Source organism: Panthera pardus, unplaced genomic scaffold (assembly GCF_024362965.1).
Source record: "Panthera pardus isolate Hobbes unplaced genomic scaffold, ASM2436296v1 HiC_scaffold_8, whole genome shotgun sequence".
Lineage (NCBI taxonomy): Eukaryota > Metazoa > Chordata > Mammalia > Carnivora > Felidae > Panthera > Panthera pardus.
In genome coordinates this window covers 13205426-13344561 of record NW_026527013.1, presented here as the reverse complement: position 1 = coordinate 13344561, position 139136 = coordinate 13205426, and the positions used below count along the sequence as shown (strand labels likewise).

Sequence of the window (139136 nt, the reverse complement as noted above, 5' to 3'; positions counted from 1 at the left end):
CCGGTACTTCCAGGCCCGCAGTGCCCTCCGCCGTGGTCACCGAGCACTGGAACGTGGCAGGGACGAGCTGACACGAGCTGGGGTTCGGTGCAAAGCACACACCAGGCACCCAAGACTCAGCGTGGCCACGAGAAGGGGAATTAGCTAGTCATCTTTCATACCGACGGCATGCTGGAATATTCTGCGATCATAGCACGCATACAGAGTATGAACTCGGCAGGAGGACCCGGGGGATGACGGTGCAGCTGGGAAGCACCGGGAATCCGTCTCCCCTTCCAGACAAGAGTCGTGCTGGCAGCATCTCCCTGACTTCCAGGAGATCGAGAGAACGGGAACATTTTTTTCTCCTTCTCTCCCATCTACCCCTCCCCACTTCATTTTTCACTTTTTCCCCTTTTAAGGAGCCAGACACGTAAGGACTAAGCCGTTCAAAAGCCAACGCATGGAATCGTTATCCTCTACACCTGAAACTCACATAGCTGTTAACTATACTGGAATTAAAATTAAAAACTTAATAATAAAAAGAAAAAAAAGCCACTATATATATGGGAGATTTGGGAAAATCACCACACACACCCAGAAAGGTGCAGGCTCATGAAAACAGAAACAGCACATGATAATTAAACAAAGAAAGGGCGCCTGGGTGGCTCAGTTGGTTAAGCGTCCGACTTCGGCTCAGGTCATGATCTCGCGGCTTGTGGGTTCGAGCCCCGCGTCGGGCTCTGGGCTGACAGCTTGGAGCCTGGAACCTGCTTCAGATTCGGTGTCTTCCTCTCGCTCTCTGCCCCTCCCCCGCTCACACTCTCTCTCTCTCAAAAATAAACAAACATAAAAAAAAAAAAAATTAAAGAAGCCACACAAACCTTCCCCCTGGGGAAGGGGGAGATTTGGATCTCCGGAGTTAACACATTATTAAACTCAAATGTCCAGTTTTCAACAACAGCAAAAATCACAAGGCGAACAAAGAAACAGGAAAAGTATATATAGCCCAAGGTAAAAAAAAAAAAAAAAAGAAAAAGAAAAAAGAAAAAAAAAAATCAACAGAAACCACTCCTGAGAAAGGCCAGATGGTGGGCTTACTGAACAAAGACTTTAAACCAACTTAAAAATGCTCACAGAAAGGAAGACATGGCAAGAAAACGTTGTGTGAATAAAAACAGAAACATCACTAAGGGCAGAGAAAATTTAACAACAAACCAAAAGAAGATCCTGCAGCTAAAAAGTACAATAACCGAAATGAAAAATTCACCAGAGGAATTCAATTCATGATGTGAACAGTGACTTCTGATAGGACAATAGCAATTATCAAGTTTGAGGAACAGGGAGAAATAAGGACCGAAGAAAGTGAACGGCAGCGTGAGGGATTTGTGAGACACCATCGAGAGGGCCGACATACACATGTGGAGTCCCAGGAGGAAAGGGGCAGAATGATTATTTGAAGAAATGATGGCCCCACACTTCCCATGTTTGATGAATGGCATTAGGAAACGTCCAAGAAGCTCAACAAATTCCAAGTAGGATGACACACATTGAGACACACGAATAGTCCAACTGCTGAAAGAGAATCTCTTTGAGAGAGAGCAGAAATAAAAGGCAAGTTTCTATGTATAAATGTTTATATTAAAAAAGAAGATCTCCATGCAACAACCTATTAACCTAAGGAACCAGAAAACAACAAAAGTAAATCTGAAGCTAACAGAAGAGAGGAAATGATAAAGATTAGAGCAGAGATTTTAAAAATTGAGAATAGAGGGGTGCCTGGGTGGCTCAGTCAGTTGAGCGTCCGACTTTGGCTTAGGTCATGATCTCGCAGTTCTTGAGTTCGAGCCCCGCATCGGGCTCTGTGCTGACAGCTCAGAGCCTGGAGTCTGCTTTGGATTCTGTGTCTCCCTCACTCTCTGTCCCTTCCCCGCTCATGCTCTGTCTCTCTCTGTCTCTCAAAAATGAATAAACGTTAAAAAAATTTGTTTTTTAAATTGAGAATGAAACACACAAAAGATAACCAACAAAACCACGAGTTGGTCCTTCAAAGAGATTAACAAAACCGGGGGCGCCTGGGTGGCTCAGTCGGTTGAGCGTCTGACTTCGGCTCAGGTCACGATCTCGCGGTCGGTGAGTTCGAGCCCCGCGTCGGGCTCTGTGCTGACAGCTCAGAGCCTGGAGCCTGTTTTGGATTCTGTGTGTGTCTCTCTCTCTCTGACCCTCTCCCATTCATGTTCTGTCTCTCTCTGTCTCAAAAATAAATAAACGTTAAAAAAAATTTTTTAAAAAAAAGATTAACAAAACTGACAGGCTTTTAGCTAGACTAAGAAAAAAGCGAGAAGACTCAAATTGATAAGCTCAGAAATAAGAGGGGGACACTACTACCTACTCTACAGACATAAAAAGCATGATGAGAGTACTCTGAACAGCTGTACAACCAAGAAACTGCATAACCAAGAAAAAACATACAAATGCCCAGAAACACAAAACCTACCAAAGACTGAATCACAAAGAAACAGAAAAGCTAAACAGATCTATCCTTAGTAAGGAGATTGAATCAGTAATCAAAATCCTCCTGAGCCTAAGTTTCTACCAAACATTTAAAGAAGAACTAACATCGATCCCTCTCTGACTTTTCCAAAAATACTGAAGAGCAGGGAACACGTCCTAACTCATTCTAGGAGGCCAGTGTTGCCCTGATACCAAGGTCAGACAAAGACACTACGAAGAAAAGAAAACTACAGACCAATATCCCTTATGAACCTTGATGCAAAAATCTTCAACAAATATTAGCGAGCCAAATTCAGCAGCATATTAAAAGGATCAGACACTGTGGTCAAGTGGGAATCCCTGGGATGCAGGGATGGTTCCACATATGAAAAAGCAATATAGCCACATGTTTGGTGTAGAGATTACTTAAAAATGAAATTAAAAACCATTTTTTTAATGTTTATTTATTTTCGAGAGACAGAGACAGAGTGCAAGCAGGGGAGGGGCAGAAAGAGAGAGGGAGACACAGAATCTGAAACAGGCTCCAGGCTCCCAGCTGTCACATAGAGCCTGGTGCGGGCCTTGAACTCCCGGACCGTGAGATCATGACCTCACGGGTGGACACCTAACCGACTGAGCCACCCAGACACTCCAAAAAATGAAATCTTAAAAAAAAAAAAAGTATGTATGTATACACACACACACACACACACACACACACATATGGGCCGCCTACCTGGCTTGGTAGGTAGAGCATGTGACTCTTGAGCTCAGGGTTGTGAGTTTGAGCCCCACGTTGGGTGTAGAGATTACTTAAAAATAAAGTCTTAGGGGCGCCTGGGTGGCTTGGTCGGTTAAGCGTCTGACTTCGGCTCAGGTCATGATCTCACGGTCTGTGAGTTCGAGGCCCGCGTCGGGCTCTGTGCTGACAGCTCAGAGCCTGGAGCCTGTTTCAGATTCTGTGTCTCCCTCTCTCTCTGCTCCTCCCCTGTTTACGCGCTGTCTCTCTCAGTCTCAAAAATAAATAAACGTTAAAAAAATTAAAAAAAAAAATAAAGTCTTAAAAGGAAAAGAAAAATCAATATAATAGACCACACTAACAGAATGAATAAAACAACGCAATCATTTCAACTGTTGCAGAAAGGCATTTGACAAAATTCAACACTCTTTCGTGATAAAAACCCTCAACAAACTATGAATAGCATGAAACTGCCTCAACAAAACACGAGCCATGTATGAAAAACTCACAGCTCCCATCATACCCAATGGAGAAAGACTATCAGCTTTTTTTCTAAGAGCAGGAACAAGGCAAGAATGTTGGCTTTTGCCACTTAGAGTCAACACAGTACTAGAAGTGCTAGCCAGAGCAATCAGGCAAGAAAAAGAAAAGATATCTACATTAGAAAAGAAAAAATTAAAGTTATCTCTGATCACAGATGACACGCTCTTACGTGCAGAAAACTCTAAGATGATGCGCACACACACACACACACACAATCTGTTAGGATAGATGTATTCGGCAAAGTAGCTGGACACAAAACCAACACACACAAACCAATTATGCTTCTATATGCTAATGGTGAACGATTTGAAAAGGAAACTAAGAAAACAACTGTCTTTACAATAGTATTAACATAGAATAAGATACTTAGGGGTTAATTTAGCCAAGAAAACAAAATATACGAAAACTAAAAAACACCGCCGAAAGGAACGAAAACATAGAAACTCACGGAAAGGACATCCCATATTTGTGGATTAGGAGACTTAATATCCGCCGAGCCGTTGACACTACCTGAGGCAAACTACAGATTCGGTGCTGTCACGATCAAAGTGCCAGCGATGGCTTTTTGCAGAAATAGAAAAACCATCCTAAAATTCATATGGAATCTCAAGGGATTCCAGGAGGCAAGACAATGTTGAAGAACAAAGTTGGAGGACTCACACTTCCTGATCTGTAAACTTATGGTAAAGGGACAGTAATCAAGACAGCGTGGTGTTGACATAAAGACGGACACATGATAGGCCAACGGAACAGAAAGCCCGGAAATAAACCCTCACGTATGTGATGAGATGATTTCTGACAACGATGCCGAGACCATCAGAGGAGAAAGGACCGTCTTTTCAACCAATGGTGCTGGGAAAATCGGAGGTCTACATACAAAACAATGAAACTGAACCCTTATTCGGCACCACGGACAAAAATTAACTCAATTTATCCTGGAACAAAATGTGAGCGCTAAAACCATAAAACTCTTAGAACAAAGCAAAAGCTTCACCCGACTGGATTTAGCAATGATTTTTTGGATGTGACAACAAAAGCACAGGCAGAAAAAAAAAGCCGAACTGGATTTTATGACGATTACAAACTTCTGGGCGAAGAACACGATCAACAGAATAAAAAGGCAACCCCACAGAATGGGAAAAAAATATTTGCAGATCATATACCTGACAAAGGGTTAATATCCACAATATATACAGAACTCTCATAACCCAACAGCAAAAAGACTACCCGATTCAAAAAGGGGCAAAAGACCTGAACAGACATTTCTCCAAAAAAGGTATATAAATGGCCGACAGCACACGAAAAGATGCTCAACATCATTAATTCGGGAAACGTAAATCGAAACCACCACGAGGTATCACCTCACACGCATCAGGTGGCTACTCAAAAAATAACAAGTGCTGGCGAGGATGTGGAGAAACTGGAACCTTCTTTGCACGGCTGGTGGCATTAATGTAAAACGGTGCGGCCATTGTCGAAAACAGCATAGTGGTTCCTTAAAAACTCAAAAATGGAATTACCGTGTGATCCAGCAATCCCACTTCTGCGAATATACCCCAAAGAGTTGAAAGTAAGGTCTCCATGAGATATCAGTCCAGTCACGTTCATACCAGCATCATTCGACAGTAGCCAAAAGGCAGAAGTAACCCAAGAGTCCATCCGTGGGTGAACGGATAAACAAAATTTGGTCCATCCGTGCAACACGGTATTATTATTCAGCCTTAAAAAGGAAGGAAATTCTTAAAAACGAAAAAAAGGGGAAGAGAATTATGACACAGGCTACAACGTGAATGGACCACGGAGACATGATACTAAGTGAAATAAACCAGTCACAAAAGATAAATACAGTATGATTTCACTTGCAGGAGGTCCCTAGAGGAGTCAGATTCATAGAAACAGAAAGCAGAACCAGAGGGTGCCAGGGATTGGGAGAGGAGGAATGGGAATTCGTTTTTTAATGGGGACAGAGTTTCAGTTTTGCAAGAGAAAAAGGAGCCCTGGAGACCAATTGGTGGGGCTGGTTGCACAGCAATGCGAACGTACTTAACGCTACGGAATTGTGCACTTAGCAACGGCTAAGGTGGTAAATGTCCTGTTAAGAGATCTCATCACAACTGAGGAAGACTGGGAAGAAAAGTTACCGCAGCGTACCTAAAACTGCTATCCTTAGATAGGTCTGCTTACGGGGTGGCCCTGGCTGGAGTCTGGGGAGCCTGGATTTCAGAAAGGTTCCCACCACTAAGTGACAAGAGTGGCTCACCGCGCCTGTTTGCTCCGCAGCAGCGTGGCTCAGGCTGAACGCCTGCTTCACCCTTGCTGAGGAGTCTGGGATGTTGGCACATGTCAGGCAGAAGTGCCAACGCGACCAGCAACACCCTGGGCGCTCAGTCTCTAACGAGCATCCCTGGTGGACACCACCTCGTATGGGTCACCAGGGCACACTGCTCGGGCATTAAGCACACGGTGGGACCACACTGGGAGACGACTCTACAAGCCTGTGCCTGCCCCCCCCCCCAGGAGCCCCCCTCCCCGTGCCCCTTCTCTTTGCCGATTCCCTCCTGTATCCTTTTGCTCCAACACAGCTGAGCCAGGAGTAGGACTGCATCCCGAGTCCTGACTGCAACACTGAGCCTGGAGGTGGGGGGCTTGGGAATCTCTACGCAAACAGGTTAAATATACTATTAAAATTAATTTCACCCGTTTCTACTCGCTGTGGCACTAGCGACCTCATGATGACAGATGTGCTCACGTTATGCTTCCGTGGGTGGCACTGCTTGAATGCCTCGGAATTACAAGCGAGCCAGAGCTTCCGTTTTGTAGGAGAAACTGACGCCCAGAGAGGGTGGCAGGCGTGGCTGAGGCCACACAGCAAACAGGGAACAAAGACTTGGGCCGGTAACCCTGCTGTAGGCCTCCAGCCCCTGGGTACTTACCGGATGGGCCCCGAGTGGTCGTCTTGGGGACCGAGGACTTTCTGGACAGGGGTGCCCGACCTCCCTTGTCACTGGGCTCGCTCCGGGTGCCGAGGGGCCGACCGGCCCGGTCTCCACCGGCCAGTCCCTTGGTTTTGGCAGTGGTCGCGGGAGTGGCTTTGGAGGCGGCAGTGCTGGGGTGAGGGCGAACCCCGGACTTCCGGGTGCGGCCGTGGCCCTCCGTCAGCCGGGCCTGCTCAGGGGGCAGCACCTCGGGGTCCACCATGCAGATGCCGGGCGGGGTGGGCAGCGGCGGGGGGAACTTGAGGGGCTCGGGCAGCGGGTCACGGCGAGGGACCCCTGCGCCCTCCATGTCTTCATCCGAGTCCGCGATGCCGGGGGCGGCAGGCAGGGGGTCCGAGTCAGACAGGGTGGGCAGGGACTCGCTGACGGAGGTGGGTGGGGTCTCCTCAGCTCCCGGGGCCCCCGCCCGCTCCTGGGACCGGGCGCTGCTATCAGAGCTGCCTGGGGACGCGGGCGCGGGCGCCACGGGCACGGCCTTCCGGTGCTCAAACTCACAGGGTGACACCAGGCACAGGTCCACGTCGTGCGGGGAGGCCGATCGCCGTACCCGGGGGCCGCGGAGGGGGAGGCTCAGCCCAGCGTCGCCCGCGGCGGCAGGCGGCGGCGGCAGCACCTGCTCGAAGGAGACGGACAGGGACTCGTCCACCTCCGTGGAGTGCGGGGATCCCACCTCGGCAGGCAGTGACGGTGTGGTCACCGTGGGCGAGGCATCCGGCCCAGCCTCCCCGCCCCGCAGCGGGCTCAGCGACAGCCGCCCGCTGCCCTCCGCCGGGCCCTGGTGGGCTCCAGTAGGCGAGGGTGTGCGCGGCCGGGGGGTGCTGGCACCCAAAAGCAGCTCCAGCGTCTTCTCCTCCAAGGTGCCGCCGTCCTCCCCGGCCGGGCTCAGCCCCAGCTCCAGGCTGCTCTCCTGGCTGGGGGTGGCCACCAGCTGGGGGGCGGGGGAGCCGCAGGCCTCTGGCGGCGGCGGGCTGGCCTCTCCACAGCGGAAGCTGGGGGGGCTGTGGGGCCCGTTCTCCGCCGGCGGGACGCCCGGGCGGGGGATATTGGGTGCCCTGCGGGGCCTGGGGGCGGCCTGGGCACCCGCCTTCTTCACGCTGACCGGAGCGGAGGCTGCCCGGCGCACCTCCTGGGGCTGGGTCCGAGGGACGCTTGGCTTGGGGTCCTTCTTCACCTCCCGGGGGAGCCTGGCTTCTTTCTCAGCCCTGCGGGGGGCCTCGACTCGAGGCGGGTCCTTCCGGGCCCCCACAGGGCGCTCCGGGGCAGGCCTGGCCGGTGCCGTCGTCCGGCCTTCTCTTCTTAAGCTGTCCCGGGAGCCCACGCTTTCCTTGCTCTCCGCTCGCCGAGGCCCCACTAGGTCCTGGGGGGTCACCACAGGCTCTCGCAAGAACCCCAGGTGCTGCAGGCGGACCAGGCCATCCAGGAGGCGGGCGGGAGGTGTGCAGCCGGGGAACAGCACGCGCACCACCTTCTCGGTGGGGCCCGCGGGGTGCCACACTAGCAGGGCGCACACGGAGGCCGACGAGCGGTCAGCACCAGCCGCGGGCGGGTGCAGCACATACATGTCCAGCCGGCCCACGCCCATCTTCTGAAAGAGCACGGTGGGCTCGGCCGGGAGCGGCCCGCGGTTCAGAGTCAGGGGCGCGATGCCCAGCCGGGCCAAGAGGCTCAGGGCCAGCTCCGCCTCGTCCTCGCCGCTCACCAGACGCGAGATGGCCACGCGGGCGTTGAGGAACACGACCCCCAGGTTGGGGGAGATGAGCCTGCGGAGCCTGTCGTCCCCGGAGCCCCCGCCGGCCGCCGCCTCGTCTCGCTCGGCCAGCTTGCGCCGCAGAAGACTGTTGAGGCCCGGGAGGCTGTCGGCGCCGGCGTGGGTCACCAGCACGGCGTCCACCCGGTCCAGGTGCCGCACCAGCTTCCAAAAGCTCGACTTGGGGTTGGAGCCACCGTTGACCAGCACGGTGAAGCCATTGACGGCGAAGAAGGCGGCGTCGCCGAGGCCGCCGGGGAAGATGTAGCAGCAAGGCCGGGCGAGCCTGAGGAAGCCCACGGACGCTGGCGGCTCGAGCAGCTCAAAGGGAGACGGGGCCTCCAGCGACTCAGCCACGTACTCCAGGAACTGGCGCAGGCCCTCGGAAGCCGGCAGCTGCACGGGTGGGTTCCACTGCACCCGGAGCGCGCCCTGGAGGCCCAGCACCTCAGGTGCCAGCTGGGCCCAGTCACCGAAGGTTGGGCAGGTGATGGTGAGCTTCGGCAGGTCTGCAGGTGGGGGTGTGGACGCCAGAAGATCCCGGATCTACAGAGGGGCAGGGGTCACGGTTAAGAAGCCCCCTGGAGCCGGGCAACACCCAGCGCCTCGGGAAAAGTGGGCAAGGGCCCCTCCACCTTGATTCCTGGGGCTGGGAGAGTCCTTTGGCCGACCCTCGTCACCATTACGACAAATCCCAGCCATCCCCCTGGTCCGCAGAGACACGTGCTCCTGACTCACCACCTGCTTCCCTCCCCTCCCCTCCCCTCTCACTCTCCCTGCCCCAAGGCCTTTGCACTTGCTGTTCTCTACAGCACAGCTCCCTCCAGGGACACCGTCTATGCTCCCCACCTCTGCTTTTTAGCTCACCTTCATCACCTCACTCTCTACAACGGAAAAAGGTAAGGTTTATCGGCTGGCTTTGTTCATTTGCCACACCCGGACGAAGGACTTTAGAAAGGACCCTACCCAGCTGGGACCTGGAAGCTGGGGTGCCACTTGAGGTCTCTGGGATGTCTGCTGATCTACAGGCCTAGCCTCAAACCACACGCCGTCGTGGGTGAGGGAACTGGGGCCCGACGATGGGAGGGACATGTGTCAGTGCTGCTGCTCCACAGAGGAAGGGATGGGGTGCAGAGAGGGACAGGTCACTAGGGCCACACAGCCCGAACTCAGAGCCAGGGGAAGCAAGACGAGGAGGAGGTGGCTTACCTCTTTGTCCCCCAGGACCTGGAGGAAGTGGCGGGGCGAGAAGCCCCCCGTCTGGAGCAGCAGCTCCCCTGTCCCTTCCAGGCAGGGCCCAGCCAATACCAGCAGCTTATGAGGGGCAGGGTCCAGCAGAAGGTTCCGGAGCTGAGGAAGGGGGAGACTGTTAAAGGCCCCACTCTGTGCTGTGACAAGGCCTACACCCTGCTTTGAGATGGCTCCCAGCCCCAAATCTCCATACAACCACCCGAATCCCTGTCCCCACCCCAGTACTCAACTAGAAGCTGGCAGGGTACCCTCCGGGCCTCCTGCTGAGCCCAACACCCTTCCCCCAACAAATTCCTGCTGCTCTTCCTACAAAGCCAGGCTCCGGGGCCTCCTCTTCCTAGAAGCCCACCATACCCTTTCTGGATTCCCTGGAGCCCACTCTCTCTCTGGCCCAGCCTCAAGGCCATGGAGAAGAGTGTATCTGTGTCTGGCTCTATCTCCTTCAGAGCTCCTTGAGGGAACAAAACGGAGCATTTTTGATCAGAGGAATCCACCTATACCGGGGTCTCTAGAGGGGCGTCCTGGGCTTCATCTTGTTCATTTTTCCTATGGGTAACTAGGAGAAGGGCATAAGCTGTCCATAAATTAGAAGGATTAGGAAGTCAATTCGGGGCTCCAGGGTGGCTCAGTCTGTTAAGCGTCTGACTCTTCGTTTTAGCTGACGGCATAGAGCCTGCTTGGGATTCTCTCTCTCCCCCTCTCTGCCCCTTCTGTGCTCTCACACACTTTCTCTCTCTAAATAAATAAACTAAAAAACAAAACAAACAAAAAAAAACCCAAAAAAAAGTCAATTCAGACAACTCCTGGGGGGGCCCAGCTAGCGAGGGAGGCACAAGATGCAAACGTCAGCTGAGTCCTGCCTTCCTGCCTCCAGACCTTCCTCGCAAACTCGTCTTTCCTGACTTCACCTGTTCCTCCCACCGTCACCTCCGAGGGGGTGACAAGCTGAAGCTGAGGGATCCAGGGAGACTTCCTGAAGGAGGGGGTGAGGCTGCTGAGTGTCAAGAGAATTTCAAACGGCACAAAGTCAGGGACGCAGGAAGTCAGGACTTGGGATGGTGCCGGTCCCGACAGCCTGCCCCCTGCGGATGACTGTTCCCTACCTCGTCACACAGGGACTTGTCTGATGGATTCAGGAGGACCAGTGTCTCCAGGGTGTCTCCGCGGTGGTGCAGGCTCCGCTGGCCTGTGGGGGTATTGGGCTCTGTGAGTTTGGGGCTGGGCCTTGTGCACAGGGTCAGGCGGTCCCGGTGTCGAGCCCTGCCTCCCTGTGTGACCCCAGGCAGCCACAAGCCCCTCCAGGACTCTGCTTCCAGGAAACCCCAGCCAGGGGGTCATCTGAGAATCAACAGGCGCGTGGTAGAGCTGCGGGTCAGGATGAGGCCAGAACAGGAAACCAGCGTTGGCAGGCCTCACATTGGAAACAGTGACAACAAGGCCATCCCTGCTTACAGGCCCCAATTTACAGCAGTCAGCCCTATGGGGGACGTCACTGTCACCCCATATAGGTAAGGAGCCAGAGCCCAGGGCCAACGAGGTACACCAGGAGGAGGGCAAACCATGGGCAAGGGCTCTGAGGCAGGACTGGGCTCCAAGTGAGGATCAGGAAGTGGCGGGTGAGGCTAGAACGAGGGGAGCATGGGGGAGCATGGGGCCAGGGAGGCCTCATGGGCCAGGAAGAGGGGAGTGGGGATGATTCCGGGATCTGAACCCTCGTCTGTCCCTCAGAGCCCAGAGGTTTCGGAAATGGAGCACCAGGCCTAAGGCTAGAGAGGCAAGGACCTTCCAGCACCGGTCAACCTTTATCAGTTTATCACACGCTTATCATCATGGACGGATATTGCCCCATTCCGGTGGGGAAACCAAGGCACAGAGAGAGGAAATGGCCGCCAAGGACACACAGAACCGATGGGATTTCCAGCCCCATCCCACCCCCAAATCCTGCGAGGGGTCAGGAAGCCACCAGGAACCGCTGGGACAATGAGGCAAAGGACACTTCCTTCCCCTCCTGCAGCGGCCTAGAGGTGACTCAACGGGCTGGCTGAGGCAAGAGGGGCTGCTGGTGATACCCGGAACCCGCCCAGTAGCTGCTCTGTTCTGTGGGTCATCCTGGGCCGTGTGGGGCTGGCCCAGGCGTCCCAACCCCTCCCTCAATCTTGCTCCTCTCCCAGCTCCCCATCCACTGAGCACCTACTGTACAGGGGTCACAGCCACAAACCATACACAGTCCCTGCCACGCGGGGCCCACACTCTACCCTCCAGGCCCACTCAGCAGCCCCTCACTTTCCAAATATCTTCTCACCTTGCCTGGGCCCTTCCCTCCACTTGACACATCAGCCCCCAGATGCCTCTCATCCACAAAGCCCACTTCCTGGAGGTCTCCCTGTCCCCCACCCCTCAGCTGCCTCATCTGCAAAATGGGGACAAAAATACGAGTTCCTGCCACGTGTAGACCAAGGGAGTTAGCAGTGCTGGTCGGGGCCCAGCCCTGCTCCAACTTGACAGATCTCGGCTGTATTGTTACTGTGGTTGTTCACAGCCATACCCGAACCCTCCCCCATGCCTGGCACACAGCTGGCACTCAGAGAACACTTGCCCAATGAAGGGGAGCGGCTGGGACATGGGGGGGCTCTCCAGTCTCACCTTTCACGATGCTGGAGAAGGTGGCAGAGTGCCGGGACACGAAAATCTTGAGCTGCTCATCAAGGCTGCAAATGCCAGGGTCAATGTCCCAGGACCGGATGCCTGTTGGGGGCAAGGGGGGTGGTGGCCGGAGAAGTGAGGCAGGAAGTCAACTAGGCTCCCCAGCTCCCACAATATTTCAGTTAACTAGCATCTGGCAGGTGGGAGCCGTCCCAGCCCCTTCTCCTCAACCCGCCCCTGTACGCAACAGCCTGGAGACTCAGAACCACCTAAGGTGCCTCTGGCGTTGTCTCTGCATCCGCACCAAGGGACCCAAAGCGTTAATTTGGCATTTCACAGAGAAGATTCACAACATCAACAAAAGAGCCCCCACCTCCCAAACAGTCATCTGGTCCCCTCCATCATCTCCCCACCCCCACCACTGTCACACAGCCCCTTCTGCCCTGCCAGGAATGTTCCCACCTCCTGGCCTTTGCACCAGCTCTTCCCACTCTCAGGAGGTCCTTCCCTCTGTCTCCCGACCCACCCTTCAGGCCCTCAGCGCTCTGCATCCTTCTGAGCACTCCTGACAGCCTGGGAGCTTAAAACTTGTCCTCACCCATTTTGGATCCTGCACCCTATCAGGCTATTAGCACCGTGAGGGCAGAGCTGAACCTGTGGTTTCCACACTATCCCTGCGCACGGGGCGGGGTGGAGGTGGGGGAAGACATGGGCACAGACGACGACATTCCCAAGGACGCAGAGATGTGCGCTGCCTTTCCATTTTGCAGGCGCCAGACCGAAGGCCCTGCCCATCTGAATGGGGGGGGGGGGGATGAATGCCCTCCAAACACGGTGTGGGGTGCACGACGCCTGTGCCAAGTGGCTGCAGGTGAACCTCGCAGGTGCACCTACATGATTCATCTCCCCAGATGCCAAATCCCTTGGGCAGGCTGCGCCCGCCCACACCCCAATTAGCAACGGAAAGTGGGCCCCGGGGCTCCAGGCCCAGTCTCTCCATCCCAGCTCCTCCCTCCGGGACATCCAAGCTGCTATGACCCGGGGCTTCGAGGCGACCCCACCCTCCCCTCGGCGGGCCCACTGGGCGGGAAGCGGAGCCGTCGCCCGTGTTGCCCAATCGCGCGGGTCCCAAAGCCCGGGCCCCCGTCCCGTCCCCGGGCTACACCCGAGGCGGGGCGGGGCGAGGCAGCCCAATCCAGGCCCGGGTACCGCTTCCTCCGTGCGCGCCCAAGGCTTCTGCCCGCGCCGTAAGCCTAACCGTGAGGAAGACCGAGCCTCCGGGCCCCCAGGCTCCCGCCGCCGCCCATCGCCTCCCCGCCCCCAGCCCGGCCGCCGCCCCCCCCCCCACCCTCGGGCCGAGACGCGCGGCAGCGCCCGCCTCTCGCACCCCGTGGCCCCAGGCCAACCCGACCTCGTTCGAGCTCCTCCAGCACATAAGCAAGCAGCCCCGAGCACCCGCACTCGCCGCCCACCACGAGCAGCAGCGAGCTCGGTGCCTGGGTCGCCCCGGGGCCCGCCGCCGCCGCCGCCATCTTCGCGCCGCACTGACGCTCCGAGCGCCCACCCCACTGGCCCCGCCCCTTAAAGGGGCTGTACCGGAAGACCCGAAGACCCCGCCCGGAAGCCCCCTCGCCCCTCGTGTGCCACGGCTGGCCCCTTTAGGTCTTGGGAGCTGGGGACGTGGGCACGGAAGTGGCTGGCAGGCTCTTGGGCTTCCACTTTGGCCACCCTTCCCAAATGATCATTCATTCATTCATCCATCCATCCATTCGTTCATTCAAGAAGCTTTGACTGCATGCCTACCACCTGTTCTCAGGGAACTCATCACGTAAGAGTGGGCCCAGTTAGAACCAGGCCCACATGCCCCTAGGTCCCTGGGTCAGGGCTTGCACAGAGAAAAGAGAGGTATCTTACAGCTAGGGCTTTAAGGAATGTGTAGGAGTTTGCTAGGTATGAGTGGTGGGGCAAGAGCATTTGAGGCAAGTTAGAGCATGTGCAAAGCTTTAGAGGTAGGAAAGTACATTTGTGGTTGGGACACATTCCAGAACACTCTGGGCCCTGGCGCAGGGTAACACGCTTGCACCTATATGTCAGGCATTTTACTCCATTAGCTCGGTGAATAAACCTATGAGGTAGGTGATGTGATCATGGTCGTTTCAGAGCAGAAGCAGGCTTGCAGAGATGAAGTCATGAGCCCCTTAAGTAGAGAGCTGAATCCAGGGGAGTCTGATTTTAAATCCAGTCTGCAGCAGGTGCCGACTGCCTGCCTCACGTCGGTAGTAACCCTTCCTCCCCAAACAATCGCACACAGCCCTTTTAACTATGGTGGTCACTGCTTTAAAAAAATCATGTTGAGGGGCGCCTGGGTGGCTCAGTCGGTTAAGCGGCCGACTTCAGCTCAGGTCACGATCTCGCGGTCCGTGAGTTTGAGCCCCGCGTCGGACTCTGGGCTGATGGCTCAGAGCCTGGAGCCTGCTTCCGATTCTGTGTCTCCCTCTCTCTTTCTGCCCCTCCCCCGTTCATGCTCTGTCTCTCTCTGTCTCAAAAATAAATAAAACGTTAAAAAAAATTAAAAAAAAAAATCATGTTGCACCAAACCTTCTGACAGTTGCCTGTGCCCAGGGAGGGCTGGGCCATCTCTCTTGGCACTGAGGCCTCCATCTCTGGAGGTATACAAAACAAATCAAGACAGAAGTGAAAAGGCCTGGGAAGCAGGATTGGCCTTCTGCTGCCCTTCATTATCTGGGGTCGTTCAGCCCAACTTCCTCCCTTGTCAGTGTGTAACAGTCACTGGCCACGTGCTGTCTAATGTTCTAGTACTCCACTTCCTCTCTCTCTTTTGGCCCTAGCATACTTCCTCTACCCTAGTCCCTCCTTCTTAGCTGCCTCCCCTGTGTCCTGGCTGCCTGTGATTTCTTGTATTGTTGCTTTGAGCAATAATAGGAATGGGAGTGTCTCTGTCAGGCTCCGTCTCCCCTACTAGGCTGGGAGCTCGTTGGAGGCCAGGCCAGGCAGAGGCCTCTCTGGACCCCCAGCCTTTTGTAGGACAAAGCTGAACATCCTGGAAATGCATAATAAAGCCTTGTGGAATGGGGATGAAAAGCCCATCTCTCCACCATTCATTTATTCCTTCACGTGTATTGATTAAGTTAGGACTTGAACCCAGGACCTTCTGACTGAAGTCTATGCTCTTCCTTCTGCCCAAGGCTGTGAGTTATGGTTGTTGCTAATTAATTCTAGTTTGTCTTAAAGGGCCCTGAAGTGTGAGAATGTGTCTTCACCAGGGTGTCTGATTTGGGAGGAAAAGTCCTCTCCAAGGACTCTGGGGGCTGGTGTTCTGAGTGTTCTGGAGTCCTGAGGATTTCCTGTCTCATGATGATGTCATCCAGACTGGGAACCCTTGTATGGGGAATGTGGGAAGCAACTCCCAGAGATGAAGCATCTGGGGATCATTTCTGAAATCCCAGGCACAAGACTAAGGTCACTGCCCTCCTGCCTTTGTCCCCACCCAGCTCCAGGCCTGTTTCTAGGTCATCAGTCCCTAGAGGGATCAGATAATAGAATTTGTGGGGAAAATGGAACCCTTAGCCCTCAGGACTGATGGACATCCTTGTCTTCTCACCCTGGCAATTCTTTTCTCTTTTTAACATTTTTTTTTCTTGAGGCTTAACATACACATGGTCAAGTTCACAAATGTTAAACGTGGAGGTTGACAAGGGCAATGACACTCCAGTCAGGATCTAGGACATTCCCAGCTCCTGGCAGTTCTTGGGGCTCTCCAGCTGATTCTCCCCTCCCCTGCCCCGACCTCTGTCATGATAGGTGAGTTTTACCTGGTTTCGAACTTCACATTAAATGGGATCACAGAGGGTATCTGTTCTTGGATCTGGCTTCCCTTTGTTCCCCACGTTACGGCGAGAAGCTGGCGTTGCTCCTTTTCAGGGCTCTGTAGTATTCTTGGGTACCATTTTTTAACGTTGTGGCAAAACACAAAAAACATATAACCTATCATTTTAAGGATTTTAAAGTCTGTCATTCGATGACAGTACATTTAGTTCCCAGTGTTGTATAACCTTCACTTAATACGAGCTCCATAAAACTTTCATTGCCTCACTAATTGTTCATTTCACCTGTTGGTGGACATTTGGGTTGTTTCCAGTTTGGGGCTATCACGGATAAACCTGTGTTGAGCCTTTTTTGTACCTGTCTTATGGTGACTATACCTCATTCTCTCCCAGTAAATGCCTAGGGGAAGGATGGCTTGGAGATGGGGTAAGAGACGGACAGACTGCTTGCCCAAGTGGTCCGTGAGGGAGGCCAGACCACTTCCATCCTCAGCAACCCTTAGGTTTCAGGCATTTTCTTGAGAGAAGGAGAGAGAGATCGAGGGCGCAGGGGCAGAGGGAAAGGGAGAGAGAGAATCTTAAGCAGGCCCCATGCCTAGCACAGAGCCTGACGCGGGGCCCAATCTCACAATCATGAGATCATGACCTGAGCTGAAATCAAGAGTCAGACGCTTAACCGACTGAGCCACCCAGGCGCCCCAGGTTTCAGCCTTTGTAATATTTGCCTTTCTTCCCTCCTTCCTCTACCCCTCTCACCAACCCTGTACTTCAGCATCCATTAAGTGTACCTTTCGAGGACATTAGTTCTGGGCACTGGGGAGGGGAACAAAACTGCTGGTCCTGGGTGCACAGGGCTGGGACTGGAGGAAGCCTAAGGTCCCCGAGGCTGTATGCTTTATGTATTGTTAATTTCATCCTTGCAGCAACGTGGGGCAAAGTCTCTGAGTAAACACATTAAAAAAATTTTTTTTGACGTTTATTTGTTTTTGAGACAGAGCATGAATGGGGGAGGGTCAGAGAGAGGTAGACACAGAATCTGAAGCAGGGTCCAGGCTCCAAGCTGTCAGCACATAGCCCGACACGGGGCTCAAACTCAAGGACCGTGAGATCATGACCTGAGCCGAAGTCAGATGCTTAACCGACTGAGCCACCCAGGTGCCCCTCTGAGTAAACACATTTAATAAATGGGGAAGTGAGATTCAGAGGGGTCAAGGGACAGATTCAGTGTTCAGCACCCTGGCCAGCATGCGAACCCAGGACAACTGACTCCAAGCCCTGAAACAGTTATTCATTCATTCACTCATTCATGTGTTCATTGATCTGCTGAGTAAATACTTCCTGACAACATTCCCGTGCCCCTAAGAGGTCTCAGTCCTGGTCCCCAAGGAGACCTCAGTTTGCAGGAGGAAGAGCTGTCCACAGATGACCCCTAGCCCTGTGGAGTCAGGGTTGGGCTGGAGGGTGGGGCCAGGAGCTGGAAGAATTGGGAGTAGGGGGAGTGAGGGCTTTGTCTAGGGAGACAGGGAAGGTGTCCTCAAAAAAGGGACATTGGAACTAGGGTTTTGAAGAGTGCATAGGAGTTCACCGGGCAGAAGGTGTATTCGTTAATTCAGCAAACGTCTCCAGCCAAAACCTCTGTGCCAATCTCACCCCAGCCTGGTCCCAAGGAGTCCCCGGGCTGGGGGAGTCAGAACCAGACACAGACTCCCTAAAGGTCATGGATGAGCTGCAAGGAGAGGTAGAGCATAAAGATGCCCTGGAGGGAAGGAACACGGGTGTTCTTCAGGGGCCCAACAGGGGTCTCCTAGGAGGAGGGTGTGGCTCCAATTTGCTTCTCCAGAGCAGAAGCAGCAGGTGCTGAATGTTTTTGCCTTGGAATGTATTGCTTGGGTTAAATGAGGCCAAGATGACATGGTTCTGCCTCAAAGAGATGCTTGGACCTCCTCCAAGCCACCTCCCACCAGTGGAGCTTATGTCTCTCTAGGGGAGATATATGGGAGGAAAAACATATAACCCTTCCCTATGGGCCTGGTGGTGTGATGGTGATGGAGGAGGACTTGTTGATGGAGGTCTATGCATTTGAGACATTTGAGACCTGTGACCGGAACAGGGAGGTCCTTACCTGATCTGAAGAGATCTAGGAGGACTTCCTGGGGGAAGCAGCACTTGAGTCAGGACCTGAGGGAGGAGGAGGAGTTGAGCACACGTGCGGGACAGCACAAGGAGCACCTGGAGGAGGAAGAGCACTTTCTGTGGGGGAGAACAGCATGTGCAAAGGCCCTGTGGCCAGAAGAGACTGGGCATATGGGAAGACTCCGAGACCACAGAGAGGCTGTGTGGTGTGACGGAGATTCAGGAAGGTGTGGCCAGGGAGGCTGGTGGGGATTGGGCCTCACAGGGCCCCCTGGTCACAGGAAGGTGTGTGGATTTTACTCTGAGGGCCATAGGAGCCAAGGAGAGTGTTGGAGAAGAAGGGACATGGAACGTGAACTGTAAAAACAACTGCGAGCTGGTTCCAAGCATTTTATGGTTCCAAGCATTTTACAGATTAACACATGTCACACTACCCATCCCACTGCACAGATGAGGAAACTGAGGACAAGACAGAGTAAGTGACATGCCCAATATCACACAGACAGCATGTGACAGACCCAGGATTTGAATCCAGATGCCCTCCCTTTTGGGAGCTGGGCTCTTAAACACTCAGCTGGGAGTAGGCTGGTGGAGGCGGGGGCCCGCTTGCCATCAGTTCATTCCGCAAAGTCGCCAGGATGCCGCGCGGGAAGGAAGGGGGTTGTGCGTGGAGGGGGCTGCATTTTGTTTGTTTATAATCCGGTCCTCTGGGAGGACTCTCAGCCCTTCCCGCTCCCTCCCCAATTAACTCAAAGGCGCCGCCAGAAATGGCGATTTCCTGGGGCACCTGGGTGGCTCAGTTGGTTGAGCATCTGACTCAGGGCATGATCTCGCTGTTCGTGAGTTCGAGCCCCGGATCGGGCTCTGTGCTGACAGCTCAGAGCCTGGAGTCTGCTTTGGATTCTGTGTCTCCCTCTCTCTCTGCCCCTGCCCCGCTTGTGCTCTGTCTCTCAAAAATAAATAAACGTTAAAAAACACACACACACACACACACATTTAAAAAGAAATGGCGATTTCCTTCCCTCTCTTCCAACCTGCCCTGGACCTGTCCAAACTCCACCCCCAAGGCGGATTGGACGAGACAGCGCCATGGCCACCCAATGATGGCTTAGGACACAAGTTCCCGCCCCTTCCTCTCCCTCAGGCCACGCCCAACCCCGCCTGAGGGCCGGCCCTAGATTGAGAGCGAGTAGGAGGGAGGTGACTGGTTGGACCGGTTTAGGTCCCCGGGGGTTGCAGAGGACCAAGAAATGATGCTACGTGCCAGTACTGAGCACGCGTCATCTCCAGAAATGACGTACGTCCCTTCCCTCCTCCCACACACATGGTGTGCCAGACTGTCCCGGGCCAGCAGCGGTCCTGCCCTCAGGAGCGCCTAGCTCCGTGTTCTCAGAAGGGCCAAGGGCTCCCTAATTTTGAATACCAGATTAATTCAGTAATTATTACGCTTGACATATGTTTCTTGAGCACCTCGGCACCTACCAGGCATTGGGGAGACGACGTTTTCCGAGATCCCATCCTGGCTTTTAAGGAGCTTGCTGACCCGATTGGGAGAGAGACAAGAAAACTGGTGTGAGAACACAGGGAATTCTCCAGCCAGTCTTGGGGGTCAGGGAAGATTTTCAGGATGAGGAGGCTTTTCAACTGAGAGCAGGAAAGAAAGCAGTTTACCCAGAAGAGAGGGGAAGGGGGGTTCGTGGCGGTGAAACAGCGCTTGCAAAAGCCAGCAGGCGAGGTGTGTCAGAGGAATTAAAGACACCCAGGGAGGCCAAGTCTGGAGGACGATGTAAGAGATGGGGAGGCCAAGGCGGAGGCTGGGGGCGGGAGGGGGCGGAATCACTGAAGCCAGAAGAGCCTTGTGGGCGGAGCTTGAGGGCGGAGCTTGCGGGCGGAGCTTGTGGGCGGAGCTTGTGGGCGGAGCGAGCTTTCTCCCTGGTGGTCACTGTTCTAGGAAGAGCTGCTTTAGCAATTACCCCCGGCTTGGTCCAATCAGCGCGGTCACAGGGGTTGTAGTTAGAGGTGGAGCTGCTCATTTCAGGCGTCCAGATCCAGAACAGGAGGTGACCTGCCTGGGTGGCTTGCAGTCTCGGAAGCTGGTTAGAGGGGACAGAGATGGGTCCCCACCTGGTTTCCCACCCCGTCTCATCTGGCCCACCAGGCAGTGCCAGCCATGTCCTTACATCCAGACCCGAATCAAGTAAAAAAAAAGTCACAGTTGTACCCGCATCTCCCATCCCGCTAATGACCGAATGAGAAACATAAGGTTGAGGACAGCACGAGGGTCACGGTGCATATCCCAAGCCTGGTGGGGTTCACATTCCAACTATGTCCCTCTCCAGCTGTGTGACTGTCCCGTGCCTCAGTTTCCCCATTCCTTGAAACCGTATCATAACAACTTCCGCCCAGTAGGGTCTCTGTGGAGATTAAATGATTTACAACATGGAGCAGGATCCAGTCCCGCACGTGCTAAGCTCTCACTTGGTTAGCTATTCGTGCAATTTATCATTTTGCTTCGGAAATCGACCGGCCACGGGTAGCTGCCTACTCAAGAGAGGCAGTGACCCAGCTGGGGTCTTCCCAGGGAGACCATATCCAACCCCAGACCTGTTTTCTGATGCATCGACCTTAACCCCAGTGAAGCTGACATCCTGTTCCTGAACGTAATTAAACATCGATTTGTTTGGACCTGGCAGTTTTTTTGCATTCTGAACCAGTGTGTGGGTAGCTGAGTCTCACCATTTTCACAGGACGCTGGAATACTGGGGAGCTCCAGAAGCGAGGGGTGGACAGGGCCCTGCCTGACAGTACCTTGATGGCAGTTCTAGAAGCATGAGAGCTTGTAGCTCTGGGTTCAAGTCCAGCTGTGCCTCCTCCTGCCTGCACAGCTTGGGCAAATACCTTGGCATCTCCGATCTGCTCTTTTCCCACTTGGTGAAAGTGACAATCACCAAGGCCCCTTGTCGAATGTTCCTAGGCACCCGTCTCCCCCTCCCCAAGTCTGGGTGCAAGGGCACCGATCTCCAGCCAATCTGTAGTGAGGAAGCAAGATTTGAAGGGGTGGCATGAATGAGGGTGCAGCCCTGGGCTGGGGCACAGCGAGGGACTGGGTTGGGGACAGTGGCAGCAGCAGCGGGCTGGAGGCTGCAGAGGGCAGAGGCTTTAGGTTCCTACTAATCCCTCCCCTGAGCTGGACCCAGGGCCACCAGTGGACGAGCCTCACGTCCTCTTGGGGTTCTCACGTTAGACACAGAACCCGCTTGGTGCCCCGAGCCCCTCCTCGGTGCTTTCAGACGAGGAAAACCTCATCTGCAAAATGAAAATGAATGTACCCATCTGGGGGATGGCGTGTAAGGTACACAGGAAGAGCTCAGTAATTGTTGAGAGGGAATCTTTGTTGTTGTTTTAACTATCATTTTAGGGGATTTGGGAGTCTAGGGGTTAAGGGCCCCAAGGGGCTGCCTGGATTTGAATCCCGACTCTGCCACTCACCGGCTGTGGGACCTTGGGCACGTGACTTGCATTTTCGTTCTGCTTCCCGGTCGGTAAACTCGGCTGAGGGGATTAAACGAGTGGACAGTGTCTGGCTCTCCTGGACAGGGTTCCTGCCTGCGACGGGGCGGGGCCTTGGGATCGTTCTTTGGCCCAGTACTGCCACTTGCTGGTCACTCGGGAGACTTCAGGCTGAGCCCCGCCTCTGAGCCCGGAGCCACACCCCCCACTCCCCCTGGACCTATCGCCTCTCTTCGCACTTTTTGCCACCTCATCCTCTTGACCAATCCAATCGTCCCCTTTTTATTGTCCGCCCTCCGCCAGCCAATCCAGTGCTTCGCTTCCTTGAGTTAGTCCCTTGTCAGAGCCGTGCAGGTCGCGGCTGGGAACTCGCAAAGGGCCGCGCTGCCCTCTTCTCATTAGTTCTTTAGGTCACAGTCACCTTTCCAATCCCCGTTTTATACGTGATAAACCAAGACTGCCCGCATCGGTTTCTCTTTGTGACCCCCGGCCTGAAGGCCCAGAGTAGGTCCAGCAGTGGCACAGCCTCCGAACATTTGACTCACCACGCCCTCTGCCAGGAACGCTCGTCCTCTAATTCTCAGTCCTTTGTGAGATGTCCTCCCTCTCCAGTTTCTGCTCTTCCAGGAAGCTGTTGGCAGCATCCCAAGAATCCCTTCTCCCTTCCTTTGTCCCTCCTCTGACCTTGGAGATTGGGTCCTGTTGCCCCGCACCCCCTCGCAGTCACCATATAGGACCCCGGATTGGGCACTATGCGTGCGTGGATGCCGTGTTCATTGACTGAATGATTACATGAGCATCTGTGTTAGGGAAATGACCTATTCTGACAGTCGGTGCAGCTTCAACTCCCATCCCTCCAACCTCTCAGGAACTCGATCTTCCTGTCTATAAAATGAGCATATTATTGCTCCCACGTTAGGCTGCAAAGGATTAAGGGAAATAGCATCTGTCAGGCCTTTCGGGACATTGCCAAGCACGCAGTAGGCTTTCTGGAACCGCCTGAATACTCTTTCCCTCTCCACTCAGGAGAACCTTGAATGGACGATCACCTACTTGTACCCACTTCATCTCCTTCAGTACTCCTCCACTCCCACCCCACCCCAGTACCCAAGGCCGTTGACAATAGAAATGTTGGGGGGAGATGAGACTGTATGGCAGTCCCAGGGGCTCTGAGTTCCATGTTCCCTGCACTTACCAGTGCTTGCCGCCCTGGTCACAGGGACTACAGCTGGGGATGGGCAAACATATGGAAGGTGGACCCTGGCTTTGAAGTCTTAGTTCTGGTCCTGGGAGCCAGGGGGCCCTTTACCCTCTCTCTACCCTCTGGGCCCAAATGGCCACACCCCATCTCATGTTGATGTCTATCCCATTTGTATCGCCAGCCCCGAGTTTCAGACTCAAATAGTCACCTGCACTGGGTATTCCCATTGGGTGCCTTGCAGGCATTGCCAACTCAGCAAGCCCAACACATAGGTCTCAGTTTCTGACCCCGAAGTTTCTTCCACTTCTTCATCAGTATGGCAGATGTCTCCACCATCTCCCAGTCTCCCAGACCCCAAATCTGGACCCATTCTTGTCACTTCTCTTCCCTTACCTCCACATGTCCGGTTCATTGGCTGGTACTTTAGACTGAGACTCCAGAATGAACCTGAACCATCCCTTCATTCCCATAGGCCCTGTCACCTGCCACCTGGGTGCTGCTCTGGCCTCCTGTCACCTACACTCTTGCCACGACCACCCCTGCTCCCCTGGTAGTCTCAGAGGGATTCTTTTTTTTTTTTTTAAGTTTTTATTTATTTATCTTGAGAAAGAGAGCAAGAGAGGGAGGGAGAGAGAGAATCCCAAGCAGGCTCCGCACTGTCAGCACAGAGCCTGACGTGGGGCTTGATCCCATGAAATGTGAGATCATGACCTGAGCCGAAATCAAGAGTCAGATGTTCAACTGACTCAGCCACCCAGGTGCCTCAGGGATTCTTAAATCATAAATCAGATCATGTCCTTTCTCTGCTCAAAGGCATCTCATGGCTCTCATTACCCTTCAAGTAAAACTCACACTCCTCCCCGTAGCCAGGAAACTCCACGTGGTCTTTACCCCTGCCCATCTCCCTTCTCTCTCACTCTGTTCCAGCCACACCAGCTTCCTTGGTATTCCTACAATGCACCAGACATGGCCCTACCTCAGGGCCTTTGCACCTGCTCTGCTGTCTTGAATGTCCCTTCCCCATCTCTTCCCATGCCTGGGTCCTTCTCTTCCTTTGGATCTCAGCTCATGTGTTACTCCTCCAGACGGCACTTTTCCCATCCTGCACCATTCCTGTCTATCATGGGACCTTCCCTGTTTTCCTCATAATTTTCCTTGATGCCTGCTGTGAAGGCTTATTTGTTGCCAACTTTCATGCTAGGAACCATGTCACTCGGTGGAACCTGATGACAAGAGTAGTCCCCAGCATCCAGGAGGTGCCAGCAAACACTTGCTTCACAAATTGATTGACATCCCATTCATATCTTTCCCCTCTGTGGAGCTTTGTACAGTACGAGAGACATCAGATATACCCAGTAAAGACTGGGAATTTATTTGAAGACCAAGCATGGTTGCCCCTGGATTGGGGCTACAGGAGAAGCTCTTGGCGTAGGGTGTGAGCAAGTTTGGGCCTCTGGGGATTGCCAGGAGCTCGTTGCCTGGGAGGTGTGTGTGTGTGTGTGTGTGTGTGTGTGTATGTTTGGTGATAGGTGGGTCTTTTCCTGTGTGTGTGCATGAGGGGGAGGAGTTGTACTTCTCACCAGTCTGTGTACTATCTCCCATTATTTGTCTTTGAATCACTTTTCTCTGTGGACTTCATAGCATGGTAAAGAGAGTTAAACACCGGAAGCCAAGAGAAGAGGCATAGAGGGACAGAGAGTGAGTATGAGTTTGCCAAAGACTTGAATGTAGATGCGTAGTAAGAGGAGCCAGGGAAAGAGGGAGCTGCAGAGAAGAGAGAGCAAGAGAAACATGGAGGCAGCATGGCATAATTTTTTTTTTCTTTTAAGAGAGAGAACACGAGCCGGGAAGAGGGGCAGAAGGAGAGAGAGAGGGAATCTCAAACAGGCTCCATGCTCAGTGTGGAGTCCGATGCGGGGCTTGATCCCATGATCCTGGGCTCATGACCCGAACTGAAATCAAGAGTCAGACGCTCAACGGACCGAGCTACCCAGGTGCCCCAGCATGGTATGATTAAATGGAGGGACGAGATAGCTCAAATAGCTTTGGACTTAGCAGAGCTGTTGGCGGCGGCAAAACGGAACGGTGGGGCTTAAAATTAATTGGATCTGAATGATGAGTTTATCAGAGGCTTTGGCAGATAGAAGGAGGTGATGTGTGGATAAAAGAGACAGACAACAGGAGAGACCAATGCATATCAACCATATAGAGAGAAAGGTACTGCACATGAACGGATTAAAGGCAAAAAGTTAAGATATACCCAGTAAAGATTGGGAAATCTAATTGCTAAAATTCACCACCTGTGTGTGGTAAAAGAAAAAAAAAAAAAGTCTTAGCACACTGGAAATAGAAGTCAATCTCTTTAACTTGATTTTCTATTAAAAACTTCCAGCAGATATCATATTTGGTGGTGAACATGGAAATGTTCTCTTTAAGATGGGCAGACAAGGCAAGGATGTCAGTTACCATGGTGTCTTGAGATTGCACCGGTCTGCACCATAAGGCAGGAAAAATAAATGAGAGATAAAGAACTGGTAAGGAGGAAATAACAGTGTCTTGCATTTTCTTTACTGCAAAGAAAAAGACTAAGGCTGAAGAATCTTAAATTAAACCCATAGACACAGAAAGCAGATTGGTGGTTTCAAGGGGCTGGGAGAGGGGGGTGAGGAGTGACTGCCAACGGGGATGGGGTTTCTTTTTAGGGTAACAGAAATACGTTATTACTAGATAGAGGTGGTGGTTGCACAACCTTGTGAATGTAAAAAAAGGCCCCTGAATTGTACACTTTAAAATGGTTAAAATGGTACATTTTGTTATGTGTATTTTACAGCAGTAAAAAAGGAATTTAAAATTAAGATCTCCCTAGATACTCCTGCTCCAGAAGGTGGAGTATAATTCCCTCCCCTTCAGGGTGGGCTGAGCTTAGTGATTTGCTTACAAAGAACAGAACAGGGAAGGAGAAAAATTGTAAGATGAGCGTGGCAGACAGCATCTAACCCTGATGGTCAAAGTTAACAGTCCCTGTGATGTCATGTGGGCATCAGGGACCCCTGATGACAACGAAGGACCCCCGTCTCTGTGATCTTCCCCTCAAGCCCATAACCCCAGTCTCATAATGAGAAAGCATCAGAAAAACACAAATCAAGTGACTTTCTGCAAAACGCCTGACAAGTACTCTTTAAATGTGTCGAGGTCATGACTAATAAGAAAGACTAAGAAATCACAGCTAGGTGGAGACCAAGGAGATAAGATCATTACATGCGGTGTAGGATCCGGATTGGATCATTGCCTAGGAAGAGAGCATTAGTTGGAAAAACTGGGGAAATATAAAGTTTGCGATTTACTTAATAATAAGCACCAATGTAAATGTTTTACTTTTGACACGTATAACCCTGTAACCACATGTTAGACGTTAACATTAGCACAAACTAGGTAAAGAGTATATACAAACAGTCCGTATCTTTTTACAGCCCAGTGCCTCTGTAACTTTTCTGTATGTCTAAAATTTTTCCAAAATGAAAAGTTTATTTAAAACATTAAGAGCCCCTGTTCAGAAAATGATACCATAAATAGAACGGCAACCAGCCACAAAACTGGAGATCTTTAAAAAAGTTTTACAACACGCATTAAACCAACAAAGGGGTTGTGTCTAATACGGATAAAGAACTACACGAGTAGGAAATGACAGTCACGTTTTAAAAAACGGATGAAAGACTGGAGCAAGAATTGCACCCTAAGAAGAAACCAATACTCACAGGAAGAGGTCCCCCTCACGAGCAATCAGAAAGCAAATCAAAACCAAAATGAGGCGCCGCTTCTCCCCCTCCATTTTGGCGTGATCCAAAAACTGAGAGTATTCCAAGTGTTGACAAGGGTGTGGGGCAACTGAATGCTTATCTGGTGCTGGTGTGATAGAAATAGTTGGAGCTACGTCAGAAAACACAAGTTGATGTTATCTCGTGAAGCAGAGCACGTGGGTGTCCTATGATCCAGCAGTCTTACTCACGCACCAGCCTACATGTCTGAGAATGATTATGAAAGTTTTTTTTTAAAAAATAAACTCAAAGCGGGGACAATCTTAAGATCTATCAGATGGAAAATAGATAACCAGAGGTATAGTAAATCAAGAGAATACTGTAGAATAGTGAAAGCTGCACGTATTACAGTCACGCTTGCAGAAACGTGGATGAAAACCAGCGGCATTGTGTTGAACCCATATGGAACTGCCCAGCTAGATAAGTGGGGAGGGCGGGGAGCAGAGATGTGCTGGGGTCAGGGCTGAGCCAGGGGAAGAGTTGGGAGCTGGGGGAGTCCAGAAGGTAAGTAAAGGGCCAGTGTGGCGGAGTCAGTGAAGGCTTCCTGGAAGAGGGGATGTTCAATCTGGGCGTTGATCGATGAATAGGAGTTTGCCAGTTACACGAGGGAGTGAAGGACAGGATCCAGTCTGAGTGTATACAAAGATCCACAGCCTGGATGACTTAAATAGTGAAACAGAGACTCAGAGGGAGATCTAGACAGGGAGAGGCAGAGAGACTGAACAGAAAAAAAAATGCTCAGAGGGAGACACATGACCGAGAGATGGGGAGACAAAAAGAGGAACAGAGAGACACAGGGAGAGAAAGAAATAGAGAAGCCGGCAATGAGACAGACGTAGACAGAAACAGAGGAACAGAGATACTCAGGGAAAGCAGAGACAGCAAAGGACTCAAGAGACAGAGAGCCCACAAAGCGACTCCAGCAGAGACGAAAACACGCAGAACCTGTAGGGAACCTGAATGGGGCTGCCCTGTGTCCCTCTGGTCTGGAAGCCCTGGGGACGGGGAGCCCCCACCCGGCTCCGGCCCTTTAAAGCTCCCCCAAGCCTGCAGCGCCCCCGCCCCATCAGGCGTCCCTGGGCTCCGCCCGCCAGCTCCACATCAGCACCACGTCAGGAGCTGTCCGCACCCCCGGTGCTGAACCAAGATGGCCGGCGGCGGAGGCCGGGCCCCGGCGTGAGCTGAGCGCGGGCTGCAGCCCCGGCCATGCCCCAGCCCAGTGGCCGCTAAGCTCCACCTGACAGAGCCGGCCCGCCGGCGACCCCGGAGACATGTCTCTACTTTGCGTTGGAGGTAGGAGGCGAGGCTGCGAGGCTGGGGACCGGTGTGGACCCGGACCGGGCTCGGGGTCCGTGTGGATGCGGCTGGACTCCTGAGGGGGTGACCCGAGTACACGAGACTGGACTTTTGAGAGGGTGGCCCTTGTAGACGCGTCAGGGAGCCGAAGAGGGTGATCCAGGTAGAGGTAGCTGCGTTCTCAGAGGGTCCTAGTGGCCGCTGCTGGGGGTCGTACGGACATGGCTGAATGCGGAGGCCCGCGTGGACGCCAGCCGGGATCCGGGGCTCTATCTGGAGACAGTCTAGATGGGGAGTCTATGTAGACCAGGTTACTAAGTGTGGAAGGGGCTGGGCTGGGTAGTTCGAATGAATCCTGTAGGGTACTTGGAGGGAGTCTTGCGCCGGTGGGCTGGGCTGTGGGTTCTCAGGGACGTGGGCTGGGCTCGGAATTCGAAAAGGAGTGCAGAGAGGAGGGGTCTCCAAGCCCTGAGCATGTAAGATTTGGGTAAGGGGGCTTGCCCGGGCGACCTCTAGGAATCCCTCAGCTTTGGGTGTGAAGAGGCCGGGGTCGGGGCTAGGGAGACCCTTCCGTAGGTCCTGAGAGGCTTGTGACTGGTGTCTGGGGACACATTTCCCCGCTAACTCTTTGGACTCTCCAGTGGGGGCTGGGGGAATCGCCTGAGGGTCTCCTCACTCCCTGCCCCCTCCAGCACTCCAGAACGCCTAACCGGCTTCCCCCATTGGAAGCTGACCCCTTGAGGGTGCAGTGCCGGCCTGCACCCCTCCCGACATCCTCACCTCACCCACTTTGCGCCGAATGGAGGGAGGGAGAAGTGGGGTGGAGCTATTTTGGGGCTCGAACGCCATCTGCACGGAGGCCCACGCCCAGGCCCACGCTCTGCGTTGGGGTGGGGAGGGAAGGAAAGAGACACAGGAGGGGCATGATCGCTGTCCCCCACTTCTGAGGTTGGGGTAGGGGTGAAGAGAGCCCACCAGGACTCAGGCATCCCGGGCATTCCTGCTGAGAACTCAAGCTCTGGGAGACCTTGGATGGTGGGGTTGGTGGTGAACAGGGGCTCAAGGCTTATAGAGGTCTCAACCTTGGGTTTCAAGGACTGGGGTCCATCTCCCTCACTCACACCTACTCCCTCTAAGAAGGCTGAGGTCTCGGAAGGAGTGTGTTGGTGAGGCCTGAGATGTTAGGCTTTGGGAGATCTTAGACAGCGGGGAGTGTGTGGGGTGTGTGTGTGCGTGTGTGTGTGTGTGTGTGTGAGAGAGAGAGAGAGAGAGAGAGAGAGCGAGAGAGAGAGCGCGAGCACTGAACCCCGGTCTCCACCTGGACCCCAGTGAACAGGCCCAGAGCCCGGAACCGCCCCCGTCGCCCCTCCCCCTTCTTCCCCTCCCCCTCCGTCGCTCCATTCACAAACCCTGCCCCGCCCGCCAGCTCCCTGCCGCGGCGGCTTCCAGAGTGCTGTCGCGCGGGGCTGGGCAGGCGTGGACGCGGGTGTTCTTAAAGGGACAAGGACCTCCTTTCCCAGGTCGTTCCCTACCGTGGCTGATGGTGGCCCAAGGGCCCATAAGAATGAAAGCCAACTACCCCCTGGCCTATGGAGTTAGGGGAGTGGGGAAGTGGAGGAGACCCCCTGACTCTGACTAAAGGAAAGGCGGAGGTGAACGTCCAAACCCCTATTGGCCTCTCCCCCTCCTCTAAGTTGCCCAGCAGTGGGGCCAGGGGGGGCTGGCACTGGAGAAGGGGGCCAATTGGTGTGTTATTCCTGCTCCCTGCCTCACATCCTCCAAGTTGGGTTCCTCTGGAAGGTTTGCCTAGTTGTGTGTGTGTGGGGGGGGGGGGGGGGAATCTCACCCTTGACTCTGACGCAAACTGGAGGCTGGGCTGTGGGGGTGGTGTGAAGAGGGGTGAGGCTTCCAGAAACGGAGGCCTGGAGGAAGAGTTGTGTTGGATGATTCTGTGGAACTTACAGGAAGGGAATCACCAGTAGAGTGGAGGGGTGTTGCTGGGAGGGGCAAGGCTCAGGGTGGGGTGGGGAGTAAAACCCTGAGATGTACGGGGAATGGAATAATGCAGAGGGGGAGACCAAGAGAAGTGGAGAGGGGTGAAATGCTGGGAGGGGTGGGAGTGATGCCCGCTGGGGCTGAGGGGGTCAATGAAAAGGGAGAGGGGGCAAGGCAGCAGTGGAGCTGGGCTGGGAGGGTTTTCCATGGGTTTGAACTCATCCTTGGAGTTGAGGAAATAGCCGTACCCCCAACCGGGAGCCCACTCATGTTTGCCCATATCTATACACACACGCACTGGAACGTTCATACACAGACTCACCCTGTGTGGACAGAAATGCCCAGGACCCACCAAGATTGCACGAAGACCACCTATGAATGCACACTCACTCTGGACACGTGTGTACATTCATGTGTGTGTGTGTGAACACACATATGTATATGGGACACAGCCACTCTGCCATGTACACATGGTCCCCAAAATATAGGCATGTGTGTCCACGTGCATGTACGCACACACGGATGTATCCAAACATGTGTGATGCGGGGTCACAATATCCATGTCACCTGACACACAGGCCTGTACCTACGTATTCCTGTTAGGGCTCCAATCCCAAGAAACACACACATGTACACATACCAAAGCCACATGCATGATGACGCTTGTCTGGACATTCAAAGCAGCCCCTTTGAACAGACGAATGATGATTCACAAAATACACTTATGTGTGGACACACAAGTAAGCAAATGCACGTTCCATATAACAGTGTAACACACACACACACACCACAACATAGGTTTCTAATTAACACATCACCTGCAAGCCCGCAGATACCTAAACTCACACATACCAGCATTTCGCCCATACAGTCACGCTCCACTTCCTGACACATATGTGCACATCATCACCTGCGTTCAGGTGGTACACATAAGCACGTGTCCCTCCACGCATACACGTACACCCATGTACGTACGCCTGCCTTCCCTGGTAACATGAGCAAATGCACATGCAAACACACACAAATGTAAACTCTTGCATACTTATCTGACACCAACATACAGGAGACCATCTTGTTCAGGTCTTGCCTTTGGCCCCCCCTCATTTCTTTATCTATCTATATGGAGTCCCGCTGCCGCCCCAACCCCATCCACTTGGTAGGGCTTGGCAGAGTCCTGAGTCTGCAAAGGAACCTTGCTCCTTCACGAATTCATTCATATATTTATTCAGCAAGCATTTGTTGAACACCTACTATATGGTAGGCACCGTTCCTGGAGACCCAGCACTATTCCTGGCCTCAGGCTGGTGCGGTCAGAGTGGGAGGGAAAGGGAAGGGCTGAGGGAGGCAGGGAAGGTAGGATCCAGAGCTCTCTCCCTTTAGGAAGCATGCTTTTACCTCCCCTCCCCCCGACCCTCAACATTCGCCTGGGTCTCAGAAGATGAGGGGGAGCTAAGCAGAAGGGACATGGTGCTCTAGGTGGAAGGAATAGCACGTGCAAAATCATGGTGGTGGGGATTCAGTTCTAGACCTTCTTACGTGCCTTACAGCATTTGGCCAGGCCACTCAGTGGTTTTAAAGTCTCCAGAAATAGTTGGTGAATGAATATTGCATACAATTAGCAAATGCGTACATGAGTGAGTTTGCCTCAAAACTAATAATATCAACAATAAGCCCCGTTTATCCGGCATTCTGTAAGTACGGTGTTGAGGACTTTTATGCCCATTGCCCTCTTTAATCCTTACAGATATCCATTTTACAGATAAGGAAAACTGAGGCTCAGGGAGGTTCGACAACTTGCTTAGTGCCACAGAGTTAGAGATGTAGCTGTCTGACTCCACAGCCTACTGGGAATTCAGGGTGAAGGTTGAACCTCTTCTTGGAAGAAGACTAACCCTCCCTTTCATGGGGTGAGAGTCTGTCCTGGGATCACCGTCTTCCTTCACTCACTCGATAAAGAGACATGTCATTATCTCCCCCATTCATTGTGGCCTCTCCCCCTGCTTCTCTCCCAGGAAGCCCTCACAAACCCCTCTTCCCCTGGCTGCCCTATTTCTGATGACCACCTAGCCAGGGGAGGTTGTCTCTGGGTCTTTGCTCTCACTATAATCATAGGATGCCCTCCAGGGTTGGCTCTGATTCATCTTCAGGGCTGCAGTCTTAGCCCCTCTCCTAACCCGTGCCTCACTTTCCTCCCACATACAATGGGCTTACTCTGTGAGTGCCAACTGGGACATCCCTAGTCCAACAGGCCTAGGTTTGAACCCTTAAATCCACCGCTTCCTGGCAAGTCCTGTATCCTCTTCATTCCTCAGCGTGCCCATCTGTAGAATGGGCACACTAATCGCACCCACTGCCTAGGTTTGCTAGAACTCTCCAGTGAGATGAGGCACACAGAGCCCTTGGCATGCTGCCTGGCCTGTGGAAGAGTTCCGTAAGTGTGAGCCAATGACAGGAAAAATCAATGATGGTGTTTTTATTAATGGGGACTAAAAGCCTTCGGGAAGGAGGTCCGTGGGTGTAGGACGTTTCCTGAGAGCTCACTGCGTTCTCAGGCCTGAGGAGGGCTCAGTAGTACACAGGAGGTAAAAAGGCGTGCCAAGTTCATTGGAGGTAAAACCAGAAAAAGGGGTTCAGCACCCTGGACAGAGCAGGGACAGAGCGTGCCACACCGCGGACGGCGCCCGCCTGCGAGGAGGGGGCAGATCTCACCACAGGGCTGCTGGAGGAGGAAATTATGTCATTATTTCACTGAACACTATTTAATGAGCACCTACTATATGTCAGGCCTAGTTCTAAGTGGCAGTGGGTAAAAAAACACAGAAATCTCTGTCGAGGTTCTTGATGTGTTTGTTTTTTTACACTGAAATCCCCACTTGGGCTCTGGCTTATTTCCGTTAATGGAAGGTAGGAGTCCTCTCTCCCAGATGAAAGCCAGTGGGGCCAGTGTCCTTATCACAAAACTCATATAGGCCGTTGGCATCACGTATAAAACCGCCAAATATCTCAAGATGAATTTCTGAATTCTTTATGCTTCCCTTCCCTCCTACTCCATCTTGTAGTGTTTGCCAACACCCAGTGAGCATGTTCTGAAGGGAGCTTCCTGATGCTTCCCTTGATGGTTGGGGTCCAACGCTTCCCCCGCCCCCACCCCAGGCCTGGCAAGTCAAGGAGGAGGTGCCCCTCAATTCCCGGGTTGTCCAGACCAGGGGCACACTTAGAATCCAACCAAATAATACAAATAGTAATGATGCTGGTGAGAGTAATAATAAAAACAGTAACAATGGCAGTATAATAATGCCGATTCTAATAATGACTAAAAAGAAAGGGGAGCAGAAGGAGGAGGGAGAAAGAGGGGAGGAGGAAGGGGAGAAGGCCCTACTTCGCTCCATTTCCTAGATGCAGAGCCTGGCGGCGCCTATGGAAGTCCTGAAGCCTGAGCCCCTGTGCCTACCTTCCCGGGTTCTGCCCTGGCCAGCATCTGCCTGTGTAACCACATTAATCAGTCAGGGCTGATGGGGTCCCCAAGGGCCGCGCAGGCTGCTGACCGTCGTGACACGGTGTCTCCCCAGCCTCCTGTCAGAGGGGCCAGCAGTGTGCACCTCCCCCAGCCGTCACTCCCAGCTGTCGCGTCGCCCACGCCCTCTGTGCTCACTTTATAAATAGCCTTGTGCGTGTGACCAGGAGCTCGCGGGGAGGGGTGGCGCTTCCGCCCCGCTGACCCCGATACTGCAGCGAGGGGGGTTGGGAGGGAGTGGCCGGGCAGAGACGTGATGACTACGGTGGTGAAGGCGACAGTGACTGGGACCGTTTACTGAGGGGGAAAGACAGAAGGACCTAGACTTGGTTCCTGCCCTGAGACCCCTCCCTCCCTTTGAGGCCTCTCCTCCTCTGAGCCCCTCCCCTGATGACATCGCTTCTCTGCCTTCCTGAGTCCCCCTTCCCCACCAAGACCTTCCTCCAGCTCTCGAGCTTCCTTTCCTAGTCCTCTCCCCTGCACCCCTTACCCTATACCCCATGCCCCCCTGAGTCCTTCTCCCCACTCTGAGCCCCTTCCTTGATTCCTCCCCCCACCATGTTTCTTTCTGAGCCCCACCCCCGAATCTCCCCCTCCTGCCTCTGAGTTCTCAGTAAGGAATATACAGTGATGTCCTCATCCCGGACTCACTCAAGGGTCCTGGAGGCCAGAGCCTGGCCACAGCTTTCGGGGCTAGAGCCTTCTAGCAATCTGTCCACTGCTGGTGGGCCCCAACTGAGCTCATCACCCTCCGGCCCACTGAGGCTTAAGGGGGAAGAATGTGGGTAGTCTGAGGGAGAGGGGACAAGAGAGACAGAGACAGTCAGATGGGGGAGAAGGGGAGGAAGAGAAACAGAACCAGGAGAATGGAGACAGGGAGAGTCACCCCATCCCCGCCCAGGAAGAGAGGATGAAGGACAAACTTTGGATGACTGGCCTCTTCTCTGAGCTCTATCCCCGGTGAGGGGACCCAGAGCGGGATCTGCGGGCCAGGCCAGGCTAGACACCAATCAGCCCCTCAGATCCCCCTCCAACCCATCTCTCCCCACTCTGCCTCTCCTTCTCGCTGGCCCTCCCTAGCGGACATTTGTGTGTCTCCCTCTTTCTGCATCTCTGTCTCCGACTCTCATGACTTGTTATCTACCCCCCTTCCTCCTCTCTCCTTTTCTTCCTTCCGCCAGGCTGATCCCTCCGTGCGTGCCCCTTCCTCAGCCTCTGTCTGTGTCCCTCTCCGTCCTTCCTCCCTGCCTGGCCCCTGCCTCTGCACCATCACTGCTCCGCCCTTCCCAATCAACAGGAATGCAAGCAGGGGGTCCCCTAGGAAGGACACCTGCGGCTCCTGCTCTGGGTCCCTTTTTACAGACCAGGGGCAGAGCTCAGAGAGCTCAGAGAGGGCACCCTCCTAAGGGTCCCTGAGCTTCACTCAGCCCCAGGGGTGAGGAGCTGGGTGATTGAGCTCCCTGTGGGCTGAGTGGGGCTGAAGGTACAAGAAGGGGGCATTGGGGCAGGAGCTGAGCATGTACTCAAGAGAGGGGCCTTTGCCCATGCCGTTACGTGTCTTGAATGGGAAGGTGAGGAAGACAGGACACGGTGACTGATTTGGGGTGTGGGACAAAGAGAGACAGAGACGCAGAGATAAAATACAGCAGGAAACAGAGAGAAAGCCAGATCTAGAAAACCAGAAAGAGAGAGATGGAGTAAGCCCAGAGAAGGGGGTTCACCTGCCCGGGTTCACACAGCACCATAGGCTGAACCTGACTCCACCTGACTCCGTGCTGAACCAGTGCTCGCCTCTCCCAAGGTCCAGCCGAGGGCTCCTTCCGCACTTCAACCTGCCAAACCCAAACCCAGGGGTGTTGAGTACGAGGCACAGCCCATCTGCATTTGAAGTTTGGTGGGGGGTGGGCAGTAGTATAGGAAGGTGATCATTCTCCCTCCTGCTCTGCGACTCTGGGGGGTTCGCTGTGCTTCTGGACGTCAATCCCCCGCCCCCGCAGCCCCCACCCCCCCCCCACCCGCCTGCACCGTCTGTCTGTGACAGGAACAAACAGTATTTACTGACAAGTGTTTAAAACCACTCCACACCTCCCCCCCCCCCTTGATGGGAATTCTCCCTTCATTGGTATCTTTTGGATGCTTTTGCAAGACAGAAATTCAAGCGATGTGGACAGAGATACGACCCCAAGATGGGAGGTCATGGCATTTGCCCACAAAAGGCCTGAACTTGGCTCTCAGAATAAAAGAAAGAATAGCAAGCCGCGCAACTTTGTTTCTAGGAATTTATCCTCCGACTCGCTTGCACACACTCTTCAGTCCGTCCTGAGAGACAGCAAATTTCTACAGAGGGTGTCGAATGCTGCCATTGGCGTAGGAAGTAAAATAACGCACACGTGCACACGGCTGCTGGATCACAGACTGTGTGCCTGTAGCCCTGGAAGGAGCCGGTAGTGTGGACTGCACAAGGCGGGGACTGTGGGGCCTGGGGTGGGAAGAGCCTTGTTCTCGTCGCGTACCAATCTCTGGGGCGCCTTGGATTTTGCAAAATGTGCGTGTATTGCCCGTGGGAACCACAACGTACATCGAAAAGCAACAAGGGAAAAGGATGGGGGAAAACAGGAGGAAGGGCTCAGTGGGGAAGCAGGGTTTGGGTGGAGATACAGAGTGGGTGGCGGGGAAGGATGTCGGGGGCAGCTGCAGGGTGTGAGAGATGTTGAATGTAAGTTCCGCATCCCGCGAGAAGAGCCAGGGAAGAGTGGAACTGCTTTGACTCCCTTGGGACTGTGGGGTTACGTGAAACACGGAGAGACTGGACCACCTGGGACCCGACACATATTTGGGTTTCACGTTTCGTCGGCGGGTTGGGCTGGACAAGCCGCAACAACCTCCCGGCGGGGGTTCGGATGTCTCTCTGTGCACTAAGGAGCCAGGTCTCTGGGCGGTTCTGTGCGACATCGCCCAGTCCCGTTTGAACATGAGACCTCAACCCCGGGGGGGCATTTGGTAGGACAGACTGAGCTGGATAATTGGGGGAGAAGCCTCACTGGCCTGACAGGGGCATGGGGGTCACTGGAGATCGCCTTTCTCCTCTCTCCCCACCTCTCTTCCTCCCTAACTGGTCTCTCACTGCTGCAATCCTGGAGGGCTTCCTGTGGGAGGCCTCTCCTGTGCCCTGCCCAGCTCCTTCTTTTGAATCCCTTTCAATTGTGGGGAAAGGCACAGCCAGAGGTGGGGGAGATCTGGGGGGGAGTTTGATGGGGAGGGAAAGGGGGCAGAAACTGCTCCCAGGGTCCAAATTTCCTTCAACCCTGAGGTCTGCCTGTGCTCATCTGTCTGATGGCTTCTCTCTCTCCCTCTCATCCCTGCCTCCCTCCTCTCCTTCCTGTTTCGCCTCTTCTTGTCTCTGTCTCTGATTTCATCTCTCTCTCTCTCTCTCTCTCTCTCTCGTTTTTGTTTTCTGTTTGATCTCTCCATCGGTCCCTTTTGCTCTCTGTCTCTGCCTTTCTTTGTCTCTGTTTCTGCGTCCCTGTCCTCTCTGCCTGTCTTGTTCTATTTCCATCTCGGTGTCTTTGTCTCTCTCTTCTCCCCACCTCTCTCCCCATCTCCTTTCCCTATCTCTGTCTCTCTCCACAGTCAAAAAAGCCAAGTTTGATGGTGCCCAAGGTAAGTGGCCTCTATTCCTGCCCTGTCCTGTGTCGTCTGTCTGTCTGTCTGTGTCTTGGAGACATAGGGGAGGGGGTCGGAGCCAGCGACAGGGGACTTGGGCTGCCTGTCTGCTGAGCATCACAGAGTGTCAGACCTGGCTTGTGATCCCAGAGTCTCCCCAGCCATCCCCTGGAGAATCCAGTGGAGGTGGGGCTCACCCTGAGCCAACAGCCCTTCCCAGGATCCTAAGAGACAGGCTGGGACTCCTAGATCAGGCTACAGGTGGGAAAAGTGAGGCTCGGAGAGGCGAAGGGAATTTCTTATTGTCATTTAAACAAAATATTTTTTAATGTTTACTTATTTCTGAGACCGAGAGACACAGAGCATGAGTGGGGGAGGGGCAGAGAGAGAGGGAGACACAGAATCCGAAGCAAGTTCCAGGCTCTGAGCTGTCAGCACAGAGCCCGACGTGGGGCTCGAACCCACAAATTGTGAGATCATGACCTGAGCCGAAGTCGGTCGCTCAACTGACTGAGCCACCCAGGCGCCCCTTACTGTCATTTTTGTTCCCCTCTCCAGGGCCTCAGTCCTCCCATCTGAAAAACCAAAGCTATTGAACGTAGTCATTTCTAAGCAGCTAGATTAGGCACCCCCAAATCCCACAAGGCCCTTCCCTTATGCTCTGAGGGACTGGGGCAGGGGAGGGGCTCTGGGGGTCAGCCTGGGCTGTAGGCACAGAAACATCTCCGTCTATTGGACCTGGTTATTGGACCGTGGCCCCAAGCACACGGAGACCCCGGGGGATTATAAGAGGGTCGTCTGGAGCTTGGGAAGGGGCATGGGGACTCCCTGGGCCCCTGTGCTGACCCCTGCTCTCACCACTGCAGAGAAATTCAACACGTATGTGACCCTGAAGGTGCAAAATGTCAAGAGCACGACCATCGCGGTGCGGGGCAGCCAGCCCAGCTGGGAACAGGATTTCATGTTGTGAGTTTGCAGTGACTGAGTTAGCAGGGCCTGTCGCCTCGCTTGCTGGTCCCACAGAGCGAGCCGGACACCCGGGTGTTGTCTGGGACTCCGCTCCCTCCTCCCGCGGCCCCGCGGCCAGCCATCGGCTTAGCCTCTTGATCTCCGTGGCCACCAGCCAAGTCCCCGCTGCCCTCCAGCCTCCGCCCCTGGCCTCCTGCTGCTGCCCGCCTCCTGCCTCCCGGCAATCTGTTCTCCTCCAGGCAGCCAGGGGGATATTTTTAAAACTGCAAATCACATCCTGTCACTCTCTAAACTTGCCCATGGCTCATGGTTTGTGAACCTCAGAACAAAACCCACACTCTTCTCCCTAGCACCCCCTTTCCCGGCCCGGCCCCTGTGATCTCCTGCCAGTATCTGCCTCCATCTCTTCTGGCTCAGCTTGTTCCTGCCCCAGGGCCTTTGCACTTGCTCTTCTCTCCTCTCCCCCACCGCTCCCACCGGACCTGGCAGGCTCCATCTTGTCCTTTGGGTCTCACCGGTGTCACCTCCTCAGGGAAGCCCTCCCCGACCACAGCCCCAAGCTTCAGTTGGAGGGCAGTTTCAGGTCTAGCCACCAAGTGTTATTTTAGTCATTTGTGTGATTTCTTTTCCTTTTTTTAAAATTTTTGTAATGTTTATTTATTCTTGAGAGAGAGAGAGACAGAGACAGAGCCTGAGTGGGGGAGGGGCAGAGAGAGAGGAAGACACTGAATCCGAAACAGGCTCCAGGCTCTGAGCTGTCAGCACAGAACGCGACACGGGGCTCGAACCCACAAACCGTGAGATCATGGCCTGAGCCAAAGTTGGACGCTCAACCGACTGAGCCACCCAGGCGCCCCGTATGACACCCCATCTTCTCTGATGATGACCAACAAAATACCAGGCCCCCTTCTAAGGCTTTGATTAAATCAACCCCCCCCCCGCCACACACACACACACACACACACACACACACACCCTGGGAGGGAGGGCGCTATTTCAATCCTCATTTTACAGATGAGGCAGAGGCTGGAGAGGCAGAGCGACCTGTTCAGTGTCACACAGCTCATACCTGGCAGAGCTGGGATTTGGACCCAGGCAGCCCTCAACCCCCCGAGCAGAGCCTGACTGGGGACGAGCAGTGGTGGAGGCCATGAGAGAACCCAGAGTTGGGACCCTGGAGCAGAGGAATTTGAGGAAAGAATGAGAGTTGCAGGTTCCAGGGAAGATGTGGAAGAGGAGAGACAGTGTGGTCCCCTACCCCCTGGAAACCAGTCACTGAACGGCCAGGTCACAGATACACTCAAGGAGAACAGTCCTCGAGACAAATCTCTGGTAGATTGGTAAATTCAGTGAAGGGGGACATTCCCCAAGGTTTTCCTCCCAATCTGCTATTTCCAGGGTGGGTCCTGCGAGAAAAGTGCTTAGAGGTGATATCATTCATATTCTCAGGGTTGTCCCCATATGATTGGATGGAGGTGACATTGGGAAGGAGGGAGGCATCCTGAATGCCCTTATCCTGGGGTAATAGGGAGCCACAGAGAGTGTTTGAGCCTCTTCCTCCCTTAGCCAGTACTCTCTGGGCCTGAGGGCTCCAGGAAGGGCCAAGGGAGTTGGGGGTTCAGGAGAGGTGATACCTTCCCGGGTTAAAATTCTGGTTCTGCTGTGATACCCTGAGCATGTAACTTAGCCCCTTGGCCTCAGTTTCCCCTCTGTAACACAAGGATTACTGTGTTACCTTCCTGGTAGGCCTCGTCCAGGCCTGGGGTTGAACTCCAGTTGGCTGTGTGTCCTAAGATAAGGCAGGTGAACGGACTTTTCCGAGACTTCACCCCTCACTCCTACCCCTTCATGCCCCTCCCCTCTCTCCACAGTGAGATTAACCGCCTGGATTTGGGGTTGACGGTAGAGGTGTGGAACAAGGGTCTCATCTGGGACACGATGGTGGGCACCGTGTGGATTCCCCTGCGGACCATCCGCCAGTCCAACGAAGTGAGTGGTGGGTCAAGGGTTGGGGAAGAGCGCCTTGGAGGGGCCCAGAGGCCAGTGGCCTGAACACGACGGACGCGCATCTCCATCCGCCAACCACATTTGTGATGGTGACTCCAAAGTCACTAGGGTCTAAACTTCCATCTTGTTGCTCTGCCTTTCTCCCTGTGCAGCCAGGGACGGCTGCTGAAGGATCTCCGTTACGTCTGCTTTGCTATCAAGGGGAGAAAAGGTGGCCAGGGAGGGGGCTCACCCTCTTGGTTAAGGGCCTCAGCTGGAAGAGGCTCACCGCACTGCGCTCATAGCCTATTGGCTAGAACTTAGTCGAGCGGACCCTTAGCTGCAAGGGAGTCTGGGAAATGTAGTCCTAAGCTACACAGGCCGTGGCCTTGCTGAAGATGTATTCCGATGGAAGAGAGAGAAGGGACACATTGTGGGTAATGAGCACTTTGTGCGGGGGGAAGGCTGCACCAGCCCCGGAGGCGGTAGACCGTAAGCTTGGCCTCCTCCCTGGCCTCCTGGCCTTAAGCCTCACCCCTTCCCCTCCGCCCCTTCATGCTGAACCCAGGGGGATCTTACCACCCTGGGACCTTTTCTTGCTATCTCTGCCCATCTCCTTTGGGAGGCCTTCTTTTTTTTTTTTTTTTTCTTTTTAACGCTTATTCATTTTTAAAAGACAGCGCACGAGCAGGGGAGGGGCAGAGAGAGAGGGAGACACAGAATCCGAAGCAGGTCCCGGGCTCTGAGCTGTCAGCACAGAGCCCGACACGGGGCTTGAACCCACAAACCGTGAGACCATGACCGGAGCTGAAGTCGGACGCTTAACCGACTGAGCCACCCAGGTGCCCCAGGCACCGGGAGGCCTTCTTGATGGCACTTGCCTACGTTGCCAGCCTCAGCTCCCCCCACACCCCAACCTCCACCCTTTATGGGCCCCAAAGATGGCCTCTGAACCTTTGCACATGCTGTTCCCTGGGCTTCAACTATCCTCTCCATCACCGTCTAAGCCCAGCTCCGATGTCCTCTCCTCCAGGAAATCTTCCCTAACTTCCCTCGGGATGCCCCTGCCCCCTCCCTTCCTCTGGCTTTGCCCTTGACTCTCTGGGCTGGAGGTGCCTGTGTCTGGCTCTGTCTCCCGTGACGGCGGGTCTGGTTTGTTCGCTTGGGGTGGGGGTTCTCCCCTGGCTGGGCTTCAGGGCTTTTATTCGAAGCGGGGGCCACATACGCCTCACCAGAGATGAGGAATAGCGACGCGAGCTTCAGACCCCCGCTCCCTGGCCCCACAGGGCCTTCTCTCTGCGTCCTTGACCTACCGCGTGGCCCTGGACTGGGACCTTCTCTCTGAGTCTCAGTTGCCTCATCTGTAAAGTGGGGCACGACCCTTGCTCTCGGGGTAAGAGTGAGGTGAGGCGAAGGGGATCTTCTGTGAGAGTAGGGGGCCCACTGGCCGGCGTGCGGCGGATCCCTGCTCCACCCTGTGTCACTTTGGGCCCTGTCACCCCATCCCAACCCCCAGGAGGGCCCTGGAGAGTGGCTAACACTGGACTCTCAGGTCATCATGGCGGACAGCGAGATCTGCGGCACCAAGGACCCCACCTTCCACCGCATCCTCCTTGACACCCGCTTCGAGCTGCCTTTAGGTGAGTGTGGGGGGGCACAGGACCCTCCTCAGGCCCAGGAGAACGGCCAGGCCTGGGTGGCTTCAGGCCGCCCTTTGTTCTGAAGATGAAGTTTCCTCTCTCCAGAAGAGAGAGTTTCGCAGGTGCAGCGAGGCAGCGGGCCATGTGTCTGCCGTGCGCAGAGCACGTCCCAGGCCCTCTAGGTCACCAGCAGGCAGCCAGTTGCTTCTTGACCCATGGGGCTTGGGTCTGAGCTGTGCCGGGCTGGTCCTTGGTGAGCTGGGGATACGAGGAGAGACAGAGTCAGAGAGACGTGTGGAGATAAACAGAGACAGAGACACAGAGAAGCCCCTCTTGCTTTCTTGGACCCAGCTCAGTCATCTGCGTACCATCTTTCCGAGGACCCGTGGCTCCCTGACCCTTGTGACGCCACGAGCTTCTCCTCGGCCACCCACCATTCATTCCCAAGGCGGCCGGGGGGGGGGGGGAAGGGATGTCACCCACCGTTCATTCCCAAGGCGGCCTGGGGGGGGGGTGGGGGAGGGATGGGAGCTCGCCCTGCTCTCCCTTCCTCTTCCTCCACCCCCTTGAGACCAGCCCCTGGGCCTGCAGGGTGCACTGGGTGAAGGCTGAGGGGCAGGGCGGGCTTCCAGACTCAGAGCCGGGGCTCCGCTTCCAGACATCCCTGAGGAGGAAGCGCGCTACTGGGCCAAAAAGCTGGAGCAGCTGAACGCCATGCGGGACCAGGATGAGGTGAGCGTTGGAGGGGGGCGGGGGGGGGGGGGACGACGACTCTGTTCTTCTTGCGTCTGTCTCTCTGTCTCCCCACGTGCTCGTCCCTCTCCACGGGTCTCCCCATGTCTGCGTCCCTAACTGGACGACATCGGCGACTCATTGGGTCCCGTCTCAAAGCAGGGATGGCGTCGAGGGGCATAGAGTCCCCCGATGACCAACTGATTTCAATCGGCTCAAGTCCTGCCCTTGCCAGACGCCCGCCCTCGAGGAGACATGGGGGCCCTGCGGCAGTCCGTACCTCCGCTTTCCGCCCCACACCCCTCAACTCCTTGGGTCACCCGTTCGGACTTTCTTCAAAGTCCTCCTTCCCCCACTAGCTCTGGCCTCTGTACCCCTGTTGTTTCTTTAGTTTTTAATTAAAAAGATTTTTTTGAAAGTTTATGTATTTTGAGAGAGAGAGAGAGTAGGGGAGGGGCAGAGAGAGAGTAGGGGAGGGGCAGAGAGAGAGTAGTGGAGGGGCAGAGAGACAGAGAGTAGGGGAGGGGCAGAGAGACAGAGAGTAGGGGAGGGGCAGAGAGACAGTAGGGGAGGGGCAGAGAGACAGAGAGTAGGGGAGGGGCAGAGACAGAGAGTAGGGGAGGGGCAGAGAGAGAGTAGGGGAGGGGCAGAGAGAGAGTAGGGGAGGGGCAGAGAGACAGAGTAGGGGAGGGGCAGAGACAGAGAGTAGGGGAGGGGCAGAGAGACAGTAGGGAAGGGGCAGAGAGAGAGAGTAGGGAAGGGGCAGAGAGAGAGGGAGAGAGTAGGGGAGGGGCAGAGAGAGAGGGAGAGAGTAGGGAAGGGGCAGACAGAGAGAGTAGGGGAGGGGCAGAGAGAGAGAGTAGGGAAGGGGCAGAGAGACAGAGCATAGGGGAGGGCAGAGAGAGAGAGAGTAGGGGAGGGGCAGAGAGAGAGGGAGAGAGTAAGGGAGGGGCAGAGAGAGTAGGGGAGGGGCAGAGAGAGAGAGTAGGGAAGGGGCAGAGAGACAGAGCATAGGGGAGGGCAGAGAGAGAGAGAGTAGGGAAGGGGCAGAGAGAGAGGGAGAGAGTAAGGGAGGGGCAGAGAGAGTAGGGGAGGGGCAGAGAGTAGGGGAGGGGCAGAGAGAGAGAGAGAGTAGGGAAGGGGCAGAGAGAGAGAGAGAGAGAGAGTAGGGGAGGGGCAGAGAGAGAGAGGGAGAGAGATGGAGACTCCCAAGCAGGTTCTGTGCTGTCAGCGCAGAGCCCGACGCGGGGTTCGATCTCACAAACCGCGAGATCGTGACCTGAGCCGAAGCCGGACGCGTGTCCGTCAGAGCCACCCAGGCGCCCCTGCCCCCCTGTTCTTCCGTGACATTCCCCGTCTTCTTCGTGGCTCTGCGTCATCACCGCACAAAGAGCCACTGAGGTCCAGAAGAACAGCCTTCCGAAGGCGAAGGCAAGGAAGAAACCGCGCGCAAGACCAGAGCTCTGTCCCGCGGGAGGTGGAGCCCAAAACGGGCGACACTCACAAGTTAACCGTTTTTGTCCAGCCTCCTGTCTCGTCTTCTTTATTCCGCTCCCTGCCTCGGTTGCCCCCACGTCTATTTGTTCCTTTCTCTCATCCGTGTTTCTTTTTGCTGTTGCGTCTCTGTTTCTCACTCTGTGTGTGTGTGTGTGTGTGTGTGTGTGTGTGTGTCTTTCTCTGTGGACATCTGTATCCTCCTCCTGCAGATGGAGGGGATTTGGGAAGCCGCGGGGGGGGGGGGGCCAGAATGGAACAGAGCAGAGGGCCATCTTGGTCCCCTGGCTTCTGTCCCTTCCTGAGAGGCACCCTCTCTCCTTCCCTCCCTCTCAGTATTCGTTCCAAGATGAACAAGACAAGCCTCTCCCCGTCCCCAGCAACCAGTGTTGTAAGTATCTCTCGAGTCCTCCCTGGGCATCAGCTGAACCCTCGTCCCTCCCCCACCCGGGGCTGTCCTGTGTCACGGGCCACTCCCCTCCAGAGGACAGGTCCTAAGAACGCACGACGCCTGCTCACGGTGCAGTGGAAAGAAAAGACCTGGGACCTGAATGCGAGTCCTGCCTTGCTGTGTGGTCGCAGGCCTGCCGGTGTCCCCCTCGGATCCCCTCTCTGTGAAAGAGGGCATGACAGTGCCTTCAACCCTGAGGCCTGTTGGAAGCACGCAGAGGAGTCCTAGAGACTTGAAAAACCCTTGGCAGACCCTTTCGTGTCACTCGCCGGTCCACTGCACCGCATCTGTTGATGGCAATGACAGTTCCGTGCCTCTGACCGCTGCCCCTCTGTCGAGGCTGAAGTCTGCAGGGGGGTTTATCCTCCTTGGCCTTACGGAGACTCAGAGGCACCCAGGCCAGTCGCGCCTGGGCCAAGGAGATGTCTCTCTCCTAAAAGTGCCCTCCGAGTCCTCTGGAGTGGGGAGAAAGGGACAAATCATACAGTCTCAGGGCAGAACCCCACCCGTGGCACTTTGCCCCCCCCCACCTTTCAACCTCTTTCTCCTCCATCCTGCTCCCCCTTCCCTCTTTCGCCCCCCCCCAGTCTCCCCTGTATGCGTTGTCGACCCCCCATATGCCCAGGATGGTAACCACGAAGTGGAGGGGCTGGGGGGGACTGCACTTGGGGGACCTCATTTCTTGGGGCTGCTATCGAGAAACCCTTTGACTTCCCTACCTGGGGAGGGGTCATCACCGCCCTGAGGAAATTACAACCCCCCTCCCTGGTGGCGAACGGGGTCACTGAAGGGTTGGGGTGGGGACAGCATCAGGCAGGAGCAGATAGGTGACTCCTGGACAGGTGGACTGAAGCAAGGGGTGGGTTCAGTCTGGGAACGGAGACTTACCTTACCCCTCAGCCTCTACCTCCAAGTTCTCTTGGGAACAGTTTGTCGCCTCCGTTTCATGGAGGAGGCAGCCCGGTGTCAGGATTCTGGCCCGAGGCATTTTTCCCAAGATGCTGGGGGACGCTGGGGTTGAGGGAATGGGGGGAAATGCGGTTCTCTCCCCGGTCCTGATGCTCAGAAGCTGTGTGACTTTAGGCTGCTCACTCTACCTCTCTGAGCCCTATGCCTTCACCTGTCAAACGAACAGAATTATTAAACCCCACCCAATGGCGGGTGGGGGGGGTTGGTGGTGGTATTTCGAAGTGTAGGATTTCCAGTCCAGGGTTTCTTTCCTTGTTTGCCGGAAGGGGGAGGGCAGGAGTGGGAGTGCTGACTCCAGCGCTCAGGGTGGTAAAACCCTGGGCCCGAATGTCCCCTTTATCACTTCCTGGCTGAGCCTGTGGCCTCTTTGAGGGATGCGGTTACCCCACCTCGATGACCGAAGGCAGCACAAATGTCAGGGGTGTTAGAGTGATATTCTGAGGAGACGCTCGGGGCAGGAGGGGATCGAAGTCCTGGGGTGGGAGGAGGAGAAGGGGAAAATGGGGAGGATGGGGGAGTCCCCCTCCCCGTGCCCCCCCCTCTGCCTGCTCCCTTTTATTATCTCTGCCCCTTCTCTTTGTAGGCAACTGGAATTATTTTGGCTGGGGTGAACAGCACAGTAAGTACTCAGCTTGATGTTCCGGGAGGCCATGGGGAGGTGGGGGCCTTGGCAACCCTGAGACCCCCCCCTGTGCGACCGCCAGGGAATCAGGGAGCCGGTGGCTGGGGGGCCTGAGGACTGATAAGACCCCGCCTGTGCCCTCCTGTCCCTGACCATTAACGTCTGTCTCGAGGGTCCTGCTCTGCTCGCTCGGGAGCGGGCACCATTACCGGGGTAGAGGGATTCAGCCGGGAGGAGTGGGCATTTCGACCAGAGACCTGTCTGTCTCCAGCTGGGCACTGTGACCCCTTCCCCCCTGTTCCCCGTGTATAACGTCATCTCCTCTCCTGTGACTCCTTCCTCTCTTTTGTCTCCCCACCTTCCTCCTCTGCCGGGAAATGGGCCCCAGTGTCACTCAGAGGGGGGTAGGTATGGGGGGAGAGGGTCTTTGAAAGAGCAGATGGGCAGGGAACCCCGGGCACGGGTCACTTCAGAGACCTCAGCTCCCAAAGGCCCCTGCCATCTTCCTCCAATTTAACCCCGGGGGAAGGAGACCAGCCCTCCCCTCCCCCAACAACTGGGTGCCCATTTATCTCCCCAAGGAATAGCTCCCTTTCCTCCATGTCTTGCCCCTTCCAGAAAAGTCCAGGCTTATGGCCTGAACGTGAATCTCCCTCCTTCCCTTTACCCCACCAACTAGGAACGCCTCCACCAGTGCCCATAACCTGACGGCCAGACCCCGCTCCCCCCTTCCCTCCGGGACCAGGGGAAATGTTTACCGCTACTTTGATCCGGAACAATTTGTCAAAAACCCATTTAGCCAGAAAAGCCATTCGGCAAGCAAGAGGGCCCGGCACCAACCAGTTTGCCACAGACAAACGGCACGGTCGACAAACAGAGATATTTTTGGTTAAAACCAACGTGGCGAAAGCTGATCGCTGGGTCGAGAGGCGCAAAGACAATCGGGCCAGTTGGTCGAAACACAAGTGGCTGAAAATGCCTCTCTGGGCAAGCAGGCAATTCGGTCAAAAACCATGTGGGAGGAAGCGAAGTCAGGGTGGTAGCAAAACAAAACAAAACAAAACAAAACCAAAAAACCCAAACCAACAGAAAGCAATTTGCCCCCCAAAACTGGACCATGTGTCCGGAAAAACAAACAAACAAACAAACAAACAAAAACCGTTTGCCGACTACACCCGCAGCGTCAGGCAGTTTGGCCGGAAGCGTCTTGGCCTGGTCCAGGACCGTTGGGCAGAAGGGATGCCGGTTTGGTTAGAGGCTCTACACCCAGAAAACTGGGTAGCGAACAAACTGGTCAAAGGAACAATTCGGTAACGTTGGCAACTCGTCCAGAATTCCACGGGGACACTCTGTCCGGATTTCAGATCCCCGGCTTCAGGCCCCCGTGGCCTCCCAGTTATACCCTGATGCGTGTAGACCTGAGCCGTGGAAATTCACATCTGCCTCTGCCTAAAATGCGAGCACTGATGGCACCCAGCACATCAGATGGTGGCCGCTTACGACAGGGGCAGGATAAAAAGCTTGTAGGTCACAGTGACCCGAGTCAGATGAGAAACCAGGAGGCCAGAGTGACCTTGATGAGGCTGGCTTTGCTCGCGGAGAATGAATTCAAGGTTTCTCAGAAGGCAAACTAACTTAGGGAATGAATCCAAATAGGTTTTTACATGAAGGATGAACTTGATTTTTTTTTAACGTTTGTTTATTATTGAGAGACAGAGAGAGACAGAGCACGAGCAGAGGAGGGGCCGAGAGATGGGGAGACACAGAATCCGAAGCAGCTCCAGGCTCCGAGCTGTCAGCACAGAGCCGGAGGCGGGGCTCGAACCCACGCACCGTGAGATCATGACCTGAGCCACCCAGGCGCCCCCCCCCGCACCGTTCACCCCATTTTAAAAAAATGGACCTAGGGGCGCCTGGGTGGCTCAGTCGGTTAAGCGTCCGACTTCAGCTCAGGTCACGATCTCGCAGTTTGTGAGTTCGAGCCCCGCGTCGGGCTCTGGGCTGATGGCTCAGAGCCTGGAGTCTGCTTCCGATTCTGTGTCTCCCTCTCTCTCTGCCCCTTCCCCGTTCATGCTCTGTCTCTCTCTGTCCCAAAAATAAATAAACGTTAAAAAATTAAAAAAAAAATGGACCTATTTGTCAAATACATAGAAACAGACACGATTAGCTGGGGGGAAAATTAGGAGATTAAAATAATAAGGCGAGAAAAATACAGAAACATCCGGAACACGAGCAAAGAAACCTAAAGGCATTAAAAAGGGGCAAATCACCCCCCTTGGCATTTAATACCACCGGTCAATTCATGCCCTGGGCCACCTAATCTGGGCTTTCATTTCTTTTCTTTTGCAGCCCATTTGTTTTCAAGGGTTGCCGTTTAAATACATTGAGTCTCTACTGTCCTAACCACAATCTCGCATCCTTCGACGCTGTTCTTTTTTTTAATCAAGGAAAACAAACCAAACTAAAATGCCCTTTAATGCTTATAAAACACTTGAAGTTCAGCACTCTGCCCTGCTCCATTCAGCCATAGATTCTGGGTGCGCGATGGTCTTGCCTAAGAATCTAAGAATCTGACCTAAGAATCTAATCCTTTTCGAGGGCTATAGTATCGTCAGCCCCCATGTTTGTTCCCACACGTGTGAGCTCAGATCTAGGAACCCCATCCTCGGACATCGAGAAATCTCTGAGGGTTAAAGGAAATTGATACTCCAACCTTGTCCCCCTGATCTCCCTCTGAACGTCCCCCTGAGTATTTGTGTGACTTCTCTTATGGGAAGGGAAGCTCACTGCCTGATGGAAAAACTCATCGTGCTTTCAGAAAGCCTGCTCTTTAGCCAAGTCCGTGCTCACGTTTGAGCCGAAGGACACCCTCCAATTTGCCCCTGTCCCCCTCACATTATAGGACCTACGTTGGACCCCAGACTAGGAGTCCAGTCTGACTGGCAAAGCAGGGTTTTCACCTCCCTTATCCTGCAGCCTCTACTTCTGTTAACGTGACCCGAGATCCTGCATTCATTCTGGCAAAGATCCCTCTTCTTGGGTTAGCAGACAGCGAAGACTCCCTAAGTCTGGGAGACTGTGTTGGCCTCCATTGGACGCCCTCTCTCTCCCTCCCCTCCTCACCCTCTCCCCTCCCCTCCTCTCTCTTCCAGATGATGACCCTGACAGCGCGGTGGACGATCGCGACAGCGACTATCGCAGCGAGACAAGCAACAGCATCCCGCCACCCTATTACACCACATCCCAGCCCAATGCCTCAGTCCACCAGTATTCTGTCCGTCCACCACCCCTGGGCTCCCGGGAATCTTACAGCGACTCGATGCACAGTTATGAGGAGTTCTCCGAGCCGCGGGCCCTCAGGTAGCCACGGTGCTCGAGAAGGGGATCCGTGTGTGTGCCTGTGCGTGTATCTGGCTCTGGGTCCCAGAGTGGGGACAGGAGTAGAGGACCCGGGGGAGCTGAGGGTGGAGGTCAGCGGGTCCAGGAAAGCAGCATTCTTGTAGGGTAGTAGAGCCCTTTCTTTACGCTAAACCTTGTAAGAAGATCTCACGAGCTTGGTCAAAGGGGGTGTGCTTTGGCTGACGAAGGGGAGCTGAGTCAGAAGGCCCCCCCGAGCGGTGCCCCTGAGATGCGGGGGTGCCTGGGCGCTCCCTTTAAGGGCGCTGGTGATTTTGGAAAGAGTCTCCCAGCAAGCAGCCGGCTGGTGGTCCTGGCGTGGTCCTGCCCTGACGGCCCGACTCTGTTTCTGGCTGGCAGGCTCGGGCACCGTCCCTCGGGACCTGCCCCTGCGCGCTCCGGCCTCTACCGTTACCCCCTCAAAAGTCGGCTGGCCCCAGACCTGTCCGACAGGCGGGCCACGCCACTGCCCGGTGCGGGGCGCTGGTCTCCAAGCCTGTGAGGCTGAGAGTCGTGCCTGCCGTCCTTCCGCGCCGACCCGATCACCCAGCCCTGGTTGCCAAACAAAACTGCGACGCAGGGGATATTAAACGGATCGCACGTTTGTAAAGCGCCTAGAGGGGCGTCTGAACGTGCCACGTGGTGACTGTTGTGTCGACAGCACAAACAATACCGTTTGGAGCTAACTGGGTGCCCCGTGGGTGCCCCGTGATTTTTGGTTGTGGGTCTTTTTCCGAACTATCTGCTCTCCCCAGAATACGGTTCTCCCATTCAAGCCTCACTCCCATTCACTTGCATACCCAAGCTGGCTCAGGCTGACGCGATTGCGGGAACAAAGTTTCAACGGGTCGGAAACAGCCGAGAGGAGAGTCAGAGACCAAATGTTAGTGAAAAGGAAAGGTCTGCCCTTGGAGAAAGAGAGCGGGGGGTGGCCATAGCATCCTACCCAGAGAAAATGCCAGAAAGGGTTGGCTGGGAGAAGTCTGTCTACCGTGAGCATTCCTGGGACAGGATGGGGGGGGGGGGAGTCGGGGTAAGAGGAACCCTCTCCTCTTGTGCTTTGGTCAGGCCACACAGGAGTGAGGGGAGACCCTCCAGAAGCAGGGGGGAGGAGAGGATGTAGAGGTAGAAACAGCTTGCATTCCCCTGAGAGTGACTCAAGCCACGCTCCCTGGCCATCCTGGCCGTGCTGCCTGGTGCTGGATGATCCGAGAGGCTGGGGACACCGAGCCGGACCCAGACATTCCATCCCACAAGCCAGGGCTTGGCTGGAAGGAGGGGCAGGGCGGGACACTCTAGCAGTGGGGAAGGGTAGGGAGGACTTCCCGGAGGAAGGTGCCTGGCAGATAGCCCCAGAAGGATAAATGAGAAGTCCGAGGAAGAGAATTTCAGGCAGAGGAAACAGCTCAGCCACAGGCTGGGGATCAGGTCCCAGATCATGATCAGGAAGGCCCTTGGGTGGCCAACTCAGGGGCATGGGAGCCAGGGGAAGCATCTGAGGGGGGTGAGAGCCGTGTTAAGACTCAGTACGTCAGAGCCAGGATGGGAGGATGGCCCCAAAGACGAGCCTGGGGCAACTTAGGCGGCGCCTGAGGTCGTAGGTGGACGCATCCAGGCGTATGCTGGGATTCCAGTCCTGGGCTGCCCCCCTCCCCAGGGACCCCAGAATGTGCCGGGATGGACTTCAGGGTTATTCATCAGCAGAGGGAGCTTGAAGTCCTTTTCAGCCAAGTAATGCTTGCTGATCCCTCACCTGTCCCCTGCCATCTACAAGGTGGGCCACTAAAAAGCAATCACCTAAATGCATAAACTAGCAACCAATGGCGAAAGGGAGAGACTCCCGTTTTGGTCCCTACAGCATCCCTGGAGCTGGCTGGGGAGAGGAATCCCCGTCCTTGAGAGCAGAGGAAGTATTTAAGACAAGGAATGATGTTTGTTGAGTGACTGAGTGAATGATTAGAAGGGGGACGAGTGGTGGCCCATGCGTCATGCTGCCTGCCCTCAAGCAGGGCTAGGTGTTCCTTCCTGGTCATGTCCAGCATGACCCGGGGCGCACCTAAGGACCCGACTTGGCGGGAGGGTGGGGGAAACTCACTCAAAGACAACATCTCAATGGGCACCAAAAGAGACTCTGGAAGGGTGTTCCTGGAAGAGGGCACAGCAAGGGCAATGGCTCAGAGGTGGGCACTGATGCAGGGGCTCTGGAGGAACAGTGAGAAAGCCAGTGTGGCCGGAGCAGGGGGGGAGAGATGGGAGCACAGAGGGAGATGAGGTGGGGAGGCTGGAGGGTTTGGGCCACCCTGGGGTGTAGGGCAGGGCCCAGATTTCATACCAAGGGCTCTAAGGAGCTACGGCAGGTTTTAGAACAGGGACGTAAGTGCCTGCGTTTATGATTTGAAAAAGCCCCTCTGTGGCTTCCATGGGAGGCGAGTGCTGTCGGGGACAGGAGGGGACGTTGGGGCAGCATCTAGATTTGGGGACATCAGGAGCCATGGCCAGGTTCGAGCTGCAGAAGCACTAAATCTCCCAAGACTGGAGGTGAGGCACTGATTGGGGTCCCCAGCACATCGGAGGGGCACAAGGTGGGTTCTCCAGGCCGAGGTTTCCCAGGTACCCGGGGCAAGGCCGGGCGCCCCGTAGGCGCTCCTCCGCCAGTGCTGAGTGAATGACCGGGTGGTGGCGCCTGCGTGACGGCCGCGGGGGGGGGCGGGCGGTGGCTCGGGGGTGCCTCCCCGGCTGAGCGGCTGAGCGCTGGCTGGTCCCCACAGCCCCACCGGCAGCAGTCGCTACGCCTCCTCGGGGGAACTGAGCCAGGGCAGCTCGCAGCTGAGTGAGGACTTCGACCCGGACGAGCAGAGCCTGCAGGGCTCCGAGATAGAGGACGAGCGGGACCGGGACTCCTACCACTCGTGCCACAGCTCGGTCAGCTACCACAAGGACTCGCCGCGCTGGGACCAGGATGAGGAGGAGCTGGACGAGGAGCTGGACGAGGAGCTGGAGGACTTCCTGGAGGAGGAGGAGGAGGAGGAGGAGGAGGAGCTGGAGGAGGAGGAGGAGCTGCCTGACGAGGAGGAGGAGCTGGAGGAGGAGGAGGAGGTGCCGGATGACATCCGGAGCTACGCCCAGCGGGAGGAGGTGGCCGTGGCTGAGCCCAAAGACTTCAAGCGTGTCAGCCTCCCACCGGCCGCAGCTGAGAAGGAGGATAGGCCTCCGGCCAGGCCTGCTGAGGCCCCCGACGTGGCCAAGGCGGCCCCTGGGCCAGCCGCACTGGAGGAGGTGCCCACAGCGGAGCGGGCCCCTGAGCCGGAGCCCCCCAAGTCTGAGGAGAGGTAATGGGAGGGGGCCAAGGGGCTGTCGCGGGGGCCAAGTGGCGCTGATGTCGCGGGGGCCAAGATGGGGTCAGCATGGACCCGGGGAATGGAGGGGAGGGTGTCGCAGGGTCATGGCCGGGAAAGCGGAGGGGGCACTGAGGCCCGTCAGAGGGGCTACAGGTGGGTCACTGTGTCTCTTCAGGGCCAGAGAGGCCACGCAGGGCTTGACATGGCTCGGAGGGCGGAGGGTGAAGGGAGGGCTGGTCCTGGAGCCTCACGACGCCCCTTGCCTCAGTTTCAGGCGACGAGAGGATGAGGAAGGCCAGGAGGGTCAGGACTCCGTGTCCAGGGCCAAGGCCAACTGGCTTCGAGCCTTCAACAAAGTGCGGTTGCAGCTGCAGGAGGTGAGTGACAGCTGCAGCCCCGCTGGCCCGCTTCCCCACCGCTCCCATACCCCATCCACCTGCGTCCCTTTCCAGGCCCTGCCCACACCTGCCGTGGCCCGCCCGTGGACAGCGTGGCCACGCCCACTGCCCCCGGACCCCCCCCCCCCCCCCCCCCCCGCTTCGCTTCCCCTTCTTACATCCTGGTCTTTCTATGGCTCCGCCCACCCCAACCTGGCCCCACCCACACCTGCCCGCGTCCCGGCCTCACCGTCCCCGGCCCAGCCCCTGTCCAGCCTGACCCCTCTCTGGCCCTGTTTGCACCTTGACTTCATCTGTCTCCAGAAGGGCCCTTCCCTGGTCTCCCATGACTGCCTGCCCTCCCCCCCAACCAGCCGGCCCCACCAAGGCCCGGCCCAGCCTCCCTCGTGCCCACCTGGGATTTCTGAGGAGGGAGGAAGGAGAGGTGAGCTGGAACCTGGAGCCAGGTCACGGTTACAGCCATGTCAGAGTCAAGCTCATGGATAGGGATAGAGGTGAGGGAGAGGGAGAGCGGTCAGAGCGAGGGCAGCAGTCAGAGATCAGAGGTCTGGGTTAACACTGGGGTTAGGGAAAGGAATCAGTGTCTGGGATCACACTGGGTACCAGAGTCAGGGTTGGGGAAAGGTCTCAGGTCTGGTCAGTATCAGAGAAGGAATTAGGCGAAGGCATTAGCGTTAGGGTCAGGCAGCAGGATTGAGGCCCCTCATTTCTCTCTTCAATTGTTCAAGCCACCCTAGGCTGGGGACAGAGCAGTGTCATTATCCAGGGGGACCATTATCCAGAGGGTGAGGCTGGCAGTAGGATATCCTAAGCAGACTCTCAAGGTCTTAGACCGTCAAATGTCAGAGCCACAGAAGTTTCCAATCGAATGTCTTATGTTTTAAAATTGAAATTTTTTTTTTTTTTGACTAAGTTCTAAAAGCAAAGGGTAGAAAAGAATATGCAGTGTAAGGTCTATTGAGTAACTTTCACTACGTCAGCAATTTGAATGAAAAATAAAAAACAGCAGCGACTCTTTGGTGGAACTCGTAATATGGCAAAAACCAAATAAACGTGGGCAGGCTCTGTGGGTCTCGTAGAAGGGGTGTAAAACGAATCCGAGGTAATCAGGAAAACTCCCTGGAGGAGGTGACACTTAAGGAGAAGTGATATCCAAAATGCTTCAACGATATTTCAGAAGAGTGCTGGACCCTCCCCACCCTTCTCCCACCATGCCACCCTTTAGTTGCATAGGAGGTAAGGGTGTCGGCTCTGGGTCTACAATGAGATCTGAAGGATCAATGGAGACAATAAATTTCATGTATTTAAAAAAAAAAAAGGATCAATGGAGGCTGATCGGGAGCAGTAGGTGGGAGGGCGTATGAGCAAGTGACGCAGCTCAAGCAAAGGCCCTGGGGCACAAGACCAGATGAGCAGGTGAGGCCGGGAGAAGTTTAGAGAATGACAGAATCTTAACGAGTGTTTAAAAGAAGCCCAGGACTGTAGTGCACGGGCTCTTGTTGGAGATGATGCTAACACGTCCCCACGTTTGACGGACAAGGAGACCGAGTCCTACTGAGGTGGGTGGTAGAGAGGAGCTCTTCTCTCCCCATTTTACAGATTGGGCAAACTGAGGCCCAGAGAGAGCTTAAGGACACACAGTGAGGACTAGGACCCGGGCCTCCTGACTCCCGGCCCAAAGAGGAGACGAAAGCGGGTGTGAAACCTACCTTGCTCTGGGGAGAGGCTGCCACACTGACCGTGTCTGTCTGTCTGTCTGTCTGTCACGCAGGCCCGAGGAGAAGGAGAGATGTCCAAATCCCTATGGTTCAAAGGCGGGTGAGTAACGGAGTCGTGGGGGAAGGAGGAAGGAGGAAGCTTTGAATCCAGAGCTCGAGACTGCTTTACATTGTAGCGTCAGCCCAGGGAGGATAGCCAGCGGTTCCGTGGAGACAGGGGACAGCTTGAGTGACAGATCGGGTGTAGCCCGACAGATGTAGCCACTAGCATAAGCATTCACCCCGGACAGAAGCCAAAGAGAGTCGCACATTGAATCCCCACAACACACCCACGGGAGGACCGCTACCCCTATTTTCCAGGTGGGGAAACTGAGTCCAGAGAGGTACGTGCCTTGCCCCAGACACTCGCGTTACCCAAGATCACTTCCTCCTAGAGAAATAAATGTAAGAGAGAGGAGAAGCCTGTGTCCTGCAGCGTCCCTCTGCAATCCCAGGGTGAAGTTGTTGATCTGATTCTGTTTTTAGACATCCCAGATTATGGCTACGGTTGCTGGCTCTTTCTTTAATGGTGACCCTTTCTTTAATGACAGTTATTTGGGCGTCCGTGGAGCCTTTTGTCCTATCTAAGCGCTTACGCGGGCTTTTCTTCCTTCAGCGCCTGAGTGGAGAGGTTAGAAGATGTAAAAGATATTCTTAAACACTTATTTTTTATCTATGTTTGTATTTATTTTGAGAGCGAGAGAGCGCGCAAGCGGGGAGGGGCGGAGAGAGAGGGGAGAGAGAATCCCAAGCAGGCTCCGCGCTGTCAGCGCAGAGCCCAACGCGGGGCTTGAGCTCCGGAAGCCGTGAGATCATGACCTGAGCTGAAATCAAGAGTCTGGTGCTTAACCAACCGAGCCACTCAGGTGCCCCTAAAAGATACTTTTTCTGCGTTTATTTATTTTTGATAGACAGAGAGAGACAGAGCACAAGTGGGGGAGGGGCAGAGAGAGAAGGAGACACAGAATCGGAACCAGGCTCCAGGCTCCGAGCTGTCGGCACAGAGCCCCGATGCGGGGCTCGAACCCACGCACCGCGAGATCGTGACCTGAGCCGAAGTCGGATGCTTAACCGACGGAGCCCCCCGGGCGCCCCTAAAAGATACTTTTAAAGTACACTAATGTTTTCAAGTAGCAGCGGGAAGGGTGACTGCCTTCCCTTGTGCGTCCTTTGCAAACAGAGGCGCGGAGACAGACGCTGTGACTCCCAGATGAGCCGGTGTCCTTGGGGGGAGCCCCGGAAGCTGGGACTGACATGGGGATGAACACGTGATCTATGGAGGAAATGCCCTCGAGAGTCGCGGGCGGGGTCAGGCTGGGGAGCCAAGCCCAGGTGTATTTAGGGAGTCACCAGGCCTCTGCCTGATCTTCCAGGCAGCACTGGAATATGGATGGCACCCCGGGGCTTGTCCAGAGTCACTGGCTGCCAGGCATCTCTCTCCCTGGCCAGTGGGAACCTTCTGGAGAAGAGCCACGCCTGAACCCTCTTTGGGATGTGGGCCCCTCCCAGTAAGGTGAATCCATAAAGGCCACGATAGCATCTCCCCCAAAGTAGCTCATTCTGACCCACCAGCTACGCCAAAGCTGCGTAGCCATCAGCTTCGAAATCACTCCTTCCAGGATCGACTTCAAGTATACATAGGTATTTTCAATTTTGAAATACCTATTTCAATTAGGTAGTGTCTCGTGAATACCTTAGTTTATTCAAACGTCCATTCAAACTTCTATTCAAATTGGGCAACGGCATCATCTCCCCATTTCCCAGGTGAGGAAGTTGAGGCCCGGAGTCGTCTTCGTTTCCTGGGGCTGCCGTAACACACTACCGAATGGGCAGCTTAAACCAACAGGAGGATATTCTTTTTACAGTTCTGGAGGCCAGGATTCCAAAGTCAAGTTGTTGGCTGAGCCACGCTCCCTCTGTCACTGTCACCTGTAGGGGAGACTCCTTCCCTGCCTTGCCAGCTGCTGGTAGTTGCTGGCAATCCTCAGTATTCCTTGGCTTGTAAATGTGTCGCTCTGATCTCTGTTGTCACACTGCTGTCTCTCTTTCTATAAAGACACCCGTTACATTGGATTAGGGGCCCACCCAGTCTAGCGTGAGCTCATCTTAACTAACTATATCTGCAACGACCCAGATATTCCAAATAAGGCCACGTTCTGAGGTACTAGGGGCTAGGATTTAAACGTATCTTTTTGGGAGACACCATTCAACCTTTAATAGCCCGGGGAGATCAAGTGTCCTGCCCAGGCCTCCAGTGATGTCTGTTGGAGACAGCGAGACGCCTGGGCCCTTGACATCCCCGTGTGTGTCTTACAGCCCTGGCGGTGGCCTCATCATCATTGACAGCATGCCGGACATCCGCAAGAGGAAGCCCATTCCACTCGTGAGCGACCTGGTGAGCGCCTGTGCCCTCTCCTCCCCCAGCAGAGCAGGCCTGCCATAAGCAGTGCTCAACCTATACAACTGCCCATGGCAGACCTGGGGCTGGGGGCTGGCAAGGTGTTCCCTGGGACTAATGTAATCTGATTTCTACCCTGTCTGCTGCATGGACACTTCAGGCCATGGTGAGTGGTAGTGACCTGGGCCCCCATCTCTTCCTCAGACCCCCTCCCCCCCCATTAGGATCTTCCAACTGGCCCCCAATGCATGGGTTCCGGGGTGAGGGGACCCTGCCCTGTCCTACAGTTTCTGGGTGGGGAAGAGAGCAGGTGACTCCCGATCTTGGTTCCTGGAGTGGCTGGTAGTTTTGCTCTGTGGCTGCTGATCGTGGCCAAATGCAGCTCCTGAGTCTGGTTCCTGGTGGGGGTGGGGAATGGGTGAGTCAGGGGTGTGAGGCTGGTCACCTTCCAGGGTCCCTTCTAACCCAGAGCCTCTGTCACTTTCCAATTCTTCACTGGCCCTCCTCCTGCTGCTATTTGTGGCCGTGGCTGCAATCCGTCGCTGGCGGCCCCAAACCATGGCTGTGGATTCTGCTCGTGGTGACAACCCTACGGGTGTGAATCGACCCCGGTGACTCCCTTGGTGATTTCCCTGCCCCAGTCCCTGGTCCAGTCCAGAAAAGCGGGCATCACCTCCGCCTTGGCCTCCAGCACTTTGAACAACGAGGAGCTGGTGCGTGGGGCGCCTCCCCTTCCACGGGGTTGAGCGGGGGGTGGGCTGGGGGCTCCGGGGAGGAAGAGGAGGAGAGCGTGGCAGGGACGGGCACTCCTCCCTCCCCACGATCTGGTTGCGCTGCGTCCGGCCGACATGATCTGTGCACCGGAACCGTGGATTCCGACGGTGTGGGGGCAGGGGGAGGGATGGGGACTTTACTACACTCAGCGAGGGGGTGAGGGTGGCGCCGGACAGCGCCCCATGCCGCCCCTCTCTCTCCGCTCAGAAAAACCACGTTTACAAGAAGACCCTGCAAGCCTTAATCTACCCCATCTCCTGCACGACGCCGCACAACTTCGAGGTGTGGACGGCCACCACGCCCACCTACTGCTACGAGTGCGAGGGGCTGCTGTGGGGCATCGCGCGGCAGGGCATGCGCTGCACGGAGTGCGGCGTCAAGTGCCACGAGAAGTGCCAGGACCTGCTCAACGCAGATTGCCTGCAGCGTGAGCGCGGGGCCCGAGGGGCGGGGCTCCGGGGGGCGGGGCTCCGCGGAGGGACGGGGCTCCGTGGGGGTGGGGCTCCGCGGGGGCGGGGCTCCGCAGAGGGGCGGGGCTCCGCGGGGGCGGGGCTCCGCGGGGGCGGGGCTCCGCGGGGGCGGGGCAAGAACAGGGGAGCGACTCGTTGGCCCCAGGAGTGGGGCGAGAGGAGGGGAAAGGGAGCGTGAGGGGGTCAGAGAGGGGTGGGGAGAGACTCAGGGACTAACTAAACTGTCCGAGGGTGGGCTTACTGACAGTCAGCGGTTCCCCTGGAGAAAAATGGGTTAGAGAGGGGGCTCAGAGAGGGAGGGGGCTCTGAGTGGGGGGGAGGAGCCAGAGAAGGGGCGGAGTCTTGGTGGAGCGCGAGGGTTCAGTGCGGCCCCCTCGCGCAGCAAGGTGGGCACTACGCGGAGAAGGGGTAGGAGGGTTCAGAGAGCATGTCGAAATCTCTAGCAGCTCTAGCTTTGGGGCGCGAGTCACCTGAGCCCCCACGGCTCTAAGTGCTCTTGGCCGCAGCCGAGGAAGCTGGGGAGTGGGAGGTGGGGTTCTCGCTCCGGTGAGGGGGCGCGCTCTGGACGGTGACTGCTCTCTGCGTCCACAGGGGCTGCAGAGAAGAGCTCCAAGCACGGGGCGGAGGACCGGACGCAGAACATCATCATGGTGCTCAAGGACCGCATGAAGATCCGGGAGCGGAACAAACCTGAGATCTTCGAGCTCATCCAGGAGATCTTCGCCGTGACCAAGACCGCGCATACGCAGCAGATGAAGGCGGTCAAGCAGAGCGTGCTGGACGGCACGTCCAAGTGGTCGGCCAAGATCAGCATCACTGGTGAGGCCGCGGGGGTGGGGGTGGCCACAGGGTCCCTTCTTCTCAGCCCCCTGTGCTCCCTCCTGTGGCTCTTCCTTTGGCTGTGTGTAGTGTGTCCATATCTGTCCCATGTCCCTAGGTGTGTTTGTGCTCCCACGGTGGGCATGTGTGCCTCCAAATGGGAATGCATGACGCTGTCTGCATGACTCTTGGTTTGTGCCCCACCCCACCCCCAGAATCAGACCCCAAGAAGAAGAGTTGAGGGCACGTTGTTTATCTAGGGGGTGATGCCGTGGGAGTTGAGAAGTGAGCCTGGGACGGAAGGAACCCTACACAGGGTGTCAACGATCAGGACCACTGGGGGACAGTGCTGACCACTGGGGGCAGAAGGGTCCTGCCCGGGTGGAGGCCTTCGGGTGTTCGTCCATGCCCAACCTCATTCGAATTTCCCTGAAAGCAGACCCCAAGATGAGGATTTCGGGGCAGATGGGTATCCAGAAGGTGGCCCCAGGAAGCCCCAGTGTGGGTGGAGACATGAGGCTGGGAGCAGGAAGAGAAGGAGCCCTGCAGGGGACCCCAATAAACAGGCGGCTCTGAGAGCAACTGTAGGCTCAATCCTGCTGGAAATTTCAGGAGGACAATGTACAGAATGTCCTACCCAGGGGTGACCCAGGGCAACCTTCCCATCCAGCATCAGCCGAGGACTCCGGGGGTGTTAACTCTTCAGGAAGCCCTTCCTGTCTTGTGGGTGTCCCCATGGGCTCCCATGGTCAGAACAAAGCCCTCAGGCCATGTCACAGGGGTCCCCAATAAGCAACAGGGACCCTGTGGTGGTGACTATTCTCGTACGCCTCACTCCTTGAGCCCGTATTTGTATTTGTCCTGTGTGTCTTCCAGTGGTCTGTGCCCAGGGCTTGCAGGCAAAGGACAAGACGGGATCCAGTGACCCCTATGTCACTGTCCAGGTTGGGAAGACCAAGAAACGGACGAAAACCATCTATGGGAACCTGAACCCTGTGTGGGAGGAGAACTTCCACTTGTAAGTGCCTGGCTGAACCCCTGGCCGCCCAGGTGGACTCCCTGCCGGAGCAGCCGAAGGGGGCTCCAAGACCAGCCACCTGACCCCCGCCTCTGCCTCCCCCTCCCCCCCCCCCGCAGTGAATGTCACAACTCCTCAGACCGAATCAAGGTGCGTGTCTGGGACGAGGATGATGACATCAAATCCCGTGTGAAGCAGCGGTTTAAGAGGGAATCCGATGACTTCCTGGGACAGACGATCATCGAGGTGCGGACACTCAGCGGCGAGATGGACGTGTGGTACAACCTGGGTGAGCATGGGTGGTGTCCTGCAAGGGGACAGGGAGGGTGCCCCAGGGGGCCCAAGTGGGGAACCAGTGTCAGGAGGAGGTAGTCTAGGAGCCCAGTCTGATGGAGAAGGTAGGGTCTGTGTGTCCCATCTGGTGGGGGAATCAGGATCTGTGAGGCCCAGTCTGATGGGGGAGGAAGGGTCTTCTGTGAGGCCCGGTCCGATGGGGGAGGAAGGGTCTTCTGTGAGGCCCGGTCCGATGGGGGAGGAAGGGTCTTCTGTGAGGCCCGGTCCGATGGGGGAGGAAGGGTCTTCTGTGAGGCCCGGTCCGATGGGGGAGGAAGGGTCTTCTGTGAGGCCCGGTCCGATGGGGGAGGAAGGGTCTTCTGTGAGGCCCGGTCCGATGGGGGAGGAAGGGTCTTCTGTGAGGCCCGGTCCGATGGGGGAGGAAGGGTCTTCTGTGAGGCCCGGTCCGATGGGGGAGGAAGGGTCTTCTGTGAGGCCCGGTCCGATGGGGGAGGAAGGGTCTTCTGTGAGGCCCGGTCCGATGGGGGAGGAAGGGTCTTCTGTGAGGCCCGGTCCGATGGGGGAGGAAGGGTCTTCTGTGAGGCCCGGTCCGATGGGGGAGGAAGGGTCTTCTGTGAGGCCCGGTCCGATGGGGGAGGAAGGGTCTTCTGTGAGGCCCGGTCCGATGGGGGAGGAAGGGTCTTCTGTGAGGCCCGGTCCGATGGGGGAGGAAGGGTCTTCTGTGAGGCCCAGTCTGATGGGGGAGGAAGGGTCTTCTGTGAGGCCCAGTCTGATGGAGGCAGGAAGCAAAACCTGAGGATCCTAGTCTGAGGAGAGAGACACAGACCTAGGAATCCTATCTAAGATGAGTGGATGCTGGGGATCTTGATCTGATAGGGGAGGCAGGGCTGGGGAGCCCAGTCTGGGAGAGAAGGAGGGCCTAGGGCTCCTGGTTAAAGAGAAGATGCAGACTCGGGAATTTAATCTGCGCAAGGAAGCAGGGTGTGGAATCCTAGTTTGAAGGAAGAGACGGGGCCTAGGGAGTTCTAGGCTACTGGGAGAGGCACAAGCCCAGAGAGAGCCGATCTGAGAAGACATACCTGGGTCTTAACTTCAGGGTCATGACTCCTGGCCTACCGTCATGCACACATTAGAATATCCCAGGCCTACACTGGGAAGGTCTGATGCAGAGGTCCCCTTCTGTTCTGCAGACAAGCGGACTGACAAATCCGCCGTATCAGGTGCCATCCGGCTACACATCAGCGTGGAGATCAAAGGCGAAGAAAAGGTGGCCCCCTACCATGTCCAGTACACTTGTCTACACGAGGTGAGGCCCAACGCCCCTCCCTGCCTTCGCAGCTCACTGTGATCTCCTCCCATCCCTGACCACCCCAGCTCCACCTTCCTGTTTCCAGCCACACCATTCATACTCTCTGGGCCTCAAAGACCATCCCCCATGCCATTCCTACTGCCTGGAAAACTCCTCCCTATCCATCCAACTTCAGGGCCCCCTCCTTTGGGAAGCCCTCCTTGACCTCCAGGCAGACTCTCGCTACCCAGCTCCAGGTGTTTCGCCCGTCCCAGACCTGAACAGGGGGCTCCTGGAGATGACTCAGTTTTTGAGTGAATAAATGATTGGTTGAACGGACACATACATAATGGGTGGATAAAAGGATGGGCGGATGGACAGATGTGTGGTTGAACTATCGAAAGTATAGATGAGTGGATCTGGGGCGGTTGCACAGGCGGCTTGGTGGAAAGATGGATGGTGGATGAATGGATGGATGGGTGGATAAATGGATGGGTAGGTAAATAGATGATGGATGGTTGAAGGGGTGGATGGATGCATTGCTGGATAGACAGACTAAGTTGTGGGTAGATGTATGGGATGGACGGATGCGTGGTCGAATTATTAAAAGGGAGGATTCGCACATGGGGGAAGTTTTGGGTAGTTGAATGGGTTGGGTGGGTGGATGAGTGTATGAATGGTCAGGCAGACAGATGTTTAGATAGATGCTTGGACGGAAGGACAAACGGATAAATGTGTGAAAGGATAGAGGAGTACATAGGTAGATTTTGGAGTATTTGGATTGATGGATGAGTGAGTAGACAAGTGGATGGATGGGTAGATGAGTGGATGGACAGACAGACGGATGGTTGTGTGGTTGAATTGTCACAAGGACAGATGAGTGGATTGGTGAATTTTTTTGGTAATTGCGAGAGTTGATGGGTGATGGGTGGATGACGGCGTAGATGAATAAATCAGTGAATAAACAAACGGATGGATGATGTAAGCTGCCTCCAGCCTGGGGTCTCCGACCCCTTGTGCCTCATTGCACTCTTCACGATGCCTTCTCCCTCTCGGTGGCAGAACCTGTTCCACTTCGTGACAGACGTGCAGAACAATGGGGTTGTGAAGATCCCAGATGCCAAGGGTGATGACGCCTGGAAGGTTTACTATGATGAGACAGCCCAGGAGATTGTGGATGAATTTGCCATGCGCTACGGCGTCGAGTCCATCTACCAAGCCATGACGTGAGGCTGCAGGCTGGGGCGGACTTGAGGGCAAGGTGCAGGAAACCAGGGTGAGGGGGTTCCCTAGCAGACACTGGCAGATCTGGGGTGGAAGGGTTTTTGAGAGAAGGAGCCAGAGAGGACGTGGGTGTGGTGGGCATCCTGTAATCCCCTGGAGGTTAGGAAAGTGCAGTTTCTGGCAGCTAAAGTGACAGGGTGAGGGTCAGAGTTAGAGGCACAGAGGTAGGGCAACCCAGAGAGGAGACCGAGAGAAACTTGGGAGACACAATCAGGCAGAGGGAATGGTTTGAGGGGTCAGAGGGAGTCCCTCACAGATGCTGTCTTGGAGGCGTTCTGGGGGGAACACTGCCTGTCCTGGCTGGATGCCAAGCCCAATTCCTCCCACTCCCTCCCACCAGCCACTTTGCCTGCCTCTCCTCCAAGTACATGTGTCCCGGGGTGCCCGCCGTCATGAGCACCCTTCTCGCCAACATCAATGCCTACTACGCGCACACCACCGCCTCCACCAACGTGTCCGCCTCTGACCGCTTCGCTGCCTCCAACTTTGGGGTCAGTCCCGGGGACCGGGGCTGGGGGATGAGGGCGAGCCCAACCCTGTGCGGGTCGGACCCTGTGTGACTCCGTGGTCTCCAATCTGGACCTGACTTGCTCTGTGACTTTGCACCAGTCACTTGTCCTCTCTGAGCCTCAGTTTACCTCTCGTAGAATGGAAATGGATATTGTGAAGGCCCATTTCAATGATGGATGGGGTGCACTTAGTGTATAGTAAGCACTCAGCCTATATGGCAGCCACCTCGACCCCCATGTCCCTGCTTCGACCCCCCATGTCCCTGCTTCTGTCCATCCTCCTCCTCTGCCTCCTCAGAAAGAGCGCTTTGTCAAGCTTCTGGACCAGCTGCACAACTCCCTTCGGATCGACCTCTCCATGTATCGGGTGAGAAGTGCACCCATAATGACTTGCTTGCTCCTACACGTGTGTGCCTGGAAGGGAGAGCTCCCGGCAGGTGTGCACATGGGAGGACCCATCTTAACACGTGGAATGTGTTCCTTTGACATGTGTACACATAGATGGGCAGCACCTGCCCAACGTGCTTGGTGCATCCAACCAGCTCCCACCCTAGTTGCTTCAAGGTGTTCTCATGGACCCCCCCACCCACTTCCTGGAACTTGGGAGCTCTTGTATTTCCCCTAAAACACTCTACCCCGACCCAGCCTTCTTCATAATCCAACCTCTCTTCTCCCTCCCAACAGAATAACTTCCCAGCCAGCAGCCCAGAGAGACTCCAGGACCTCAAATCCACTGTGGACCTTCTCACCAGCATCACCTTCTTTCGGATGAAGGTAAGAAGGGGACCCGGTGCCATTAGCTCTCCAAGGGGGCATTCTCCAGGACTCTTAGCTCCTAACCGAGTAACATTTCTCTTGGAGAAATGTGCCCTTTCTCAGTGACCCTCTGCTTTCATCCTGCTACATTTCCTTAAGCTCATAGCTACTTGTAGCCATTTCCTGCATACCTCCTGTCCCAGCTATGCCCACTCGTGCCCGTCTCCCTCCCTCTAGGTGCAAGAACTCCAGAGCCCACCCCGAGCCAGCCAAGTGGTGAAAGATTGCGTGAAAGCCTGCCTCAACTCTACTTATGAGTACATCTTCAACAACTGTCATGAACTCTACAGCCGGGAATACCAGACAGATCCGGTGAGGACCCCAGATAAAGGAGAAAGGAATAGGGGATACCAACCAGGCCCTGACCAAGTTCCAGATCTTCCCCTTCTCAAGCGGTTTAACTGAGCCTCAGTATCTCCCTCTGTAAAATGAGGTCATAAACCCATATCTCAGGATTGAAGAGAAGATTTAATGAACTGCAACCTTTAGATAAAGTGTAGGTAAGTGCTTGGCACCTGATACACAATCGATGCTCAGTAAATTCAGTTTTAGCTAAATTTAGTTGAGTTAGGCATACAGTGTGCCTAGGATAGAATCACTGTTCTAAATGTTGAGTTGAATTGAATTTTTTGAGTAAAATTCAGTTTGGGCCGTTTCAAGTCAGTTTATTTGAGATCTTTTCATATGTGTTTATCTACACATATAACGTCCCAGGATTGTCAATAAGGTTTCAAGGAGCTCATGGCTTATTAGAAGGGAAAGGTGGATACATCGGAAATTCACAACCTAGGATGATTAGCCCTGGGGTGGAGGAATTGCAAGAGTCTGTGGGAGCTAAGGTGACCCCTACCTCACCTTGGGCTTCTGATACGAGATAAGATAAGCTGAATTTAGCCAGATTTTATTTCATCCCATTCATTTACAGTCCCTTGAGTTGAAATCAAGTCACTTTGAATTGAATTGGGTTGAGGTGCAGTGGATTAAATTGGGTTGAGTTTGGTTTAACTGTAAACTGTTCAAGCTTCATTTATTTCTTTTCAGGTGACTTAAAATTGCTCTTGGCTAATTAGTGAGCAGAACTGAGGGGGATTAAGCTGAGTTTCCTTGAGCAAAAATCCATTTTTTTTCCATTCAGTTGAACTGAAGTTATTCTCGACTGGGTTGAGTTGACCTGGGTTAGGATACGCTGGATTGTTGCCTTGGGTATAGTTGAGTTCAGATGAGTTGGGTTGAGTTGGGTTTGTTTCAGTTGAATTTAGCTGCGTCCATTTTCATTGACTGACTACAGTTGGATTGAGCTGGCCTGAGGATATTAGGTTGAGTTGAGTAGGTAGAGTTGGATTGGGATGACTTGGTTGAGTTGAATTAGATTAATTTAGGTTGGGTTGAGTTCAAGTCTATTTATTTCCATTATTTTGACTTAGGATGATGTTGCTCTTGGACGAGTTGATTAGGTTCAATCCAATTGAATTCATTTGAGTTTAATTCAATCCAGTTAAGTTTAATTCCACTCCACTCAGTGTAATTGGTCCAAGTTCAGTTTCACTGAATTAACTCTGAGAACCTCCATCTGTTAAGCTAAGTGGGCCTGATTGGCATTCATTTCAGTTCCATTTGGTTTCATGGGCTTCAGGTTTTTTCAACTAAATTCAGTTCTATTCAATTTTATGAGTTGAGTCTAATTAAGCTTTGTTGAGCTGCAGGGACATGAGCTCTGTTTAGACCAGTTTACAAGAGTTCAGTTCCTTTTCATGCAGTTTTCCCACTTGAACCACACACTATTAACAGGGCCCCTTCCTCACTAACCTCCTACCCCTCAATAATGAACTAACTGAGGCACCCACCCCCTGGACCCCTCTGGCCAATCTCTCCATTGCCCCTTCCAGGCTAAGAAAGGAGAGGTTCCCCCAGAGGAACAGGGACCCAGCATCAAGAACCTTGACTTCTGGTCCAAGCTGATCACTCTCATAGTGTCCATCATTGAGGAAGACAAGAATTCGTACACTCCCTGCCTCAACCAGTGAGTTGTGCATCCGTGCAGTTAATTATCTGCAGGTGTATGTTTATAGTGTGTGTGTGTGTGTGTGTGTGTACACAACTTTGTGTCTTATGTGTAAAGGTGATCATGTCTAATTACACATAAAATGATGTGTATGTGGAGGCAACTGTAGGTGTGGTTGTGCCTGAATGAAATATGGCATAATTTATAAACAGAAACATAAAACTGTGTGTTTGTACACAATCACTGGTATAATCGGATATGTATTTTGTACATGTTGATTTGTGTGAATAAAAATGTGTACATATGTATATGATAGTGTAGGCTCGTAAATAACAATAAGCAGTGTTGTTCAAGTATTTAATGTGTGTTAAATACTCTACCAAATGTTTAACATTTAAATTGCATTATATCTTGTGTGTGGATGTAATTCTGTGTATAGTTGTGGCCTATGGGTTTAAATGTGTATAGTATATATGCATACAATTGTGGAATGCACTTCAATATACAATACTGTATATTGTGTAATTGTGTGTGAATATGTACACAGTTTTATATGGATTTATGTATCTGTAGAGTTTTCATCTATGTTAGCTGAATGAACTGTTGTGTCTTATTTATCCCTGAGTGCTAGAGGGGCTCTTAACTCTGGTGTGCCAGTATCTCTTGGTTAGTTAGATATTCAGTTAAGATCAGGGATTTGGGATTGATGGACTGAAAGGTGGATGGATGTATGGGAAGATGGATGGAGATATGTATGACTGAATGGATGGATAGCTGATTGGATGGAGAGATGGATGGCTGTATGGAGAGATGGATGGGTGGATGGATGGATGGATGGAGGGAGGGAGGGATGGGAATATACTGAATGGATGAACAGGTTGATGAATGGATAGATTGGTGGAAGGATAAATGGGTAGATAAAGGAACGGATGGATAGCTGGTTGGATGGAGAGATGGATGGCTGTATGGAGAGATGGATGGATGGATGGATGGATGGATGAATGGATGGAGGGATGGGGATATACTGAATGGGTGAATAGGTTGATGAGTGGATACATTGGTAGAAGGATGAATGGGTAGATAAAGGAATGGATGGATAGCTGGTTGGATGGAGAGATGGATGGCTGTATGGAGAGATGGATGGATGGATGGATGGATGGATGGATGGATGGATGGATGTATGGATGCATAGAGAAATGGGTGAGTGGATAGACAAATGGGTGAGTGAATGGATGGGTAGAAAGATGGATGACTGGGTGAATGAGTGGATGGAGGGATGGAGAGATAGATGGATGGAGACTCAGGGAGAAGCAGGGCTTCGGTTCAGAGTCACTCAACAAGTCAGTGGCTTTGAGGGGGCTTGAATCCAGATCCCTCTGCCTGTCCTGCACTACCCTCTGGGTCAGAAAGCCAAAGCAGCCTGTGCCATCTTGCTTCCATCTGCCAAGGTTTCATACTTCCATGACCTTCACCAGGTTTCCCCAGGAGCTGAACGTGGGTAAAATCAGTGCTGAAGTGATGTGGAACCTGTTTGCCCAGGACATGAAGTATGCCATGGAGGGTAAGTACCCCCCCCCCCCACAATTCCCATGTCTGCCAGCCTGGCTACAGTAGGTAGCTGTGCCTCAGTATCCCCTCCAAGGCTGTGAGTGTCCTGGACCCTCAAGCTTGAGGTTGGACACCTGTGATGGCCAGAGCAGGTGCTGCCAAGACAGAAGGTGGAGACTTACCTGACTGAGCCACGTCCGTTCTCCCCCTACCAGAGCATGACAAGCATCGCCTGTGTAAGAGTGCTGACTACATGAACCTACACTTCAAGGTCAAGTGGCTATATAACGAGTATGTGGCAGAGCTTCCTGCCTTCAAGGACCGCGTGCCTGAGTACCCTGCGTAAGTCCCTTGCCCCAGGCCAGAACCGTAGTGCTGACAGCTAGACGGAGGCCCAGAGATGAGGGCTGACCTACTCAGGGTTCCCTAGGCATCAGGGTCACAGTGGGGTGCAAACCTAGTATTCTCTATTTTCAGCCATTAGACTATGGACTCCTATAGCCCAATTAATATTCATAAGTATCAGAAACTGCATTGAGCAGTCCTATGTGCCTTTTCTCATTTAATCCTTTTGACGATTCTATAAGATGGGAGCGTTATAATTCCCATTTTGTGGATGAGGAAATGGAGAGTTAAATGCCGAAGGACTTGCCCAAGGTGACATCCAATAAGTGACGGAGCCAGGATTTGAACTCTGGATGTCTGACTCACGGGCTGTGTTGGAGAGCAGGATGGTGGTCACCATTTACCGAGGACCTACTATACGTTGTGTCATTCACGCTCACAGCAGCACTGTGGGATAGATACTCCTCTGTTGTACAGGTAATGGGATCCCAGAGAGTAAATTCCCTTACCCATGGGTCGTTTATCTGAACCATGGTTCCTGCAAGTATGGGCCTTTCTCTGACAGTGGTCATGAGGTCCATTTCATGGCTGAAGTAACTGAGGCCTGGTGGGGTAGGGAAGCAGGGAGTAGCCCCCCACCGGAGGCCACAGGGTGAGTTCAAGGGAGAGGAGGACCTGCCCAAGTACCATCCAGAACCAGGCAAAGCAGAGGGCCAGGGGACAAGAGGTGGCAAGACCTCACTCCTGCTCTCTGTTCCAGGTGGTTTGAGCCCTTTGTCATCCAGTGGCTGGATGAGAATGAGGAGGTGTCCCGGGATTTCCTGCATGGGGCCCTGGAGCGAGACAAGAAGGATGGGGTGAGGAGACTGACCCATGACCAAGCCCCTAGTCTGCCCACAGTGGTCTTGCTCCCTCTGGGGTCCATTGGGATCCAATATGGAGGCAAAACTTGCCCTTGAGATGAAGCCAGTCTCTGAAAGGTGACTACTGTCTTCACCTTGTTCATGATTTTGAAAGTTTTTTGTTCACTCAACAAATGAAAGAGTTCGTGCAGCTGGAAGCCCCACTCTCTCTATCCATAGTCTCTGTGTCTGCCTCTAAGTCACCCTTCCACAGTGTCCATCTCACCCCAGGGCAGTTGGTCTCTGGCTTTCCCCATGAAGAGTGGGAGGGTTGGACTCTAGGGACTGTCTGGCTCTGACCCCTCTCTTCCCTGATGGCCTCCCCACCCCTGCAGTTCCAGCAGACCTCAGAGCACGCTCTGTTCTCCTGCTCCGTGGTGGACGTCTTCTCCCAGCTCAACCAGAGCTTTGAGATCATCAAGAAACTCGAGTGCCCTGACCCCCAGATCGTGGGGCACTACATGAGGCGCTTTGCCAAGGTGCGGGAGGGTGGGTGGGGTTGGGAATGGAGTCCAGGGGAGGGATGGGATTGGGATAGGGTCAAGATTGGGGTTGCACTTGAGATTGGGATTGCGGTCCAGGTCAGGGGCAGGGTTAAGATTAGGACTGAGGTCAAAGTTGGGGTTGGTGATATCAGTGGGATTGAAGTTGGGGTTGACATCAGTGTTGGAGTTGTGGTTGAGGACAGTGTTTAGGTTGAGGTTGAGGTTGAGGTCAGGGTTGTGGTTACAGTTGGAGTTGAATTTGGAGCTGGGGTCAGGGTTGAAGATGGGGTTGAAGTTGGGGTTGGGTTTAGGGTTACTATTGGGATTGAGATTCAATTTGGCATTGAGGTTGGAGTGAGTGTTGGGATTTACGTAGGATTTGGGTGGGTCTTGGGGTGAGTTTGGAAGTCAAGACCATCCAACTGGGTTTGAGGGTTCCAGCTAATTGGCTTTAAGCTGGGTTGAAGTTGAGGACTGCAAGTAAGAATTGGGATTCCATTTGGGGTTGAGTCGCGCTCATGCTTGGAGCTGGGTTAGTATGATGGTTGGTTGCTCTGTGAAAAAGCTGGCTCTACATAAAATAATCATCTTTACCTGGTGGTGTCTCCTCTTGGTTGTGATGGTCATCCTGGGTGGAGAATTCGCCCATCAAATGGGTCCATCTTGAGTGCTCATAGGGGTTTGGGTTCATCCCTGATCTCACTAGTGGCTCTTGATGGGCCTGCCTAACTCCAGCTCCTGTTCTTCCCCCACATCTGTATCCTCCCCAGACCATCAGTAATGTGCTCCTCCAGTATGCAGACATCATCTCCAAGGACTTCGCCTCTTACTGCTCCAAGGAGAAGGAGAAAGTGGTGACCTTTGGGGGTCCCTGTCCTGTCCCCTCCCATCCCCATTCTGTACCCCCAAGGGCTCATCCTTCCCTGGGCTCTGATACTTCTGTCTGTGTATGTCCAACTGTGTGTGTCCGTGTACCTGGCTGTGTGTGTCTGAGGGGATCTGGAGGTGAGGGCACGTGCCTTCAGTGTGTCAGTCTGGTTGTTGTGAATGAAGCCTTCAGGGTGTATGGACGTGAGCTTGCAAAGCTTTGAGACCACGTAGGAGAATATAGGTGTGTGACAAGAACTCTCCCCTTCCTGCTACTCCCAGAAGCCAGCCCCGCCCCAGGGGAGAAGCTATTTGAGCCCTGATTCCCCCTGCCAATCCCCAGAGACTGTCCTCCCCAACATTCCCAGGAATCTGATCCCAAGGCTGTCTTCCATTCTCAGATGACCCTATGGGACCCCAGCTTTCTCTGGACCCAGACCCTGAAACCATCCCAGGGTCCCCGGCAGTGGATGGGGGAGGCTCTGGGGAGGGATCCTGAGTCCTGAATCTCTGCTCTGTTTGCACCGCCAGCCCTGCATCCTCATGAACAACACGCAGCAGCTCCGAGTGCAGCTGGAGAAGATGTTCGAAGCCATGGGAGGAAAAGAGGTAAGGCGAGGCCTGGGCAGGGTCACCATCTCCCCTGTGTCCCTGCAGGCTGTTGATGAATTCCAGCTCAACCACTCCCTCAAACCCAAGCAAGAAGCTTCACAATCTGTGCCCGTTTCCTCCCCAGCCCTTTGGGATCTCTTTCCCCGGGTTGGATGGGCAAATGCCCCACTTAGGTGGATGCTCTGTAAACCTGATCTAATGTCCCTTCTCCCTCCTCAGCTGGATGCTGAGGCCAGTGACATCTTGAAGGAGCTCCAGGTGAAACTCAACAATGTCTTGGACGAGCTCAGCCGGGTGTTTGCTACCAGGTGGGGGCACCTCTAGGGCTGGGAGCAGACAAGAGGGGGGCAGCCCCCAGACCTCTGAGCCTGGGGCCTCCAGAGACTCAGCAGATGTAGTTAGTGGTGAAGACTTCAGGCTTGGAGTTAGACCTGAGTTCGATCCTGGCTTCCCACTTACTAGCTATATAGCCTTGGGTGAGTCCTTCAACCTCTCTGAACCTTACTTTACTTATCTATAAAGTGGGGGATGATAATAGTGCCTGGGTAGGACTGTGCAATGAAATAAACAACACAAGTAAATGTCTCAGCACAGTGCCCAATTCTGCTATTCCACACCATCCCCTCCCCTGCTCAGTGATATGCCATGCCTCCGTGATGCTTGGGATAAAACATCAAGGTCCACGGGTCAGCTTTTGAGGCCTCACCTGACCCTTTCTCTGGGAGGCCTGGAGAGCCTGGCCTGAGCTCCACCCCCTGTGCCCCCAGCTTCCAGCCACACATCGAGGAGTGTGTCAAGCAGATGGGTGACATCCTCAGCCAGGTGAAGGGCACGGGCAACGTGCCAGCCAGTGCCTGCAGCAGCGTGGCCCAGGATGCTGACAATGTGCTGCAACCCATCATGGACCTGCTGGACAGCAAGTGAGTCAGGCTGGGTGGACTGAGACGGCCAGGGGGTGGTCAGGGATGGGACCTCAGAAACCCAGGGCTGACCCGGAGGGGACACTAGGGGCATGTTTGCTGGGTGGTGGTTGGATGGTTTGGATGGGTGGGTGGAGGTATGAAGGATGGGAAGACGGGTGGGTAAATGATCGGAAGGACTGGTGAGTAAATATTTGTAAGGGTGAGTGGATGGTGGTTGGATGGGTGGATGGATGGATGGGTGGACGAATGGATCAATCGATTGAAATAAGGATAAGTGGATGGAAGTGTAGATGAGAGGATGGAAAGAAGGAAGGAAAGGAGATAGGAAGACGGATGGATGGATGGATGGACGAATGGATCAATCGATTGAAATAAGGATAAGTGGATGGAAGTGTAGATGAGAGGGTGGAAAGAAGGAAGGAAAGGAGATAGGAAGACGGATGGATGGATGGATGGACGAATGGATCAATCGATTGAAATAAGGATAAGTGGATGGAAGTGTAGATGAGAGGATGGAAAGAAGGAAGGAAAGGAGATAGGAAGACGGATGGATGGATGGATGGACGAATGGATCAATCGATTGAAATAAGGATAAGTGGATGGAAGTGTAGATGAGAGGGTGGAAAGAAGGAAGGAAAGGAGATAGGAAGGTGGATGGATGGATGGACGAATGGAACAATCGATTGAAATAAGTGGATGGAAGTGTAGATGAGAGGATGGAAAGAAGGAAGGAAAGGAGGTAGGAAGATGGATGGATGGATGGGTGGAAGGATGGTTGGGAGGGAAGGAGCCAGGGAGGAAGGGGGAAGGAAAAATATGGAGGGGTCATTAAAGGAAGTTGGGGGAGGGATAGTTGGATGGGTGGGTCAGTTGCTGGGTGGATCATAGTGGATTACCCTGTCTCCTTCAATCCCCATACATCCAATCACGGATTCTTTGTTGTTTTCCTTCCTTTTTTTTTGCCAAAAACCTTTTAAGTTTTATTTATTTATTTTAAGAGAGACAGAGACAGTGTGAGCAGGGGAGGGGTAGAGAGACAAGGAGAGAGAGAATTCCAAGCGGGCTCCACGCTGTCGGCACCGTGCCCGATGTGGAGCTCGAACTCACAAAACCATGAGATCGTGACCTGAGCCGAAATGGAGAGTCGGACGCTTAACTGACTGAGCTACCGAGGCGCCCCTGTTGTTTTCCCTCTTCCCATCGTTCCCCTTCCCTCTCTCCTGAGCATGGCCCCAGCCCCCTCACAGTCCCTAGTCTCCAGCCTTCCTATTAGTTTGCCCCCCACTCTGTTCTTTCCAACAGGAAAGTCTGGCTGTGTCTCTCTTGAACACTCCATGGCTCCCCACTGCCCTCATCCGAAGGCCCAGGCCTTCCTCCCAGGTGTTGAGTCCCCTTCCGGTCTGGCCCCTGCTGGCCTGTCCACCTGCCATTCACTCTTCACATGTATCATACACCATAGTTCCATCAGGCTGACCATCCAGGGGTCCCTGTAGAGGCTCTGTGCCCTCTGGTGGGTCCATGGAGTCCTTTCCCACATTTGTTGAGGGAAAGGGGCTCTGTGGGTTAAGGGCCAGCTGGGCTGTCTCTCAGATCTGCCCCTCACTTCCAGCCTGACTCTCTTTGCCAAAATCTGCGAGAAGACGGTGCTGAAGCGGGTGCTGAAGGAGTTATGGAAGCTGGTCATGAACACCATGGAGAAGACCATCGTCTTGCCACCCCTCACCGACCAGACGGTGAGGCCCACAGGGGATCCCTGGGCCACCTCCCCTGTGGGAGCCCAGAGAACTTGATGCCAAAGGCATTGGGGCTCAGAGGTCAGTGGGGCCATTCAAAGATCAGAGAGGTCATACACGGGTCAAAAGTCATCAAAGAGTCAAAGAGGTCATTCCTGGGTCAGATATATAAAAAGAGGTCAAGTAGAGTTAAGAGATGTCTAAGGGGACATAGAAGCCGCCCGTGGGTCAGGAGGGCTTACGAAGGTCAGAGGTCAGCCAGAAAATAAAGAGGTCAGTTTGGGGCTCATGGCCATCCATGGATCACACAGGGCATATGGGTCAGTGTGTTCATCGGAGGGCTCTTGGGGGGGTCAATCAAGAGACAAGGAGGGGAGACACCATGGACTTCAAAGATCAGAGACAGAGGGCTCCCAGAGGTCAATCAGAGGTCACAGAGAGCATCCAAGGTCAGAGAAGTCAAGCAGAGGTCAGCATTCATCCAGAGACCAGGGCGATGCCTCTGGAACCCTTCTGGGAACAGCCCAGAGATCGTGATCCCCAGGGATCAGGCTTCCAGGAGGGAGTGGGGGACCCGAGACCTCTGCAGTGGGGCGTGGTTGGGAGTGGGTTCCTCCCGGGAAGTGTGGGGGCCTGAGGACAGCAATGGCACACGGGTTCATGGCACAGCACAGAGTGAGAGGGCATTCCTGGGTGGACAGGAGGGGGGCTTGGGGAGGATGGGCAGGGCCACCAGGAGGCAACCCTGGTGGGGGAGGCTTCGGACCTCCGACCACCTGCCTGCCTCCTCTGGGCTGGGCAGGGGCACGGGGTCCGCCCCTCGGTGCCGTCTCCGCCCCCTCCCTGACCTTCCTGGGAGACTCATGGTGACTTATTCCCCCCTCCCCCACCGCCCCGCCCCCATCGCGGCTGACAGATGATCGTAAGTAGAGGCCCTTCTGTCCGTCTGTCTGTCCGTCCGCTCTGTGTCTGGACTCGGCCCACCGCGTGGCTGCACCCACCCCACCCAGCGCCCCCTCCTCACCCACCGGCCCCCCACCCACTGTCCCACCTCCCGCCTAGATGTGCCTGTGTCTGTCTGGGGCGGGGCATGGGGAGGGGGCGGGGCCTGGAGGGAGGGAGGCCACGCCCGCCCACCCCGCCCCGTTATAAGCAGAGAGGACCTACCTTCCGCCTCCCAAACCCCAAACCCCGAGCCCAGGACCTTCCCATCTGACCTCGTCCTTTAGTTGGAAACCACCCTTCCTCCCATATTCTCAGACTCCAGCAGGGTATCAGTCTCTCCCCGAAGCTAGAAGGAGGTTAAAAGTCGACGGAGTCGCTCTGACCTCCCCTTTGGGCTCTGAACTGCTAGCAGCCTCCCAAAATACAGGCCCTCGCCATCTGGGTCCCCACTCGAATGTTCAGTGCAGACCCTCCTGCCACCTCTGCCTTCCCAGCCCCACCCCACGACCACATGAATCCCGGGCACACGCCCAGGCACCCAGGTGGGAGGTAGCATCCGTGACTCTGTGTCAGGCCATCTTGGCGTCAAATCCCAGCCCAGCCACTCTCTCTGTGACCTTGGGAAGTCACTTCACCTCTCAACCTCCACTTCCTTGTCTGGAAAAAGGGGTTAACTGTAGTAACTCTGTTGAGGGTTGTGATGAGAACCAAATGGGATGATGCATTAAAGTGCTCATCTCCGTGACTAGCTTAGGCTGTGTGGTCACTAAAATTAGAGCTAATATTATTGTTGGCGGAGGCAATATGTAGACACATAGGAGGGCAGAGATCTCCCTTTGTGGGCAAGACAGGTCGTCGTAAGATGTCACCTGTCCAAAGTTCGCACATACTCGTACTCGTCTCACTTCTTGGTGGCTGCAGTCTGGATCTTTGGCTGTAACCACTTGGTGGCAGCAAGGAGCTAAGGGGAGTCACTCCGTCCCCGCTAAAGAGAGGGGTGGGGGGCATGAACAGGGGAGAGGGGCTGAGGGAGAGAGAGAGACAGAATCCCACGCAGGCTCCACACTCAGCACAGAGCCCGGTGTGGGGCTTGATCCTATGACCCCGGGATCATGACCTGAGCCGAAACCAAGAGTCAGACACTCAATCGACTAAGCCACCCAGGGGGCCAGGGATTCACATTTATTGATGATTCCTTGTATGCCAGACCTCATAGCTGATGTTACAGGCCACCTTCGTGACAACCCTTTGAGTGAGGTGGATATTATTGTTCCTATTTTGCAGATGAGGGAAGCTGAGGCTCAGAGAGGAGAAGTCACTTGCTCAAGGCCACGTAGTAAATGTAGGCCAGAGTCAGGTTTCAAATTCAGGTCTGTCTGAATTTGGAGCCCATTTGTTCTCCTGTTGACCCAAGAAACAAGATCCTCATATATACAGTAAACGTAAATGGGTTATATTTTGGCAGTGACTTCTTTCTCTCTGGCTCTGTATTGCTGTTTTTCCTCTCTTTCTCTTCCCTGTCTCTCTGACTCTCTTACAGCCTTTAAGAGTTGATCATTGAGGCACACACACATGCAACCCAGCCATCAGCCCCTTGTGCGGTATAAGATGCCCCTTACCTCCTGTCCCCATGAGTATGTATGTGATCACCCTGGGTTCCCACCCCACATGGCTTGCCAGGTTGATCACCCTGTGACATTGTCTCTGCAGGGCACCCTCTTGAGAAAACATGGCAAGGGATTAGAAAAGGTAATGAGGGCCTCATCTGTGCTGAGGTCCTGAGCTCTGGGGTCCGAGTGTGTGCGTGTGCGTGTGTGTGTTCATTGGCATGGGCAGGAAGGTCAGCTGGGGATCACAGGTAAAAGGCAGGTGTCTTAACCAACTCCCACACAACCAGAAGTCAGAGACGAGCTGATTCTTCAGGGACATGGCTTGGAGTCTGGGTGCACGTGTGGGCAAATGTGTACACAAACGTATGCAAACAGCTCCCTCCCTCTCATAACAAGACCCAGAGAGCTTATCTCAGCGCTGGGTTCCGCGGAAATTCTGTGGCTTCAAGAAGGGCCCCAGACGCTGCACCGCGGCCCTCGACCGAGACATGCCTTGTTGTTCATGTAGATTTTGTTGTTGTTCTAACGGGTGTTTGCTGTAAGGAGACGGGAGCTGTGGCAGCACACGAACAGTTGCCCTTGCTGTGCAATTCACGCAGGAACTGTCATCCCTGTGAGCGCACACGAGGGGTCTCTGCTACATGAACATGGGTTGTAGGGCTTCCCTACTCACTCATGTAGCCCTTTTGGGGGGCACCATTTACATGCAAGTGCATCCGTGTGGGGGTGAGAGTGTGTGGGTTGATGTGTGTGACTGTGCACACGTGTGCAAGCGTTTGGGAGTGCACGTGTGTATTTTAGTGTGTGAGCTCTGTGTGTGTGTGTGTGTGTGTGTGTGTGTTGTATGCTGATCCAGGTGTGTGTGTATGAGGGGGCATAAACTCTCTGCACCTGCGTGGATGTGCTTGGGTGCGTTTCTCTACACTGAGGGAACTTGTGGTACCTAGAAGTACGTTTCTTTGAGAGCCAGGGTTCCCAGGGAAGAGTCCTGGGAGTTGGGGGAGGAGAGAAACCCAAGCCCTTTCTCTTCTCTCCTCCTCCCCAAGGCGCCTCATCCCTGGGCAGGCTGTCCCCAGGTGACGGGCTGGTTCTAGCCTCCTGGCTAGTCCGGGCGTCTAGCCCCCCAGCTCCCAGTGGGAGACGAGGGAAGGTGCCTAGCTGAGGAGGGGGCCCAGCGTTAAACCCAGGAGCTGGGGTGGGGGGGGGGAGGGCAGCTTGTGGGCCGGGGAGTGGAACTGTGCTTTCAGGGGGCAGGGAAACCCCAGTGAACACCCTCCCATCAGCCGCCCAAACTCTGACCTCCGCCTGATTCTCTCCACAGGGCAGGGTGAAATTGCCAAGCCACTCAGATGTAAGACCAGCCCGTCACTGTCTGTCTGGCTCCCACCCCCTCCCCCCCTCCCCACCCCGTGCCTCCTTCCACCTCTGTGGTCTGTGCCGTCTCGGGGGGCGCACTGTGAACCCACCCGTGGTCTCTTCTTCCTTTGTCTGTCTGGTTTGCTCGCGAGGGGCAGCGGGCGGGGGGGGGAGGCAGGAGGGGAGGAGAGGGTGGCAGGGGGAACCAAGGACCAGACGGCTGGGCTCCTGAGTCACTGTACCTCATGACAGCCTCCGGTCATCACAGACAAGGAATGAAAACAGCTCCCATCGGCCAGCTGGTCGACCCTCCACACGATTCCAAAGATCCCAGCTATGAATGGCCCTCCTCCCTGCCTCGCCCTGCTCAGGACCCCGGACCATCCCAGGGCCCAGTAAACGCAGGACTCATTACCTCATTGACACTTCGGCCTCCCCCATCCCCCAAGCTAGCGTAGGTGCCCCTGTTAACCAGGGAAGGAAACTGAGGCCCAGAAAGGGCCGGGGACATGCCGCAGGTCACCCAGCACAGCGATCGGAGGTGGCAGGACCATTGCCCCCAGCACTGCACATGACCTTGAGACCAAATGATAATAACAGCGAACAAAGACAGATTGAGCCCCAGCTAAGCCGTGAAGTGGATACGATGTCCCCCAACTAGATGGGAAGGCTCAGAGAGGTTAAGTGACTTGCCCAGGACCACACAGCAGAGCTGGGATTTGAACCCAGGCCCACCCGGCTCATCGGGGCCATAACCAGGACGCCATCTTGCTGGCGTCTGTTTTGGGTGGGGTGGGGGATGGGTACCGAGGTGTGTGTGGGTGGGGAGGATTCTTCCCTTTACAAGGTCAGATAACAGCCACCCAGATTATTGGGGAAATTCGCCCACACAGGGAATGGGCCCAGGGAGGGGGCGGGGAAGCCTGGGGGCGGGGGTCACTAGAGCCCATCCCCTAGTTTTCTCAAAACCCCCTGACTTCGGGCTAGCAAGCCCATCCCATACCGACAAACACCATCTACGGCTCCCTACACCCACGGCCCCTCGCTGCCCATTCTGTCGTCTCTGTCCCACAAACCTGGGGTCCTGAGGGAGGCGAGAGGGTGGGTAGTGCGCCCACACTGGGATTTGCAAGGACAAAGTCACCACCTCCTCCTCAGCGCTTTCCGAGGGGGAAGCTCCAGGCCTCTGTCCCTGGGACACAACCATTGCCCTGCCCAGAGCCTCTGGACAAAAACTAAGATCGTGTCCCGGGCTGGGGTGTCAGTAAGGCTGTGGGGATTGGTCTGGAGGACCCCCACGCTCACCTTGGCTGTGACTGTTGTTACCTGCAGGGAACCCAGATGATCTTCAATGCAGCCAAAGAACTGGGTCAGCTGTCTAAGCTCAAGGTGAGGCCAGGGGTGGGGGCAGGAGATTGGGGTGGGGAAGCTTCCTGGGGGGAGAGGTCCCAGAATGGTGACATGCTCAAGGGACAGAAACCCTGCTCAGACTGACGGAAGCATAATTGATTTGCTCCACTGTGTTGCAAAGATGTGCAAAGTTCGGCTTCAGATACAGCTTGATCAAGGGTACACGTCGTTTATTCAACGAATATTGAGCCCCTGTTGTGTGCCACTCACACGCTAGGCACCAGGGACATCGTGATGAAAAGACAGACCCACTCTCCCAACTCCTCAGAGTTTTACAGGGATGAGGCCCATAGACAGGCAGATCCCTAAGGTGGGTCTGCCCACCCGGGCCCTCTCTCCGTCCATCCAGGACCACATGGTACGAGAAGAAGCCAAGAGCTTGACCCCGAAGCAGTGTGCAGTAGTTGAGCTGGCCCTGGACACCATCAAGGTGAGAGTTGCCACCCCTGTGTCATCCCAGGGGGAGCAGGCAGAGCGTGTGACTTAGGCTTGAACCCACCTCAATGTATCCAATTTACAAACACCCCCTGCTGACTCTTCTGTCAGCTCCAGGCTGGCTGAGGGCGGGGCCCCGAGGAGCCCTAGGTTCAGGGGGGACAGCCCCAGCTCTGTGGGGTCAGGGCCGGGTAGAAGGGAGGATGGGAATTGAGGGAGCCCGGGAACGGAGAAGCGAGGGCTTTCTGAAAGAAGGCATGTGGGAGGTGGGTCTTGGGGAATGCGTAGGAGTTCGCAAGGCAAAGCAAACAAAGCATTGCAGGCAGAGGACCAGCCCGTGCAAGAACACTGTGGTCTCCATGACACAAAAAGCATGAAAATTACTCTAGAAGACATTTTTTGCTGCAACAGAGAATTATAGTGAAACAGGGTTCGCAACACAGTAAGGAGGGTGGTCAGGGAAAGCTCCTCGAGACCTTACCCAGAGGAAGACCACCATGGCAAAATGGGGGTGTTTGAAGTGGGGGGGGGGACTCCCCATCAGTGAGCACAGTAAGTGCAAAGACCCCGAGGCAGGTACGTTCTGGGGAAGACATTTGGAGAGAAGCCTGGGAGGTTGCAGGGTTGGGGCCACAGAGGCTTGGGGAGAGGCGGGAGGCATGGGTATTAACTTTGAGAGTGCTGGAAGCCCACCCGTGGATTTAGGACAGGGTTGGAGGTCGGGGAGTGGAGAGCACGACTTGGGTGTTTTGAGGGCCCCCAGGCCATCCGGGGCGCGTCACCACCGGAGGGCAGCGGAGTTGGGGAGGGCGGATTGGGGCTGCCCAAGTGGTCTCACCTCTCCCCACCCCGTCCTCCACAGCAATACTTCCACGCAGGTGGCGTGGGCCTCAAGAAGACCTTCCTGGAGAAGAGCCCAGACCTGCAGTCCCTGCGCTACGCCCTGTCCCTCTACACGCAGGCCACCGACCTGCTCATCAAGACCTTCGTGCAGACGCAATCGGCCCAGGGTAAGCGGCGGCCTAGCGCGCGGCGACCCAGCCCCCACCCAGCGAGGCTGCCACTGACTCGCCTCTGTGACGTCACGGCCCGGGGCAACTGACCAGCTCCCGGCGCTCGCGAGCTCCGTGAGGTCACCGGGCCAGTGAGGGATCAACAACTCGTGGGGGCGGGACTTCTGACGTCACTGGGCCAGGAGGTGATTGGCATTTCCTGGGGGAAAATCTATGACCTCACGGGGCCAGGAGGGGATTGAAAGCTGTGGGGCGGGACCTCTTTGAAAGGCCAGGACCAGGGAGCGACTGAAAGCACCAAGGGACGCGGCTTTGAAGGGCAGGGTCCAGGGGGTGGTTGACATTTAGGGGCGGGGGGAGGCGGGGCAGATGACGTCACGCGGCAAAGGAATGATTGGCTGTCCCGGGGATGGGCGGGGCCCCGACCTGGAGGAGTGGACGGAGAGGGGGTTTCCATTTCTCAAGTTCTCGCTTTGTCTCTCTCTCTCTCTCTCTCCTCTTGTCTCTGTCTCCTGTCCCTCTCTGAGTTCCCACACAGCAGCTGGGGCTGAGGGGAGCAGGACTCCAGGGTCCTAGTTCCCCTCCCTGAGGACCCGCCCTTTTCAAAACGGGCCCTAAGACCGGGGAGAGATGTTTGGCCGCTGACCCAGGCTTAGCTCCGGCAGGGGGGTAGGAGGGAGAGTTGCCCGCAAGCCGGAAGCTGGGGTGAGGGGAGCGGCCCCCTTCCCCTCCAGTCAGCCCAGGGCCCGGGGCGCTCCCTGGGCGTCAGGCCTCTGTGCTCAGCTTCGTGCCCAGTCCAAGCTGCTGCTTTTAGTGTCCCTGGTGTCCCCCCCCCCCCCCCCCCCCCCCGGAGCGGGAGGCTGTCTGTCCGTCCGTCTGCAGCTGACGTTTCTCTCTCTCTTGTTTCTCCTCCCTCTCACTCGCCGCCCCCTCTCCGCGCCTCCCCTGCTCCCCGCCACGTACACTCTCGCCCTCCATCCTCGCCTCTCGCTCGCTCGTCTCTCCCCCCACCCCTCCCTTCCCTCCTTTCTCCACCTTCCCCCGTGATTAGTCCATGGTGGAAAAGGGACTAGGTTTACCCTTAGTGAAGACATTTATCCTGAGAAGGGTACGTGCCTCCGCCGCCCGCCGCCCGCCCGGTGCCCGGTGCCTGCGCCCCTCCCGGCCCCGGCTAGTAAAAGGCCCGTCCTTCCGCCTCCCCGGCCCGCCGGGCCCCGTCCAGGCCGGACCGGCTGTGGGGGCCTAGGTGGATGAGGGGGAAGGACGGCTTGCTGGTTCCACGTGGGGAAGGAGAAGCGATTCGAGTCGGAATCCGCTTCTTCCTAGGTGCATCTCTTAAGCCAGATCCCGGTCCCCCGGACAGCGCCTGCACGGTTAAGAGTGGGCTCAGATCCCAGTGAGCTATGATCCCAGCTCCGCCATTTGGGCGGGCCGGACGCCTGCAGGGAGCATGTCGCCTCCCTGAGCCTCAGCTTTCTCATCTGTGAAATGGGAACCGTCAGGGGCCCTAATTCATAAGACTGTTTTTAGGATTAGATGAATTAAATGTAGAGAAGTTCCTGACCTGTCATACATGCAGTAGCTCCCAGCGAGTGTATTGTTGTTACTTTTATTATTAATTAATTAATTAATTAATATTATTACTGATGTCATTCTTCCAAGCATAGCAAACTAACAGTTTTCAGGCTCTGACTCTGGGCCAGCGCTTGTGCCAAGAAGCATTTCTCAGGGATTTTTGAAAAGATTTCTCCCAATTGCCCCCCAGGATGGTCCATCATTCCACAGATGAGGAAGCTGAGTCTCAAAGGAGATTAAGCCACTTGCCCAAGGAACCTTCCCCGACGGGAAGATACTCGGGGAGGGATGGGATTGGGGTACGCACAGGGAAGCCCCAGAAAGACCCTTCCCCTTGGAGCCAGCAAACTACGGGATGGGGGCGCCCAGCACTGCCCTCCTCCCCCTTCTTACTAGCTTTGGCCATGGTCTGACCCCTCACCCCACCCACCATTGCCCAACTACCCCCCCTGGCACCCTCAGTCTGGCCCGGATTGAGCTTGCTGTGAAGCATCAGCCTTGGGGGGTGGGGGAGGTGAGGCTGAGCATGTGACTGGTGGGGGGAGGGGGGACCGAAGCCTGAAATGACAAGGAAGGTGGCCTGGGGTGGGCAGCAAAGATGGGGGTGGTGCACGCCCCAGCAGTGGGGTGATGGGGGTCTCCAGGCCTCTCTGCCCCCTGAGCCTCAGTCACTTCCTACCCAATGCCAGGTAACCCGGATTAACCTTGGGCGCCCACCCCTGACTCTCCCTTTCCTCCCCCATGCATGGGGCGCTCAAGGTGTGGGGAGCTTCCTGAGGGGCAGGGGAGGGGCCTGGTGGGGGTGCTGGCGGTCACAGGTTTCAGGCCCCACAGGATGCCCTTTCCAGAGCCACAGAGAGAGGGACGGGACAGAGAGTGTTAAGCTGCTCCTTCAATGACCCCCATCGGAACCAATCAGTCAGGGCATTCCTGGTAGCTAGAAATAGAGGCAGACTGGGGAATTTGTGGGCCTGGAACCGAAAGATTAAGGGTTACGCTGACACCAATAATAGCTGAATCCAGAGCCTCTAACAATGTCTTTGGTCACTGGTCTCTGTTGAGACATCTGTGACGTAGGCCTTCCCCCCACTGGGCAGAGACAGCCTTGCTAGCTTAGCACCGAAGAGTCTTTCCTCAGAGTTGCAGCCAAAGTCCCAGAGCTAACTCTGATTGGCCCAGCGTGGGTCACATGACCATTCCGGAGCCAATCACTGCAACTGTGGGCAGGGAATGCCCTGGGCAGCCATGGTTCATTTAGCCATACCAAGATCTAAGGTGGGTGTGGGGGTATTTCTCAATGGAAACTTGAGATTCTCTATTGAAAAGAGGAATGGCATTGAGGGAGGGAGAGAAAAGATAGCCTGCAAGCTGTCGCCTCAGAAGAAGTGAGGACTCTGGGTCGGGTCGGGTTATCGCAGTGTTTTGGAGAAGCAGCGAGGGAGCCCATGTGGCTGGAGCAGAGTTAGCGAGGGTGAGAGTGGAGCGAAACGAGGCAGGCCAGGGAATAGCGAGGACACATTGGGAGCGACCTCGCAGATCACAAAAAGGACTTCGATCATTTCAGAGTGAGACGGAAGGCCATGGAAAGCTTTTGAGCAGAGGAGGGAAGTGACCTAACTTAATAGGATTTCTCTGGCCGGTGTACTGAGAAAAGAGGATTCAGAAGGGGGCTACTGCAATAGTCCAGGCATGTGATGGTGGGGGATGGGACGGGATGGAGGCTAAGGAGGTGGGACAGATTCTCTGGTGTATTCAGCTAGTGTACAGGATGGGAACCCGAAGAGTCTGGCACTGTGACAACCCAAAGGAGAAAATGAAACCCGGGCAGCTAGGGGGTCAGGTGTTGCCAGGATGAGTTTCGACCAGACGGCAATCACTGGCCTGAGAAAAATGGGGGGCAGGTGCGTTAAACTCAGAGACGTTAAGAGATCCGCCTGAGACCCTACAGCAAGGCAGTGAAGGGGCAGAACCCAGCGTTCTTGGCCTCCTAAGACCACGTGCCATCCCAGCCCCACCCTCAGTGCCAACCCTGTCAGGGCTGATGGCCCAGTGCCGCCAGCACATGGTGGGTGGGAGGTGGTCCAGGTCCCTTAAGTGGGTGGGAGGAATGGAGCTCACGCCAAGCATCCTCCCCTACCCCGCCCAGGCTCGGGTGTGGAAGACCCTGTGGGTGAAGTTTCAGTCCACGTCGAGCTCTTCACTCATCCGGGAACCGGGGAGCACAAGGTCACTGTGAAAGGTGAGTGGTCTGAGTTGGGAGGGAGAGTGCCCTCTCCAGGATTCGCTAGTCCTATGACAGAAACCGCCCTCAGACGAGCTTAATCAAGAAAAATAGTTGTTATTTAAAAAAAAAAAAAATTTCATAAAACTAAACAATTCCAGAAATAAAGCTCTTTCAGGCATGGCTGGATCCAGGGGTACAAACAGTGTGATGGGACTGAATTCCACTTTCTCCATCCCTCCTCTGCTCTGCCTTCTTTTTGTTGGCTTTTATTTATTTATTTATTATTTATTTATTTATTTATTTATTTATTTTTAGATTAAAACAGACTCGGTTGTTTTAACCAAGGCCTAAAATACCACTGGTTTAAACAAGATAGAATGAGGGGTGCCTGGGTGGCTCAGTCCGTTAAGCGTCTGACTTCGGCTCAGGTCATGACCTCACGGTCCGTGAGTTAGAGCCCCACGTGGGGCTCTGTGCTGAGGGCTCGGAGCCTGGAGCCTGCTTCGGATTCTGTGCCTCTCTCTCTCTCTCTCTCTCTCTCTGCCTCTCCCCTGCTTGCACACTCTCTCTCTCTCTCTCTCTCTCTCAAAAATCAATAAACATTACAAAAAATTTTAAACAAAACAGAATGCGATTTTCTCTAACTCCGAGGACAATCAGCCCGGAGCTGACGTGGAGGTTTTCCAGTGTTGGGGATCCCTACCTTCTCTGATTCCACTTACATCTCTAATGTTTTCCTCCTCCCCACCAGCATCCCAGCCTGCAGCTAGGAGAAGGAGAACGTGTAGCGCATTCTCCCGGCCCTTTAAGCCCCAACCTGAAAGTTGTACACATCACTTCCTCTCCCGTTTCGCCGGCTGGAACTTCGTCACATGGCCGCACTTAGCTGTAGGAATATTGCGGGGACTGGGGCTTTTCAGACAGGCGTTGAAAACCACAGCTGCGTAGAGAGGACCCTGACAGTCTTACCCTCTACTTCCCCCCCGACAGTGGTGGCGGCCAATGACCTCAAGTGGCAGACTTCTGGCATTTTCCGGCCATTCATCGAGGTCAACATCATCGGGCCCCAGCTCAGCGACAAGAAACGCAAGTTTGCGACCAAATCCAAGAACAACAGCTGGGCCCCCAAGTACAACGAGAGCTTCCAGTTGTGAGTCTAAGGCTGGTTGGGGGATCACGGGGAGGGGCCATCTGCTGCGTGAATTTCAGGGCCCGCTAGGCCAGAGGGAAGTCTGGTGGGCCAGTGGTATCTGGGTGCAGGAAGGAGAGGGGTCGTATCCTAGGTGAGGGCCCGGGGAAGCGAGGCGCCTTGGTGCAGGAGTGACGCTGGCGAGGGGATGGGGGTAACCACTTTGGGAGACAGGCAGTTCCCAGGGGAGGCAGTGAATGTGATATAACATGTTGATGAAGGCTTGTGAAGAGGAAGGGAAGTTTGAGCAGAGGGGGCATGTTGGGCAGGGTCATTTCTGGGGTTGGAGACTCAGGTCTGGTTAAGGGCCATGAGCGATCATGATGAGGCAAGGAACGTGTGGGTGAGGGTCTCAGGGCCATGGGGGCAGGTGTCCTGGAGTCAGCAGTGAGCCTTGTCAGGGCTGCTGGGGCAGGTCAGGAGGAGTCTGCATTGGGGGACAGGAGTGGACCGTGGTCCAGGGCATGGGGATGCCCGTCAAGTGGGTGGGGGTGGGGTCGCATCCAGAAGGGGCTTCCTGGTGAGCAAGAGTGAGCTTAGTCAGAAGCATCCAGGGTCCAGAGGGGCAGATGACCTGGGGAGCATAAATATGTCTGATCAGGGTATTACTTGGGATGGGCAGACATTTAGATCAGGTGTAAACCTGGCTGGGGTAGGATAGTGGGGGCAGGGGGCTGTTCCTGGGGGACAGAAATGCAGAGGGGTAAGGGAGCATCAGAACAGGGGAGAGGTGGGGACCCCTGAAGGACAAGAAGAGGGCTCTTGGTCAGAGGATTTGGGAGTGGTAGGTCACCTGATGCAATGCTTGGGAGCAGGCCCATGATCTAGTTGGGGGACAAATGTCTCCTGGGGTGGCTGGTAGTCCTTGAGGGCCAGGAATGCAGCCTGGGAGGGTGTTTCTAGGGAGCGGTGTGGGCATAGCCCATTAGGGCAGGTCCCCTGGGGGCAGAAGCCCAGCGTCACTGGGGACACAGCCTGCTGGTAGGGGGAGACGTGCTGGAGTGTGGGGCGGGTCACTCACGGTGACGCTTGAGAGCAGTTCGCGCGGACAGATCTCCTTAGAGGTAAGAGGGGTGGGCTAGGAAGTATGGGGGTGGGGCACGCCAAGGAGATAACCGGAGTTCAGGTGGCAGCCTGGTAAAGGGGCTTCCGGGCGTGGCGTCTGGGGCAGGGTGGCGAGCAGCAGCTCAGCGGGCCAAAGCTGTGGGCGCTTTGGACGGGGTGGAAGCATGGCCTCGCCAGGGTGTCTTGGGAAAAGTGTCACCTGGGGTGGGGACGGGGTTTGGCCCTCGGCTGAAAGTAGGATGGTGGCGGTATTGTGGGCTGGAGGTGGGGTGGGGGTTAGAAGGGAGGAAGGAGTGACGGGGCAGAGACACTACTTGGGGGCGGGGCGGGGCGGGGCGGGGCCCAGCCCTCGGGGGCGTGGCCCGGCGCGGAGGCGGGGTCAGCAGGAGGGGGTGGTGGCCCGGCGGGCGGGGCTGTCCTCACGCCCCGCCCCCTCGCAGCACGCTGAGCGCGGACGCGGGCCCGGAGTGCTACGAGCTGCAGGTGTGCGTCAAGGACTACTGCTTCGCGCGCGAGGACCGCACGGTGGGGCTGGCCGTGCTGCAGCTGCGGGAGCTGGCCCAGCGCGGGAGCGCCGCCTGCTGGCTGCCACTGGGTCGCCGCATCCACATGGACGACACGGGCCTCACAGTGCTGCGCATCCTGTCACAGCGCAGCAACGACGAGGTGGCCAAGGAGTTCGTCAAGCTCAAGTCGGACACGCGCTCCGCCGAGGAGGGCGGCGCGGCGCCTGCGCCCTAGCGCGGGGCACGCGGGCGGGCAGCACTGCGCCTGCGCGCGGGGCGGGGCGACGTCTGTGCGCCTGGACCTCCCAGAGGCCGAGTCTCCGGGCTCTGGTGCGGAGGGCTGAGTGCGCCTGCGCCCTTGACTTAGCTCCCACCTCTAGGGACTGGTGAACGGACGACGCCCCGCCCCCTCGAGCAGCCACGCCCTAGGGCGCGATGAAGGAAGAAGCCACATCCCCTACCAGAAGCCAAGTCCCCAGCGCCTAGGGGACCTTTCGAGCTGGGATGGGAGGGAGTCCTGCCCCCCTGTGGAGGAGGCCAGGTCCTGGGGCTCTGGTACGGGGAGACCCTGCCTCCTGTCCCCTGGAAAAGCCATAAGATGGGTCCCCAAATCCTGGGGCCCGAGACCAATTGCCAAGTATGAAACTCTCAGCTCCCTGGAGGGGCGGGCCCTGGGCAAGGGGCAGGGCTTCCTAGAGCGCCCCCTGGGGTGGTCTAGGGGTTGGAGGCACTAGAAAGCTGGTTGGAGGGCCCAGGTTGGACCAGAGTGTCTTTTCATGTTTGTGCAAAAAATAAACAGGGAGGGAGGGGAGGATGGGATTTCAAAAGCACATGCGCCCTCGGGCGCCCAAACCCTGGGGGCCAAGTGGACGGCTCTGAAGCACCCGCACTGCCCCCACTTCCCCATGGGGGTTTGCCTCTCCTTTTCCCCCAACATACCCATCCTCATAGCATAGAGTTGAACCCACCCGTTTAACAGATGGCAGAACTGCGGCCCAGAGAGCCGCTCGAGACTTTGCTGAAGGCCCCAGTGCCGCACCTTCTCCCCACTCCCTTTGGCCTGTGTGCCCCATCTAAGGGTGGGCTGAAATCGGATGACCCGACACAGCTCCCCATTGCTGCTAACCCCTCCTCAGGGGACCTCCCCCATTCCTTACAAGGGATGGGGGTTCTGGGCCAAGGCCCCCACTGCCCCCTCCCACGGCTGGCTGCCAAGCAAAACCCCAGCCCTCAGCCCTTCCCCTGGGACCCGATGGGAAGATTCCCTGAGAACTCTTGACCTCCCACCAAGAAAGAGTGAGGGTTTGGGGCTCCCTGGACCCAGGCACCGCCCCCCCCCCCCCCAACCCCTTCTTCCTCTCCCAGAATTCTCCAGGCAGGCGAGAAAGAGACCAGAAACTCTAGGTGTGTGTATATATGTGTGTGTGTGTAAATATACCAACATGCTCGGAGCTTAGTCTCCAAAATCTCATTCATTCATTCAGGCACCGCGCCACAGGATACCCCCAGGTGGGGCCTCCACCTGCCTGAAGCTCTTCCTCCAGCAGGCGTTGGTGGGGCAATCTGGCCAAAGTCAAGTTTCCCCATTTTAGCTCACGGAGACAGAATCTTTTGGTAAAGTTTGTCACGGCTTGTCTTTGCCCAGAATCTGCTTTTCCATGTTGGACGGGTGCTTATGGGCCGTTTGCTTTTCCTGCCAGATTGACCAAGCACCAGAGGGAACCGTAGGTGCGGAGGCTGAGGTGGGCAGGTTTGAAGCGCAGCGAGGTCACTGTGGCTGGCGAGGGGGACCACAGGGAGAAGGTGTTGATGTCGGGGAGACGTGCAGAGATATCAGACCGGGCAGGGCCTTGTGTGCTGCTCTGGGGAGTTCTGATATTACCCGAAGGGATTTGGGGAGCCCCAGGAGATCTTAAAGCTGAGAACAGTCTGGATTTCAGGCGTCAGAAGCTCCCTCTGGCTACCTCATGGAGAATGGACCAATGCAGTTTGGGGGAGAGACAGAGTGCTTTCGGGATATTGAAATTAATTCCTGGAAAGATTTTGGGAGATAGAGTAAAAAGGAAAAAACAAAAACCCACCCCTTAGACGAGCCCAGGGCTGATGGGTACAGTTGTTCCTGCTGTGCCCTGGCCAAGGGTCTGGCATTTCTAAGGAGGCCATGTGCAAATCCTAGGTGCTGGGACTTGTGTGTTTATACTGATGGTTTCCCGGCACGTGGACGAGTCTGGGAGAAGTGGCACCATTTCCTGCGTTACCTGGAGGTGCTACATGTGTCCCCTGAGTTTCGGCAGCTGTGGGTGACTGAAGGTTCTGAACCAGAGGTTGAGCTGCAAGTTCTCATACAGGACAGCGGGGGAGGGGCAGGGGCCAGGGGCAGGCTGGGAGGTGGCAAGGGGGGAGCTGAGAATCTCTGTCACATGGACTGAGGGGCAGATTTTAAATTTTGGCCACGGGGGTAGGGGGGTGGGAGTGAGGTGGACTGAGAACACCAGCCAACAGCCAAAGGGGAGGTAACGTGTCTTGGGGTGAGCCCTGCGGGATCTATGGGTGACCAGCAAGAAAAGGGGGAGCTGAGCTTCTGCCTGAGCGAGCCAACTTATTTCCCAAAAGATCCTTGGGAGTCTCTGGTCAAGGCCTGCGTGTGTGTGCGTGTATGTATGAGCACGCGCGCATGTGCGCGCACCTGCTTGTGTGTGTGTGTGTGTGTGTGTGTGTGTGTGTGTGTGTCCAGTTCCCCAGCACCAGCCCAGGCACATGGAGGGAGCTTCAGGGAGTATTTGTTGAATGATTTTTTTTTTTTTCCCCTGACTCCCAGGCTAGAGCTGTTTTAGAAATTTCCTCCCTCTTCTTTCCCCCAGGGGACTCCTATTTATCCCTCAAGACTCATCCCCAATATCCTGTCCTGTAGAAAACCCTCCCTGCTCCTCCTCAGGACTTCCCCAGCCCCCGTCCCCACCCCTCTGTCCCTGATGTCATGGGACAGGCCCTGTTCCCCCCCGGACTGGGGTCTGAGGCCTCTTGACAGCCCCAAGTTCACCCAGCACAGACCGGGCACAGGGGGGTGACGGAAGGGTATGCCTAGTTGAACGGTCTTGGGGTGGAGGGTCCACCTGCGTGTCTATCCATGTCTGGCCATACCAACCTTCCCCTCCCACATAGACCTGGGCACACAGAAGGCGTTCCAGCCAGCCTGTGACTGGGTGGCAGGACACACGGGGGAGAGAGGACGAGAGCAGACGAGGAGGAGAGAGGAAAGGAAAGGAGTCTGGGAGGCCCGAAGCCTCTGGAACTAGGAAGTTCCTGTATTGGAACAAGGCTCAGAGAGGAGCAGGGTTTTCCCCAAGGCCACTCACCACCTCACCTGGGGTGGCCCGAAGTTCTGAGCCCTGGTGGGGCCTAGGGGTTGCGTCCGGACCCATTTCATGCCACGATCTGGCCCTAGATTTCCAGGGGTCAGGGAAAGGGTGGAGTAGGGCTGGCCCCTAGTCGGGTAGGGGGAGTGCGACATTGTATCTTGGACAGAGCCGATCCCCTCTCCTCCTCCACCCCTCCCCCACACGAGGGACAGTGGCCCAGAGTAAGGACACAGAGAAGAGGAGGGAAGGAGAGAGAGAAGGTTAGAGGACACAGAGAGACCTTGAGATGGAGAGAGAGACTCGGAGGTGGGGAGAAAGGGAAATCAGGGATCTAGAAGGAAGAGGAACCCACCGGTCTCTCTGGCTCTCCCCGGTCCAGCCTGGAAGGATTTATGTTACACGAGCAGGTGCCTGGCCTTGACCCGCAATCCCTCTCAGTCTCCAGAGCCTGACACCTCCCCGTGACCCCATCAGAGATGCAAAAAACTTAACACCCAACTAGAAATCTTTGGGACCTCAGAGACCTTTCTGTCCCCCACACCCTGTGCTGTCCGTTTTGCAGATGGGGACACTGAGGGGCGGGGCAGAGCAGGGACAGCCCAGAGTCGCCCCACACTCTGCTGCCCCAGTGGAGAGGGAGGGGAGATCGCTGGGGGTTCGGGTTCGTATCACGACACCGCCTGCCCCCTGAACGTCCTTTCCTAAGAACTGTCAAGGACCAAAGTTGTCTTCGCTGACACGTGTTGCTTTTCTCTTTGCCTTTTATTTTTTTAAAGAGAGAAATCAAGTTGACGGTGTCGAGTAAGACCTCCCCCTTCCCCACCCCCTGCCTAACCGCGGTGGCTCTCTCGAGACCCAGGTCACAGGCGGAGGGTCCCCTGCGCATCCCAGGCCACACGGCCAGGGGGACTCACGCTTCACCCCTGACCCCGGCACCCTGAGACCGCCCCCCCCCCCCAGACCCGGCTACGCAGTCCAGGGGGGTTCATTCCTCCACACACCTTCTCTTAGCATGTGATTGCAAATGTGAAATCAAAATGCTGTCTGTTCGTTCGTTTGTTTTAATTCCATCCCGTTGGTCTGGCGTCGGCACAGATGCCCCCATCTCTCTGTAAATACGTGACTTGGAACAAACGTTTAAAACCAACGAGAAGCGGTCATGAATGCATGGTGTTGAGATGTTTTGCACTATTCTGACTTTTTGGTCTCTGTAAAAATATTTTATTAACAGCAGACATTAAAAAAAATAGAAAAAAACGAAAAGCCTCAGACGTGTGGTGGCTTCCTTTCACTCCTGAATCAGCAAAAACAACAACAAAAACAGCCTAGCACTTAACACACACACACACACACACACACACACACACGCTGTTGAACACACTTCCCACCCACGAACGCGACTCAAGATATTGCAGAGAAAAGGGGGCGCCTGGGGGGCTCAGTGGGTTAAGCGTCCGACTTCGGCTCAGGTCATGAGCTCGCGGTTCGTGGGTTCGAGCCCCGCATCGGGCTCTGTGCCCGACAGCTCAGAGCCTGGAGCCTGCTTCGGATTCTGGGTCTCCCTCTCTCTCTGCCCCTCCCCTGCTCGCGCTCTGTCTCTGTCTCTCTCTCAAAAATGAATACGCATTAAAAAAAAAGGGGGGGGGGGTCTAACTTTAAAAAAAAAAAAAAGATACTGCAGAGAAGGAAAGAGCCGGGATCTGAACCGAGGACATTCATGCGGTAGCTGTCGCTCTTAGCTCAAGCAAGTTGGGACACCCTCATCTTCAACCCACAGCCCCGTCTGTTGTCCGTTGTTGTTTTTTCGAACGTAGCAGGTAAGAATCTCATTTCATAAGCTCGCATATGCAGAGAACAAACCCTCCTTTTTCTACAGCTCCTTTCAATTTCTGTTTTGAGCCCCCATCCCACCAGGGGGCAGAAACGGAACCTCACCCAGCTCGGGGTTTCCTGGGTGAATTTGAGGATCCCGCTCTTAAGATCCGGGGTGGCTTCCGCATTTGAGTGGCCAGGGCAGGGGCCCTGAGCTCGGCCACCGGGAGCGGGTTTCCCTGAGTGCTCTGAGCTACCAGGAACAGAAAAAGCTAAAAGCAGGACCTGCAGCGGCCTTACCGAGGCCTGAAGCTCTCCTCTGAGTGCGCCCTCAGGGAGCCTTGCACTTGGGCCGGAAGGCCGGAAGCAGCCTTGGAGGGGGTGGGGGGGGTTCACACGGGGGAGTATTAGACAGCAGTGAAAATGGCCAAGCCAGAACTGCGTCGTGTCAGAAGACGCAGGCCACTGGGGCCCCTGCAGGTCTTTGCTGACTGCGCCGGGCTGCAAAGCTTCTCTCCTCTCCCCTGACGCCCGGCAGTTTCCGTAGCTGGGCACACGGTCTACACAGCGTGTCTTCTGCGTAACTGCTCGCTCGCTCGCTCGCTCCCTGACGGAGGGGGCTGGCTTGCTGGCTGCTCGCTACAAAAGGTGCTCAGCCCTCGGCCCCGAGTCCCTCAGCACGTGGGGTCCATCGTGTCACCCTCGAGGCTTGGGAGCGGGGGCGGGGCGGCGGGGAGGGGCTCACGTTGCTGCTTGTGCTGTGGGAACCGAACGGGCTGGCTCTGGATCGACGGAGTCTTGTAGCCAAGGCCATACCTGTGGGCTCACTCCTGCCCTTCTCTCTGCAGGAGGCTTTTCTCCGACCAAGGACGGGAATAAGTGTTAGCGTGATGCTGACCGAGAAAAACCAAGTCTTGGGGCGCCGGGGTGGCTCAGTCTGTTAAGCCTCCGACTTCAGCTGAGGTCGGGATCTCGCAGTTTGTGGGTTCGAGCCCCGCATCGGGCTCTGTGCTGACAGCTCAGGGCCTGGAGCCTGCTTCGGATTCTGCGGATTCTGCGTCTCCTTCTCTCTCTGCCCCTCCCCTGCCCGCGCTCTGTCTCTCAAAAAAATGAATAAAACGTTAAAAAAAAACCCACACACATAAAAAAGAAAAAAGCAAGTGTTGATGAGGGTGTGGGGAAGTTGGCACCCGGGTGCCCTGCCGGTGAGAATGCAAGACGGTGCAAGTCGCTGTGCAAGACGGTCGGGAGGGCCCTAAAAAGCTGAAAAATACAATTCCCGGGTGAGCCAGGAATTCCGCTTCTGGGAACATTCCCCGAAGAACTGAAAGCAGGGTCTTGAAGAGATATTTGTACCCCCGTGTTCACAGCAGTATGGGTGACAATAGCTAAAACGTGGAAGCAACCCAGCATGTCCATCAAGAGATGAATGGATGAGCAAACCGTGGTCTCTCCACATTCTGGAATATTCTTCAGCCTTAAGAAGGAAGGAAGGCCTGACCCAGGCTATGACATGGATGAGCCTTGAGGACACTATGCTGGGTGAAAGAAGCCAGTCACAAAAGGACATATAAATGTGATCCCACTTATAGAAGGTCCCTTGAGTAGCCGAATCTGTAGAGACAGAAAGTAGAATGGGGGGGGGGGCGCCAGGGGCTGGGGGAGGGAGATGGGGGGGGTTCATCTTTAACGGGGACAGAGTTCCAGTTTGGGAAGATGGAGAAGTTCTGGAGGCAGATGGTGGTGACGGCTGCACGACATTGGGAACGTACTAAATGCCACAGGGTTGTACGCTTTCGCCCGGCTAAGTTTATGCTATCTGAGTTTCATCTCAATTTTTATTTATTATTTTTACTTTTTTGATGTTTATTTATTTTTGAGAGAGGGAGAGAGAGAGACAGAGTGTGAGCAGGGGAGGGGCAGAGACAGAGAATCCGAAGCAGGCTCCGGGCTCTGAGCCATCAGCACAGAGCCCGACGCGGGGCTCGAACTCACGAACCGTGAGATCATGACCTGAGCCGAAGTCGGCCGCTCAACGGACTGAGCCACCCCGGCTTCCCTCAATTTTTAACACTAAGAAGAAAAACAGGCAGCTGGGCAGATTGGGGCCCGTGGGCCATGGTTTGCCAACCTCTGACCTAATTAATCCATTATTCGACTTCCCCTCCTGCTTCTCCTCACCTCTCCTAGCCTTGGGCTAAACTTCAGCAACCATCCCCGTGTTCAGCCCACCCGCCCCTGTCACCTGAAGCCCCAGCCCCAACCTCACCCTGTCCTCCTGCTCTGCCCCCAACCCCCCTTAATCTACCCTAATCCCACCCCATTTACCCACACCCTCTCATCACTCCACCTGCCAACCTGCCGGGACCATCCAGGGAACGTAAGTAAGATAACCAGGTTCCTGGAGGGTGTAATCCAATTATGTGATTCATGATCCATGTACGATTCCCTTTCATTACATAATTTATTACACCGCGTGATAATTACTCTGTTCCTAATCCTGCAATTACATATAATAGGCTCCATGATTATGCATCCTACAATTACCCAATCATTCTTACCCTCGCCATAACGTACAGCGGTAAACGAGGAGGACGTGGTGGGTTGACATCAGAACCCGCCCCGATTCCAGCCCCTTTCCAGGCGGAGGCTGCCGAGCTGTCGCCGCGCTCACGGACTTTCCCCGCAGCTGGGCGCGTGCTCAGGTCCACCGACGCAGATGCCTGCGGGAGTCTGGAAGGCCAGAAGAGACCCAGAGCTGTCTTGCTTTTTGCTTCCCCTTCGCTCTGCCAGCTGCCAGGCATGGAAACACCTGCTGTTCTGGAAGGTGCATCCCCTTGTCCGGTGTCAGGCTTGGAGGGCGTCGGAAAGCAGTCGTGGCCGAGGCAAAGGCGGCATTCGATTTCTGGATCACAGATACAGGGTGTGTGCCCAGCGTGGGAGGTTTCAAGGCCCATCTGACTCTCTGCCTTGATTTCGAGGAGCTTCGGTTCCCCTGGTGAGCAAGTTCTGCAGGATCATTCCTGTAGGCCCAGTCCTGGTCCCGCTCCTGGGCACCAAGAGTTGGCAAACTATCCTCACCCCCCCGCCCCCCGCCGCCGCCAAATCCAGCCCACTGCCTGTTTTTGTAAATAAAGTTTTATTAGCACATGGCCACGCTCATCCATTTACTCATTCGGCGCAGTCTGCGGCTGCTTTCAGGCTACAGCAGCAGAGTTTCCTGTGTTAAACCCTTTCTGTTAAAAGACTGGGTGGCTCAGTCTGTTAAGCGCCCGACTTCAGCTCAGGTCATGATCTCGTGGTTCGTGAGTTCGAGCCCCGCGTCGGGCTCTGTGCCGGCAGCTCGGAGCCTGGAGCCTGCTTCGGATTCTGTGTCTCCCTCTCTGTTCCTGCCACCCCGCCTCCCTCGCTCTCTCTCTCTCTCAAAAATAAATAAACATTAAAAAAAAATTTTTAAGACTTCAACTGGTTTTTCAGGGCGCCTGGCTGGCTCAGTCAGTAGAGCATGGGACTCTTGATCTTGGGGCCATGAGTTCAAGCCCCACACTGAGCATATAATTGACTTAAAAAAAAAAAAAGACCTCTTCATTTGTTTCCCACCCTTAATCCTGACTGATATGCTACATTTTTGATACGTAATAAGTGATGATACATCCCCAGACCCAGCCACAATTACAGCATGCTACAGGGGAATGTGGAGGACTGAATAGTGTCCTGTACCAAAGATACCCACGTCCTACTGCCCCGAAAGTGTGAATGGTATTTCAAATGGTAAAAGGAGCGTTCTCTGTGGCAGCCCGTATCCTAAAATTGGGATGATACAGAGAAGATTAGCACGGCCCCTGCACAAGGATGCGCGTAGATGGCAAAAGGAACGTTGCAGACGTAATTAAGGATCTTGAGACGGTGGGAGAGTCTCCTGGATTATCTAAGTGGGCCCTAAAGGCAATCACAAGGCTCCCTGTGAGAGGGATGGAAGAAGGTCAGAGGAAGGAGTAGGAGATGTGATTCAGGAAGTGGCTGTGGGCCAAGGAACGCCCGCGATCTCCAGAAGCTGCAAGAAACAAGGACTTGGATTCTCCCCTAAATCCTCCAGAAGGAAGCGAGCCTTCTGACATCTTGACTGTCCTCAAGTGAAACGGATTCCAGACCTCTGAATATAACTTCTTTTAGAAATTTTTTTCTTAATGTTTATTCATTTCTGAGAGACAGAGCCTGAGTGGGGGAGGGGCAGAGAGAGGGAGACACAGACTCCGAAGCGGGCTCCAGGCTCTGAGCTGTCAGCACAGAACGCGACACGGGGGCTCGAACTCGCAAACCGTGAGATCACGGCCTGAGCTGAAGTCGGTCGCTCAATCGACTGAGCCACCCAGGTGCCCCTCACTTCTTTTTTTTTAAATTTCTATTCTTTTTGAGAGAGAGAGAGCAGGGAGCGGGCAGAGAGGGGGGTGGGACAGAGGATCCAAAGCGGGCTCCACTGCTGAGAGCAGAGAGCCCAATGCAGGGCTCGAACCCTCAAGATCAGGACCTGAGCCGAAGTCAGAACCTTAACCGACTGAGCCACCCCGGGGGGGCCCCTGAATGTACCTTCTGATATATACGCATTATCTGTGGGAACATGGAAATATACCTATTTCGGAAGGAAGGATAGGATTCTCCTGGAGATTTTATTCAAGATAAAACTGGGATTCCCAGGCGCCACCTCTAAGCTTCTAACCCTTTCAATCTGGCGGCAGAGCCTGAGAATCTATGTTTTAACCAGAGAAATTTCAAAGCAAAGGAAACTTCCCTTCATGCCACACACACACACACAAAAAGACCCTTCTAGAGACTCCTGTCCCCAAGACGCTGGATGGAATGGTGCAGGATTCTCAACCACAGCACTGTGGACTTTTGGGGCCAAAGCAGTCTTTCTCGTGGGGCCGCCCTGCGCATTGTAGGACATTCGGCGGCGTCCCTGGTTTCTACCCACCAGATGCCAGTAACAGCCTCCACCCCCCGTCGTAACCACCAGAGACGTCCCCAGACATCACCAAATGTCCCCGAGGAACAAAAACAGCCAGTTGAGATCCACGGGGTGGATCTGAAAGTAAGATTTAGAAACACCCCGAGTAACCGGAACACCGGAGAAGTGACTCCGAGGTTCCACGAGAGGGGATTGGTTAATACGCTCGCATCACCCGCCTCCGAAAAAACACACGGCGAACGGTCAGGACTTAACGAGAAGAGTGAATATGGCAGCCGCACGAGGAAACACACACACACCCATTCTTCCAGCATTTTCACCTGTATCGACTCACCCAACTGAAGTACGAGCTCCAGCAGGAAGATGTGTCCTACAACACCGCTCTCAGTGGGGCCGGGACGCTCTGGGGCTGGACCAGCCGAGTGCACGGTCCGTCACCATCGCGGAACTTTGAATTTTTTTTTTCATCGTTTTTTATTTATTTTTGGGACAGAGAGAGACAGAGCATGAACGGGGGAGGGGCAGAGAGAGAGAGGGAGACACAGAATCGGAAACAGGCTCCAGGCTCCGAGCCATCAGCCCAGAGCCTGACGCGGGGCTCGAACTCACGGACCGCGAGATCGTGACCTGGCTGAAGTCGGACGCTTAACCGACTGCGCCACCCAGGTGCCCCACCATCGCGGAACTTTGTATGTGACGACCCAGAAGAGAACTGGTAGACATCTGCACTGATCAGAGCGTCCGCGGTATGTTGTGACATTTCAAAAGGAAATTGCCGAGGGGCACCTGGGCGGCCCAGTCGGTTGGGCCTCCAACTCTCGACTTTGGCTCCGGTCGTGATCTTACAGTGCGTGAGATCGAGCCCTTCATCGGGCTCCGCTGGGGACAGTGCGGGGGGGCCTGTTTGGGATTCTCTCTCTCCCTCTCTCAGCCCCTCCCCTGCTCGCCCGCGTTCTCTCTCTCTCTCTCCCAAAATAATAAACTTAAAAAAAAAAAAAAGACAATTGCTGAAAAACTGGGTGCAATCTTATCTCATGTTTACGGTTCTACTTCTTCCGCGAGGATCACACACTATCTGTTATTTTGTAAAAGGCCTGGGCGGGTGCCCACGCGCTCCAAGGGCTTGAGAATCTTGAGAACCTTTAAGTATCGGACAAAGGAGATCGAAAGGCGGTTGGGTGTGGATAAACGCCCCACCTCCGTCGCCCCTGGGGTGGGACCGCTCTGATGCGGTCTCCTGAGGTCCCCGGTTGCCCAGAGTCAAGCGCTCACTGGCATCCTAATCTCCCGTCCCCACCCCTCCTCGGGGCTTCCTGGAGTCACCTCTCTGACAACTCAAATCCTCATCTTAGGAGTTTCCCGGAGACCCCAAAACACGGCAGCCTGTCTCCTCAATCTGTCGGCGGCGGCAACCCCGCGGTCGACCCCACAGGACACAGGGCACTTGGCCAGCTGTCCCCGGACTATTCCAGGGAAGTTTTATGGGGCTCTCACTACACCCTCACCCGCATTCACTCCACCAGTGGCTTTCTCTCCGGCACCTGGTTTCCTCCCACACCGGCCGGCAGCGGGGCCGGGGAGCGTGATTGTGCACTGGTGGTCAGCAGAGCAGCGGACCAAGAAAAGAACACAGATTTATGTGAAAACCAACCAGGAACATTTAATAAAAAAATAAGCAAGTTATCCAGGACCTGACCCAGTGAGCAGTCGTCCCTCCGAGAGCAAAGTCCTGGCTCTGACATTCATTCCAGGCCAAAGACACAGCAAGCCCTCCGGCCCCCGCTGGGGGACATCCTGCCCAGGCCTCGGGCAGGACCCCCGGGGTGGGGGGCAGCTGAGCCCACACAAGGCCCCAAACACACAAACAACCCCACCGAAGGCTTGAACACAGGAACCCCACTGCGCAGGCAGGACCCACACGTGGGATGCAGGCCGGGGAGGTCGAGCCAACAGGGGGACGGGTCCAAACAGGAGCAGGGGTGAGCACGGGAGACCCAGCCCCCGTATTCATCCCTTGCCCCCTCCAGGGGGGCTGCGTCTAGGGGAGCTTGCGTGTGGACCCGCAGCTGCCCCCGGTGAAGGAAGAGCCACCCTCCCTCCTGGGTGGTGGGGGGGGGGGATTTTGTCTGCACGAGCTTGGGTGACCGGGGTGGGGAGGGGCGGGCAGGGGTCAAACTCAGCCAATCATTCCCCAGTCCCACTGGGAGTCCATGAGGTCTGGTCCACAGCAGGCGTTCAATAAATGCCCGCTGCACAAAGAGACAAAAGACTCGTCTTGTGCATCTCGGTGGCCCGGCACACACGTAGGTGACCCAGTGCCGACCCGGCGAGTGTTACACTGTATGGCTAATGCCTGTAGGTGCTCTTTAGATGGGGTGGGGGGTGGGGGGGGAGGAAACCGATCGAAGCATGAAAAGCACCTTGTTTCTCTTCATCCCCAGCACACAGCAGGCGCTCGATAAAGGCTCTGAGTCAGTGAGAACTTGTCTTTGTGTCACGAGTACCAGGCAGGCACAGAGCGGGTGCTCGGATGTGTTGTTGGAAGAAATGAACGAAAGGGGCCGGTCAATCTCAATATTCCCAGAGCCTAGGATGGTTGGCGCCCAGCCTACAGTAGGCGTTCAATAAATACTTAAATGAATCAAAACAATGCCTGTGAGTCACTAGTACTGATTCTTGGGGCGGTGGGGGGGAGGGGCGGTCGGTAAAACCTTGATGACGGAATCGATCACTGGCCTACGGAATAACTGCGCCTCGCTCACTGCCGCTAACCCAGAAGCCTGGGACACAGCGGGGACTTCAGGTGTTCGGCCCCTGAAGATAGGAACGTGTCTCGTTCCCATCTGATCCCCCCGGTTCCGGGCCCCGTTCCCGGCATACAGTAGGCACTCCATTAAAGCTGCCTGCGTGCACGTGATTGCTGAACAAGAGCTGGCTGGATACCGCCTTGCGCGGAGGGCCCTCTGCGGCCGGCCAGGGGTCCGCAGGGGGCTGGGGGGGGGTGGCCCTTCTGTCCCCGGCCAGCACAAGGAGGCTGGGCCAGCGATGCCTGCTTTGGTGTTTCGGCCGCAGCCCCTCAGAGCTCGTCTCGGGCGGCGCTGTCCAGCGGGGACTGCAACACGTCTGAGTTCTTGGCCTCGCGGCTCAGCGCCTGCTGCTCGCGCATCTTCTGGGATTTGGCACGGTCCCAGTCGGTCTTGACGTGTTCGTTGTTCCACACGACCGAGGTCTCCGTGTCACTCACGTAGCCATCGTCCCCTGTGTAGTGCGTGGGGTAGATGAGCAGGGGCTCCACCGAGAAGGCGCGAAGGTTGCGGGGCGAGAAGTGGGCCTTGTACTCAGACCTGGGGGAGGGCGGCGAGAGGAGAGGCAGCAGTGGGTTGGGAGTAAGGGACAGACTGAGACGGAAGTGGGCAGGGCAGTGGTGGGGGGGGGGGGTGGGGGGGGATCACGTGGAGCTGGAGGGTGGGGGGTAGCACGGGGGAAGAAGCAGGCAGGGGAAAAGACACACCCTTGGGACAGACACGCGGCAAGAGCCCGACCCGCGTGCCCGCCGCAACCCCCTCTCACACTGGGTGCTTGTCAAACATGACGGGCAGGAACTCATCGACAGGCAGCATCTTGGAGAGCGGCTGGGCCGCCAGCAGCTTGCGGGCGCCTTGCAGGGAGATCACGTAGGCCAGCGTCCAGTAGGAGTAATCGGCCTCCACCAGGTTCCTCACACGGGGCACAGCCTTCTCCGGCCGCTCCACCTGCATCCTCTTCCGGCCCACGTAGCTGGGGTGCAGAGTTAGGGCCCTGTCACCCGCCTCCTTCCCGCCCGCCGGAGGACGCCCAGCGAGCAAATCAGAGACCGAGCGAGCCTCCGTCAGGCCCCGGGGCGGCGGCAGGCGTGGTGTGTTTGGGGAGCGATGGGGAGGCTGGAGTGGCTGGGCCAGGGAGGACCACAGGGGCCGAGGTATGCAGGGAGGAGACTGGGTTTTTCCAAGGGCACTGGGGAGCCACGGGAGGATCTGGAGCTGGGAAGGGAAGGATGTCCTGGACCCTTGCTGAGGCTGAACCACGGGAAGGAGTGGGGCCGGGAGGGAAGCTGCTCTGACTTCACAAGGCTGTGGGGCAGCTGGGCAAGGCGCGGGAATGTGGTGAGGGGTCAGGGACGAAGGGGTACGGCTGCTGCTCCTGTTACAAACATGGTCCACAGTCTGGGGCCTAGAGCCTGCATCAGGGCCCTGCATCCAGCAGGACAGCGACAGAGGGAGGGAAGAAAGGACAGAGGCAGGGAGGGGGATCCAACTGACCTAGAGGAGATTCCAAAGGACTGTTCCAGAAATACGCTGGCCACACCCCACCTCGAGCTGGTCCAAGACCCAGGCTCCCCGGCTATGCCCCCACAGTCCGCCAGGCCCCCAGCTTCTGGGAACACTCCCAAGCCCTGACCACACCCACCCCAGGCCACGCCCCAAGCCCCGGCTGCTCTCAGATCCAGGGAGCGCGGGGCCTCTCCTGCTATACCCCCAAGAGTTGGCTCAGCCTGTTAACTTGCAAAGGCCATCAGACCTACAGGCTCTAGGCCACCCTTCTGAGCTCCAGGCTCCAGCTCCACCCCACCTCAAACTGGGCCCCGGACCACGCCACCAGCCCTGCCCCCACCCCCCGACTCACATGAGGTCCCAGTCCAGACCCTCCCGTTCCACGTCCCGCATGAGGTTCAGCAGGCGCCTCTTGAAGAAGATCTCAAAGCGCAGGTCGTCCTCGAACACAAGCGACTTCCGCAGCCCGCGGTCCACCACCTGAGGGAGGACGCCCTGCCCACGTCACACAAAGACCAAGGCCAGACCCGACCCTGAAGTCAGCTCTGCTTAAAGGCCCTGGGGCAGCCGGAGAGAAGCAAACAGGCACCTTCCTCACCGTCTTTTGGGTTGACCTCCCTCCCTTGGAGGGTGGCCGCCCAGCCCCTGGCACGGGGCTGGCGTTGGTTAATGTCCCTGTGGCCGTCGTTTCTAATTGTAAATGTTGAGCACAGAGACCAGGCTCCGGAGACATTTGACAGCAGCTGGGTGGGAAGAGGCCTCAACTGGGGGCCCTGGGTCTCAGACCCCACCTTCTGTGGGAGCCGGGCTCACCCCTCCCTCCCTAGTCTGTTTTCCCGTCTGCACAAAGGAGGGACAACAGCTGCCCCACCCAGGGTTCAGGGGACTTCTGGTGAAGTAGTCACCAGAGAGAGGCCCTGTGTCCCGCTGAAGTTCCGGAAGCCTGCAGGGGGCGCCAGCGATCCCCTCCCGGAGGGGCCAGAAGCCTGAGCACCCGAGGACAGCCCGCCCTCCCCTGCGAGGCCTACCTCCTTCCAGATGTTATAGTGGCTGAGGAAGCAGCCCAGCTCGCCCTTGGTGAGGGGCCGCCCGTGGTAGGGGTCCCGGTAGCCGGGCAGCATCTGGATGCCCAGCGCCTCCACCTGGCTGGTGTTCATGGCTCTGGAGGCAGGGAGCAGGGGTCAGAGGAAGCCCCGCTCAGCCTGCCATCCCGCTGTCAGCCCGCCCCCCTCCCACCGTCCGCACCCGCCAGGGAGCGGTCTACACCCGTGCGTGTGGACCCCCCCCCCCCCCCCCCGGGGGTGGGACTCACTTGCCGTCCACGGCCTCCACCAGCCGGCACTCGATCTCCTGCGCCTGCAGCGCCCGCAGCATGCGGTCCCGCCGGTCCTGCCGTCGCTTCAGGTTGATCATGAAGACCTGCGGGCCCGGAGCTTCAGTGGGAGACTCCAGGCCGGGCCCCTGCCGCCACCCCCGCCCCCGGGGAAGGAAGGCCTGGCTCACCTCGTCAAAGCCCATCTTGTCAGGCGTCCTGGTGGGCACGGAGATGAACCTGGAGGGCTCCGCCGGTGGGTGCTTCACTGTGGGGCGGAGAGAGGCCACGGGGTCGGTGGGGTCCCTCGGGGAGGGGCCGTGGCCTCCTAACAACCTCCCTATCCCAGCCCCTTTGTGACCCTCCCCCTCCCCCGCCACCCCAAACTCCTTAGCCTGGCACTGGAGGCTGTGCCTGAGCCAGCTCCACTCACAACTCTGGTGCTAGTCTCTTTCCCCACCCTACTCACTCCAGCTGTCGGCACTGCCCCAAACGCACCCCCTTCCTACCTCAGGACCTTTGCACACGCTGGGCTTCTGCCTGAAACCCCTTTCCTTCCCCCCCCCTCCATCCCCTGAGTTCTAAGACGGCCTCTTGAGTTGGAGCGGGGCACCTCCTCCTGGCTCCCACAACACCTGGGCTTCTGCCATCGAACCCCAATCCTGCAGTCCTACCTCTCTGGTTTCCTGTCTCCCGTGTGCCCCACAGAACAGACACCAGGTCTGTCCACTCACGCTGAGTCCCCAGTGCCCAACGCTTGGTACGCAGCAGGCACTCAATTACTCGTAGAACGAGCACAGGAATGATGGCAAGCCGTGTGACGTTGACCTGCCTGGGCCTTGGCTTTCCTCATCTATAAAATGGGACTCTAATAAATAAAAACCACTAACAAAAAATTCTTTAAAATGGGACCCGATTTTAAAAACCTCCTCCTCCCAGAGGTTTCAGGGAAAGATGCCACGAAACGACACATGTTATAGGTTGAACTGTGTCCTCCCCAGTAGGTTGGGATCTTTACCCCCCGTACCTCGGAATGTGACCTTATTTGGAGGTAAGGTTTTAAAGACATAGTCAAGTGAAAATAGTGACTGGGATCCTTAGAAGCATGGGAACTTTGGTTACAGACGCACGCGCAGAGGACCACAGGAAACGTGCAGGGGGATGGTGACCGTGTGACTGGAGCGCCTACAAGCCAAGCTATGCCAAGAACTTCAGAGTGGCCATGACCACTCCCCTGTCAGCTGCAGTGAATGATGCTCAGACCACGTCCCTGGGGCCCTGTCTTGGCACACCCCTGGTGGTTTCCCTCAGAAGGATCAGATCCGCGGGTGGACGGGGGGTTGGGGAGGCTCCTGCACGCCCACTGGGCTGGCCCAGAGGAGCCCAGCCTCACGGGCAGTGCGGCATCTACAGCCGTCAAGAATACAGGCCCTATATGAGCCTGAGGGACAGACACAGGCCCCTCTGTCTGGGACAGACCTGGGCGAGGCCCAAAGCCAACCTGGGCTCCCCAGGGACACCACATCCTGGGTTTTTTTGGTTTTTTTTTTTTTTTTTTGCCTGCTGGGGGCCCTACACAGCTCTGACCACCCCCTGCCCTCTTTGGGGGAGCCGGAGACCAAGGGCAAGATGTTGGGGTCTGAGCATCCGGGTGCAAACTCCAGGTGCCTTTCCCTTCTCTTTCGGAGCCTCTGCCCCTCCACCGGGGCCCAGGCTCCCCTGGCCTGCCTGTGGGGAGTGAGGCTCTCCTCCTCTTTATTGCCCGTTCTGGGAAAATGGAGCACAGCGGGCATCCAGAAGGAGCACAGCCATGCAGCCTTTCCAGAAAGTCACATCACAGTGGTTATAAAAACCTAACACCTTCAGACCCATCATGGGGTGAATAATCGAACTTGCCCAAAGAGAGGTCTGGCCTTTGTCCCCAGCTCCTGGGAGGTGAAAGCCCTCTGAACATCCTGCCTGGCAGGACTATCTTTGTTTGCCTGGGCTCTTGGGCCACACCGAGTGGTCTATGCCAACAGTGTGATGTAGGATCTTGCGCCATGTGGAACCAGCTCGCCCTCTGCGAGGACTAGACGTGGAGGTCACCCATGTGGCAGTCAGCCAGGTCCCTGTGAGTCCAGTAAAAACCCTGGACACCGAGGCTCAGGGGAGCACCCGTGGCTGGCAGTACACCATGCGTGTTGTTCACACTTTGGTGCTGGGAAAAGTACAAGCTGTCCGCACGACCCCACAGAGAGGGGACGACTGGAAGTTCCATGCATGGAACGCTCCTGGATACCACCCCAGACACCCCTTCCCTCTGCTGACTGTAATCTGTGTCCTTTCACTCTTAATAAACCGTCACAGCTTCCGGTGAGCCCTGAGTCCTTCTAGCGAATTCTCAGACCCGAGTGTGGTCTCAGGGACCCACGGACTCTGCAACTGGTCTAAGAAGTAAGAGAACTAGTAACACTAGGCAGCAAGGCAGGGGACGAGCCTCCGCTGCATCCAGCAGCCATGGCGGCACCGGCGGGACGCTGGGCGGACGACCTGGTACTCGAGAGAGGCACGCGGGGCGATTCCACTTCCGGAAGCACCAGGCAGCCCAAACCCATCCGCTGAGGAAACAGGGGCGGTGGGAGGGCCAGGGGAAGGCCGGGGCCCGGGCTGTGGCTGGTGACAGGATACAAAAGCGATCATCACCCGCACACACACAACTCCCATCGCCCCCGTGTTGTTAAAGCTCAACGGACAGGACTTATATGGAGCAAGGTTTACGGGGCCGACAGGGAGAGATGCTGCGTAGTCCGGGGGCAGGGGCGGGGCGGCGGGGAAAGGAAGCAAGTCTCCGGGTTCCCCATTCTCAGGGGCCTCGCGGAGCTTTTCTGCAAGTCTGAAGCTTCGCCGTAAGACAGACCTGAATGCGTGGGGAAAAAAATCACACGCACAGCCTGGGTCCAAGCGCCCACGCGTGGACACGTGGTTTTCACTCAGACCAGAAGGAAGGATTTGCACCAACACCTGAAACCTCCAGCCCCTCCTGCCTTTCGTTCCATATGCTTTGCTCTGGCCCCTGAGAAACGGGGAAATATTCGCCCCTCTGTCATTTTCGGTTTCTAACAGCAGCGCGAATGGTTTCCTGACCGGAGAGAACACTGGAAATATTTGTGAAACTTTAAACTAGGAAAACTACGGAAGCCTCGGAGATATTTCTCAGGGTCTAGTCGCCAGTGGGAGTTGGTGACAAGCAGAGATCTACCTCCTGTGACTGCAGTCTGGTGGGGTTTGCTGGGCCGGGTGTGGGCATCCGTCCCAGACGCTCAGATTTTATGGGGGGGGGGGGGGTCTTCAGCCTGGTCACCTTGCAGCCTCCAGACGTCACCTCCAAATACCCAGAAGTTGCCCCAGAAGGCAGGGTGCCATTCCACCTTCAGCCACCAGGGGGTGCCACAGACAGAACTTTCTAGAGCTTGGGCACAGTGGGAAAGGAGCCCCAGAGCTGGGCTCCTCCCTGTCTGTGCGGTGGGAGGAGTGGCCATGCCGCCTCAGAGGCTGTCTTGGGGGAGTGTGTGGCCAGCACAGGGCGAGGCCCCCGTGGAGGTGGACAGTGTCTCACTGCTGGCTGCTCCAGAGATCCCCCAGCTGCTCAAACCACCACGAGGGCAGCTCAGCCCTGCGTGCCTGTCCCACCTCAGGGGCCCACCGGAGGGACAGCTGGCGTAACAGTTTATGGATTGATGTGTATATGTACATACATATTAGAAAGACGTGAGCTTGCAACTATGATACAAATACCTTTTTAAAATAAATCTATTCAAGTGGGGGAAATAAAAGCATTCATGTAAGAGAAATACGAGACAAAGAATGGTGGGCCTGGGGGTTGGCAGGGGTACGGATGAGGAAAGGGCTCAAGATGACTCACAGTGTCCCAGACGCTACCATGCACATGAAGGTCTATCAGTGAAAACCTGCTGCCCCTGGGCTCCCACACCCTCCATGGCTCCCGCCTGCCACCGGGGGAAAAAGGCCTGTTCCTCAGCTTGGTGTCTGAGGCCACTGCCCCGGCCCCGCCTGCCAGCTCTGCCCAGCTCACCACCTCGATTTCTGCCCCGTCAACCTTGGCTGTTCGCTGGGCTCACGTCCCCTCCAGCCTCCCGGCCTTTGCGAGGGCTGATCCTCCGGCTGCAATCTTCTTCCTGGCTAACTCCCGTCCACCCTGCATCTCCATGCCACCTCTTCCCGGAAGCCCACCCCGACCGCTCTCGGGAGGCTGCGCACAGCTACCTGCAAGCTGTTCGTGCCGGGCACCCCCTGCCCCCAGCCAAGGGACTGGCGTGCGGCAGACGCTCGCGTCGGGGGATGGGTGCGAGGTGGCGGAGAAAGGGAGGTGACTTGGGCGCGGGTGGACTCACCCATGACCTCCAGCTGCACGTGCATGAAGCTCTCGGCCTCATCCTGGAGGCTGCTGTGCGCCCGTAGCGGCACTGGCAGGAAGCCATATACCTCCTTGTTGCAGACGTACATCTGGACCTCTGGGGCCGAGGAAACAACAATCAGAAATGCAAACGGCGGGGCTCCGGGGTGGCTCAGCCGGTTGGGCGTCCGACTTCGGCTCGGGTCGTGATCTCGCGGTCCGTGGGTTCGAGTCCCGCGTCAGGCTCTGTGCTGAGAGCTCAGAGCTTGAAGCCTGCTTCGGATGCTGTGCCTCCCTCCGTCTTTCTCTACCCCTCCCCTGCTCGCGCTCTGTCTCTCTCTCTCTCTCTCAAAAATAAATAAACGTTAAAACGAATTATTAAAAAAAAAAAAAAAAAAAAAAAGCAAGTGGAAATGGTGTGAAGCCGCAGGGCCCCGGGCGGGGCTGGATCCGAGACAGGTCCCGCCGCTCCTGGCAACCAGCAGAGGCTCCTGAGTTCCCCATCTGGGGCCAGGAGCCAGAGGAGGGGCTCACGCTGCCGGGCAAGCCCATGACAAACTCCAGAGCTGTTAACAGGCGCCTTGCGCGGCCACGGACTCAGTCCCCGCAGGATTCCGTGACAAACCAAACCGCAAAACAGCGGGTGGACCCCACCAGATGCACCCTTATGCACAGAAAGGGGCTGCAGCTGAACAAAACATTAGTTACATCAGAGCCGCCTGCATTCGCCCTTTTCTGAGTGGTTTACATCTTTGTATCTTGTGTAATCTTTTTTTTTTTTTCTCCCTTAAAAAAAAAAAAAACCCGGTGAAAATGATTTTTCGTTTTAACTGGTTAAACTTTTTCTGTGAAGGGCCAGATGGTCAATATTTACGCTTGGGGGCCAGACAGTTCTGTCTGAATGACTCAGTTGCCGTTGGAACGCGAAAGCGGCCATAAATGATGCTTAAATGGATGGGCGTGGCTGTGTGCCGCTGAAACTTTATTTATAGGCCCTGAAATATGAATTTTATATGATTTCAGATGTCACAGAATATTCTTGTTCTTTTCATTTTTTTCCATTCAGATGACCAACTATATATTTCTTATATATATTTGGTCTTTGTTCACAGTTTCTGGCTCACGGTTCCCCAAACCCGTGGAATTTCCTAAATGTTGAGAGCTTAAAAGTGTCTTTTATGTTAAGAAATGCCTTTTGAGAAGCATTTAAAGAGGACCCCCCCAGCACACACACACACACACACACACACACACACACACACACACACACTGATTGCCAGGGGAATCAACCACGAATAGAAGTTTGGATTCTTCAGTCCCACCCCTCCGACCTCTGGGGAGAGGAGAGAGGTAGAGGCTGAATCACCAAGAGCCAACGATTCAATCAACTGCGTCTATGTCACGGAAGCCTCCATAGAAACCCGACAGGATGGGGTTCAGAGAGCTTCCGGGGTGGTAAACACGGGGAGATGTGGGGAGAGCAGTGCACGTGGAGAGGAGAGGAAGCTCGGTGCCCCTTCCCACGTACCTGGCCTGGGCGTCTCTCTACATGCCGCTCCCGGGTTCTACCCTTTTATAATAAATCAGTAATCTAGTGAGTCGATGGGTTTCCTGAATTCTGTGAGCCGCTCTGGCAAATTACGGTGGAGACCGTGGGTTGGTGGCTGGCATGTGAAGTCGGGGGGCCCGGGGGGGAGGGGGCAGTCTTGTAGGACCGAGCCCTCAACCTGTGGAATCTGACGCTATCTCTGGGTAGACAGTGTCAGAACGGAGTTGAATTATAGGACACACTGCTGGTGTCCGAGAATTGCTTGTTGGACAACACGCCCCCCCACCCCCGCCCCGCACACATACATGATGCAGTTGGGTCCAGGAACCAAAGGCATTCTTAGCTCGTGGCTATAGGAAAACAGATGGTGAGCCGGCTTTGGCCATGGGCCATAGTTGGCCGCACGGTGGTTTTAAAAATACGACAGGTCAGCTATGGTTGGCTGTGTTCTCTCTCTCTTTAAAATGTTTTTTTGGTGGGGGGGGGGCGTCTGGGTGGCTCAGTCAGTTATGTGTCCGACTTCAGCTCAGGTCATGATCTCCCCGTTTGTGGGTTCAAGCCCCACGTCGGGCTCTGTGCTGACAGCTCGGAGCCCGGAGCCTGCTTTGGATTCTGCGTCTCCCTCTCTCTGCCCCTTTCCCGCTTCCTCTCTGTCCCTCAAAAAATAAATGTTAAAAAAATTTTTTTTTAATTTTTTCCCCCTAATTGTACAGTTAGGGAACAATTATGCTCAGCTACAGAAAACTGGGAGAACACAGGAGAATATCAAGATGGGAATGACCCTCAATAAATAGGTCTTAAACACCTGGGGAGTGAAGCGTCCCAGCAAAGCTGGGGCTGGAAAATAAGTAGGTCCTGAGGCTATCGCCTGACACCTGGCTACAGCCACACCCGAAGCCATCCCTGCATCCTGCAGCTCTGATTGTGTGAACCTTCTGTGGGCTCGGCACCGTCCCAATGAACCGGACGCCCCAGTGACGGCCCACTCCCTGCGGGCTCACCTGCTTGCTTGCAGGAGAAGGCAAAGACGATGATGTCATCAAAGGACAGGTGTAGTCGGGGTGAGGAGGTAGAATGCCAAGTTCCTGGATGCCGCCTTCCGCAGGTCGATCAGGAAGGTCCGAGTGCACCATGGGAACCGCAAAGCAGCCCTGACGGTCCCGCTTGCGGATGGGGATGTAGGCAGGGGTGCGTTTGTAGTAGCCCTGCAGGGAGAGGGGCAGGGTGCGGGGGTCCCTAAAGGTGAGGCGGGGGGGCCTGGACAACGGGAGGCATGGAACAACTCGGAGAGCAAGACCCAGATGCCAGCCTCTGGCCACAGTGGCTATTCGCTGAGTGCAGAGCTCGGGGTGCGGTCAGGCCTCATCTGCACCCCACCCCCCACCAGAACCTCGGCCACCCGGGGTGGGGGTGGCAGATAAGGGGAAGGGAAGCGGCTGTCCACCTCCACACTTCAGATCAGGAGGGAGCCACTGGGGGGGCTCAGTCGCTTGGGCGTCCAACCTGGACTCTGGACTTCGGCTCAGGTCACGATCTCACGGTTCGTGAGTTTCGAACCCCAGGTGGGGCTTTGCACGGATAGCGCAGAGCCTGCGCTGGATTCTCTGTTTTCCTCTCTCTCTGCCCCTCCCCTGCTAGCACTCTCCCTCTCAAAAATAAAGAAAGATTAAAAAATTAGAAAAAAAAAAAGAAGAAGAAGAAAGACAGGAGACATTAGGGAAGGAGGAAATCAGAAAGTCAAGAAAGGGCTGGATCTTTGTGATCCTTTGATTTACGCTGGACAACTTCAAGGAAGTTGGGGGGGGAATCTTCTAGAAAAGATGACTTAACAGTCGGAGGTTGGTCTCTCTCTTCGTCATACCTTTACAAACTGTAATTCTTAGAGTGTAACATTCAGGTTTCTACGACATATTTTTAACAAATAGAAACCATGAAATTGTTCACTTTAAAATGGTGAGTTTGGGGCGCCTGGGTAGCTGTTGGTTAAGCGTCTGACTCTTGATTTCAGCTCAGGTCATGATCTCACAGTTTGTGGGTTCGAGTCCCACGTCAGGCTCCACGCTGGCAGTGCAGAGCCTGCTTGGGATACTCCCTCCCTCTGCCTCCCCTGTTTGCTCTCTCTCTCTCAAAATAAATAAAAATAAACAAACAAAGCTGAGTTTTATGTTATGTGAATCACCCAACAATTAAAAAGACAGGCAGAGTCAAGAGGGGTCCCGGCTCCAGCCACCAAACCCCATTCCGCTGGCATGGTCCCCACTCCAGCACCTACCCTTTCACTCCCCCTGGAGTTGCCTGCAACCCCAGCCTCAACCCTGGGGTGGGACTTGTGGCCCAGGCTTGGTCAATCCGAACCTGGCATTTTCCTGGCTTCAGTAACTGGCTCAGGTGTAGGAGGAGACTAGACAGGGACCAAAGTGGACTTTGGCCAGATGGTGCTGGGATCATGCCTCAAGAGTCTGAAAATGAAGCCACCCAAAGGATGGAGGAAGACAGGAATGCTGTTTGAATACCTAGATCAAGCGGTGCCTGAAGTCCTATCCTGGCACCGCCCCTTCCTAGCTGTGTGAGGTTAGGCAAGTCAACTCCTCTCTGTGTTTCTATTTCTGCTTCAGTAACTGGGAAGAGGGTGGGGAGGAGAGGGCACAATCACAGCCCTTCCCCAGAGGGGCTACTTAAGGATTATCACAATGATGTTGTGAGATGCTCACATGAGGTGGTATGATAAGTTAGACTCTAGCCACAGCCCCCAGTTGCTCACCCCTCCCACCCCCGGCCCACACCCTACCCCAGAAGCCCCCTGACCTGGGAAGTCATCCCACACCAGAAGTTGGAGTACGCAGCCCGCGAATCCAGCATCGGGGCCACCACGGTCTTATTCTCGGCGATGAGGAGGCTCAGTGTGTCAGGGTTGAGGATCAGGTTGTCTGCATCCACAAACTGCAAAACACCCGATACAGCATCAGCATGCGTCACGGGACCGACCTGGGCTGGGCCACGGCTCTGAACAGCCAGAGCCCTACAGGGGAGGGGCGTCTGGGGATCCCGGAGCAGCAGAGGGGGCCCTGGAAGCCACCTGGTTCCTCAAGCGACAAGCCAAGTCATGCTCATACGATACACTACGCGGCAAGAGAAGGGACAGACCACACAGCACAAAGCAACATAAATGGGTCCCAGATGTAGCACTGGCAACTTTCAAAACAGGCAGCGCTGGAGGACGAGGACAGTCAGAGCAGAGGCCACCTCTGTGCGGAGTGGCTGGGAGGAACACACGCTTTTCCTAACGTCGATTAGATGCTGATAAAAAGCGTATAAAAATCAGACCTTCGCATAAGCCTTTTTTTTTTCCTTTAATGCCCCGAATGTTGGGATAAAAACATGGTAACTTCCTTGTTGCGGCACAAGATGAAATCTACCAGCCCGGGAACAGCGTCACCATGGGGGGGGGGGGAGGGGTGCCTGCTGGTCCCCCCACCCCAAACCACGCGTCACCAACACTCTCCAGCAAGGCCACGCCAGGATGCTCACCACAGTGTTATTTATCACACAACCCGGGGACGACCCAAGAGCCTGGTGGTGGCGGACCAGCCAGGGGGGTTCGGGCCGCGTCCCACCGCGGAGTGAGCCAAGACGGCTGGGCATCGCGCCGCAGAAAACGATCGGGTAAGGGCGGTCCTGTCCACCGGGGATACGCAGGCCACGATGCGATTCCACACTCCGAGGCGTGCTCCAGGACAACGGGGAACAGGGATGAGACATTTGCACACCCAGGTTCCCCGTGGCATTGGCCACAGCAGCCAAACGGCGGAAATGACCCAAGTGTCCGTCGATGGCAGAAGGGATGAACAAAACGTGGTCCATCCGTTCAAGGAACATGACTCAGCCACAAAAAGGACTAGAGTTCTGGCACACAGCTACCACATGGATGGGCCTTGAGAACATGGTGCACGGTGAAGGACGCCAGACACAAAAGGCCACCTGGTGTTATGATTCATTTACATGAAATGTCCAGAACGGGCGCATCTATAGACACAGAAAGCAGACTGGTGGGTGCCAGGGGCTGGGGGACGAGGAGTGGGGAGTGATTGCTCATGGGGACAGGGTCTCCTTCTGGGGTGCTGGGAATGTTCTGGAGCTGGACAGAGGTTGTGGTTGCACAACATAATGAATGTACTAAATGCCGCTGAGTTGTCCGCTTTAAAACAGTTAATTTTATGTTATGTAAATTGCAACTCAATTAGAAAACACAGAAAAGCAGCCAGAAAGTGAGTCTCCCTGGGAGGTAAGATTATAAGGTTTGCTTGGTTTTTTTCTTTCCTAAGTTTCTTATTTTTTTCTTGTGTATTTTCACACCAGTAACACCTACATCGCTTGCAAAAGGAGGAAAAAAGAAGGTCCTTTTCTTCTCCTCCCTCCCTCCCTCCCTCCCTCCCTCCCTCTCTCTCTCTCTCTCTTTCTTTCTTTCTTTCTTTCTTTCTTTCTAAAGAGGTCCTTTTCATAACAATTTTAAAACACCGGACAAAGGGGTCCACATCCCAGTATGGATTTCCAAAGGCCCCAGTCACAGAAAGACACTGGTATGCCGAAAGCGGCTTTGAGTTTTAAACTAACACACTGAGTTCCGCCCAAGTTTGCTGAGGGAGAGAAGTGCAAGCCAGCCAGCCTCGAACCTGGGGAAGCAGACAAGGTGGCTCTGTGCTAGATGGTTCCAGGAGGGGCCAGTCTCCTCTCTGCACCTCACTGGTTCCGAGACTCCACCCAGCACGTGGTCACCTACCTCTCTGAGCCTCCACCTTCCCGTCTGTAAATGGGCTGATAAGACATCAACCTACAGGGCTCCCAGGAGGAGTCTGTTCTTTTTTTTTTTTCCCCCGTTTAAGAAAAGAAAAAGTAATTTACAAAGGGTGTTCCATTCTTTCTCCTCCACCCTCTCTGCAGAGCTCAGGTCAGGGACATGGGGTCCTCCTGGCACCCTCACATCTAGTCCCCGAACAGAGCCTGTCCCCTCAGCCTGAAAAAGCATCCCCAATCCATTTGCAGTCACTCCCCACTCCTCCTGCTCCATATTGGCCTCTACCCTGGCCTCCTGCTAACCCCATTCCTGCCCCAACAGACCCTGCTTCCCCATGGGGGAAGCCACGGGGCTTCTGAAAATCATAAATCAGAACACAGTTCTCCTGTGCTCACATACCCTCCATGGCTCCCCATTACCCTCAAAGTAAAAACGAAATCTCTCCCTTGGTCTGCGTAGTCTGGCCCCCACCCACCACTCCAGGACCGCCTCCATCACCCCTCCAGCCACACCGGCTTCCTTCCCAGTCCCTGTATGCCCCACGCTTGTGCCCTACTCTGTTCCCTCTGCCTCAGACACTCCCTCAGTATCCCCCCGGAGGCCGGCTTCCTTCTTCCTTCGGATCCACTGCCAGGGTCCCCTCCTAAGGGAGGCCCCCAACCCTGCTCACTCATCACAACACCCTGATTATGCCATCTGTTGTGGACTGAACGGGGGCCCCCAGAAAACGATATGTTGAAATTCTGACCCCTGGTGACCTGTGACTGTGATCTTAATAGGGTCCTTGCACATGTAAGTAAGATGTAGGTTAAGATGGGGTCAGACTGGAGTAGGGTGGGCTCTAAATTCAATGACTAACGGCCTGATAAGAAGAGACAGAGAGAGGAGTCCGTGTGACCCCAGAGGCAGACAACAGAGCGATGTGGCCACAAGCCAAGGAACATGCGGAGCCCCCACAAGCTGGAAGAAGTGAGGAAGGACCCTCCCCTAGAGCCTTCAGAGGGAGCAGAACCCTGCGGACACCTTGACTTCAGACTTCTGGTCTCCAGAACCGCGTGACAATAAACTTCCGTCATTTTAAGCCCCCCCCCCCCCCCCCCCCCCCCCCCCCCCCCCCCGCCCAGTGCGGGCTACTTTGTCACCGTAGCCCCAGGACACTGATCCGCCACCAGCTGCCTTTGTACGATCGCAGCACTGGCTGCCTTTCGGTATGTCCTCACTCAGTTTCGTTTTCTGGTCATGTCCGCCTTTCCGGGGACGCTAGGAAGGCAGGGTGCAGCCCGTGCTGACCCTCACCGTGTCCTCGGGGTCCGGCCCGCGGACGGAAGGCAGGGGACAGGCTCACAGACGTCTGCCCACTAAGTAAATAAGGAAGGTGCAGGCCGCAGCTCAGGGCCCGGCGTGTAGATGGAGACCAACCACAGGTACGTCAGGCTGGCACGAGTGCACTCAGCCTCCACGGGGAGCCAGGCCCAGCCTTCAGTGCCGTCCACCCCCACCCGCACCAGGGGGGAGATCACGTCCAGATCAAGGGGATGGGCTGACGGGGCTCGCAGGCCTGTGGGGAGATACCTTAACATCACTGCACTTGCGCCTGAACCGTCCCTCCCTCCAGAGGCAATGGCCGGCCCAGAAGGAAGTGAAAGTCAGGCCCCATCGCCAGTGCCCCCCAGCCCCCCACCACATCCTCTAGCTTCTCGGAATTCGCCCAGAGGGTGTTATCCTCGGGTGTGCAGGAGGGGCAATAAAAAGGAGACGGCCCAAGGGTCCCACCACAGGGGACGGTTAGGAACACAACCTGATGACTAAGAGCCCAGGGGGCCCTGCACTGAATCCCAGCAACTCTGCGACCCAGCTGTGTCACCTCTGACAACTCACTCCCCCTCTCAGAGCCTGTTTCCCTCCGTAAACGGGGGTGGGGTTAAAGTTGGTCTGTACAGCCCACTGCTCCGGCCTCCCTCGGCCACCCAGACCTCCCCCGCCATCTGGGGGCGGCTGGCCGAGAAACTCACCAGGATGTAATCGGCCCACATGTCCCGGGCAGATTTCAGGGCTGCCTGGCGCAACTTCATAACGTGCTCGTAGCGCGAGTCGGACCAGTGTTTGGGGCCCTCCTCGTCCGGGTAGGACCTGCAGAGAGGCAGCTGTGCTGTGGGAAGCGTGGGGCACCATCGCAACCCAGGGGGCAGTGGTCAGAGAGGGCTTCCTGGAGGGGGGGATGTGTGGGCTGGATCTGAAGGCTGCGAGGAAGCAAGAGGAGAAAACTGGGGGAGGAGGCCCAGGGCCAGCTGCAGAGGAGGAAGAAAGCCCTGGAGATGGGGGTCGGGGGCCTCTATGCCTTGCAGGGTCATTCCTGAGGGTAAGAGGAGCCGCAGAAGTAAACTTGCAGCCTGTCCTCCCAGACTCGGAATCTGGTCTGGGCAGCAGACGGGTTAAGAAAAAAAACCTGAAAGGATTAAAGAAACCAGGGGTCAGCACTGCCCAGGGGATCATGGGGAAGCTAAGCAGTAGAGCTGGTGCCAGGGCACAGAGGGACACTGGGGACAAAGCAGTAGGTGTCCCCACCACCAGGAGGACAAGGGCCCAAGGGAACTGCGGGGAAGAGAATGTCTGGGGCAAAGGTCCAGCTGGAGGATTACGGCCCATTGAAGCTGAAGGCGGATCAGAGCAGCCAAGGCCAGCCCTTAAGGCTGCAGAGCTGGGACAATGGGGAATCAGGAAAGGTGTGTGAATAAGGGCGCAGCCCAGTCCGGCTGTTGGGGCGTCGGGGGAGGGGGGTGGGGGGCATCCGGGCAGAAGCCGAAGCTCACCTGGGCTCCTCTGCCGGCCGCCACTCCACAGAGTGGTACCAACTCTTTACAGCCACCAGCCATTCCCGCAGCACAGCCGACGTATTGTCTGAGTTGTGGTCCGTGGCCACCCTGCGGGCAGAGCAGGACAGGCAGCGTGAGGCCGGGGACAGTGAGGCAGGGCAGACCACCGGGGCAGCAGGGCAACAACAGACTCCGGACCCCAAGCCAGCCTCCCACTAGCTTATAGCCCCGGGCAAGACGCTTCCCCCCCTCGCTGCCTGTTTCCTCATCTGAAATACAGGTGAGGGAGGACTGGACCCACTTCCCCGGGCTGCAGAGGGGATCAAACGAGCTCATTCTGGAAAAACACGTCAGACGTCATTAGTTCTATTGAGCATCTAGGATCTTATAACCACCCCAAGTACTAAATAGGTACAATTTAGTTTTACCATGTTTTCAAAGTTTATTCATTTATTTTGTGTGCGAGAGAGAGAGAGAGGGAAAGAGAGAGCCCCAAGCAGGCTCCACTGTCAGCACAGAGCCAGAGGGGGGACTCGAACCCACGAACCCATGGGAACCCATGAGATCATGACTGGAGCCAAAATCAAGAGCCGGACACTTAACTGACTGAGCCACCCAGGCGCCCCTGTGCAATTTAATTTTAAAATGTATCCAGTATATCACAGACGCTCACCCCCCCCCCCCAATTGTCTCTTATGAGCAACACCACCTTATAGTGGGCTGTGGTTACTTATTAATTCAACAAACATTTCTTGGATTATCCAGGCCACGCAATCTGGGGTGGAGGAGCGAGAGCCATTTAAGAGTTCAGGTTAACCATAAAGATGAGAGCTATCCCCCCACCAAAAAAAAAAATTGTTATGAAGTCGCCAACAACAGCAGTGATGATTAGTAATGCCAACATAAGGATAAGAGTAACGGTCACAGCTCTGGCCCATCGGGCACCAAATCAGAGATGCCAGGCACAAGGGCTTCACGGGCACCAAATCAGAGATGCCAGGCGCAAGGGCTTCGCAGGCATTAACTGGTTAATTTTCTGAGATGGACCCAACCGCAGTGACATTAACGCCCCCCATTAACTGAGGCAGGAGGCGGGAAGTCACCAGCCAGGCAGAACTCGGCCCCATTCCCCTGCCACGAAAGAGTCACTTCCCCCTTTGGCCACTAGGGTCCGGTAACCCACCCACCCACGCTGGTTAGAGGGCAGGGAATCTGACTCCGGCTGGGTTCGGGATCCAAGGCAGCAGGAGCCGTGAGGTCTTTCTGTTAGCGGAAGAGCCGTGTGGGCCGCGGGGACCCCGGGTTCCCCTTCTTTGGGGCTGTGGGTGCTCCGAAGCGGGTTTGAGGGTTAGTCCCAGGCAGAGCGGCCCAGCCCTGGGCTGGGCGCGAGGGGTCCCGGATCTGCAGAGCGCGGTCGGTCAGTCCTAATGCGGCGGGGAAGAGACAGGGGGAGGGGCGGGACGGCAAAAGCAAAGGGCCCGCGCGCCCGGCCCGCCCCGAAGAGGGAAGCCAGCGGGGGCCACGCGTGGGTCCGGTCCGGCCGGGGCAGCAGGCAGCGCGTGGCGTGGAGCCGCCCGAATGGGGGCAAGCAGGCCGGGCGGGGGCCGAGCTCACCACAGCGCCGTGCGCTCCCGCGGGTGCCGCAGCCGCTCGAGCGCGCCCAGCGTGGCGGGCAGCGCGTGGGCCGCGTTGCGCGCCAGCAGCGCGATGAGGACTCGCGGCGCCTGCAGCGGCGACTCCGGGCTCCAGCGCTCCTCGGGGAAGTAGGCGGCGGCGCCCGGCGGGCCCCCCGGGGGCGGCAGCGCCAGCAGCAGCAGCAGCAGCACCGGGCGCGGCCGCCAGCCCCGCCTGCACGCGCGTGGGGCCTTCGCCATCGCGCCACGCGTCGCCTTTAAGCCGTTTTTTCTGCCGGCGGACGCCGACCGCGCCTTGAAGAGGCCAGTGGGGGGCCCCGCCCTGCCGCGCGCCTTAAAGGGGAGGAGCGCCTGGAGTGAATCAGCCGTCTGGGCCCGTTTCCCAGGCCCCGCCCTCAGGACGGCCTTAAAGGCACAGAGAGCCCGGAGCCTTCCAATCTGACGTGACTCTCGTGCCTTCAAGGTGCCGGAGCTCAGGACAAGCCCTGCCTCCCGACACCGGCCCCCGCCTGATGTGCCTCCAGGCGGAACTGGCTAGTTAGGACCAGGTTTCACGGGGACGTCGTCTAGGGCTGTTGGGTGTGAAGCGCGCGTGGCCCCTGGCGTCCTGCAGACCCGGCTTCAAATTCGGCCCCCACCGTGGGCTCCCAGTGTGAGCCTCAGTTTGTCCATCTGTGCTATAGGGTCTTCCCGACGCCTCAAGGCTGGCGGCTGCTGGAGCCAGATACTTGAAAATGCTGAGCACGCGATCTGGGGGCAGGGTGGGAGTTTCCAGAGAAATGCTATCAGGGAATTGTTTCCCAGGACCCTTATTAATGTACTTTACGTGATATTTGCCCTTCCTCCTCCCGATGCCCTTCTCCTTGTCCATCCCCTTCTTCCAAATTCATTTCTCTCCTTTCTTCTGTTCTCCAGTTTTTTCTACAATAATCATTTGTGCAAGTTCAGTTTTTAGCTGAATGTTTTGGAAGTGCAACCTAAAATTTACTGGTTACATGATTGACCAAGGGAGTGAGGAAGGGAGTGGAGGAAGGGGGTCCGGCCACACTGGTCACTGCTGAACCTGGCCAGAGCATTCATATTAAGTTAGAAAAACAGAGTGACAAGATGTATCCCATACCCTGCTAAACTGAGAAAAGACTAGAAGGTTTTCGGACCAAAGACAAATAGCGATTTTCTCCAGGAGGACTGGATGGCACATTCTTGTTTCTCCAGTTTTGCAGGATTAACATCACATCCTGGGTTTAAAAACTACAACAACAGCTGTACAAGGCTGCGAAGCCCAAATGTTATCTCAGAAGTTGGAGCTGGAGGGTGAAGTCAGGAAAAGTGAAGAAACTCTCTTTGGGGAGGCTGAAAACGCCAGGGCGGAAAGAGGCGGAACCATCTCCACGGGGAGTCTGCATCTCCCCCTCTGAAAGCTGAACCCAGAAGGACCCTGGGGAAATCCCTCCGGAACCTGCTCCGGAAGCAGCTGTAAGGCTTGTGATACAATGAAGCTGTCAACTGCCAGGACACAGGTGGCTTCTCTGGCAGGCAGAGGGAAGTCAATCACTGCTTCGCTCTCAGCTGAGAAACTAGATACCAAGTTAAGATTCGGAGCAAATAAATCCGAAAGGTCTATAGCATGCTGCGAATTAAATAGATAGATAGATAGATAGATAGATAAATAAATAAATAAATAAATAAATAAATACCTGTACCGTATAGCAAAGCATTAATATCTTCAATATACAAAGAGTTTTTAGGGATCAATAAGAAAACGAGAAAATCTACTGAAGAGGAAAGTAGGCAAAGCCATGAACTGGCAATACACTTTAAAAAAAAAAAAAAAAGCACAAAGGGAAAAATGGCAATAAGCCTATTTTTAGGTTCAATTCAATCATTAAAGAAATTCAAAATGAAACCATGAAATGTGTGCGTCCCTCCAACTGACTTTTTTTTTCTCTTATGGACATTCCTAGCGTTTGGAAAGGATACAGAGAACGTGCACAAATGCTGTTGGTGGGACGGTAAAGAAACCCAGCGTTTCTGGAGAGGAATGAGGTAGAGATATGAGGGTTATAAAAGCCTCAGAGGGGCGCCTGGGTGGCTCAGTCGGTTAAGCGTCAGACTTCTGCTCAGGTCGTGATCTCACAGTTCATGAGTTCGAGCCCCGTGTTGCGCTCTGGGCGGACAGCTCGGAGCCTGGAACCTGCCTCAGATTCTATGTCTCCCTCTCTCTCTGCCCCTCCCCTGCTCACACTCTGTCTCTGTCTCTCTCTCAAAAATGAATAAACATTAAAAAAAATTGTTTAATAATAAAAGAAAAATAAAAGCCTTGAAATGGTATGGATGCTTTGACTTATTTGTCTGATGGGAACGAAGAGAGATGCGGTCGAGACGCAGCTGTGGATGTTCCTGGAGGAGGCCGTGAGCAGAGCGGCTGGACCTCGGCACCAGAGCCTGGTTGCCTGGGACAAGTCCCTCTCTGAGCCTCAGTTTCCTCGTCTGTAAAATAGAAAGCGTCATAAGGAAGACAAAATACATCAAATGCCTGACACGTAATAAATGCTCAGTAAATGTCAGCCTAGCAAAAGAAACTGAGCAGAAATTATAAGCACCCAGAAGATAAATGGGCCAAGGAGAGGAGCAAAGTTTCACCAAAAAGAAGCTAAAAACAGCTCCTAAACACATGAAAAGATGCTCAATCTCCTCTCCAATTAGACATGCTCATTAAGATGACGACCAGACACCATTATTCGCTCAGAAGATCTGAGAAACCCCGAGTCAGCGGATAGCCTGTGCAGCCGATGGGGAAATGGGCCACCTGCATACAGGTGAGGGGCACCAGGTGGGACCACCTTGGTGGAGAATGGTCTGGACACTGCTGTTGAAGTAACAAACACAAATGCTCTAAACCGTGAGATTTCGTATTGGGGGATTTACCCTGCACTTGCTTGGAAAGTCTGTTCAAGGTCATTTCCTGAAGCAATAACAGCTCAAAAGACTAGAAGCAAAATAACCATCACTGGTTAGATTCTGGTTAAAAACATTAAGGGGCCCGTTCAACAAGACCTCAACCTCAATTGCACATCCCCAAATATTTTGACACCCAGGAGTCTTTCTAAGACTGTTGAATCTCCATTTACGCCAGCAAGTGTGAATATTCTTCAGTTTATCTGTGCTGACCAACTATGGGATGCTAGCCCAGATCATTGGTGTATCTGTTAGCTGCTGCTGTGTAACAAATGAAACCCCCCCCCCAAAAGTGAGCAGCCAAAAACAACACACATGATCTCAGAGTTTCTGTGGATGAAAAATGTGGGAACTGCTTAGTTGGGTGGGCTCATAAGGCTCTCGTAACAGTCATACTCAAGGGGGTTGAGCTGTTAGCTCTTCCAGAATCCCTGCCCCTACCCCGGGTGCTGAACATCCAGATTATAGCCGTCCTGCCTCCTGGCCTGCTTCTGGTTGGATCGGTTGTTTTCTGCCCCATTTCAGGGAAGTCCCCATGACACATTTCCATCTCACAGCTGGAGCTGAGGACCCCGGCACCTCCCAGCAGTGTCGGCCTCAGTCCTACACGCATTTACTGCTCCAACAAAGCGCTCGCTGTAGGATCCTGCAGTAGGAGGTCAGGCTCCCCCGGTGCTGAGCATGGCTCCCTGTACCCCTCTCCCAGAGCAGCCCTGGCTTGTGGTGAGCCCAAGGCTCCCATCGCCATGAGCTCCCCTTGCAGTGTTGGGAACCGAGAGCTACTGGGAGAGGCTCCACAGAGGCCTGGCAATATGCGATAGGACACAAATTCATGTGCATGTCAGAGGGTACCTCTGGCTCAGACAAACACTGTGGCTCCCCACTGCCCTTGTTTACCGTGAGCTTGGCCAACCTGGCTGGGTCAGGAGATAAGGTATACGCCGTTCCGTCCAGGAATCCACACTTAAGAACCATCCCCCCAACAATTCACTGGATGGCCCAAGAGCTTGTGAGATCCTCACCTGCTCCTGTCGGGTCCCACGGGGCCTCCGAGCAGCCATCCAGAGTGCAGGACATGTCACTGACACCAAGGGCCTTTTTCAGTTCTAAAGCAAGAGATGAGCCTTTGGACCCATCTGGGGATTCCATGCGTTCTCTCAGAGAGGCCACAAGAGGGCAAAGGATGGCAGGAAATGTCTCAACCAGGAACCCAAAACAAGTGGCTCAAATAACCCTCTCTCCATACCTGCGGCCATGGCAGACATTGCTAGTCGATCGCCACATCTTCACTGAGCCCCCTACCAACCCTACCTGCCAACACCACACTCCAAGCAGACATTACAAGTCAATTAAGGATGAAACACCACCAAGGACCCCTCTAGGAAGAGAGACTCTCTGACGTTACCTGTTTCTGGATTTTTTTTTTTTCCCAATTAGAGAATAGCCTTCTTCCCTTTAAAATGCCCCTTTTCTAAGGGAACTTAGTTCTTTTTGTCACCCTTACTTCCTGGCTCCTAGAACCCTACTGTCTTCGGGTCCCCCCCCCCCACCTCTCCAACTGCTCCTTCTGGGTCCCTACTTTCTGTTTGCTCCTTCAGATACAGGCGCTCCAGGACTCCACTCTTCCCTGTAAACACCATTCCCAGTGTCGTGGCCCCTCTTGTGCCCTCAGTGACGCCCAACAACCTCAGGCTCCCACCTCAGCTTCACGCCTGGGCTCTATCCCCTTGTTTGCTGCACCTTCAGTCCATCCTTTGCCTCTAGGACTGTGCCCTCAACCTCCTCCCCTGGCTTCCGGTGTGGCCGGTGTTGCCCTCTGCTCACACACCCTCCATGGCTCCCCATTGCCTGCCCAATAAAGCCTAACCTCCTCTGCCTGTTATTCAAGGCCCTGCACACCTGCCCCAGCAGCCTCCTGCCTCCTCTCCTTCCATTCCCCTTCATATCCTCTGTATCAGCCACGCGGATGCCATGACATCCCCTGAAAGTCACGTGGCTCATCCGAGCACACATCTCTTCAGCCACAGGCAGTGGGTCACGAGCAAACTGAAGAAGCAAGAAGGAGAAGAGATGGTTCTGGAACCACTTCCCAGCCCAGAAGATCCAAGGACTCTCAGGGCTTCAATGCCAGCCCAGAAAAAAACAAAAAAAAAAAACCAAAAAACAAACAAACAAAAAAAGAAAACAGGGAGTGGTTGCTGAATGAATAAAGGTCAATGTGTCTTGTATCCCCAGTTTCTGAATTTTGCCTCCTTCCCTTCAGCCTGAGAACTCCTACACACCCCTTACAGCCTTGCCCCAATGCCCCCTCCTTTAGGGAACCTCCATCGCTGCCCTAGTCCCCATCTCGCTCACCCTAGTCCCCATCTGTCCCAGTCCTAACATTCAGTCAAAGGTTAGTGTTCACAGGAAGTAAGAGGTGATGGGGAACCCGGTGGAGCTTGGTATATACAGCCAGGGGGCACCAGGCTTCCTTGAGCCATAGAGGAATGGGGCTCACCTCCATCAATCCTCTGCAGCAGGACCCCCCGGACAATGTCTTCATAGATCCCCTCAATGGTCAGGGCCGGGCTACCCACGGCGAGGACCTCCCCTTCGAACTCAGGCAGCTCCTAGAACAGAGGTGGGTGAGGGGTTGGGCTGGAGGAGAGGGCTGCGGTCTTGACCCTGATCAGCTGGGGGACCTTGGGACTAAGTTTCCTCATCTTTAAAATGAACTCCTGGATCCATATGCCCTCAGGTTGTTGCGGGCATTGATGAACCACAGCACGGCACATCTCAGTGGGAATTGTGCGGGGATCTCTGTTGGCCAACCCCCCTCCCCAGCTTCTTCTTCTAGAGGATCCTGTGAGCGCCTGAAGCAGACCCCTGCCTGGTGTCCCCGTGTGACCGGGCCCCTGTGACCTTCTCTCTCATTGCCTTCCAACCCCCTCACTCACTGAGCACCAGCCATGCTTGCCTCCAACGCACGAGGCATAGTCCTACCTCAGGGTCTTTGCACATGCTGTGTCTTCCCCAGGCCATGGCTCATGCCATCAGTTCACTGCTTGTCAGGTGTCATTTTCAGGAAGAGCCTCCCTGGCCACCTGGCAACCCCTCCCCCCCCCCCCCCACACACACATTCCCTCTCTGCCTCCTCCCTTCTCTGAGATACAATGCATGGCCCCCCCATCCAACACAACCACAGGGCTCAGGGAACAATAGTCTCTGAGAGAGAGAGCATTCTGCCCGCTTTTATAGAAAGACACAGGCACATGGCTGTCCTCTGGGCCCTGCGTGTATGTGCCCCATTTCTCACCGCTTTGTAGCTACTCTTCAGCTGGCTCAACACAAAGGGCAAGAAGATACAGAGCAACCATCCACGGATGAACCTCCTCTGCGCTGAGCTGCTGTCCGACTGGAACTTCTGCGGGGGGGGGACAAGCAGCAGCGGCCAGTCCAGTGGCCCTCTGAGCGCCCGGGCCCACTGCCATCTGCCATCTGCCATGCCCTCCCGGTGGACCTCTCACCTTCAGCACACGCCCCCTGACTTTCTCCAACTGCTGGGCAGCCTGGGTGCAGTCCAGGGCTGCGGTCAGACACTGGTCCGCCAGCTGTAGGAAGGTGGCCACGGCGTCAGCCATAAGCTGCGGGAAGAGTAACCTGCTAGAGCCCCGAGAATCACGCTCCGGCCGACGGAGCCCTGTGCCTGCCTGGCTGACCCTTCTCAGCACGCAGACTGACCCGACCAGTCACTTTTCCCCAGCCTCCTTCTTGTTTCAGGAAACAGCATCCCCTTCCTCTCAGGACTGGGGCATCATCCAATCAGTGGGGATCTGTGTGTAATCTAGCAGAAAGTGCCCTCTGCTCTGGAGGATGGTGCCTGGGTGCTCGGCCTGGGGAGCGGAGAGCCGGTCAGAGTTCAGCCTCGTTGTCTGAGCGCTCTTGTGCAGCGTACAACTTGAACAACTGTACCAGGCAGCACTCGGTCTTCTCCATCCCCGTCTCCTTCACTCACCATGTCAGTTTAGCAGGTCCCCTTCCCTTGGCCTTCAAACACACGCCACTTCTCTCCACCAACAGTGCCCGTTCTGCTTCAGGCCTCCTTCCTGCCTCCTCTATTCCTGCCCCCAACAGCCTCTCTTCCCCACAGCAGGTAGGGCTTCCTAAATTTGGAATCTGGTCACGCCCCTCCCCTGCTCACACACCTGCTGTGGCTCCCCATGGCCCTCAGGACAGAGCCTGGCCCCTTCACCCCATACTCAAGTCCCTGACCCACCTGCCCCTCCACCTTGCTGGCAAATCTCCCGCCTTGCTGCCCTCACTTGAAGCCTACAGCCCAGTGTCTCTAAATGGCTTCCAAATGCAGACGAACTCCCTCATCTCCCAGTGCTGTTCCCTCTACCCAGGACGTATTCCACCCCCCATTCCTCCCACCGCTGCTTCAGTTTGAAAGTCCTCTCCTCCTGGGGGGTCCTCCTAGCCCTGGAGATGAATCAAATGTCTCTTCAGAGCTCCCAAAGCACCACGGCCCTGTCCACCACGTGCGGTCACAGCCTGCTTATGGGCTGATGTCCGCAGGATACCCCCCACTCGCCCTCACCTGCTGTGCGAGATCCTGGGCCCCAAATACCAGGCTTCGTGTGCCAGAGAAGCCAAATGGCGCCACCAGCTGCCCCAGGCGCTTCTGGCTTCGCTCAGCCTCACGGTAGCAGGCGTGCATCAGCTCTGAGTCCCATGGCATCTCCCCAAATGAGTAAACCTGTGCCCCGATGGCAGTCAGGTGAGAAAAACACCATCAGTCGATGGAAAAGCCGGGCCAAGGACCTCACAGCCAATTCGCAGCAAGAGAAATGCAAACGGAAACACATCCCACCTCAGCCATTACCCCCAAAATGCATGATAAAGACAACAGGTATGGTGTAGGACATAAAATGGTAAAACCTGAAAGAAATGGATAACACGCCGTGCTGGCACGACTGAGGGGCAACAGGCACACCAGCCCTTGTCACACCCGCACCCATCACCTGATCCCCTCTCTGTCCTTGGCTCTGGGGCCACCGAAATGGAGTAACCCGATATGGTCTCTGCCCTCAAGGAGCTCACAGAAAAGCTGGGGAAGATAAACTATCCACAATCAACTACAGAGGTGTATAAGAGGAAGGAAGCACAGGTGGCTGTGGATGCAGAGAGGGAGCAGGGAAAGTTCCTAGAGGAAGTGATTCTGAAACGGAGGCCTAATGAGTTGAAGTTCTCCTGGCACTTAGTAGGTGTTCATTTAATATCAGAAGAACAGTGGCGACCTGCATGCAGCAGAAGTCACTGGCTTAGGGGATGGGGGATGGGCTCTGGCAAACAGAGGAACGGGAAGAGGAGGTATTTGAGGGTAGGTGATTCCAGACCCATGTTGCTAAAATGCTTCTCTTGTCATTTTGCTCCTCCCCCGACCGTGTTTTAAACTGTACAACTCAACGACCAGAGCATGGTGGTCTACAATAAGAAAAAAGCACCCTAGGGCAGAGTTCGGAAACGGTTTTCAAAGGAGGCTTTCAAACAGAAAGTGAGAGGGTTCACGCAACTCTTCTGTGAGGTTAACACGCCGCACGTCCGTCGAATGAACCCCACCCCGGGAGCTCACCTCCTTGCGCAAGCGGGTGCTAGAGGGGCTCCCACGCAGGTGGCGTGACAGGCGGTCCATGCCCTGGGCTAGGAGGGTCTGCACTGTTGAGAGCACGGCTTCCACGGTGCTCAGCAGCTTTTGCGTGACCCGGGACAGCTGTGTGTCCACCCTCCCGCGCAGGCAGGTCTCCAGGGTGCCCTCGACCTCCCCTGGAATGGGAAGACACTAGCCCGGGTCTCCTCCGCAAGGTGCTCCGCAAAGGGGGCGCAGGCGGCCCGGGGCTCAGCACGAGGAGGACAGGGGCTCAGACTCTGAGCACCCTGTTCGACCATTTTACAGGTGAGAAAACTGAGGCTTTGCGTGCGGCAGCAATGAGCTCAAAGCCGTACGCCCGAGAGGCCAGAGTCTGGATTCCAACCCGGTTGTCTTTGTCACTGAGCAGAGTGGGAGCCTCCGCCGTCTGACCGGGACAACCCGGGTCAGGTCTGCCACTACCTGTGCCTCCACTCCTCTCCCGACTGGATGTCATTAGCCCCATCCCTAGCCCGCCGCCTTTCCACGGCCGCGACCTCGCTCTTGACCCCGCCCTTGTCTGGCATCCTCCAGCCTTGGCCCGAGGCCACGCCCATACTCCAACTTATACCCCGCCCCTCATGCCCCGCCCTTTCTTTGTCCTGCCCTGTCCCGCTGGGTCTTCGGTCCGGATTCTCGGCCCCACCCCTTACGCCCACCCAGTTCCCCGCCTACCAGTCAGGCCCCTGGCCCCGCCCCTCCCGGCCCTGGCCCCGCCCCTCCCGGCCCAGGCCCCGCCCCCAGATCTCACCCCGCAGCCTCCGCGCCACGCGCGCCCGCAGCTGCAGAATCTGGTCCACGTCCGGGCGGATGGTCTTCTCCAGGGCCGCCAGCAGTTCGTCCTTTTCCGGCTGGAAGGCGCGGAGCCCGGCGGAGGCCCCGGCCAGGACGGCGGCGTGGACTGCGTCTAGGAGCTGCCCGGACCGGCCAAGGGGACCCCACCCGGGCCAGAGGCGCGACAGCGAGCCGAGATGGGGCGGGATGGGGGAAGAGAGAGACAGAGACGGAGAGCCAGAGAGACGCGCAGAGAGTTTAGGGGACAGTCGCGGGGAGGGGGAAGACAGGCCCCAGGGTCCGGCCCCTATCCCCCTGTGCGGCCACCCGCGTGTACCTCGGTCCAGGCCCAGGCACGGTTGCGGCTGGCCCCCCGCAGGCCGGGCAGGGTCTGGGCTCGCAGCGCCGGCAGCAGCTCCCGCATCAGCACCCCGGTCAGCACCTGCGGGAGAGGGGGCCGTAGGCGCCCGCGGCGGGCCTAGAGGGGTCCCAGGGGTGGCCTTGCACCGCACTGACCTCGGCATCCGAGCCCAGGGTCACGTCGTCCTCGCCAAAGTGGCCTCGGCGCTGCCGATAGAGTCTTAAGGCGTCCAGGAAGGCACGGGCTGCGGGGGCCTGACTGCGCTGCAAGACTGAGGGGGCAGTTCCTGAGTGCCAGCCCACTTCTCCCCTGCTCTCACCTCTGCCTGGCTCCCTCTCACCCGGGCAGGAAGCCCTCCACCTCCTCACCAGGTCCCCAGACACCTAAATCTCACCCATCTCCAGACGCTTGCACAAGCAGGGCCCTCTGCAGGGAACATGGTGCCCCAGGACCATCACCGGCCCATAAGGCACCTTGATACTCCGATTTAGGAAAAAGCATCCCCTGTGGGCAGTCACAGGCCAGGCTGCACGGCCCCTCCTGATAGGCGCATCTGGGCGCTCAACAGCCTGCTCAACATGCATGTTGGTCCTGTTCCCCTTCTTCCCCTGGCTGGCCCCAGCTTCGACACACCCTCCTCTGAGCAGCCCTCCCTGATCTCCCAGGCTAAGCTCCCACAGGGCCCTGTCCCCATCACAGCCTGTTGTCACGTCTGTCTCCCCCCACAAGCCATTTCGTAAACAAACTGGAAACTTGGGAGAGGACCCCACAGGCAGCAGGGGCAGAGCTATCTCGCCTCGGACCCCAGGACACGCAGCTGCCTGACCTTTCCCGGGACCCACCTGTCCCACGGAGCCGGATGCCACCCTGGAGGGCCAGCCTCCAAGCCCGCCGCGCTTCCCCCGTGGCCGCGGAGAAACAGAGGTGCCGGCGGAAGGGGTGCTGCAGGAACAGGGGGAAGTTCACGGGCATTTCCAGGAGGGGTTCGGGCTCTTCCTGGGTATGCTCTCCTGGAAGCAGACGGAGGAGGCTGTGTCATCCTTCACTCACTCACTCTACAATCAGTCGTTCACTCGCTGGAAGAAAACACCCATGAAAGCGCCTCCCCCCCCCCCCACCCGCCGCCCGCTCGAGCAGTTGCCAACACTATCCTTATTCTGGCTCGGTCCCAGGGGGAGGTGCGCCCAGGGGAGACATCAGCGAGCCATCCCAGCGTCGTTTCTGAGCCTCAGCATCCTCCTCAACACGGAGGCCTGGACAGCCACCACCAGTCTGTCTGAGTTGGCACGTCGTCATCTGAGCCCTGCTTGCCCTGGGAGTCAGCCAGGGCCAGATTCAAACCCGGCCAAGTCACTTGCTAGCTCTGTGTGTAGGGCACGCTTTTCCTACCTGGACCTCGGTTTCCCTGCCTATAAAGTGGGCCTAAAAGTGATATCGATGACCCGTTGGGAGAACTGTGGGGGAGCCAGGGTGAGTGAATTTGGGGGGAGGGGGTTAATTTATTGCAGGGGGAGGGCCCTAAATCCTCACTTTTTTCTTCTGATTTCCAGAACCGCAGCAAGATGCGGTAATCCAGAAGGTGGAAATCCCTGGGCATCCCGGCCCTTCAACGGCAGCCTCCGGAGGCAATAACAGCCTTTAACGCTTTGTTGGGGGGCATTACCCCAGATTTTAAAATCCGCACAAAGCGCATGATGTGCATCTGAGTGAGAAGATGAACTTTTCCGGTCTATAACTGGCCTTTTTGTTCCTGCATACATCTGGGGCACCTTCAGCGGCTACCCAGCTTTCCTTTCTCAGGGCTGGGCCATAATTGATTTCATCAACCCCTGAGGGCCGGGTATTCGGATAGATTTTCTTCTTTCCGCTAACACCAACATTTCTGCAAACTGTCCTTATTGCTACCTCTTTGCATCGTTTGGTGGCAGGATAGCGCCACAGGGAAGCAGAAATGCGATTCTGGCTCTGTCCCTTACTGTGTGACAGTCCTCAGCCTCAGTGGCCTCATCTGTGCAGTGGGGTAGTTAGCGATGGGGCCGGCTTCTGGGCAGGCTCAGTGAGATCACACGAGCCCCGCGCTGAGCACTCGTCATACATATGCCAGTCCAATAATGCGGTTCCTTTCCCTATTCCTGCACGGTATTGTGGTCATGAAAGAGAGAGGGGGGTAGAGAGAGGAAGTAGAAGGAGGAGGGAAGGGAGGGAGGGTGGGAAACCCTCCTGGGAATGCTAGGCTGAACAGTACCCCCTGCAGCAAATCTGTGTGATAGTCCCGCCCACCCGTGACTATCTCCCCACATGCTTGCTAACATCGGGTTTTATTGTTTTTACCCTCGCTACTTTGATTCCGGTCCAGTGTCCCAACTCTCCTTCTCACTCTAGTAAGAGTGGATATTTCTCTTGCTAGAGCTGGGGTACTCACCCAAAGGGCAATGCTGCCCCCGGGGGACACTTGATAGTGTCTGGAGATATTTTTGATGGTCACACCTCGCGGGGGGTGGGGGGTGTCCTACGGGCATCGAGTGGGTGGAGGCCATGGATGCTGTTTAACATCCCACAATGTATGGGGTGCCCCGCCCATTGCAAAGAATGATTTGGCCCCAACTGTCAACAGTTCTGACGTTAAGAAACGTGCTCTTGAGATCTCGGGAACCTTACCTGAGGGGACTGGGCAGAGAGCATCCAACAGGCAGAGATAGTCACGCTGGGAAGTCAGGACAGTATACCCTGTCAAGGCCACGGAGCTGAGGGGATGGCCCCCATTCTCATATTCCTATGAAAGGCATCCAGAGAACCAACTTGGGACAGGTCTAAACCACGGCTTCCGTGTCCCAACTGTGGGATCAGGGGAAGGCTTGGGGTTAGCTAGGGAAGTCCCCCACCCCTCCTCCCTCCCTCCCTCCCCTGTAGTCGAGCACCCAGTACCTACTGGGTGCTAGGCCAGTCCTAAATATTATACGAAGGTTATCTCCTTGAATCCTCACGGCCCCATATGACGTGGACCAGCACCAACCCATTTCACAGAGGTGGAAACTGAGTCCCAGGAGCACAAATGACCTGCCCGAGCTCCCCAGCCAGGCGTGATGTGCGAAGGCCTCTCGGTTTCAACCTCAGCTCTGCTGATGACCATGAGGAAGTCGCGACTCCTGGCCTGGACCTCGGTTTTCCTACCCAGCCCAGCGGGGGGTGGTTGCCCACCCCAGGCCCATCTCATAGGGACCCTCAATTCATACTAGGTGACTGAAGACAGGAGAGAGGACCATGTTGGGAGCTGGACCCCAAAACCCATGCCGAGGAGCGTGGCCCGGCGAGGCCAGGAGGGAAGGGAGGAGAGCCGCTTCCTTACCTCCCTATGGCTGAACCACTCCAGGCAGCCATCCCCCCGCAGGACACAGAAGATCGGCTGCCACCGAGGCGGGTGGCCCCACAGCTGGGTCAGAGGCCCTTGGTGCTCACGGACTCGGGGAAGCTTCTGTGGGAAGAGGGACCAGTGGGTGTCAGGGGCACAGACCGGTGTCCCCACGTCCAGACCGCCTGGAGAGCACCCCACTCCACACCCCCCATCCCAGGCTCTACCAAGTCCAGGGTGCCCGGGTGCTGCTGAGGTAGCCCTGTAACCTTTCTAAGGCTGCCCACAGCATGCACTTGTTTGGGAGAGCTCCAAATACACGCGGATTCAGTCCTCCCCACAGTCCTGGGGGCAGACACCTTGTCCCCACCTCCCCCTGAGCCTCAGATGACACCCCAGCCCTGGCCAACGTCTTTTTTTTTTTTTTAATTTTTTTTTAGGGTTTATTCATATTTGAGAGAAACAGAGTGCAAGTCTGGGAGGGGCAGAGAGAGACGGAGACACAGAATCCGAAGCAAGCTCCACGCACGCCCCGAGCTGTCGGCACAGAGCCCGCTGTGGGGCTCGAACTCACGAACCGCGGGATCATGATCTGAGCCGAAGTCGGCCACTTAACCGACTGAGCCACCCAGGCGCCCCAGCCCTGGCCGACATCTTGATTGCAGCCTGTGAGAGACCCTGAAAGAAGGAAACTCAGGAGGCTGTGTCTGGATTCCTGACCCACGGCAACTGTGATACGTGTGTGTTGTTTCCAGCCACTGGTTGTGGGATGTTTTGTTATGCAGCATTAGCTAACTGATACAAGTGGGATTGCTGGGTCGTGGAGCCGGTGGAGTTTACCTTCATGGGAGAAACAGCCAGTCCTCTGCCCACAGACCCCTCCCTTGGGCAGGATGGGGCATCCCTTTGTTTTATTACCTTTGTTACTCTTCTCACTACCTGGCCACCTGAACCGTGTGCCTTTTATTTCATCACCGGGTCCCAGAGCAAGTCCCGGTAACCCAGACGGTGCTCGATAAATATCCTGTGAATACGCTAACTGCATTTGTGATGTTTTCATTCTTTGATAGAAAGTCACGTGTTGGCTAAATGATTCTCCAAACCTTTTCTGAGGTCTGAGATTTTTCCTAGTGATATTGTTAAAACATGATTATAGAGGGGCGCCTGGGTGGCGCAGTCGGTTAAGCGTCCGACTTCAGCCAGGTCACGATCTCGCGGTCCGTGAGTGCGAGCCCCGCGTCAGGCTCTGGGCTGATGGCTCGGAGCCTGGAGCCTGTTTCCGATTCTGTGTCTCCCTCTCTCTCTGCCCCTCCCCCGTTCATGCTCTGTCTCTCTCTGTCCCAAAAATAAATAAAAAACGTTGAAAAAAAAAAATTAAAAAAAAAAAACATGATTATAGAAATGATATATGATAAGTGTTTTATAAGATGTTCAAACTGAAGCCAGGGGAAAGCCCCCACACTGTCGAACCCCAACGTCAACTGTGCCCTGGCCCCCGTGGCCGGAACCTACAGGCGGTAAAGGGGCAGGTGGGGACCACACCCGCGGTCCCATGATGCCTTAGGCAGGACAAGGAGAGTCCCGGGTGAGAGAGGGCTCTGTGTCCACAGTGTCGGGGAGCCTCCACCCCAGGGCAGGCAGAGCTGAAAAAGGAGTCATCTGAGAGAGGTAGGAACAACTCAGAGCCCTGATCGGGGAAGTGTCAATAACCAGCATGGGCTCCAGGTTCAAATCCTGCCTTGCCTCTTGTTTTTTGTTTTTTGTTTTTTTTTTTTAATGTTTATTTTTTAAGAGACAGCATGAGCATGAGCAGGGGAAGGGCAGAGAGAGAGGGAGACACAGAATCGGAAGCAGTCTCCAGACTCTGAGCTGTCGGCACAGAGCCCGATGCGGGGCTCGAACTCACAGACCGTGAGATCATGACCTGAGCTGAAGTCAGATGTTTAACCGACCGAGCCACCCAGGCGCCCCTCAAATCCTGCCTTGCCCCTCGCTGGCAGGGCGACCTCGGGTGCTTCAGTTTCCTCACTAGTCAGAGACTCATTTCCCAGGCTGGTGAGGACAGGGTGGGTGGTACAGGGCACGTGGAGTCATTTGTTGGCTTGGCAACATCTGGAGCTGGGGCCAGGCAGCTCTAGGCTCTTACGTCCTATCAAGAAACGTCCTGAGCTCCTACTGTGTGCGGGCACCACATGGACGCAAGGGATTTGGGGTGGGGGGTGGGGACAAAGCCTGGCCCCTGCCCTCCCAGGGCAGACAGATGGGGGAGGCAGACGTGTGACCCAAGGCTTCCCTGGATAAACAGCGGGACGGGGATCCCAGAGGAGGCACCCAGCCCAGGGAGGGGCTGTGCCGATCAAGGAAGGCTTCTTGGAAGAAGCGGTGGCCGAAGCACGAGGAGGAACCGGGAGGGTGCACCAGGCAGAGGGTGCCGCACGTGCAAAGGCTTGAGGGTCCAAGGGGCATGTTTCATGCCTAGTAGACAAGACGAGCCTTTCCCAACTTCAGAATTTGGCTGTGCCCTCCCCCTAGAATCCCCTTCTCATCCCGGGCTCCGCGTCCAGCAATTTCTCGTCCTGTACATCTCCGTTCAGAGGGGGGCCTCCCTGCCCCCCGACTCCCCGCCCCCGCCCCCAACACTGCCTCTCATCTTGTCTTCATGGCACCTAGCGGCAATGATGCTGCAACGCGACACAGTAGTCTGTCATTCCTCTCCCCGTCACGCTGTGAGCCGGCGGGGGTGGGGGGTGGGGGCGGGGAGGGGTGGCGCATGGCAGGACCCACCCCCACCGCCACTGTGTCCCCAGCGTCCGGCCTAGGACGTGGCATGCAGTAGGGGCCCAGCGCACGTTTGTTCAAAGGATGCATTTTAACAGTCTTCCCGGGTCTCGGCGCCAGCAGGGGCGAAGGCGTCAGGAGGGCCCCCAACCGAACCGGCGCCCCCTCCCTTTGTGGCACCCACTTTACTGCGCATCAGCTGGCATCCGGCGGGCTCCTGGGGCCCCAGCTCACGGGAGATCTGTCGCAGGACAGAGGCCGCCAGCTGCTCGCGGTAGCAGGGCAGGAAGTCCCTCAGCATGGTGTCCACCTGGCCTGCAGGGACAAGGGGACACTCAGGCGGTTGAATCAGACCTGCCTGGGGCGGGCCGAACAGGCGGGGAAGCCGCTTGTGAGCTCCTACCCTTGCCCCAAAGCTGCCCAACGAGAGGTGCTCCAAATTCCATTCACCCTTAACCCTCCACAGACTGTTTCCATCCACGTGGGAACAGGGGGTGGGGGAGTTGGGTGACCCGGGCTTAATTCATAACAGACGTACAATAAATTTTAATCGTATAGAGCATCCGATCTGATGAGCTTTGACACCTTTCCAGCCCAAGAAACCATCGCCACAATCGAGGCGGTGAACGGAGCCATCCCACCCGAGTTCCCTCTTGCCCCTTCCATGGGGAGGTTTTCAAAATCTTTTAAGAGCCTCACCCTAGCCCCAGGGAATTTTCCGGGGTGACCCCATCTAGGAAGCGACCACACAAGTGTTAAAGTCCGTCAAGCGGTTCCCCTAAGATGTGTGCACTTGGCTGTATGTAAACCATGAATCCATCCTGCTGCCTGGAATGTGGACCCAACGGCCGGAGCATCAGCAGGCATTATGCACCATGAGGTGGCCTTAGGCACAAAAGCCATGCGTGGGAGAATGATGAAGCGAAGGAGTTCGGGTGTCTAACTTGTATCAGCCTGCCTGCCACTGTACCTCCCTATAGGAGAGAGAAATGAATCTTTATCTTGTTTAAGCCCCTACAGGAAAAGAAAAAGAAAAACACGGCATAGAGTAACTTACTGAATCCTTACAATGGTTCCATGAGATAGGGATTGTTGCTATCCCTGTTTTGCAGATAAGAGAATGAGACCTAGGAGATGAAGTCATTCACCCAAGGTCACACAGTAAGTGGCCGTGGTGTGAACTTGGATGGTCTGGGTGTTGGTAAGACTTGCCACATGCCGGTGCACATGCTGTTCCCCCTATCTGGGATGCTCTTCCCACATCTGCCCACCAACTCCGTCACATCCCTCCAGCCCCGGCTTGGCCCTCATCTCAGTGGGCAGTTGCCCACCCCTCCTTCTTCCCCTGATGTGGGGAGCGTGGGGGTTCTCCACCGTGCTCATCAATCAACTGCCATTCTTGCAATGATAACTTGGCTTTCCTTCCTGGTCTAGATCACGAGTCCAGGAGGGCAGAAGGATTCTCGACCCCACCGTGTCCCCCGCAGAAAACTCGTCCCAGGAGGTCTGGCTGGGCTTGGGACACCTCCCACCTGGCCCCCCGCCCTCACCCCGAACCCACGCCCTGAATAGGGCTATCAGATTTACCGAGTAAAACTACAGGACGCCAATGAAATTTGAATTTCAGAGAAATGAGGAGTCATTTTTTCGCATAAGTATGTACCCCAGGCAAAATGTGGGACATACTCATACAAAACAAGAATATTCGTTGCTTATCTGGAACGTAGGGCATCCTGCTACGGTCAGCCACCGTGTCGGACAAACTTGGCCCTGAACCCCACCTGGCCCCCGACCCACCTCACCCCGTGCCGGCTCACCTCTCAGGTGCTGTTGCTGCCGCTTGTCCAGGGGGCTCGAGGGCCGCCCACCCATCCTGCTGCAGTCACTGGGGGCTCCCTCGAGAGCAAAGCAGACACTCCCTTCCCTCCCACCACCCCCAGGTTTCTGGGTTCAGGGGCACCCCGGGAGCAGGGCAGCCCGTAAGAGGCCTGGATGCCGCCGAGACCAGCCGCCTGGGCTCAGAAGCCAGAACGTAGCCCCTGTGTGTGTGCGTTTGTTGGGCTCGGTGGGGAATGCCCACCCCTGCCCTGCCCTGCCCCACCCTGCACCTGCGTCCTCCTGGGACCAAGGCCTCCAGAGCTGCTGGTTTCTGCAGGGGCTGCTGGGGCAGCCCCGGGGGTGCTTTGGGGGTATGGCAGACAAGAGTCCCAGCTGGCTTTGGAGGAGGGACGCAGGGCAGACACCCGGTGGGGCCAGTAGCTGTTGTTGGGGTGTGGGGCAGGGACGGGTGATGGGCAGGGACGGGGTGTCTAAATCCTGGTGCCCGCTCCCACTCTGCCAACCCCTTGCTGGGTGGTGCCGGGTTCTGAGAGGATCCGGCCCTGGCCCAGCCCCCAGCAGCCCCCAGCCTGACAGCCTCAGTTCCTGGGGTCAGTGCTGGCGCAGGGGGAGAGGGTGGGGAGCTGTTGGTATGCCATGGACTGATGGGATATGTCCCTTGTGTTCCTGTCTTGTCAGCCTGTCCTCCATCAGTGCACATAGCACTGGACTGGGTTGGGTTAGTTGGGTCTCCCTACCCCTTAACCTGTCTCTCCAGTGCCTAGCAGACAGCAGCCCTCAGTTTAGTGAAGGGAGGGAGGGAGGGAAGAAGCAGAGTCGGCACTCCAGGCTGAAATATGATCAAATGGGAGTTTTGCAGGCTTTCAGATGAGGAGAGTGTTGAGTGCACGTGGCCAGAATGTGGATGTGATGGCTGGAGCAGGTGCAGTCCACCCTGGGCCATGAGGTGAAACCCACATACGGACAATGGCACAACTATGATGTAGGAACCGGGGATCCCCCCCAAGAGTTCGTGACATTGCTCCACCGGCCCTGGGTGGCCTCCCTCCAGAAAAAGAGCTAACCCTCCATTTGTTTAAGCCACCAGGGACATCTGATTGTAACCCTCACCAATGCCCCCGGATCCGGATTAGTTTCTTCTGTCAACGAACATCACTCCTTGCCAGCCTGAGTGTCATCCTTGAACTATGTGCCAGGGATGCAGAAGTGGGTAAAGCAGACCGTGGTCCAGCCCCCACGGACCATCCGTTGGCACACCAACAAAACTGTCAGGTACTGAGAAGGGTGAGGAAGAAAACTGGAACAGGAAGAGGTAGAAAATACCAGGAGTGGAGAGGGATCGGGGACATGATTTGTGCCATGACCTAAAGCAAGTGACAGCTCGAGCCCTGCAAAAAGCTGGAGGAAAAAGAATACTGGGGAGCAGGCACAGCACAAGCAAAGGCCCTGAGGTGGGAACGGGCTTGACAGGTTCCAATATAGCCCGAGGTGGGTGGGCTAGAGGAAGGCAAGTGAAGGGCAGACAAAACAGGTCTGGATCGCTGCGGCTACAGGGAGAGGAGCAGAGGGGAGAGGCCCCCCACATGGTGTCACCATGCCCGTCTCCTCACTTCCCTTGGCTTCTTGGCACCCCCATCCTGCCTTCCGCCTGCAGCACTGGGGTCACGGCCACCTGCTGTTGCCCGAGCCCACGGCTGGGTTGCTTTCGCTGCTTTTCTTCATGTTTCCGCTCTGGCCCTGGCGCACTTCCTCACTCTCACATCTGAGTGACTGACCCAGACAAGATGTTGGAGGAAAGTTCAGTTTCTGTGGTTTTGGCTTCGGGGTTTCAATCCCCATGGCCCCGATCAGGTGCCTCTGCGGGACGCCCCCAGCCCCCAAACGTGGCAAAGCTCAAACACGGCTGAGAGGCACCCGTGCACCCACCAGCCTCCCCCACTGCAGCCTCTAACGCCACAAAGCCGACAGGTGACCCACGCGGGGTCACGCTCTGGGAAAATGCTACGGCGCAGGCACATCACAGACTGGGGTGTCTTGGCACATTCAAGGCTCTGAGAAGGTCCGCAGCCCAGGGGGACACGGCGGCTGCTGCTGGCCCCACGTGGGCCGGGAGAGCCCGGTCAAGTGTACAATGGGCTGAACCCTGTGCTCCAAAAGGATATGTCCACAGGCTACTATCAAAAAGCCCAAACAAGCGTTTGTGAGGATGCGAAGCAACTAGGACCCTTGCGCCCTGTTGGCAGGAATATAAAAGGGCACAGCCGCTACAGAAAACCCTACGGAGGCTCTTTGACATTCAAACACGGAATTACCATGGGAATCAATAATTACACTTCTAGGAATATCCCCAAAGAACTGAAAGCAGGTTCTGGAGGAGGCGTTTGCACACCCACGTTCACAGCAGCCCTCTCACAAGAAGGAGAGCGTGGAAGCAGCCCAAACGCCTCTCGGCAGACGAACAGGGAAAAAAAACGTGACGCGTGCACGCAGTGGAAGAGGACGGGGCCCTAAAAAGGAAGGCAATTCTGCCCCAGGCTGCAACATGGAGGGACCGCGAGGACGTTACGCTGAGTGAGATAAGCCAGCCGCAAAAGGACAAATCTGTAGGACTCCACTCACAGGAGGTACCCAGAGTAGTCGGAGTCATAGGGACAGAAAGGAGAAGCGCGGGTGCCAGGGCCTGAGAAAGGGGAGCGTGGGGAGCTAACAGGGGTAGAGTTTCCCGTCTACAAGTGTTCTGGGGATGGAGGGCGGGGACGGCTGCACAGCAGTGTGGACGGACTTAAGGCCACTGCACGCGACACTTAAAAACGGTTAGGGTGAGGGGCGCCTGGGTGGCTCAGTCAGTTAAGCGTCCGACCCTTGATTTGTGGCTCAGGTCATGATCTCACGATTGAGCCCCAAGTCGCGCCGTGTGTGTGTTGACAGCAAGG

The 139136-nt window shown here is 55.8% G+C and overlaps 4 protein-coding genes and 1 non-coding gene across 10 annotated transcripts in view; 2 read left to right on the top strand and 3 right to left on the bottom strand.

The window, feature by feature from the left end:
- MAP1S (microtubule associated protein 1S) overlaps positions 1–13946 on the bottom strand; it is a 20913-nt gene extending 6967 nt beyond the window's left edge. For 2 of the 3 annotated variants that reach the window (XR_002071786.2, XM_019416295.2), the window contains exons 1-5: positions 13803–13946; positions 12392–12493; positions 10852–10934; positions 9707–9847; positions 6688–9043 (exon numbers count right to left, since the gene is read on the bottom strand). Coding sequence is in view for 2 of the 3 variants with exons in the window: in XM_019416295.2 (XP_019271840.1) it covers positions 6688–9043; positions 9707–9847; positions 10852–10934; positions 12392–12493; positions 13803–13923 (2803 nt within the window). In the remaining variant the exon portion in view is untranslated. Of the gene's footprint in view, positions 1–6687; positions 9044–9706; positions 9848–10102; positions 10509–10851; positions 10935–12391; positions 12494–13802 lie in introns of those variants that run through there. The other variant, XM_019416296.2, reaches the window with a different exon arrangement.
- Positions 13947–27998: 14052 nt separating this feature from the next.
- On the top strand, positions 27999–88981 carry UNC13A (unc-13 homolog A). The gene is made up of 45 exons (XM_053897142.1): positions 27999–28188; positions 37331–37360; positions 38230–38329; positions 40204–40321; positions 41835–41958; positions 42617–42690; positions 44521–44575; positions 46188–46223; positions 49379–49586; positions 52391–52951; positions 53229–53337; positions 55130–55176; positions 57432–57510; positions 57674–57679; positions 58155–58226; positions 58495–58714; positions 59349–59576; positions 60453–60594; positions 60714–60883; positions 62079–62194; positions 63239–63402; positions 63801–63951; positions 64268–64336; positions 64654–64743; positions 64963–65097; positions 66672–66805; positions 68263–68348; positions 68551–68677; positions 69441–69537; positions 69918–70061; positions 70838–70921; positions 71466–71543; positions 71766–71854; positions 72314–72466; positions 74079–74202; positions 75119–75124; positions 76858–76896; positions 78079–78108; positions 79446–79502; positions 79873–79953; positions 80821–80968; positions 82023–82079; positions 84693–84785; positions 85761–85920; positions 87465–88981. Exons 1-45 carry the CDS (start codon positions 28167–28169, stop codon positions 87763–87765), a joined length of 5214 nt encoding a protein of 1737 aa, XP_053753117.1. The 5' UTR covers positions 27999–28166; the 3' UTR covers positions 87766–88981.
- A 7500-nt stretch (positions 88982–96481) lies between these two features.
- LOC128775764 (U6 spliceosomal RNA) lies at positions 96482–96590 on the top strand. The gene has a single exon (XR_008420741.1). It is a non-coding gene; the product is annotated as a U6 spliceosomal RNA (small nuclear RNA).
- A 3637-nt stretch (positions 96591–100227) lies between these two features.
- Positions 100228–118788, bottom strand: COLGALT1 (collagen beta(1-O)galactosyltransferase 1). The gene is given in 15 exon segments (XM_019416293.2): positions 100228–101011; positions 101238–101444; positions 102330–102457; positions 103006–103138; positions 103290–103396; positions 103481–103557; positions 107684–107803; positions 110236–110283; positions 110286–110306; positions 110309–110354; positions 110356–110439; positions 112040–112174; positions 116039–116156; positions 116837–116947; positions 118454–118788. Coding segments are annotated over 15 exon segments (1863 nt in total). The 5' UTR covers positions 118714–118788; the 3' UTR covers positions 100228–100743.
- A 1967-nt stretch (positions 118789–120755) lies between these two features.
- Positions 120756–136414, bottom strand: NIBAN3 (niban apoptosis regulator 3). 4 transcript variants are annotated; one of them, XM_019416290.2, is made up of 15 exons: positions 136182–136414; positions 134549–134679; positions 131584–131709; positions 130896–131010; positions 129080–129247; positions 128393–128508; positions 128214–128318; positions 127854–128016; positions 127049–127239; positions 126014–126172; positions 124941–125024; positions 124730–124837; positions 123932–124043; positions 122454–122537; positions 120756–120963 (listed from the first exon to the last, which is right to left on the bottom strand). In XM_019416290.2, exons 1-15 carry the CDS (start codon positions 136234–136236, stop codon positions 120818–120820), a joined length of 1863 nt encoding a protein of 620 aa, XP_019271835.2. In that variant the 5' UTR covers positions 136237–136414; the 3' UTR covers positions 120756–120817. The 4 variants fall into 4 exon arrangements, with proteins under 4 accessions (XP_019271835.2, XP_019271834.2, XP_019271837.2 ...); XM_019416289.2 differs by having other exon boundaries at positions 124941–125057; positions 136182–136413; XM_019416292.2 differs by lacking the exons at positions 131584–131709; positions 134549–134679; positions 136182–136414 and having other exon boundaries at positions 124941–125057; positions 127854–128318; positions 129080–129292; positions 130896–130996.
- Positions 136415–139136: the final 2722 nt, after the last annotated feature.

Bases quoted from the DNA above. Each gene is read 5' to 3' on its own strand.
- UNC13A (XM_053897142.1), top strand. From the start codon at position 28,167: ATGTCTCTACTTTGCGTTGGAG. The intron at 44,576-46,187 runs GTAAGTATCTCT...TTCTCTTTGTAG, and splicing joins CGTCCCCAGCAACCAGTGTT to GCAACTGGAATTATTTTGGC. The intron at 63,952-64,267 runs GTCAGTCCCGGG...CTGCCTCCTCAG, and splicing joins TCGCTGCCTCCAACTTTGGG to AAAGAGCGCTTTGTCAAGCT.
- NIBAN3 (XM_019416289.2), bottom strand. From the start codon at position 136,236: ATGGGTGGGCGGCCCTCGAGCCCCCTGGACAAGCGGCAGCAACAGCAC. The intron at 131,710-134,548 runs GTGGGTGCCACA...CTCTTCCCACAG, and splicing joins GCCAGCTGATGCGCAGTAAA to AAGCTTCCCCGAGTCCGTGA. The intron at 124,838-124,940 runs GTGAGAGGTCCA...CCCCCCCCGCAG, and splicing joins TCAGGGGGCGTGTGCTGAAG to AAGTTCCAGTCGGACAGCAG.